The sequence below is a fragment of the Apium graveolens genome, chromosome 4 (assembly GCF_009905375.1).
Source record: "Apium graveolens cultivar Ventura chromosome 4, ASM990537v1, whole genome shotgun sequence".
NCBI classification, from domain to species: domain Eukaryota; kingdom Viridiplantae; phylum Streptophyta; class Magnoliopsida; order Apiales; family Apiaceae; genus Apium; species Apium graveolens.
In genome coordinates, this window is record NC_133650.1 from 307,177,109 (window position 1) to 307,318,904 (window position 141,796).

At 35.6% G+C, this 141,796-nt stretch overlaps 16 protein-coding genes and 1 pseudogene across 27 annotated transcripts; 8 read left to right on the forward strand and 9 right to left on the reverse strand.

The window, feature by feature from the left end:
- The first annotated feature begins 3,957 nt into the window (after positions 1-3,957).
- LOC141717303 (germin-like protein 8-2) lies at positions 3,958-5,240 on the forward strand. The gene is made up of 2 exons (XM_074519387.1): positions 3,958-4,159; positions 4,400-5,240. Exons 1-2 carry the CDS (start codon positions 4,033-4,035, stop codon positions 4,933-4,935), a joined length of 663 nt encoding a protein of 220 aa, XP_074375488.1. The 5' UTR covers positions 3,958-4,032; the 3' UTR covers positions 4,936-5,240.
- Positions 5,241-7,539: 2,299 nt separating this feature from the next.
- Positions 7,540-8,640, forward strand: LOC141717304 (putative germin-like protein 2-1). The gene is made up of 2 exons (XM_074519388.1): positions 7,540-7,816; positions 8,071-8,640. The coding sequence occupies exons 1-2, from the start codon at positions 7,690-7,692 to the stop codon at positions 8,604-8,606; spliced, it is 663 nt and encodes a 220-aa protein (XP_074375489.1). The 5' UTR covers positions 7,540-7,689; the 3' UTR covers positions 8,607-8,640.
- Positions 8,641-9,260: 620 nt separating this feature from the next.
- Positions 9,261-21,337, reverse strand: LOC141720052 (uncharacterized). The gene is made up of 6 exons (XM_074522406.1): positions 21,013-21,337; positions 12,379-12,825; positions 11,748-12,172; positions 10,613-11,354; positions 10,262-10,361; positions 9,261-9,774 (listed from the first exon to the last, which is right to left on the reverse strand). The coding sequence occupies exons 1-6, from the start codon at positions 21,335-21,337 to the stop codon at positions 9,261-9,263; spliced, it is 2,553 nt and encodes an 850-aa protein (XP_074378507.1).
- Positions 21,338-22,852: 1,515 nt separating this feature from the next.
- On the forward strand, positions 22,853-26,278 carry LOC141721577 (E3 ubiquitin-protein ligase SINAT5-like). Its single transcript, XM_074524545.1, has 3 exons — positions 22,853-23,174; positions 25,040-25,426; positions 25,662-26,278. Exons 1-3 carry the CDS (start codon positions 22,950-22,952, stop codon positions 26,022-26,024), a joined length of 975 nt encoding a protein of 324 aa, XP_074380646.1. The 5' UTR covers positions 22,853-22,949; the 3' UTR covers positions 26,025-26,278.
- A 1,142-nt stretch (positions 26,279-27,420) lies between these two features.
- On the forward strand, positions 27,421-29,484 carry LOC141721576 (E3 ubiquitin-protein ligase SINAT5-like). Its single transcript, XM_074524544.1, has 4 exons — positions 27,421-27,839; positions 27,943-28,286; positions 28,472-28,816; positions 28,915-29,484. Exons 2-4 carry the CDS (start codon positions 28,008-28,010, stop codon positions 29,275-29,277), a joined length of 987 nt encoding a protein of 328 aa, XP_074380645.1. The 5' UTR covers positions 27,421-27,839; positions 27,943-28,007; the 3' UTR covers positions 29,278-29,484.
- Positions 29,485-29,504: 20 nt separating this feature from the next.
- Positions 29,505-36,074, reverse strand: LOC141721574 (uncharacterized). 2 transcript variants are annotated; one of them, XM_074524542.1, is made up of 2 exons: positions 33,718-36,074; positions 29,505-29,880 (listed from the first exon to the last, which is right to left on the reverse strand). In XM_074524542.1, exons 1-2 carry the CDS (start codon positions 34,922-34,924, stop codon positions 29,831-29,833), a joined length of 1,257 nt encoding a protein of 418 aa, XP_074380643.1. In that variant the 5' UTR covers positions 34,925-36,074; the 3' UTR covers positions 29,505-29,830. The 2 variants fall into 2 exon arrangements, with proteins under 2 accessions (XP_074380643.1, XP_074380644.1); XM_074524543.1 differs by lacking the exon at positions 29,505-29,880 and adding an exon at positions 33,250-33,379.
- A 2,509-nt stretch (positions 36,075-38,583) lies between these two features.
- LOC141721578 (disease resistance protein At4g27190-like) lies at positions 38,584-43,895 on the reverse strand. Its single transcript, XM_074524547.1, has 3 exons — positions 41,125-43,895; positions 40,313-40,753; positions 38,584-40,012 (listed from the first exon to the last, which is right to left on the reverse strand). The coding sequence occupies exons 1-3, from the start codon at positions 43,855-43,857 to the stop codon at positions 39,008-39,010; spliced, it is 4,179 nt and encodes a 1,392-aa protein (XP_074380648.1). The 5' UTR covers positions 43,858-43,895; the 3' UTR covers positions 38,584-39,007.
- A 2,719-nt stretch (positions 43,896-46,614) lies between these two features.
- Positions 46,615-48,891, reverse strand: LOC141720055 (pentatricopeptide repeat-containing protein At3g49240, mitochondrial-like; annotated as a pseudogene).
- On the reverse strand, positions 48,194-50,708 carry LOC141721579 (uncharacterized). 2 transcript variants are annotated; one of them, XR_012574786.1, is made up of 3 exons: positions 50,536-50,708; positions 48,860-49,766; positions 48,194-48,319 (listed from the first exon to the last, which is right to left on the reverse strand). XR_012574786.1 is itself a non-coding variant. In XM_074524548.1 (2 exons), exons 1-2 carry the CDS (start codon positions 50,690-50,692, stop codon positions 48,976-48,978), a joined length of 948 nt encoding a protein of 315 aa, XP_074380649.1. In that variant the 5' UTR covers positions 50,693-50,708; the 3' UTR covers positions 48,423-48,975. The 2 variants fall into 2 exon arrangements, 1 of the variants encoding a protein (XP_074380649.1); XM_074524548.1 differs by lacking the exon at positions 48,194-48,319 and having other exon boundaries at positions 48,423-49,766.
- Positions 50,709-55,471: 4,763 nt separating this feature from the next.
- LOC141720056 (uncharacterized) lies at positions 55,472-59,151 on the forward strand. The gene is made up of 3 exons (XM_074522410.1): positions 55,472-56,656; positions 57,574-58,783; positions 58,977-59,151. The coding sequence occupies exons 1-2, from the start codon at positions 55,472-55,474 to the stop codon at positions 58,768-58,770; spliced, it is 2,382 nt and encodes a 793-aa protein (XP_074378511.1). The 3' UTR covers positions 58,771-58,783; positions 58,977-59,151.
- A 582-nt stretch (positions 59,152-59,733) lies between these two features.
- Positions 59,734-64,455, reverse strand: LOC141721580 (serine/threonine-protein phosphatase 7 long form homolog). 2 transcript variants are annotated; one of them, XM_074524549.1, is made up of 6 exons: positions 64,270-64,455; positions 62,366-63,264; positions 61,791-62,271; positions 60,695-61,710; positions 60,538-60,592; positions 59,734-59,929 (listed from the first exon to the last, which is right to left on the reverse strand). In XM_074524549.1, exons 2-5 carry the CDS (start codon positions 63,259-63,261, stop codon positions 60,580-60,582), a joined length of 2,406 nt encoding a protein of 801 aa, XP_074380650.1. In that variant the 5' UTR covers positions 63,262-63,264; positions 64,270-64,455; the 3' UTR covers positions 59,734-59,929; positions 60,538-60,579. The 2 variants fall into 2 exon arrangements, with proteins under 2 accessions (XP_074380650.1, XP_074380651.1); XM_074524550.1 differs by lacking the exon at positions 59,734-59,929 and having other exon boundaries at positions 60,537-60,592.
- A 1,015-nt stretch (positions 64,456-65,470) lies between these two features.
- On the reverse strand, positions 65,471-76,904 carry LOC141717305 (ABC transporter G family member 31-like). Its single transcript, XM_074519389.1, has 24 exons — positions 76,532-76,904; positions 75,599-75,719; positions 75,415-75,503; positions 75,022-75,106; positions 74,242-74,404; positions 73,775-73,851; positions 73,526-73,670; positions 72,550-72,851; positions 72,201-72,482; positions 71,745-72,061; positions 71,503-71,663; positions 71,330-71,433; positions 71,032-71,188; positions 70,884-70,943; positions 70,635-70,765; positions 69,968-70,300; positions 69,583-69,873; positions 69,057-69,140; positions 68,212-68,345; positions 67,878-68,105; positions 67,140-67,311; positions 66,896-66,983; positions 66,317-66,483; positions 65,471-66,078 (listed from the first exon to the last, which is right to left on the reverse strand). Exons 1-24 carry the CDS (start codon positions 76,798-76,800, stop codon positions 65,812-65,814), a joined length of 4,227 nt encoding a protein of 1,408 aa, XP_074375490.1. The 5' UTR covers positions 76,801-76,904; the 3' UTR covers positions 65,471-65,811.
- A 19,477-nt stretch (positions 76,905-96,381) lies between these two features.
- Positions 96,382-100,615, forward strand: LOC141721581 (calcineurin B-like protein 4). 6 transcript variants are annotated; one of them, XM_074524552.1, is made up of 9 exons: positions 96,388-96,454; positions 98,073-98,223; positions 98,765-98,847; positions 99,022-99,081; positions 99,201-99,309; positions 99,418-99,470; positions 99,750-99,830; positions 99,911-100,023; positions 100,105-100,615. In XM_074524552.1, exons 2-9 carry the CDS (start codon positions 98,145-98,147, stop codon positions 100,166-100,168), a joined length of 642 nt encoding a protein of 213 aa, XP_074380653.1. In that variant the 5' UTR covers positions 96,388-96,454; positions 98,073-98,144; the 3' UTR covers positions 100,169-100,615. The 6 variants fall into 6 exon arrangements, with proteins under 6 accessions (XP_074380656.1, XP_074380653.1, XP_074380655.1 ...); XM_074524551.1 differs by lacking the exon at positions 96,388-96,454 and adding an exon at positions 97,336-97,460; XM_074524553.1 differs by lacking the exon at positions 96,388-96,454 and adding an exon at positions 97,488-97,686.
- A 1,343-nt stretch (positions 100,616-101,958) lies between these two features.
- LOC141721584 (calcineurin B-like protein 4) lies at positions 101,959-105,250 on the forward strand. Of its 3 annotated transcripts, none has more exons than XM_074524560.1 (9): positions 101,959-102,037; positions 102,906-103,048; positions 103,363-103,445; positions 103,645-103,704; positions 103,814-103,922; positions 104,039-104,091; positions 104,351-104,431; positions 104,512-104,624; positions 104,707-105,250. In XM_074524560.1, exons 2-9 carry the CDS (start codon positions 102,970-102,972, stop codon positions 104,768-104,770), a joined length of 642 nt encoding a protein of 213 aa, XP_074380661.1. In that variant the 5' UTR covers positions 101,959-102,037; positions 102,906-102,969; the 3' UTR covers positions 104,771-105,250. The 3 variants fall into 3 exon arrangements, with proteins under 3 accessions (XP_074380661.1, XP_074380660.1, XP_074380662.1); XM_074524559.1 differs by lacking the exon at positions 101,959-102,037 and adding an exon at positions 102,194-102,819; XM_074524561.1 differs by lacking the exon at positions 101,959-102,037 and adding an exon at positions 102,194-102,819 and having other exon boundaries at positions 104,731-105,250.
- Positions 105,251-105,496: 246 nt separating this feature from the next.
- Positions 105,497-108,061, reverse strand: LOC141721583 (putative ALA-interacting subunit 4). Of its 2 annotated transcripts, XM_074524557.1 has the most exons (8): positions 107,923-108,061; positions 107,338-107,396; positions 107,170-107,244; positions 106,964-107,080; positions 106,813-106,883; positions 106,289-106,589; positions 105,872-106,161; positions 105,497-105,629 (listed from the first exon to the last, which is right to left on the reverse strand). In XM_074524557.1, the coding sequence occupies exons 1-8, from the start codon at positions 107,981-107,983 to the stop codon at positions 105,572-105,574; spliced, it is 1,032 nt and encodes a 343-aa protein (XP_074380658.1). In that variant the 5' UTR covers positions 107,984-108,061; the 3' UTR covers positions 105,497-105,571. The 2 variants fall into 2 exon arrangements, with proteins under 2 accessions (XP_074380658.1, XP_074380659.1); XM_074524558.1 differs by lacking the exon at positions 107,923-108,061 and having other exon boundaries at positions 106,964-107,096; positions 107,338-107,377.
- A 14,122-nt stretch (positions 108,062-122,183) lies between these two features.
- Positions 122,184-127,039, forward strand: LOC141721585 (uncharacterized). The gene is made up of 6 exons (XM_074524562.1): positions 122,184-122,337; positions 122,837-123,329; positions 124,078-124,269; positions 124,414-124,443; positions 124,586-125,695; positions 126,231-127,039. Exons 2-6 carry the CDS (start codon positions 122,880-122,882, stop codon positions 126,780-126,782), a joined length of 2,334 nt encoding a protein of 777 aa, XP_074380663.1. The 5' UTR covers positions 122,184-122,337; positions 122,837-122,879; the 3' UTR covers positions 126,783-127,039.
- A 332-nt stretch (positions 127,040-127,371) lies between these two features.
- Positions 127,372-130,560, reverse strand: LOC141721588 (GDSL esterase/lipase At4g10955-like). The gene is made up of 3 exons (XM_074524563.1): positions 130,422-130,560; positions 128,862-128,970; positions 127,372-128,562 (listed from the first exon to the last, which is right to left on the reverse strand). Exons 2-3 carry the CDS (start codon positions 128,921-128,923, stop codon positions 127,593-127,595), a joined length of 1,032 nt encoding a protein of 343 aa, XP_074380664.1. The 5' UTR covers positions 128,924-128,970; positions 130,422-130,560; the 3' UTR covers positions 127,372-127,592.
- Between the last annotated feature and the right edge of the window lie 11,236 nt (positions 130,561-141,796).

A 141,796-nucleotide genomic window follows, 5' to 3' on the forward strand; every position in this document is an offset into this window, starting at 1 on the left:
ATAAACTTGCACTTCAGTCATTAAACAAAAGTAAACTTGCACTGCCGTTACTTCCTTTGACTTTTAACATAGGGACATAGTTTTTACATATAGACTGTCAGATAGGTCTTTAACCCAAAAATCCAATCAATATAGACCCGTTCGGCCAACCCAACAAATAACTTTAACCCGGGTTCAAACCAAACATACTATATATCCTAATTGATAAACAATTTATAAACATATAAAAGGAGATGAAGTATCAAAGGACAACCGAAGAACAATAATTATTCCAAGCGTTTACAGACATCTCCTTTTTATTCATCGCTTTTTTGTTAACCCATTGTCCCGTCCCCAATCATTCTCCGAAAGATCAACTTTTCTTTTTTCCATCGACAAATATTTAATTGATGAAGCCTATAGAAACAATTTGAGAGAATTATTTTATTAGTAATTTAAGTTTGGGAAGGTAAGTTTTCGTGTGTGGTAGAGATTTTTATTGGAATTAATATGTTAATAGAGATGTAAAAGTTCGCAGAGGTGTGAAAGCCATGGTAGCAGCGAGTTACATATTTATATATAGAGAGAAATCATCATTTGTGTCTGTAAGTATGTATGTGTATCCGCATGTGTTAATATATGTGCGTGTACATGTAAAGATGTGAAAGGGAGAGAGGAGATAAACTTGATGAAGATTTGTGCATTGGAAAAATGGGCTTTTATTAATTAATTAATATGTTTATTGATTTTTAAGAGCATTTTTTAAAGGAGATTTTTCATATAATATATTACTCAAGTGTAACTATTGGGTCAATAAAGGATGGATAATCAAATTCAACTGGGTATGATAAATTAGCACGTCAACTTAAACAATTTATAACACATCATCTTGCCACATCACAATTCTGTTAATCACACTTAAAAAATTAACGGTGATCATGTAAATGCAAGTTTAAACTAGTTTAGTTAGTTGACTACAAACGTTTTGAGTTCAGCTATCCAACTGCAAATTGAGGGTAAGTTCGATAATAATTTAGCCTATTATAATATTACACTTGCTAAGGAATAGAAGGATATGGATTCAAAATCCAATTGAACTAATAAGAGTATATTAACAAATCAAATTTCAAATTTTAAAACAATCATTAATATGCATGCATTTAGAAGAATATGGATCCAGAACATCATATATTAAATGCCAAAAGTATCAATGATATGAGAAAGAAATGAGGTAGTATTGTGTTCCTGATGAAATAATAAAATTGTACTATTAAAAGAAATAAAGAAAGCAAGAATGAGGAAGAGGTGGAGTTGCAGCATATAATATAAACTAGTTGTATATGCAGCGGTCAAATAAGATTTGATGAGTCCACAAATGATTCAAATAATTATTCCACCAAGGACTAAATAAATTTAATTCCCCAACACTTTCATGAACTATTAATTTCATCAGTACAGAATTAAGTCACACGAAATTTACTTTCATCACCAGAAAGTTGCTTATGTTTAAGCAAATCAAATTCTTTCCCAAGACTTCATAAAAATGAGTATAGTCAAACCAGGGTAACACTTTCGATTCCGGGCACAACAAAGTTGCTTTATAAAACAAATTATCGCATTTCCCGTATAAAAGAAAAAAATTTACTTAAAAGTATGACCGACATTAAAGAAAGAAAAGGTAGAAACTTGCCTGTTTTCTGAATTAGCATGAATGAATAGATGTTCCGATAGGCTTTAATGTTACATTCTCCTAGAGCTGATAAATTTTGATTTTAACCACCGTATATGGGGGGCTTCCTTATTCACCTTAAGCAGTCAACCCAGAGCATGAAGCCTGCGTACATGGCTCGCCACACAATCAAAAAAGTATGATCACCTCACACTGTCTGATCAAATCACATTCTTAATTTACAGAAACTGTGGACCAGAACTCATATATACATGGATTCTGACCCATTTACAAGAATTATCACTCCCATCGATGCCACATCGTCTTCTTGGTTGCAAGTCCTCCACTCCAACGCTAAAGATGCCATCAAATAGTAGAATATTTTTTCTAGAAATTCATTTAAATCTGTACAAATTAACTTATAAATATAGTATATAAAATAAATTGAAAACAAGAACAAATTCATTTTGAGGCTAAAACTATCCAAAATATCGTTTCTCAACCAGTACAATCCAAAATACTCGCTGAATACATGCGTGAGTTTAAAGAAAATGTTAAAATTTTCATTCCTTCTTTCATTCCATTCTAAACTATTTGAACTCGAATTTTAACCCACTTATTTTTGAAGGAATTCTCATTTCATTTCTGCATCAATTTTTCTACAATGCTCATCATAGAAAATTTAGACTATCTTATATTCATTCATAATTTCACTCATATACACTTCTTTCTTCATAAAATTTGTATATAATTTTTCATTCTATTCCTTTCTTGTTTCATTTCCACCCAGTAAACACAAACTAGTGCCAGATTTCCTGTCAATGTTCTTATGAAAATGTGTAATAGATTAGATCTGAAATAGGAGAAAATTTGTAAAATAATGTATTAAATAAGATTGTGTCCTTTATTATCTTTTAATCTATTAAAAAATCCAAACACGCATGTATTCAGCGAGTATTTTGGATTGTACTGGTTGAGAAACGATATTTTGGATAGTTTTAGCCTCAAAATGAATTTGTTCTTGTTTTCAATTTATTTTATATACTATATTTATAAGTTAATTTGTACAGATTTAAATGAATTTCTAGAAAAAATATTCAGTAATGTCTGATTTCATGCATGATTTAGCATAATCTCGAAAGATCTAGATTCAAATACTATAGTGTTGTTTTAGACGCATGTAGATCCCTTGATTTCAACTCGAATTATGATTTATAGTTAATGTTTTTGGTACAGAAATGATGAACACACGGCTATAATTAATTCTAAGTTGGTTTCATGCAATGAATTACCGACTAAATACTCTACATCAAGAAATAGTAAGTTTAAATGTAGGAACAGGTTTTCTACGATAAAAAAAATCTAAAAATAATATTAATGACAAGTAAATATTTAAATATTTAGCTAAAGTAAAAAAAGTTATCAAGTCTAAGTAATTTATTTCAACAAAGTACTCTAAAAAAATGCTTAATCGTTTATACTAGAATTCTTAGCTTAGATAATAAACTTTTTTCTATATAAAGCAAACTCTTTTTAAACACATTTTAAACATAGTTTCATTTTTCATTTTTTAAAAATACTTTTTCCGAGTCTAAACTTTTATTCAGATTTTTTTAAAAAAAATAAAAAATAAAATTATATTTAATATGTGCATAAAAATTCGGAAGAAAAATATAGTGGATAAGAAAATCGGGACGAATGAAATACCTAATACAAACGTGGGACATAATTTTTATGAAAATTAAATTGATGAATAGTTAGTGTCTAGATTTATCAAACTCTAATCAAAGTAATCAAGTTCGAATTCAAATCCTCGTCGAGTTCCACCTAACTCGAGCTTATAGCATTTTAACTAGTCAAAATTTATATAATCAAATTTCTGATTATCGAGTCCCTTTATATAACATTTACTCAAATTGTGAGTCATATAAATTTAATTATTAAAAAAAAATCTAATTGTCGGATTCCAAATTCGACTGTCGAATTTGAGTATGGGAATCCTATACAAAGCTGCATGTTATTCTTGTTTAAAGATTAAAGTCTGGTAATGTTAATGTCTACGTCAGCCGAGGAAGGATCTAGTAAGGTATACGGCGGGACATGTATTTCTTTTAAAATAAAATTTAACATTTTTTTATTATTAAATTTTTATAAAAAATTTAAAAGTGTCCCCAAAAGTGAAAAATATAAATGTATTTTCGCAGAATATTGTCGGAGACCTGACATCAGAACAATAGTTTTGTGTCTGTTTTTATCCAATTTGTCATGCATCCCCTCCTAAAAAATTCCTATATAAACCCGAAAAAGATGCATATTTTCATCACTCAGCTCTCTGGGATCATCATCTGTCCTCTTATCCTTTCTTCATAACCAAAAGTTCGAAAATGGCTTCGTCATTGACCTTTAAAATTCTTCTCGTAGGATTACTTTGTACTATGACTTGCTTTGTTGCTCTGGCTATCGATGTTAATCCTCTTCAGGATTTCTGTGTTGCTGATCTGAATAGCCCAGGTATTAAGAGTACCTCTATTTGCATGCTTAACTTGTACTCCCTCCGTCCCCCTCAATTCTTTACCTCGGGGACGGGGGCTCGACAAGCAGAAAATTTTAAAAATAAATTACGGAAATATACTTTATAGTTACCTTAAAATGCGGGTCAATTATGTAAAAAAAACTGTAAAGAAATGAGGCGAACGGAGGTAGTACTATTTTAGTAAACTAACTATTTGCCGGAATTTGTTCTTCTTTCAGTGCTGGTTAATGGAAATGTTTGCAAGGACCCGAACAACGTGACTGAAGAAGACTTCATTTTAAGGGGATTATTGACAACAGCAGCAGACACGTCGAATCAAGTTGGATCAAATGTTACTGTAGTAAATGTTACTCTGATTCCCGGACTCAACACTCTTAGCAATTCTCTTGCTCGTATCGACTATGCACCCACGGGAATTAACCCCCCGCACACGCATCCTCGTGCCACTGAAATCTTGACAGTCATTCAGGGTCAACTGCGGGTGGGATTTGTTACCTCGAATCCGAATCGTCTGATCACCTCAGTACTTAACCAAGGTGATGTGGTTGTGTTCCCCCAAGGTCTTATCCACTTCCAACAAAATATTGGAGAAGGCAATGCAGTAGCACTTTCCGCTCTGAATAGTCAAAACCCCGGGGTTATCACCATTGCGAATGCTGTATTTGGACCTGATCCTGATATCGATGCTGATATTCTTGCCAGGGCTTTCCAGCTGAACCGAAGGACTGTCTTGCAGTTACAGCAACGATTTTAAGCAGATGAAAGCATCGGATCGATCAACTTATCTATGTGTATAATAAATTGCCATGGCTTTTTAGCCTTTGTTACATTAGTACCTATTTGTATCACATCTGCATGCTTGTTGACATGAAGCTTGAATAAAAATCTTAGCGGTGACTACGATTGTTCTTACGAGAAGTATTGTTTCAGCCAAATCTCGAATCTGTGATGAAATATAAAGTTGTTCTAGCACATGTATGACAATGAAAATGTCGTAGTCACTGCAGATTCTGTAATAAGACTCTAAATCAAGAATCAAGGAAGCAAATACTTGTTCTCCCTCGGTAAGAGCTAAGAAATGACCCTATCTAAATAAAGTAGCCTAACTCAATCTACTCTATACCCTCACTGATGCAAAGTCACATTGCGGTAATATTGATCACCACAAATCACCGAGATTAGGATGTCTTAGAAGTGATAAATTCCCATTTTCGACACAACTGTTGGCCTAAGGGTCAATTATTGGATGTTTTTACGATAAACTCCTCCCATGCTACCAAGTTGTTCGTGCTTGATCATCATTTATACACCACCCTGTCAAGACACAAACTGCAGGCTTGTTCTTTTGCAAGGCTATCATATGCTCTTCCTTTGTAAGGCCTGGTAATTTTCTTGTGAAGCAGTTTGTAAGACTCTTAGAGCATCCACAGTGGTGATGGTCACTTTTTTATTTTTTTTAAGTCTACCCACGTTCCACGTAAGAAAAAATAGGGCCGGAGAAAAACTGGCGGAGTAACTCCAACCATGCAGCCCATTTCACAATTTTCAATGCAATCACTTCAAATTTTACAGGTACTATTATATTCATTATCATTAAATCTGACAGAAAAAATTATCCATCTTTATCATGTATTCACATTTAAACAATTAAAATAGTGAAGTGGGATGGAGACCAGCAAATTGGGACTACCCACTTTGTATAAGTTTGTTTCGGGGGTAGTGGCTCTCTTTTTTTCATTTCAAAACCATTTCACGCGACCCAATGTATGAATTGGGTCCGCACCGGGATTTCTCTTACAGGCCACAGTTCCATGGATCCCAGTAGATTTTCCGAGAACTTTCCAGAAATATAGGATGTCGCATCTTTATTGGTTGTTTTCTCATTAATGTGTAGGATCCCATATATGTTAAAATGAATCCCGCTATTGGGAGTTATTTTGGTACTTGTAGTACTACACTTAAAATTTTATTCAAGTGAAATTATGTTCCTTAATCATCCTGATATTCTTGTTGACATGAAGCTTAAATAAAAAATTTAGCGGTGACTTAGATTTTGTTATGAGTTGGATACATGGACTAATTCATAAGACCCTATGCAATACTTGAATGCTATCATGTTGTTATATCTGGGACAGATTTAAAACATTTTATCAATCAAGTAAACGGAGACATATTTTATCAACTGTGGGAACTATTTAACCACTCATTGTAGCGACTGTCTTGCAATTGTGTAACCAAATGACAATGATGAACTGTGGTTTGAAACATTAAGGACATCTCTGAAAGGCTAGTCAAATTTGGGCATGAAAGAGTTATAAAGGCAATCTTTCGACATTTTGTGTTGATTTTGCTTGTTTTGTTCAATGCAGCCAAGTTTGGCATTGCAATATTGGATTTGCTCTTAGCAGGCAAATCATATTGAAGGGTACCTTACGGGAGAAGTAGTATGATTTTTATGGAATCTAATCTTGCACTTGTTCTTTTGGTACACTCAACTCAAAGACATTCCCAGGATTTGCAAGGCTGACATTAATTTGTTTTTGAAAATGTTGTTGAATGATTGATGATGTATTATTTATTGTTTATAGATTTGTAATGAACTATTGTAATGATAGTTATGTGTTTTAATTAAAATAACGATTTTTTTAATATGTGCGTATGTAAATGTGATAAATTCGGAAATTTATAAGTTTAGCGTTTTTTGATTTGTTCTTTTTTATAAGGGTGGTGGACTCCTGCATTTACACAAACTAACCAATCAAATTAATCTAAAATTATAAATTTTCGCGCTAATCATGCACTGCAGACACGCAATAAAAAAATAGTTAAAACTATAGGCATAAGATGCATATATCATATAATGATGAAGGTGAATGAGTGTCTCCGGGTAATGGATAATATGTAAAAGGAAAAAATATCATGATCACTCATTTCGTCCAAATATGTTATTATTTTTTATTTTGACTCAATTTAATCATTAATTTAAAATTTTGTATCAAATAAATTATCTACCAATAATTAAATTAATACAAGATTTTAACTTTGTAATAACAAAGATTATACAAATTTTAAATTCGTAACCAAATTGAGTTAAACCGTAAAGTAATGACCTATATGATATATTTAGATTAAATGGGTGTTCAATTTAATATTTTCCTATATACAAAACGAGTTGAGATCGAGTATCGATTATAATTTATTGAAATTCATGAAAACCTAATAAGGAAATATAAAATATGCGGTCCTCCTACTTTCGTATCTAGTTTGCGCATAACAATATAGTTAGACTCTTGCTAACGTTTTTCTAATTGTTGATGTTCAAAGACGTTTTCTAACATCAAGGACTACTTGAGCAAGGCATTTGTGTCTCTTTTACCTACTTTCTCATGAATTCTCTCCTATATAAACACTAAAGATGATCCATTTTCCATAACTCAACTCTCAGAGATCATCATTTGTTTCCTTATCCTCTTTATTCATCTCTTTTAAACGTAACCAGAAGTTCAAAATGGCTTCTTCATTGGACTTTAAAATTCTTTTGATAGGTTCATTTAGTATCATGACTTGCTTTGTTGCTTTGGCTCTTGATGTTAATCCCCTTCAGGATTTCTGCGTTGCGGATACAAGTAGCCCAGGTATATTGCACCTTGTATATACTAGCTAACTGTGTATATACTTGAAGGACGTGATTCTGGTGAGAACACTGAGAATAACTGTTATGCACTCTTGAGAAACCCGAGAACAATTGTTACTGCACGTTTATTTATTTTCAATGTTGAATTGTTCTGGCGCTGAACAATATTGTTCTCATGCTAAAATGTGTTGTTCTGCATAGAGAGGAACCATATACCTAGAATTAACTACTTGGTATTATTTATTCTTTTGACAGTGCTTGTTAATGGACTTGTTTGCAAGGACCCGAATAACGTGACTGAAGCCGACTTCTTCTTCAGTGGATTGAACGTAGCAGGGAACACGTCGAATCTAGTTGGTTCAGTTGCAACTCCAGTAACTGTTGCTCTGGTTCCTGGACTGAACACTTTAAGCATTTCTCTTGTTCGTACCGACTTTGCACCAAGGGGAATCAATCCCCCTCACACAAATCCCCGCGCCTCTGAAATAATGACAGTCATTCAGGGTCGATTGAGGGTGGGATTTGTCACGTCGAATCCTGATTATCGTCATATCACAACAGTCCTCAACGAGGGTGATGTGTTTGTGTTCCCGCAAGGTCTTACACACTACCAACAAAATATTGGAAAAGGTAAGGCCGTAACACTTGCTGCATTTAACAGCCAAAATCCCGGGATTATTACCATTGCAGATGCTGTATTCGGAGCCAATCCTAATATATCTGCTAATGTTCTTGCCAAGGCTTTCCAGCTAAACCGAAACACAGTCTTAGAGTTGCAGGGACGATTTTAAGCAGATGAAAGCATTGAATCTCGACCAAGTTGCCTTTATAATGTATTATTAATAAGTTGCTGTGTTCTTGCCTAATGTTTATATCCTCTGTAAATTAATTTATTTTCTTGTATAATTATTTATTAAGTGCTTGACAATGCTTAATAATCTGTTGTCTTTACCTCTGTTATCGATCCTTAAAGATTAAGCCTGGGAGTACTGGTTTCAATTTTCATTTATCACTGATTCACTGGAGGCTAGTTAATACTGCAAAGACCTTGTTGAGCATGAGCAACTAAACTATTCTTGTTTAATAGGATCCTAGGTTTTTCTGAATACACAATTTTAAAGCTGAAGTTTATTGCAAGGTTTAGTTTAACAGCAGCAGAATCTTGATTCTGCAATTATCTGTTGATACTGCACCAGTGTTCTTTCACAATTGCTTCCTTTATTACCCTCTTATAGGTTAATGTTATCAGATGTAATTAAGCATAAGATTATGCAGATTTGGTATGAACACCATAGCTAATTATTTATGAGTGAAAAGATATTTACGGTATTTTGATCTCAATTCAAGAAAGAGAGAATGATATGTTGTAACTAACTAACTGAATCTCCTATGAGGACTACATATATAAATACTAACTAGTGTATTTACAACTATATCCAGAGGTGTTATTTTATTGTTGTTGTTGTCTGTATCTCAGCAGCCCCCCTCAAGTGAGGGATGGGAAGACTCAAACCAAGCTTGGATTTTAACAAATTAAAATGAGGAGATGGAAGAATCTTGGTGAACATATCAGCAAGCTGATCAGTAGTAGGCAAGTAAGACAATTGAAGAAAACCCTCAAGCACCTTATCACGAGTGAAATGACAATCGATATCAATGTGTTTCGTTCTCTCGTGAAAAACTGGGTTTTTTGCAATATGCATTGCAGATTGGTTGTCGCAGAAAAGGGTAATTGGTTGGAGGTCAGTAATGCCAATATCGGCAAGTAATCGGACTAGCCAAGCAACTTCGGATGCAGCAGCCGCCATAGCACGATATTCTGCTTCGGAAGAAGATTTTGAGATTGTTGTCTGCTTCTTAGATTTCCAGCTGATTGGAGAGGAACCAAGTAGATATAAGTAACCTGAGATTGATCTCCGTGTATTGGGACAAGCTGCCCAATCGGAATCAGAATAAGCCCTGAATGCATGAATTGGCTAAGAGTTTGAACAGAATATGACAAATCAGGTCTTGTGTTTGTCAAGAAATTGAGTTTACCAACAAGAGTTCTATAAAACTCTGGATCTGCATAAAAATCTCCCGAATATGCTGAAAGTTTTAAGTTCAAGGGTAAGGGTGTGGCTACTGTCTTGAAACTAGATAGCCCAGTATCAGCCAAGAGTTCCCTGGTAAACATAGCCGGTGTGAGAGTGATTCCAGACTCTGTATAGCCGACCTCAAAGCCCAAAAAAAATGCAAATATCCAAGGTCTTTGATACCAAAACATTTATGAAGATGCTCTTTGAACGCAGTAATGACATCCAGATTGGTCCCTGTAATGATTATATCATCAACATAAACTGCTGGAATGGTAATGTCAGTACCAGATCATTTAGTAAACCAAGAATAATCGTTCTTGGATTTTACATAGCCTTGGCATTTCAATTCATGCAGAAGTTTGGCAAACCACTTACGACTAGCCTGTTTTAACCCATAAATCGATTTCTTCAAACGACAGACCTTATTCTCAGGGTTTGGCATCCCCTCTGGTACAAGCATGTACACCTCTTCATGGAGTTCACCATGAAAAAAGGCGTTATTAACATCAAGTTAAAATATTTTCCACCCTCTACTAGCAGCTAAGGATAAAATACTCCGTACTGTTGCCATTTTCACAACGGGTGAAAACGTTTCTTGGTAATCAATCCCATATTTTTTATTGAAATCCTTTGCAATAAGATGGGCTTTAAATCGTTCAATCGAGCCGTCTGCTTTAAGCTTTGTTTTAAAACCCATTTGGAGCCTATTGGTTTCTTGCCTGGAGGCAAGGTAACTAGATCCCGCGTGTTGTTATTAGCCAAGGCTGTAAGTTCTAACTGCATAGCACGTACCCAATTTGGATCAAGGGAAGCTTGGGCATAAGAAGATGGTTCCTTTATCGAAGATGTATGCAATAACAATGCTCTATAATCCTTTGGAAGAGCCTCAAAAGTAACTAGATTACAAACATAATCTTGTAAATGTGATGGTTTATAAATCTGTCGAGATGATCGTCGAATGACCGGTTCAATAACAGGTGGAATATTAGATGCATGAATGGTAGAGTCTGTACTAGGAGAAGGATTGTGTTGAAAAAATACATCAGGCAAGTCAATATAGCTATTAGTATCAAGAGGAGTGTGAGTTGGTAAAAATAATTTAGTAACAGGTACAGAAGGCAGCTTAGACATGTGGAATGAAATTTTTTTTTCATGAAATTTGATGTCTCGAGAAACAAGAATCCTATTAGTGACCAAATCTAACACTTTGTATCCTTTTGTTGCAGCTGGATAGCCAAGGAAAACACAAGGGTGAGCCCGAGGTTCTAGCTTGGTTCGAGATTGTTTAGAAGTAGAAACGAAACAGAGACACCCAAAACATCGCAAAAGAGAATAATCTGGTGCACTATCAAACAGAAGTTCATAAGGAGTAACGTTATTTAATTTCCGTACAGGCATTCTGTTGATAAAAAATGCAACACACTGCACACAATCTCCCCAATATCGCGAGGGCAAATTAGACTGAAAGAAAAGTGCACGAGCTGTTTCCATTAAATGCTTATGTTTTCGTTCAACCGCCCCATTCTATTGGGGTGTGTCAGGACAACTTGTTTGATGTAGTATGCCATAAGACTGATAAATCTCTATAATTCTGCCTTGACAAAGCTCTAACACATTATCTGTTCGAATGATCTTAACACGAGTATTGAACTGAGTAAAAACATGCTTAAGAAAGATATCTAAAATGGAGACATAATCAAGTTTGGATTTCATAAGATATACCCAAGTGGCACGGCTATAATCATCAACGATTGTTAGAAAATATCTACAACCATTATGAGTGACAGTATGATAAGGGCCCCAGACGTCAATGTGAAGAAGTTCAAAAAAATTTGTTATTTTTATTTCACTTACAGTAAAAGACAAACGATGTTGTCTTGTAGAAGGACAAATTGCACAAATGCAATCAGACAAAACACTTGTATCAAAATGTTTTACAATTGTACTGATTTTCGAATAAGGCATATGGCCAAGTCTAAGATGAAGCAACTTGGCTTCATCTAGTTTAGAAGTAACAACAATATTAGCTATAGAATTATGACTAATGTATGGCAAAGCTTTATTAGCTGTGATGAGAGAATGATCAGCAGCATGAGAAAAGAGGCCCTTATCAACAAAGTATAGTCCATGGAAGAATTTACCAAGAAGTTTGGGTTGACTCATTGAATGCTTTTGAAGCATACAAGAATCAGAAGTGAAAGAAATGATGTAAGTAGTATTCCGAACAAGCTTAGACACATAAATTAAGTTGAATTTGAAAGAAGGAGCATATAGAACATCTGTAAGTTCTATGAGATTATTAAGTTTTATGTTGCCCACTTGAGTGACTTGTATCTTAGTGCCATCAGGGATAGAAAAAAACTATTCCCATCAATTTGTTTGACAGTGTGAAAGAGATTCATAGAAGAACAGATATGATCAGACGCACCGCTATCAATTATCCAGCTATTGGTATGAGTTGAGGATAATAAATAAAGAGAAGTACCTGCCAAAAGTGCATTTCCAGAGTAAGAGTTGTTGTCATGTTCAGAAATATTATTTTGAGACAAAAGCTGCATCAACTGATTGTACTGCTCCACAGAGATATTATTGGAAGAAGACTGTGATCCAATTCCACTATCAGAAGAATCCTTGATAGACTGAATTTCATCAGTTGCATCAACTGTGGCACAACCTGCAAATTTCCTCTGCTGATTAGGTTTAAAACCAGGTGGATAACCATTCAATTTGAAGAACTTTTCTTTGCTATGGCCTGGAATTTTGCAATGGTCACAAAAGTAGTAGTTCTTTCTCTGTTGGAAACTTGGTGAACCAGTTCCGAGAGTAAATTTTCCAGTCGAATAGACTCTGTTAAATTTCTGTGAACCTTGATAACTAGAATTGGGAAACTGCCTAAAATTGTTCTGACTAGCAAATGCCACAGGCTCCTGACCTGACAGTTTAGAAATCTTCTTATGCCTCTATTCCTGAATCAACATTCTGTAAACCTGTGGTAGAGTAGGAAGTGTTTCCATCATCAGAAAATGTGATCTCACATTTGCAAATTCATTAGACATTTTCATGAGAAAGATCATTAGCCTCTGATCCTGCTGCAATTTAAGAACCTTCTGAGTGATGTTATAATTGCTGTTGGATTTTAAACGCAGCGGGGGCATGGCAAAACACTTTTACATACATAAAATTCAAATAAAAGCATATAAATCGTGGTAAAAACGTAGGGATCGAATCTAACATTTAAAATAATTCGGAGACAACGATCAGAGATCCTTAGCAGTTGCTCCTCAAGTGTGAAGCACTCCACCGGTATCCACCAGGAAAACGATGTTAAGGAGGAGGAAGAAGGTGGAGAGAATTGGGTTTTCCAAACTTTTTGGGTTTTTGGGGTTCGAATAAAAATAGGGTCTATAATAGTGTATTTATAGGCAAAATTTTCAGCTGAAATTTTTCCATAAATATTATTATTATTATCCCATTTATTATTCTTATTAATAATTAAAACACCTTTTAATTATTAATCCTTTTTCTAAAAACTTTAGAAATAATTCTCTCTCTTGATTTAATTTCCAAAAATCAAATCCTTAATTAATAATATTAAGAACTTTTCTTAATTAATTTATAATCAATTAAATCTCATTTAATCAATTATTAAATTTTCCAATTAATTATTTATTTCATAAATAAATAATTATTAGCCATTATTAATTAATTCCTCCACCAATAAATCATTCTCTTTTTATGGTGTGACCCTGTAGGTTCAATATTAAGCCGGTAGTAGAAATAAATAATAATAAAACTATTTTATCATTATTTATATAAATTCTCTAATTTATTAAATATGATTAATTAATTAATCACATTTATTCTACATCGTGAGAGATACTTCTCAGCATATCGCGACTATCCGAATAATACGAATTCACTGCTTAGAATACCAAGAACCTATTCAGTGAATAGTTACCGTACAATAAACTCCTTCTACCCTACAATGTCCCGATTAAATACAAGGCATGGATCTCGTGTCAAGCCTATCTAATTCAATCACTTGTTTACCATTTACTATGCGTAGTTCTATGCAAATTAGAAACTCCTTTCTAATTTCATTTACTCTGGCCAGAGATTGCTGAACTAGCATAAGTGGATCAGCCTTGAACATTCGCTTCCTTCACTGGAAGGGGTAGATCCTTTATTGATCATACACTATCTTCGTGTACAAATTCCTATACCCAGTAGAGCCCTAATAATTGTCCCCGGAGACTAAGAACTAAACCAAAGCATAGTTCAGTGTACACAAGATGACTATGATGACCTCAAGTCAAAGGATACTTGTACAACTATCACTAAGTGAACAACTGCTGACACGTGAGTGAACTCCATCAGTTGTTTAGCTGTGCGAGTCATGTTCAGTGAACTTATTCTATAATAAACACCTACATACTAGCTATAGTGTCACCACACAAATGTCTATGAGAACAGACATCCTTCATAATGAAGCAAGCATAGTATGTACCGATCTTTGCGGATTATTAATTACCAGTTAGTAATCCTACGACCAGGAACTATTTAAGTTTAGAGTTATCTTCTTTTAGGTCTCACTATTATGATCTTATCATAATCCATAAAAAGCTTTACTCTAAACTATGGTATATCTTATTTAAACACTTAAATAGATAGAGCCCGTAATAAAAACAAAACAAGTCTTTTATTAATATCAATGAAATCAAAACAGATTACATAAAGAGTTATTCCTAAATCCTAATACATGATTGAACTTAGGACATATTCCTTTCAATCTCCCACTTGTACTAAAGCCAATCACTCTGGTATCTAATACCCATCTTGTCTTTACGACGATCAAAGTGACTTTCATTAGCTTTGTGAGTGGGTCTGCTATGTTGTTATGTGTGTCAACTCTAATTTAATACAACACAAGAAATGTTATCGAGCTCCCACTAACCCTTTTGTAGACGCATGATTCATCTACGTTTTTGATAAAATCAAACTCTTTGATTGTCTCATCAAAACGAATGTTCCATCTACGAGAAGCTTGCTTTAAACCACATATGGTTCGCAGTAGCTTACACACTAGGTTTTCATTTCCCTTGGAAAGAAAACCATCTGGCTAATTGTCAGATCACATAGTCGTAGTAAGCAGCAATCGCAAGCAAAATCCGAACTGATTTTAACAGGGCTACAGGTAAAAGGCTTCATCAAAGTCAATCCATTGCCTTTGTTTGAATCCTTTTGCCAAAAGTCTGGCCTTAAAGGTCTCCACCTGGCCATCTGCTCTAATCATTCTTACGTATACCGTATACATAGATTCCATTCTGGATTTCATGGCACTATGTCATTTCTCTGAGTCAACACTACTCATAGCCTCATTACAAGTCACAGGGTCGTCATCATCAATGATCGACAACTCATTGTCATTCTCAATGACAAGGCCATATTACCTCTCAGGTTGGCGAGACACTCTCCCTGATCTATGAATGGGCTGATCCACAAAAGGTTGTTCAGTCAGAACAGGTGTTTCCACTTGATCCGTAGTAGTTTGTGCTTCTTGAACTTCATCAAGTTCAATTTTGCTCCCACTGTTTCCTTCAAGGATAAACTCCTTTTCCAAGAAGGTAGCATGTCTGGAGACAAACACCCGATGATCGGTGTAAAAGTAATACCCTAAAGTCTCTTTAGGATATCCCACAAAACTATATTTTACGGATCGATATTCCAGCTTATCTGGGTCAACTTACTTGACATAAGCTGGACATCCCCAAATCTTAACGTGTTTAAGACTCGGTTTCCTTTCTTTCCATATCTCATACGGAATTTGAGGAACAGATTTGGAAGGCACCTTATTCAGTAAATATGCTGAGGTTTCCAATACATAACCCCATAGGAATACTGGAAGATTTGTATAGCTCATCATGGACCAAACTATGTCTAACAAAGTTCGATTTCTCCTTTCAGATACCAATCTGGAGGAGTCCACTGGGAGACTATACCATTTACTATGAGATAATCTAGAAACACTCCATTAAAGTATTCACCACCTCGATCTAATCGAAGAATTATAATACTATGTTTGGTTTGTTTCTCCACTTCATACTTATATTCTTTGAACTTTTCAAAGGCCTCAGACTTGTGTTTCATCAAACACATATCCGAATCTAGATCTATCATCTATGAAAGTAATGAAGTATAAAAATACACCGATGGCTTGCTTAGACATTGGTCCACATACATCTGTGTGTACCATTCCTAGCAAATTTGCAGTCCTCTCTCCATGTCTACTAAATGGAGACTGCAGTGCCACTATAAAATGAGATTTTCATCATCCCTTTTCTTTTATTAGTTTGTTCAATCTGAAGTAAATTATGTCACACTTATACAGACCATTATTTAAAGTACCACGTCCATAAAGAATATTATCTCTAAGAATAGAACATTCATTATTCTCAATAATAAATGAAAATCCAGCCAAGTCTAACTTGGGAATAATATTCCTCACAATCGAGGGAACAAAATAACAATTATTTAAAACAATAGTCTTGCCCGTAGGCATATGTAAATGAAATGATTCTACATCTTCAGCAGCAACTCTTGCTCCATTTCCCATCAGTAGAATCACCTCCTCTTCCTCAAGAGTCCTACTTCTCCTTGGTCCCTACAACAAATTACAGATATGAGAACCACAGGCGGTATCTAATACCCAAGTAGAAATTTGATTTAATGACATATTTACTTCTATCACGAACATACCTGAATCAAAAGCGGTAGTCTCACTACCCTTCTTCTTCTTCAATTCTGCAAGGTAAACCTTGCAGTTCCTCTTCCAGTGCCCCACCTTGTTACAGTGAAAGCAAACAACTTTGCTCTTGGGGTCTTCAGCTTTTGGTGGAACCGACGTTTTCTCACCTACTTTCTTCTTCTTGGAAGAGTTCCTCTTCCTTTTCTTAGGATTGGAACCTTCACCAATTAGAAGAACAGAACTATTCTTAGGGGGGAAATTCGATTCCGCAGTCTTCAACATGTTGTGGAGTTCAGGCAGGCTGACATCCAACTTATTCATGTGAAAGTTCACAACAAACTGCGAGAACGAACTCGGAAGCGATTGCAAGACCAAGTCTTGGCTCAGCTCCCCATCCATGGCAAAACCAAGTTGTCCAAGACGTTCAATCAAATTGATCATCTTAAGTACATGGTCATTCACAGATGATCCCTCAGACATCCTACAACCGAACAACTCCTTCGATATCTCATATCGAGCTGTCCTCCCCGCCACATCATACAACTCTTGTAGATGCATGAGGATAGTGTGAGCATCCATATGCTCATGTTGCTTTTGTAGCTCAATGTTCATGGAAGCTAGCATGATGCATTGAGTAACATTTGCATCATCTATCCACTTACGATACACAACATGTTCATCATTATGTGCATCACTAGCAGGTTCAGTAGGCTTAGGTGAGTCAATCACGTATTCCAGCTTCTCAATCCTGAGAACAATTCTCAAGTTTCGAAGCCAGTCAGCATAATTAGGACCAGTCAATTTGTGAGCTTCTAGTATGCTCCTGAGTGATAGTGCAGAAGACATAACGTACAAAGTAAATCTGTAAATGATAAACACATAACAATACTTAGCAAATATTCGATTTCATTTCAAAACACTATATGAATCGGGTCTTTATTCATAAGTGGCTCCCACTAGTTTATCTAATTTATTCAACCCCCTACGTGAAAAATTAAGCATTCATAATGCTAGTGGGAATAGGGATCCTACATTCCATTACACAACCCCGGCTGTGGCACGAACCGCCATGTAATGTTCAATAGGCAGACAACTCTTGTCAATTACATCTTATGTTATTCCCTAATCTAACTTTAGCCTCTTGAATAATTGAGTCTCGGCTGTGGCACGACAAACTCAATATTCTAAGTCAAGTCAAACCCAACATTCCGTACAATTGAATCAGTCCCCAAAGGCCCACGGCTGTGGCACGTACCGACCTTTAGATTCTTATTCAATGTACACATCTCTATGTAATAGACAAGTATTTCTTATTTTGAAATCAAAGCCCTAGGTTGTAGCACGAACCGACAATGATTCAAAAATAAGAACTACTTTTCTATCATGTTGGAAGGCTATGACCGACACAAGCTCGTTGTGTCATTGGCCAATTACTACTTGATATTATTTAATTTTAGAGGGATTATATTACGTTACAATCATAATCATATTATAAAGAAATTCTTCCTTTTAAATTAAATATTTCAAATCAATAATCAATAATCAGATGATTCCCAGATCGGGTGGAGCATTGTCAAGAGGCGTCACTTAATAACCATTTCTTACAGATAGAAATCTGTTGTTGTTAAAATCATCCTTTCTCTCATATCGAAAATTCATATTCAATTACGTGTTTCATAAACACAAGAATCTCATGATTGTATTCATAATATTATTATTAAGGTTATGGAACAATTTCACTATACTAGGTTGTCTAACAAACGCCTTATGTTCATTTAAGTTCACCTAAATCTATCATCGCATGATAAACTAAGCATATATCACATATATCAACATGAATAAACATCAAGGTAGGCATGTTATATCATCTAGCACATTAGTCTAAGCATTATACATCTCTATGTATCACATGAAGCATTTAAAAGCAATTAAAAACAATCAAAAACAGCTTTAAAACGCTTCATAGAAATATAAACAGTTCAAAACTTTTATATAAACTAAAAAAGATCACTTCATTAGATCCGTCTCAGAAAAACGAATCCAACGGTATATTGCACGCCTAAAACGGAGTTACGAAACTCCAAGAAAATCAATTTTAATCTGGACAGTCGGGCTGTAACGCATTACAGGAACGCGTTGCAAGCCCTGTAACGCATTCCGGTGATGCGTTACAACCCTTTTAACCAATTAAAAGGTGTAACGCATTCCGTGAATGCGTCACAGGGTGTAACGCATTCCCGGAATGCGCGACACCCCCCCCCCCTTTTTTTTCTTCTTTTCTTGCAGCAGCCGCCGTCTTCTTCTCGAACAGCGTGCCTGACAGCTTCTGTTCCTCTTTCCGCGCAACACAGCAGACATATGCAGATGTACAGATATATATATACATACTTACAATTAATTTATATATATATATATATATATATACATATTTAATTACGAAATTTAATTGAAACAACTTCAAAAATTCATAATAAAAAATCTATACATCATAAAATTATGAAAAAAATACGACGATCTACAACACTTGTAGAACCCAGATCAACATTCAAAATTATTCTGAGAAACGATTTCTCATCAGACAAAATTAATCCATGATATAACTTGTAAAAATCATAATTAATTCATACAAGCACATAAAATTCTGAAATTTTTACCACAGATCTATATGCATATAACCTAGGCTCTGATACCATTGTTGGATTTTAAACGCAGCGGGGGCATGGCAAAACACTTTTACATACATAAAATCCAAATAAAAGCATATAAATCGTGGTAAAAACGTAGGGATCGAATCTAACCTTTAAAATAATTCAAAGACAACGATCAGAGATCCTTAGCAGTTGCTCCTCAAGTGTGAAGCACTCCACCGGCATCCACCAAGAAAACGATGTTAAGGAGGAGGAAGGAGGTGGAGAGAATTGGGTTTTCCAAACTTTTTGGGTTTTTGGGGTTCGAATAAAAATATGGTCTACAATAGTGTATTTATAGGCAAAATTTTCAGCTAAAATTTTTCCATAAATATTATTATTATTATCCCATTTATTATTCTTATTAATAATTAAAACACCTTTTAATTATTAATCCTTTTTCTAAACACTTTAGAAATAATTCTCTCTCTTGATTTAATTTCCAAAAATTAAATCCTTAATTAATAATATTAAGAACTTTTCTTAATTAATTTATAATCAATTAAATCTCATTTAATCAATTATTAAATTTTCCAATTAATTATTTATTTCACAAATAAATAATTATTAGCCATTATTAATTAATTCCTCCACCAATAAATCATTCTCTTTTTATGGTGTGATCCTGTAGGTTCAATATTAAGCCGGTAGTAGAAATAAATAATAATAAAACTATTTTATCATTATTTATATAAATTCTCTAATTTATTAAATATGATTAATTAATTAATCACATTTATTCTACATCGTTAGGGATACTTCTCAGCATATCGCGACTATCCGGATAATGCGAATTCACTGCTTAGAATACCAAGAACCTATTCAGTGAATAGTTACCGTACAATAAACTCCTTCTACCCTACAATGTCCCGATTAAATACAAGGCATGGATCTCGTGTCAAGCCTATCTAATTCAATCACTTGCTTACCATTTACTATGCGTAGTTCTATGCAAATTAGAAACTCCCTTCTAATTTCATTTACTCTGGCCAGAGATTCCTGAACTAGCATAAGTGGATCAGCCTTGAACATTCGCTTCCTTCACTGGAATGGGTAGATCCTTTATTGATCATACACTATCTTCGTGTACAAATTCCTATACCCAGTAGAGCCCTAATAATTGTCCCCGGAGACTAAGAACTAAATCAAAGCATAGTTCAGTGTACACAAGATGACTATGACGACCTCAAGTATAAGGATACTTGTACAACTATCATTAAGTGAACAACTGCTGACACGTGAGTGAACTCCATCAGTTGTTCAGCTGTGCGAGTCATGTTCAGTGAACTTATTCTATAATAAGCACCTACATACTAGCTATAGTGTCACCACAGAAATGTCTATGAGAACAGACATCCTTCATAATGAAGCAAGCATAGTATGTACCGATCTTTGCGGATTATTAATTACCAGTTAGTAATCCTACGACCAGGAACTATTTAAGTTTAGAGTTATCATCTTTTAGGTCTCACTATTATGATCTCATCATAATCCATAAAAAGCTTTACTCTAAACTATGGTATATCTTATTTAAACACTTAAATAGATAGAGCCCGTAATAAAAACAAAACAAGTGTTTTATTAATATCAATGAAATCAAAACAGATTACATAAAGAGTTATTCCTAAATCCTAATACATGATTGGACTTAGGACATATTCCTTTCAATTGCAATGAGCACATTCACATTTAGGTAATGGTCTGAGATTATAAATCTCATCCCAAATCCTTTTTAATTGAGTATAATATTCAGAAATGGAAAATGTATCATGTGAAATCTGAAAGACTTCCTGCTCTAAAGCATATAATTGTGCTGATGATGCTTGACCAAAACGTTCTTCAAGATCAAGCCAAATAGCTCTCGCAGTATCAACATACAATATACTTGCTGCAATCTGAGGATCCAAAGATGTAATAATCCAACCTGTGATCATGATATTACAGCGAGACCAGAACTTGTAGCTAGTATCAGTAATTGCAGGCTTAGCAAGAGTTCCATCAACAAAACACATCTTATTTTTCGCTGTTAATCCAATAACCATCAAACACTTTCAATTTTCATAAGAAGTTCCATTAAAAGGTGTAGTGACCAGTTTCATACCAGTATTATCCGAAGGAAGCAAGAAATACACACTAGATGGATCTTGTGTTAACTCTATTTGATTTTCGACTTGAGTCGCCATGAACAAGGTTTGTGAAAAAGTAATGAGAACAATTGCTGATTAAAATAAAGTTTAAATCAAGAAATGAATTTCAGAAATGAGATTGGAGAGATAACAATGTTTCGGAGAAATTTTAGATCGAATTGCGAAATTTGAGATCGAATTTTGCTACGAATTTGCAATTCCGTACAGATTTTATACATATTATGCTACGAATCTTCAATGATTACACAACTCGTTATGATTAACAATCTGATTACTGCTATTGTATAGAACGTAAACAAATCATAACATCAATTACGAAGATATGATTACGAATCACGAAGAACAGATTAAAGAACAGTATGTAACGATCTTACTTGATGCGGAAACGAAGAAACGAATGAAATTACTAGAACGTACTGCTCTGATACCATGTTATCAGATGTAATTAATCATAAGATTCTGCAAATTTGGTATGAACACCATAGCTAATCATTTATGACTGAAAAGATATTTACAGTGTTTTGATCTCAATTCAAGAAAGAGAGAATGATATGTTGTAACTAACTAACTGAATCTCCTATCAGGATTACATATAAATACTAACTAGTGTATTTACAAATATATCCAGAGGTGTTATTTTATTGCTGTTGTAATGCTGATGTAGTCTGTATCTCAGCAGTTAATAAGAGAAATAAAAAAAATATAAAATTTTGTTTTCGGGGAACACTTGTCAACATGCCCTTTGATAAAATTCGGTTTCGGTTCAGTTTTAACGGAATGTACACCCTACCCTTTACTGAACTTATTTCACTTCTAACATAGGTGCACACGTGTAATATGAAGGTACCTAAATAAAATTGTTCTCCCCGAAAGAGAAAGGGTCCTTCTATCTATGCAGAAGGGCATTGTCAATAGATTCCAATGTTTACTGTCAAGTCAAGAATATTTACCATCTTATTTTTCAACTATTTTCTTTCACAAAAAAAACCATCACTATTGCATTTTACAATTTACCCTTCAGAACAACATACTCAATTATGTGAAAATAATTAATGTTTTAGCAAAAACAAACAAAAAATTAAAATATTTCTTTCCATAAAAATTTACAGTGGGGAACATGATTATAAAAATCGACCAGTTTTATAAAAATTGCTGAAAATCGCTAAAAATTGCTGAAATCGCTTAAAAATTGTTCAAAAGTATTTGTTTAATTTCATCGATCTACTATAAATAATTCAATTTTTTAAAAATCATCCGATAAATTATAAATCATGTCAACTGCGAATACTAAGATTTTTGAAATATATCATACACACGTCGTTATTTAAAACCTATTAAAATAAATAAATCCCCTCACTATCATTTCTCTCCTCTCTCCTCTTAGAACCCCAATTCTTGAAATTCAAGAAAAATGTTATAAAGCTTCAAAATTTACAACATTTAGGGAGTTGGGTCATCAAGATTTGTGTCTATTCACATGGATATTGATAACATAGAGTGTGTTTCATCTTATGATGGTCTTGAAGATGATGAGATCCCTTCTTCTCATATTAATCATCATCATCATAATTATCGTTTGAAACCTCAAAAAAATAATCATAGTATTGTTGGGTTAGTACAAGGTATTGGTCCTGCCACAAGTGTTCATGAATTGTTAGAATGTCCTGTTTGTACTAATTCTATGTACCCACCTATTCATCAGGTTTGTTTTCTTTTCTGGGTTTTTTTGTTTTTGTGTTTTTCTTGTTTATATGTATGTAATTGTGGTATTGTGTGTTTGTGATTAGAAATGTGTGTTGTATTTTGGATAAAGTTCCGATTTTTCGGGTATGTATTCATCCAAGTTTATTAATGAGATTGTGTATATATATTTGGGAGATTTTTTGTTTTGTTGATTGGAATAGAGATTTGATGTCATGCAATTGGGCTGTATTTTGGATAAAGTTTAGGTTTTTAGGGTATGTGTTCATCCAAGTTTAATGCTTTGGAAATGTTTGTTTTGTTGATTGGAATGAAGGTTTGATGTTATGTAATTGGGCTGTATTTTGGATAAAATTTCGATTTTTATGTTGTATGTGTGTGTTTGTGTGTTGGTGTTGGGGGTTTATGTTGATGATACTTGTTGATATTATCTTTTGAGATATGAATTGTAATATGCTGTGATTGTATTGTGTTGTGTGGTTTTGGTTCTGAAGTGTTATTAGTTGGCTGAAATCTTAATCTTCGGGTTAAAAGCTACTAATGTTAATGATCTTTTCAAAAATTAATAGGAATGTGTTTGGGGTTAGACTAATGTGCAAGAGATTTAAAAGAGATAATTTTAGCTTAGAATACTCAGTATACTCCTCCCTATTGTCTGTTCATCAATCCCCTGACCAAGTAGTGGTTTGCGTGATTTGATGGTTTTGTATGCTGTGTTCGGTTGGTTAAAATGTAATGAATGTAGGGTACAAATAATTTTGGAAAAGATTGAAGTTGGAAAATCGGAAGAGGCAAAAGTGAAAAAATTGGTACAAGCTCTTCGAACGATGAGGAAATGTTTGTCATTTATTTAACAATTGACAAAAATGTAGATTAGAGAAATAAAGAAATGTTTATCATATATATCTATCTACAGAAAGTACAAAACTATTAGTATAAGATTTATTCCATTTTCAAGTTTCACTCTGTTCCTGCCTTTTGACAAAACATGTGTTTTATTAAAGCAAAATTTATTTTGGACATGGAGTCAGATTATTTAGTGAGAAGAAATACATCAATTTTTTATTGTCCTAATATGGGTTTAAAGTTTCAAATTCTTAGTTTGGGTATTGGGACCTGATCTTAATAATTTCTTAAGCAAATAATATAGTTCGGATTAATGCTCCAGACTCTAAAAAAATATAAGTGTTGATCGTATAAATAAGGATTTGTTAGTTTTCTCTTTTCTTAACATGTCTGGTAGTAGTCATAACATTTCTCGTGATAGTTTGTTATGACAACATATATTTATAAGTTGAGGATCTGCCTAATAATGTACAAGGGCTACTAGTTGAGTGACATTACAACCATACTAGTGGTCCATGTCTAGTTTGTAAAATGTTCGCTATGGCATGAGTGCATGACACTGATCCTACTGTCTTCTTTTTTCTTGATACGAGTCATTTTATGATACCTCTGTGCTTTTTTTGGCATCATATCAAAATTACACCTAGACTCTCCGTTTCTGTAATTTAGAGTCCTTGCCTTTTATCTATTATCTGACTGTTTATTGCGGAATGGGACTTATCTAACATTCCCAAAGTTGTAAAATTACTGATGGAACAAACCCTTATTGCTTGCAAATGTATGAAGGCTGGCACTTATTATTTTATCCCATCATCTGTTACAAATATAAAGGAATTCCAAAATGACCGTTATAAGAATATATTTATGTTCTGTTCATTTTTAACATGGTTATCGGTCATAGTGTATTTATTAAATATGAGTACACATGCAAACGTCTGAAAACAAGGCAGTAATGAATATTTCTCTCATCTGTTCATTATACTGATAATTAACTCTTTACTGTGAACTGCATCCTTGCAGTGTCCCAATGGTCACACTTTGTGTTCAACCTGTAAAGTGCAAGTACATAATCGATGTCCTACTTGTAGACAAGAATTGGGTGATATCAGGTGCCTGGCACTGGAGAAGGTAGCAGAATCACTTGAACTTCCATGCAAGTATTACACACTGGGATGTACGGAGATATTTCCATATTACAGCAAACTTAAGCATGAGGAAGTTTGCAATTTTAGACCATACAGTTGCCCATATGCTGGATCAGACTGTGCTGTTAATGGCGATGTTCCTTTTCTGGTTTCCCATCTACGAGATGACCACAAAGTGGACATGCACATTGGATCCACATTTAACCATCGATACGTAAAATCGAATCCCCGTGAAGTATCAAATGCTACCTGGATGCTAACAGTAAGTCAGCTCTTATTTTACTCCCCTTGCTTTTCCAATACCATATTCCTCTATCACAAATGAATTTAATTTGTGCATTGTAATTGCTGTAAGGATGAGTTTAGAAACCAAATTGAGTATGATCTATCTTCTATTGTCATTTGTCACGGCAGAATAGAATGCATATATCTAGTATAAAACATCTTCTATTGTCTTCCTCTGTCACATTCCATACATCTACTGTGTTCTGTGCCAGGTCTTCCATTGTTTTGGTCAGTATTTTTGCCTTCACTTTGAAGCATTTCAACTTGGAGTGGCGCCTGTATACATGGCTTTTCTTCGGTTCATGGGTGACGAGGCTGATGCACGCAATTACAGTTACAGCTTAGAGGTGGGAGGGAATGGTAGAAAACTGATATGGGAGGGTACTCCACGTAGCATTCGTGATAGTCACAGAAAGGTTAGGGACAGCCATGATGGCCTAATTATCCAAAGGAACATGGCACTATTCTTCTCCGGTGGAGAGAGAAAGGAGCTGAAGCTTAGAGTTACAGGAAGAATATGGAAAGAAGAACAGAATTCGGAGGTTGTGGTGTGCATACCAAGTCTTGGTAGCTGAAACTAGTTTTTTATATATATAATTCTTGTTTGTGATGCTGCTTGTCTTGTTCCGACGTGATCTTGTAAAAATTGTTTTTTCTCTTGACTGGAAAGCAAAACAAGAGTCGAAGTACACACCAGAAGCTTAAGCTCCTTTCAGGATATTAATTCTGTTCCTCTCTTCGCTTTGCAATCTGGAAATTTAGAATTAGCAGGAAGGGAACATGTAAATTGGTAATATTTAGCAAATGCTAGCATATTTATTAATTGCAATGCTTGTAGATGATAGCCTTGAAGTTTCAGTTCTTAGGCTAGGCTTGAATACTACTCCCTCCGTCCCGGTGAGTTGTTTACGTACACTGTTTGCACGTATTTTGAGACTTCAATAAAGTATAGTTTCATTATGTTTTTCTAAATAAAAGTTTAAACATGTAACTTTTTTTCAGATTTTTTTTAAAAAAAAAATATTATGGAAGTATACTTTAAATGAGTATTGAAAAGTCTGCTGAAAGGTAACGTAAACAATGAGTGAGACTGAGGGAGTAGCTTATAACTGTTATAACTGGTGCAAGTGATTTTTTTCTTTTTTCTTTTTTTATCAAATGTATGCATTATAGCTACTCACAAGGTTTATAATGTTGATTTGCCTGAGGCTACGGATAGAGTAGTATTAGGAACAAGTACAGGATGGTTGGTAACAGTAGGCAGAGATCTCGAACTCAATCTCTTGCATGCGTTCCTCAGACACCAAATTCCGCTTCCTCCTATGATGATGATGATTCTCCGCCACAAAAATTCTTCGATATGTTTGTCACTAAAGCTGTTATGTCTTCGGAAGTACCAACAACAAGGGGGAGATTTATGAAGACACGCCTACTCCAGGAAAGTTTTGGTACTGTACTCGTGATTTTCGGGTGCTCGGGCTGGAGGTACAGTTTACAAATTCTGATGATATTCCGTCATATACATGGACTACAGATGTAAAAGACTGATGAAACGAGGCATTATTCATCGAAAGAAATTCATCAGTATCTGTACCATCACCCGAATTTGTTAAACCAAATAGCATATACTTTACGGATGACAATGGCGACTTATTTCTCACAGTAGGAGGCGGCTAATATCGATACAGGCGCCGTTGAGTCTCATCATCAAGAAGTATCATCAGTCCATCCAATCTCTCCGGCAGTTCGGTATATCTAGATACTTAAGTGGCATATCTGTTTTTCCTTTACTCTGTTTTCAGAATCTACAGATTTTATTTATGGCATAACAAGTTTGTAAATAGTTTTAACAAATATGGAATAGAATGTTTGTCGCTAGTTCAATAGTGAGAATAACAATTCTGTTAAGAAAATGAAGAAATGTTGATTCGATGATAACGATGATACAGTTTAGATTAGTTAAACACAGTAACATAAGATAGGTATCAGTTTTGTATGTTGTGCTCAGTGATCTCAGCTATTACAATATCTGCATCATCAAGTTGATAGATAGAAGTAATTGGCATGAAAGACGAGAAAACTCAGAGACAAATTTTATACGATGTAATTAGTTGTAACATACATGAAACTTCAGAAGCGCGAAAACCTTCACTCTCCAGCCACTGAATTATTGGACAATCTATTGAAATTATCGACTCAGAATAGCTATCACAACAGACTGCAGAAGCTATTTCTCAATTCTCATACAGAAGGGTATCTTTAACATCTACAGTATGAAAAAGAAAATCTTGCTTACTAGCTAAATCTATGTTCTTACAAAGTTGAATCATGTGATCAGTGCTCTGAACAGTATAAGCTTGTAGCCAATCGTAAGGTCAAGTGGCTTTAATGTGAGTGGTTCTTAGACTTTTTCCTCTGTTCTTCTTGAAGTCAATTCTAAAGTCAACTGTATATTTCCTACTTTGCAATTTCCTATACTTTTCCTTGTTCTAGACTTGGTCACAACTCAAGTACTGGTATCAGAGTAATCCAATCCTAGGCCTATTGAGCTGAAAATCATGGCAGAGGGGACTAGCTTTCGAGGTTTGAATGATCCAAGGATCACTGCGTTACCAGAAGATTTCTGCAGAAGTGGAGAAGGCCTAGCACACCAGGTCCTTGAGGTTGATATAAAGGTGAAGGAGCTGGGAATAAAACTCGACAAGATGGATGTTAAGTTTGAGGAACTGAAACATTTGATAATGGGGTTTCAAGACCAAGAGAGTATAGCTGTTAAATTGGATAGTGATGCAACTACAAAGGCGAAAACTGGATTAAGATCCACATGCATGGAAGAGGTAAGTTACTCTAATTTGTTCTACCACTTTAGCCACTCAATTTACTGCTGTTTCACTTACAAGTGTTTATGATTTATCTTCCTCTCAAATGTTCGCTGTACTAGTGATTTACCTTTCGCCACAGAATGCATCCTTGCAGTGTCACAACGGTCACACTTTGTTTCTGTTCAACCTGTAAAGTGCAGGTTCATAATCGGTGTCCCACTTGTAGACAAGAACTGGGAGATATCAGGTGCCTGGCTCAGGAGAATGTAGCAGAATCGCTTGAACTTCCTTGTAAGTATTACACATTAGGATGTCCGGAGATATTTCCATATGACAGCAAACTTAAACACGAAGAAGGATGCAGTTTTAAACCATACAGTTGCCCGTATGCTGGATCAGAGTGCGCTGTAATTGGCAATATTCCCTTTCTGGTTTCACATCTACGAGATGACCACCAAGTGGACATGCACTCAGGATGTACATTCAACCATCGATACCTGCAATCCAATCCTCGTGAAGTTAAAAACGCCACTTGGATGCTAACAGTAAGCCAGCTTGCTCTATTTTTACCCCTCTTGCCTTAATTTTCTAATACCTATTTTACAGATGACTTTAAATCAGACTATAATATCTTTTGTGCCAGGTCTTCCATTGTTTTGGTCAGTATTTCTGCCTTCACTTTGAAGCCTTCCAACTTGGAAGTTGCCCTGTATACATAGCATTTCTTCGATTCATGGGTGATGAGGCTGATGCTCGCAATTACAGTTACAGCTTAGAGGTAGGAGAGAACGATAGAAAAGTCATATGGGAGGGTACGCCACATACTATCCGTGATAGCCACCAGATAGTCAGAGACAGCCATGATGGCCTAATTATTCAGAGAAACATGGCACTATTCTTCTCTGGTGGAGAGAAGAAGGAGCTGAAGCTTAAAGTTACTGGAAAAATCTGGAAAGAAGAACAGAAGACGAAGGCTGAGGTGTGCACCCCAAATCTTTGCGACTGAAAGTATTTCGTTTTAGTTGATTTATGTTAGTGATGATGTGCTTGCCTGGTTCTGTTGTAATCTTATCAAAATTGTTCCTTTTTCTTTGCTGTAAAAATAAAAGGATGTTGAAGTAAACACCTCAAAATAAAAGTTTTGTCCTTCAAATAAAACACGCCTCAATTATCAATAAATAAGAATTCGACATGAATTGGGAGTTTATTTGTGAAGGATTTCGAGACATAGTTCTGCAGGCATGAATTGATGAAAACAATCCCTGGATTTAACTTGCCACACAGTGTCATCAGTAATGTCTTGTTCAGATGCCCCAGTCACCTCACTAGTCATCTTGCAGCTGACTACACACATTTTCCTAAGCCTGAAGTATATAAGGTATCTGGCAATATAAGGCAGGAACACAATTTCTCGGACTATTGCGTTCCTGTATATTTAGATCTTCAAGATTCAGTAGCCTATGGAGTATGGACCATGGCAAGTTGGATCACAATTTCCAGTGTATTACAGTTGTGCACGAGAAGCTTCTTTAATTTGCAGCAAAATATCTCTTGTTTCATTATGATCCAACCACTGGATACTTAGAGTTTCCAAGGAAGGAAATGTAACCTGCAGAACACACACAGTGAATTGAACTCATCTTGACAGTTAAATACTGCAATGGCATATTTCACATTTATTGAAGCATTGTACAGTGTACACAAAGATATATGTACTCCAATTGAAAATTCGAAAATATAAGTAGTCAGTAGCAATACAAATTTAAGCTATTTAATCAACCATATTTATCATGGAAAATATAACAGTATAACATTAATGGCCTTTAAATAGCCCAAGAAAACATTAATGGCCTTTAAAGGTGAAGTGATTTGCGGTGTATCTAAAGAAAAACATGGAGAGATAAGAGAAAATCTCCATTTTATCATCTGAAGTTTTACAAGAGTATCGTATATACAACTAACCAATCTAACAACCTTTCTCGCCTAGATCTATTTACATTCTAAAGTAAATTACATTTCGGCCCTTTTAGTCAAGTAACATCTTCACATTGATTTGACTCGTGATTATTGACCTTATGCTCAATATCCCCCCTCAAATTGGGAGGCGTGAAAATATTCAAAGCCCCCAATTTGCGAAGTAAGAAAGAAGTCCTCGAGGCTGTTAGTGCTTTGGTGAAGAGGTCAGCTGGTTGAAGAGATGTGGATAAATACATAGGGGAAAGAAAACCATCCTTAACAGTATCACGAACAAAATGAATATCCAGCTCAATGTGCTTTGTTCGTTTATGAAGAACAGGATTTTCAGCAATACTCAAAGCAGAAGTGTTGTCACATAAGAGAGGTATAGGCTTAGGAACAGAAATATGAAGCTCAGACAAAAGATTGTAGACCCACTTTACTTCACAGACAGCATTAGCCATCGATCTATATTCTGCCTCTGCAGAAGAGCGGGCAACTACCTGTTGCTTTTTACATTTCCAGGATAATAGAGACTGACCAAGCATTACACAAAAACCAGAAACAGATCTTTGAGTCATTGGACATGAGGCCCAATCTGCATCACAATATACTTTAAGATCTATAGTACTTTTAGAAGATAAAAGTAAACCTTGACCAGGAGCTTGTTTGATATACTTGATGAGTTTAATAGCTGCATCCCAGTGAGCATTAGTTGGTTTAGCCATAAATTGACTAAGAATATGAACTGGATAAGAAAGCTCCGGCCTAGTAATGGTAAGGTAGATCAACTGTCCTACTAAACGTCTATAAGAAGTACCATCATTGAGAGGTGTTCCTGACAGATTATGAAGATTATGTTGAGTTGGAAGAGTGATTTTGCTAGGTCTGCTTCCCAGTAGCTTAGCGTGCTTCATAAGATTTAATGCATACTTCCTCTGATGAATGTAGATACCTTGTGAAGACCTTGCTATTTCAATACCCAGAAAATAATGAAGATGACCCAAATCTTTGAGTTTAAAGTGAGAATTCAGACAAGCCTTAACTTCAGCAATAGCAGAATGAGAGGAACCAGTCAGGATGATATCATCCACATACACCAACAAAGCAGTAAAAGTGTGAGAGGTATGCAAGACAAACAGAGAATTATCTGCTTTAGATTGAGAGAAGCCATATTGTATTAATACTTGAGAAAATTTGTAGAACCATTCTCGAGGAGCTTGTCTCAAACCATATAAAGATTTTATTAGCTTACAAACTGGTTTGGTACCAACAAAATTATGAGGAATAGGAACTCCAGGAGGAATGTCCATATATATTTCTTCATGCAAGTCCCCATGAAGAAAGGCATTTGTGATGTCCAACTGATACAAAGTCCATTTCTGAATAGCTGCTAAAGACAAAATAATTCTAACTGTAGCCATTTTGGCTACAGGAGCAAAGGTGTGAAAGAAGTCAATACCATGAGTTTGTGTAAACCCTTTTGCCACTAGTCTAGCTTTATATCTGTCTAGTGTTCCATCTGCCCTATACTTGACCTTATAAATCCATTTGCAACCCACAACCCTTTTGTTAGATGGTAGACCAGTGATAATCCAGGTGTTATTTGCCTCTAGTGCATTAAGTTCAGTTTGCATTGCTTGGCACCAAAGAGGATCAAGTACAGCTTGTTTGTAATGAGTAGGTTCAAAAACCTTGACAGAATTTGCTATAAATCTCTGGTAATCAGGAGATAGATGAGTGATGGAATCTACAGCTTGTATGGGATGGACAGAAGAAGAAGAATTTATACTTTTTGTAAGAAAAGTAGGTATACCTGAAAAGTCATTATATTTTTGTGGTAGAGACTTGACTCTTACAGGTCTAGATGATTGAGTGACAATTTGAGATTGAGAAGTTTTTGTAGGAGAATGAAAATCAACTTCATCAGAGGATGAAGATGGTGAATGTCCATTAGAAAATTGAACAGGTGAAGATTGTTGAACAGTTGATTGTTGAACAGGTGAAGACTGATGAATGGGGGAAGATTGAGAATTTGTACTCTGTGAAGGTTGAGGATCCAGGGAAGGTGCAGTTTGATCAATATCATCAATGAATGTAGGATTTTCTGGAAATATATATGATGGAGGCTTGGAAGTCATGGAATACGGAAAAATGTTTTCATAAAATACAACATCTCTGGAATCAAAACACTGATGTGTAGCCAAATCCATCAATCTATACCCCTTTTTATTAGAAGAATATCCCAAGAATACACATTTATAAGCTCTGGGATAGAACTTATCTCTTCTTTTTGATAACGTAGAAGCATAACAAAGACATCCTAGAGTTTTGAGATGACCATATAAAGGAGGTTTTCCAAATAAAATTTCATAAGGAGTGATATTTTTTAACACAGAACTAGGAGTTCTATTTATCAAGTAGGTGGCAGTTAATAGACAATCACCTCATAAGTGTATAGGAAGAGAAGATTTGAATCGAAGAGCTCGAGCTACAGCTAATAAATGTCTATGTTTCCGTTCAACCCTCCCATTTTGTTGAGGGGTTTCAACACAAGAAAATTGTTGAACAATTCCAAGATTATCAAGATAAGTTTTGAGTTCTTTATTAAGAAACTCACTTCCATTATCTGACCTTATAATTTTAACAGATGTTTTAAAATGGTTGCTAACATAAGCAAGAAATTTATGAAAAACTCCAGAAACTTGAGATTTAGATGAAAGCAAGTAAGTCCAGGTGCATCTACTATAGTCATCAACTATAGTCATGAAAGAATTACAAGTAGAATAGGTAGAGCTTTTATAAGGACCCCACAAATCACAGTGAACAATTTCAAAAAGTTTGGAAGCCTTATGCTCATTTACAGAAAAAGGAAGTCTAATCTGTTTAGCAAAGTGACAAATATCACAATGAAAATCTTTATTTACATAAATTTGAGAAGATAGACAATCTATAGACTTGAGGACTTGGACCGGAGAATGTCCAAGTCTGTCATGCCAAAGCTGACTAACATTGTTTGTAGCAGAAGACTGCTGAGCTAGAGAAGCAACAAGAGAAGGAGACTCGTCAATAGTTGATGAAGCGATAGGAAGTATCAGCTTGTACAAATTCCCATGAACTCTACCAATCCCCACTGTTTTCTTCATAGGGGCCTGTATCAAGCAATGATGCGACAGAAATTCCACTTTATAATGTAAAGTGTGTGTAAGTTTGCTCACAGAGATGATATTGAAATGAAATTCTGGAATGAGCAGAACATCATGAAGAAGAATAGCAGGAGTCAATTGTATGGAACCCTTATAATGCACAATAGTACACTGGCCATTTGGTAAGCAAATGTTTATATTGCGGGAAGTTATATTTTCAAGATATTTAGCACTACAGGTAATGTGATCTGTAGCTCCAGAGTCTAAAATCCAATCAAAAGATTTATGACCACTAACTAGACTTATATATGATGTTAATGAACAGGTAAAAGAGGTAAAAATACCTGACTGAGGTGGTTCAATTGTGTTGAAAGAAGTCTGAGATTGATTTAGTAGAGTCAACAGCTGCTGATATTGTTCAGCTGTCAGAGTATTGGACAGATTTTCATCTTTCTCAGTTGAAGAATTATCACCATTAGAAGGTGCATTTGCTCCACTCTGTATCTGTGCAACAGCCCTGTTATCTGAAGCACCAGAAAATTTAGAAAAACCAGAATTAGCACTTTGTGCTTTGTTAGACCTTGGAGGAAAGCCAACCAGATGAAAACACCTCTCTTTGGTGTGATTAGTGCCATGACAATAGCTACACTCCAAGTTTCCCTTATTGCCAGAAAACCTAGTGAATTTACTCTCAGCAGTGCCAAACTTCTTATTCTCATTTTTAACAAATCTGTTACCATTACCAAAAACTTGTTTAGCCATAAGCACAGCAGATTCAGGAACAGACGAAGCAGAATAACCTCTTTGACGTTCATCTTGTTGTAACAGGCCCAAAACTTGCACTAGTTTAGGCATATGACTCATCATTAGCAATTGTCCCCGGATATTAGTGAAGTTTTCATTTAATCCCATCAGAAATTGCATGACCTTCAAAACTTCATCATATTGTTCAATTTCTGCTCTAGCTTTGCAGGTGCACACACAAGTACATTTAGGAATATTTGACACGCTCAAAAGATCATCATACAGCTTCTTAAACTTTGTGTAATACGCTGATACAGATAAAGTGTCTTGAGCTAACTCAGACAATTCCTTTTTCAACTCGAACAATTTCGGTCCATTATTTTGTGTAAAACGCACATGAAGATAATTCCACATATCAGATGCTAAAGAAACATACACTAGGCTAGACCGAATTTCAGGAACAATCGCATTTAGAATCCATGTAATTATCATATCATTGCATCGCTGCCAGGAATCGAAATAAGGAGAATTCATACCTGGCGTCTTGAATTTACCGGTGACAAAACCTAATTTGTTCTTTGCAGAGAATGCTAATGACATTGAACGTTTCAATTCATTGAAATTATCACCGTTTAGTGCTGTAGATACCAGGATTTGACCATGATGATCTGAGGGATGGAGGTAGAGTGGATGAGATGATTCGAGTGTAATAGTAGTGAAATCTCCATCGAAATCAATGTTATTAGGATCACAAGTTGTATTTGTTGTGTAATTTTCATTCGTTATGTTGTTTTCAGAAGTTGCCATCAAGGTGTTTGATAAAAGGTTTCACAGAGATTTTTAAGAAATCAAGAAACTCAACCAGAGAACAATTGAAGAAAGATCTTCAGAAAAAAAAACTGAAATGTAATGCACAAAGTTTGTGAAAGATTTACACTTAAAATCGATTGAAATGATCGAAACTGAAGGAAACACGATGAATGAATCAACAATGATCAACAATGGCGGAAATTAAACTGTGATCAGAGTTGCTGAGTGAGATGAAGCTCAGATACCATATAGAAAAATATGGAGAGATAAGAGAAAATCTCCATTTTATCATCTGAAGTTTTACAAGAGTATGAAATGATACATATATACAACTAACCAATCTAACAACCTTTCCCGCCTAGATCTATTTACATTCTAAAGTAAATTACATTTCTGCCCTTTTAGTCAAGTAACATCTTCACATTGATTTGACTCGTGATTGTTGACCTTATGCTCAATAGTATCCTTCTCAAGTTTGATACAGGCAGCTATTTTTGGAGTAGACATTGTTATTAAAGAAGTTAAAGAATAGAAAATGATGAGAATCATACCATTCCATCATATGAAGGTAGACGTTGAACAGAGGAGATGGCAGAGTTGTCAATTATCGAGCTCGAACTGGTATGTTTTTCTCTGTGGAAGCTTGTTAGTCTCCGCAAAGATGTTAGCTCAATGAATTTTAATTTGGGAAAATTTATGATATCTTCACCACTTGTACCTTCATTCATAACGATGACTTCCATCATAGGACACCAGTAGATGCGGAGAACTTGCAGTTGCACGAGACACTTTGCAACAGATTCACAGAAGAGATATTTTAAGGCAGAGCAACTTGTGATCTTTAAAATGGTTAGTCTAGAAAAAGACGTCCACATTTGACGAGTATGATGGATCTCATCATGCGATATCCATGCTAGACACTCCACGTTGTTACAATCATCAATGTACAAGGTTCTCAAGTCTGCAAATGCTTTTCTCTTGCTGCTGCAAATGACTATCCCTTTGAATTCAACTATCTTCTCCAGTACCACTTCTTCAGCCCTCTCCAACAGAGTTTCCATGCCTGTTAACTGACAGTCGTGCACTTCAATCACTTTGGTTGCTGGAATACACGAAACTGGATGGCTTAAACTGGTATCCGAAAAACCCACACATATCTTATACTCCTCTAAATTATGAAATATTCGTGTGTCTTGAAAATTGTCAAAGTCAATGAAAGAAATCTGTAAACTTGTCAGACAAGTCAATTTACTAATCTCATCAAATATGAGACTCGCCACATATTGATTTTCCATATCACTGCCTGGAATTTCACTCACAAACTTCTTCCAGGCTAGTAATTCATCTCCAAAATTGAAAAATCCAGTTGGTATATGCAATTTTTCCAGTTTGGATAAACTAGATATGACATTTGGCACCATAACCACATCATCTTTTAACTGTCGGATTTCTAATTTTTTAAGATCTTTTAGGTTTAGCAAATCCAGCGGGTTTGGAAGATTACACTTCCAAATGCGTAGAGAATCTAGGCCTTCTAGGAAAAAGCTAACATTTGTATCACCAATGTAACTTATGTCACAACGCTCTACGATAAGTGCCCTCAGGCTACTCAAGTATTGAAGAGAGAACTGCTGCTCCCAAGAAAAATTCACCAGCACCAGAAATCTGAGATTCCCAAACATGCCACCTGAGATTATCTCTCTATAGCTGCTAGAAAAAAAGAGAAACTTAATGGGTAGGCAATGGCAATGGGCATGTTGTAATGCAGTAAGTAAACCAGACACATTTGCGCAGTACAGAATAAATTGACCAAGTCATTTTTTCTTCAATTTGACTCCCCATATGTGAAAACAATGCTTATGGTCGACGCATTATTGATAATATTGTAACATTCACAAGACAGCCAGGCAAGCTTAGCTGTAGAAAGACCATTAGGGGTCCTCCCGGCCCTATTTCTTCATGGAATAGAAACTTAAATTCAGAACCTGCTGGCTACCTAGCAATGTCACTTTCTGGGATTCAATTTTTTTCAAACTAAACCGGCCAAATCAATCCACCAAACGAATTGATTTGGTTCAAACCATCTCAAGGACTTAATGCTCCCAAGTACATGTTCACCTAACTTAGGTGAGCATAAAATAATTTTCTTCTGAATGCACAACTTCCTAATTCTTACCATCACATGTCTACCTCTACTTAAAGATGTACAAAAAATTTGGGCCCGAAAATCTGGTTCGGCCCGATCCGGTCAAAGCCCGCTCAAACTCGGCCCGGTCCGGTCCTGGTACGGGTTTAGGGTCTCGACAGACCCTATATTTGTAGACAAGGCCCGGCCCAAACCGGCCCGGTTAAAAGCCCGGGCTTCGACCCGGCCCAATCTTTGGCCCGTCCCGATTAGAAGCCCGAAAACCCCCGGTTAAAATCTGATTATTCTAATATATTTTCTTATATATTTATGAATTTTCATTTACTATAAATATAAATAATACTTTAAACACATATATATTTACATATTTGTGATTAATAATATTATTTATATAATTTATTGTAGGATTAATGAAAGAAGATATAGTATGTACACTATATATATTTGGATAATATTGATAAAACATATTATTCTATAAACATGTTAATTTTTTGCCAAACTTAAATGTTTTCAACGAAATAAAATTCACATAAAATATTTCATACAAACTAATACATTTTTATAGTCTTCAGGATCTCTAAAAAAAACTCGATATGATTTAAATTAGAAAAAACCAGGCCCGATCCGATCCGGCCCGAAAATAACCCGGTAAGACCCGCCTCGAGGGTCCAAACGAGCTCTGATATTTTCGGAAAGCCCGGCCCGGTTAAAGTAAAATTCCGAAAAGCAATACAAGAAAATGCAGCTACAAGTAACAGAAGAAAACATAGTACAAAGAAGCCTGGATAATGCTCTGCTGGCCAGACTGTTAATATAATCCACTATTCCATCACTTTCTGTGATGTATACATGATAGGAAACTATACTTGTAATGGCTCACTAGACACCATACATTCGGCTTCCTAGACAGTATGCTATGGAATCTCTGAACTATATCATATTGGAAAATGTTACGAGTATGTGAGTTTAGGAGTGAGTGTGCACGACCCACAAATATTGACGAATGAAAATCAAATTTCATCAATGGGGGACAAAGATTCTCCCACACAGCTAAACATTTCATGCCATTATCCTTATCCTTACAAAACGGAGCAGGAGTCGCTACCAAAATATATCTGGCTCGGAACATTTTCTCCAGCTTCTACTTCTTGAAATTCAAAAATGCTGTAAGCACCCTATCCTCAAAACATTGCAATTACATGCCTGCATCTGGCCTTAACTTGAACCTTAGCAAAAACATATATTGATCCAGGCCACCAATTAATGGAAGTGCACAGCAAGGTGCTACGACTAAGTGTTTTAAGGGGGTGCGTCCGCACAGCAACCAACAACAGCTGCTACAAATGATAGAACTGATCAACAAGGAACAAAAGGCAGCATGAAGAACATGAAACAAATAAACCTACATTTTTGTGTCTTCTTCGCATCTTTCAATGACCCATTATTACATGTAGAAGCTAAGTGTTTTATTTTAGGAGCTTGATTTTATTTAGAATTTAGGATTTCACAATTTAAATTGGGAGACATCATCAGACTATTGCAGCAAATCAGCAACAATGATAAAAGTGGATATTTTGTGAGAACAGAATTTTGCTTGAAAACAGATGAAACATAATATTATGCAATAACCTGTCGAACCTCAAATGACCAACAGATGAGGAGGGCTAAAGTTAAATGAGGTCAGATACTAATAATATTTTAATAAATTAGTTTAATATGGAGGTTATGGTATGCATACCAAGTCTTTGTAGCTGAAACTAGTTTTTTTTTTTTGATTCATGTTTGTGATGCTGATTGTCTTGTTCCATCGTGATCTTGTAAAAATTGGTTTTTCTGTTGACTGGAAAGCAAAACAAGAGTCGAAGTACACACCAGAAGCTTAAGCAAAACAAGAAGGTACCAGTGAATGTAGGGAAAATGTACAAGTTGAGTCTTCAGTCTGAGACTTTGAGTGATCCTGGTGGACTATACTGCTCCTCCTCAACTCTCTCTGATTCTGTTTCCACTTCCTGATAAATTTTTACCAGTCTAGATTCTTCATTTATGTTACTTCCTTGTTGGCGATTTTGTCTGATGAAGTCATTCAGATCTTGAAATTCTTCTAGGTGTAGCGACTCAGTAAAAACAGTTACAAGTCCTGTGCTTGCTTTTAAAAACGTGAAAAATTCCATCTGGGGACACCCAAGCAGAGTAAAACCTTTCAGTTTAGGCATATTGAAAGCATACCTTGAAGTGCTACTGAAACTTTTAAGGTTTGGCAAATCCCTAAGAGTAAGTGTGCCGAGTTCATAGAGTGTGACAATCTCTTCATTTTTGAAAGAAGTCTCGTCACCCCTTACATCCTCAACAATGCCCTCCAACAATCTGCAGTTTTTTACTTCTAAAAATTGGAGTTGTTGGAGTGTCCTGAATGCAGAGAGCGTGAAAAGAGTAGAGACTCCACAGATGTTGCTCATATCAGACTCGTGATTTGCACTCCGCATAAAACTTTTGAGACTTGGTAAATGTTCTAGAATAACTGATCTCAGTTGGAAGTGTGTAATAGTCTCCTTATCCATGCCAGAGTTTTCATCACCCCTTGCATACTCCACAATTTCTTCCAACAAAGCACAGTCTGATATACGTAATTCTTGGAGTTGTTGTAGACTTTTAAAGGCTGAGAATGAGAACATAGTAGAGCAGCTACACCCGTAAACTTTAAGCACCTTCAATTGTTGGAAGCAAAGAGAATTCAGCTCATGAGGCCAGCAGCGAACCACTTCCAACTTTTCTAGATTACGTAATTGAGGTCTCCATGTACATGGAAGTTGTCTCTCGTGATCACAACTTATACTTAGGCTTTTTAGTTGACAAGTAGAATCATCTTTTCCCCACTCTAAGGGTTCCAGGTTAATTTTCACACCATCGAATAGAAATTTCACCAACTCTGGGAATTTAACCTACAAAAGCCAATGTCGTTGGTTACTTCAACTTCCCTCTGAGAAATGTTTCTGTTTTTTAAAGTCTTTGCAAAGAAATGTGGCAGCTAGCACAAAGGTAACTCTAATATTTATTTTTAATATACTTGTAATTGTATTAGATTTAGGCCCAAGTTACCAACATTCAGTAGATCACCGGAGATCATAATTTTTTTGTGCTCGAGTAAGAATATTTAGCATAAATTAACCGAAGATCCATATTGATACATGATATAAGTATGAAAATAAATGCTCAATTGTATCATTTAGCACTAAATATACCTTGCAGTTATCAGCTTTCCCACACTGGTTACCCCAAAAGCTGGCCAAATTTGGCAAAGCAACTAGCTCTAGGGTAGTCAACTCAGGGAACTCAATGCCATCAGTCATTTTTTCTTGTTGACCTGTCCCAATTATCTCCCTCATCATCTCACAGTTCCATACTTTCATTTTCTTAAGGCGGATAAGATCTCTGGCGACAGAAGATTGTAGAAAAACGTTTCTCAAACCATTGCATTCCCTTGTCTCTAGAATTTCCAGATTCCGTAGCCTTTGCAACATGGAATGAGGGATCAGAGTTTCAAGTTTATTGCAGGAGTCTACCTTGAGGCTCCTTAATTTGCAAAAGTTGGATACACTGTCATCACAGATGTACTTCTTCCAAATATCACTCGTATTCTCTAAATGACAGATGTCCAATAATTCCAAGGAAGGGAAAGCTACCTGCAGCATATACCCAATGAATTATAAACCAGTTCTGGTTTGTGTTCTTATACATTTACGTGCACAAGTACTAGGAATCTGTAAGGCTTAGGCCTAAATGACATCCAATCTATATTATGGGGAACTTAGGAAACCAATATGCTTGTGTCAGAATCTTCTTCTGTATATAAATAGAAGTGTATAGAAGTGCACAAATCGGACCACGATGAACAAATCCATTACTTAAAGTCCCAATTTAATAATTTAATCTTTATACTTAAAACCCTTCAATGATTACAATATCACAAAATGCTTTCAGATTTGAAATGCACAATTTAAATATGTATGTTGTCAGTTGCAATTGGCATAATTTAAAAAGTAGTATAACATACCATTCCATCAAACAGAGGTTGAGACTGAACCGAATGGAAGGCAGATTTGTCCGGTATTGATGTTGAACTGGAACACGTATCTTTATTTTCCCTGTAGAAGCCTTTGAGTCTAGGCAGACGTTCTAGCTTTAATGATTTTAAATTGGAGAAGCTTATGATATCTCCATCACCTGTGCCTTCATGCATTATGATTGCTTCCATGAGAACACAGTTCTCTATGTTGAGTTCTTGCAGTTGCACTAGACAATTTGCAGCAGAACTGTTGAAGAGGTATTTTGTTGCGGAGCATCCCCTAATACTTAATCTAACTAGTTTAGAGAACGATGTCCGTGGTTGAAGACTGTAATGACTCTCATCTTGTGATTTTCTCGCTAGATGCCCCATTGTGTTACAATTTTCAATGCACAGAACACTCAAATCTGCGAAAGCTTCTCTGTTACTATTGTAAATGGTACTCATGTTAACATCTGTGCAATTCAATACCACAACTTCAGCCGTCTCTATCAGACCCTCCAAGACTTTAAACTGATTTCCATGCAACACGATCACTCTCTTAAAAGAAACACTTGAATGTAGATGATAAAGAATTTTCCAGCCTGGCTTACCAACATATATATTAAATTCAAGTAAATTCCCAAATATATTTCCATCTTGAAAAGGCTCAAGATATTTCAAGAATATGTTCATACTTTTGAGTTTGGTCAATTTACTTATCTCGAGCAATATGGGCAGTGGAGCAGCCTCCTGACTTGTTTCAGATCCATCACCTTTAATATGCAATCCACTGGGTAGATGCAACTCTTCTAGACTGGACAGATTCGATATGGTATTCGCCACCATTTGCACAAAATTACAGTTATCAGACTCGATTTCTAGCTTTCTAAGATATTTCTGGTTTGGTAAGTTCAGCTGCAAAAGATTACATTCCCAAAAGCACAGAGTTTCTAGGTTTACGGGAAAAAAGCTATCATTAGTCTCAAGAACTTGAGTCATTTCACAATGATCTAAAATAAGTGTCCTGAGTTTACCCAGTGGTTGAAGAGAGTGCAGCTCCGAAGAACAAACCATACCTTCGATCAATAAAAATCTGAGATTTGCGAACATACTAAAGAAGCCGCTTGAGAATTGTTGTATATGTTTGTTGCACTGCAGCCACAAGCAATGTAGGTCTGGGCACACCAGTTCACCAGGGAATTGGAAATCATTCGTCTCCATATGTAAATGTAATAATTTACGAGTATGAAAATCAACATTATCAGGCAACCGCGTGCGACCTCTAGCAACCGAAAATGCATATTTTGGGTCTCTGGCAGCTATGGATCTAGCTACATCTCTAATGAGGTCATGCAGTTTAATCTCGTGATCTTTTTCAGAGTCGAGCAATAAAGATGATGATCTAAGAACATCAACCATAGCACATACTCTAGATTCCCCATCAGGTACAAGCGTGCCTGTTGCTAACTTGATCAGCATCCTGATGTATATAACAGCATCTTCAGGATACAAGGAACAGAGAAAAAGACATGACTTGGCATCGTCTAGTAATCTATCGATACTCAATTTAACACAAGCATATACTTGTGGATCTATTCCAGCAATGTTTTCAAATTTTCCCCTCTCAAGTTGACTGAGTGCATCCTTCCATGAACTGCGAGATGAGAATTGCAATGCTTTACCAATCGCACGAATGAGAAGCGGTAAACCTGCACATTTGTCACATACTTTGCGCGCCAAGGATTCATCCTGCAGAGAGTCAATTTGAGAAGCACCAACAGTGTTCCTGAACAAACCCCATGCTTCATTCACTGTGAGGGTTGTAATCTTGATAGGATGCTTGCAATTGTTACGCAAGCATACATGTTCCTCTCGAGATGTTAAGAGGATCTTAAAACCCTTAGAACTACTACCATCAACCAATGGAATTCCAATTATATCTAATGGAATATCCCTCCATACATCGTCCAATATGACGAGGATCTTACCCCCATTCAGTAAACAATTTTTCAGCTGAGAAGCTCTATGGTCCACATTATCTTGTGATTCAAAATGGCAATCAAGATGGCCTGCAATCTGGTTTTGTAATTTAATCACGTCTAACTCATCATTGCCCACATCCGCTCGTGCTACCTTGTCGAAGATCTTCTTCTCCTTGACTTCTTTCCATATTTGTTCCACCATCCGAGTTTTACCAACTCCTGGCATTCCATAGATGCCAATAATCAGAGAACTACTGTCAACTACTAGCGCTTCCCAGAGCATCCCATAAGCAACCTGTCTGGATTCAAAATTCTGAAATGCACTATCAGTTGTTGGTAAACCTTCAAATGCAGGGAGATACGCAATTTCATGATCCAGGAGATCCTTCCCTGAACCATAAAGCTCGATTACCCTCTTGGTCTTCTGTGTTGCCTCCCTTCCCAGTTTAAAACGGGTGACAGGTTTAGGAATAGGCAAACACTGAATGCACCTCCATGAAGATCTGCTTTTGTATCTTTTTGAAAAATCTTTAACACTCTCCTGGATTTCTTCCACCTCCTTCTGCCACTTCAATACATGGTCCTCGATTGTTTTGCCATTAGCTTTTTCTGAAACCACTTTTCTGGAAACCCTGTCATCCTCAATGTCAAGTTTCCCGATTTCAGAATCGAGAACGTTAGCAAGATCCTTGTAACAAAACATGTAACGGAATCCTCGAAACAATACATCAACTGTAGCATCAGATATTCTGTCCATAAATTTTCCAACACAAGGAATGTCAGATAGACCAACCATGACTATTTCCTGCTTTACAACTTTTTAGTGAGTTGTAAAAAGAAAACAAAGAAGCAGTTTCTAATAGCGAAAACAGTGATGTTTAAGAGAGTAAGACAGCAACAATGAAAGAGTGAAGGAAGTCGGAATGTGGTAGCTGAATAAAACCAGTGAAATAGTAAGAACTAAGAAATAAGATTAAGGCTTAATTACCTTTAAAACTCAAAGTTTGTACCAATATACCCATCTGTAGTTCATTACCGTACGTACCTTTTTGCCCCTCAGATACTGAAAACGTAACCTTTTATCCTTCGACCGGCCGGTTTCACCCGGGTTTTTTCCCGGTCTAAAGGTAAAAAGCACATTTTGGATACCCGAGTGCTGAAAAGGTACGCTCTTAAACTTCAGGATTTTATGAGTACACTGATGCAAATTTTGAGGCCGAAAAGGTCATTAAGCCTAAGATTAAAGAATAAGTTGCAGGTAGGTATAACATGGAGTAACATATACTCCCTCCGTCCCTCCCAATTGTTATCGTTTCTGGGAGAGTGTCCGTCATGCATTTTAAGATGAAGAGAAAGTATAGTTCTTTAACTTTTAAAAAAAAATTATTTTTCTGAATAAAAATTTAAACATTCTATTTTTATTCAGAAAAAGAAAATTTTAAAAAAAAGTTATAGAACTATAATTTCTATTCATCTTAAAATGTGTGCCGGACACTCTTTCAGAAACGATAACAATTGGGAGGGATAGAGGGAGTACTAAACTTTTGCTGTTAATAAATTCAAACTTGTATAATCTAGTAAAGAAGTTTAGGTCACAAGCCTGAAGAAATCTAACTAGTCATTGGATGCTGAAGTTGGACTAGTAACATACCTAAAGCAGCACATAATTCAAAAAGGAATCTGGCACATGACTGTCATCGTATCTCTCAGTGATCACTTAGTTCAAGTAACTTGGACACTATTTAGCTCTTAATCCTGCTTTTAATACTTATTTGCATTGGACAGGATCCGTCATCAGTGCTGCCACTAGTCCTGGTCGGACCGGAAAAAGAGAAATGCTAGAGTTTCAAAACGGTTTTTAAAACCGTTCCCAAATGCTGATTTGTAAGAGAAATACTTTGTAACTTTTCGGATAATGAGATGGTACTCAGCTTGCAATCATATGCGCCCACAAATTAAAATGTGACAAATGTCATGTTACGTTAAAATGTGATAAATTAAAATGAGATGGGACTCCGCAAAAAGAATGTTTTTCTTTAACTTGGGGAGTGATGCAACTATGAAGGCAGACACTGGATTAAGATCCACATTCATGGAAGAGGTAAATTACTTTAATTTGTTCTAACACTCTAGCCACTCAATTCACCACTGTTTCACTTACAAATGGTTATGACTTACAAATGATACTAAGTCTCCTCTTGGAAAATCTTAAAATAAGTAACTTATAACTTAAATCAAATAAGTTACGGATAAGTGATAAGTTAATAAATGCTTATAAGTTATATAAGTGTTTGGATAATTTAACTTATAAGTCAGAATTTTTTTATTTAAATGAACTAAAATAAATAATTTTTAAATATAATTATCTTAATTTATATAAATTAAAGTTTGATTAACATTTTAAAAATATATTTTTAAACTAAAATTGATAAAAAATTGAAAAATAAAAAATAAGTTGAGAAAAAGTACGTCGTTACTAACATTCAACTTATCAGCTTATAAGTTGTAAATTCAGCTTATAAGTTGGGTCGACAAACACTCGTTAATAAGCTATTACGGGTTTATAAGCCAATAAGTTGGCTTATCGGAATTGCCAAACAGACCCTAATTCTATGTGCCCACTTATTCATCAAGGCTTCAGGGTTTGTTATTTTCTGGGTCTTTTTTCTTTTGAAATGTTTCTTCTCTGTATTTCTATATGAGATTAATCATTGCATGAATGCAGTTTCAGAATGTTCGTTATGTTGATTTGATAGATATATTGTGTGGTTTGTGTGAAGAAACTGTACTTTCTTTTTACCAAAATGTTAGCAAGGGTGCAGCTACTCCTATACTCTTCTTTTGCATTAACAATGACCTTCAAGGTGTCTGTATGCTTTTCCTGCCATGATATCAAGATTGCACCGCCCTGCACTCTTTATCTGTGTAATCTAAATTCCTTGCCTTCTATTGAATGTCTGGATGTACATTTTCGGTTTTACGGATGAGACTACTACAACCTTCACCAAGTTGTGGTGAGGCTTCCCCTGCTGCAAAGATAAAGGAATGCTGCAGTAACTTTTCATTGGCAAACTGGTCATATTGTATATATCAGATTTAGCCATACATGTAAATGGTTAAGCAAGCCACTGATTTACCATACTCGATTAAGTTGTTACTACAGACTGCATTCTAGCAATCGGTCACACTTTCTGTTCAACCTGATACATGCAGGTCGATGTCCCAATTGTAGCCGAGACAGGGAGATATCAGGTGCCTGGCTCAGGAGAAATTAGCAGAATCACCTGAACTTCCATGCAAGTACTATACACTGGGATGTCAAGAGATATCTTTGTATTACAGAAAACTTAAAAACAAAGTAATATGCAGTTCTAGACCATACAGTTGCCCATATCATGTTTAGACCTCATTTTCTAGCATAATTAGTCGGTTTCTCGGAGTAAACTTTCAAGTATAACAGGGTCCAAACTGATCAGTAAAAGACTAACAAAAGATTGCTTTAAGTGGGAACACGAAACCACAAAATTATTAGAAATTTCTTAATTACAAAAAGGTCAACTTGCAGAGGTTGAAATACATGAATATCATAGAAAAGAAGACACCTTAAATCATTTTCAGTGTTTCACAAAATTGCATTGAACAAGAGAAATAAGTGATAGCTAGGTAGATACCTTATAACTAGTTCGCCAATGTTACTTAGAATTGTTCCGACTAGATGGAACCAACACGATTGCTAATTACTTCTGCCTCAATAACATCACTAGCTTTCAATTCCTCGGTTGAGTCAGCATTACCAGAACCAGTATCTCCAACTTGTTCAAGAACATTTTCTTCTTTCTCCGCTGGCACCTCTACATTCTCTGCTGTGGTCTCAGCATTTTCAGTATTTGCTGATGATTCCTCATCCAATCCTTTATTCCCAAACAACTTCGAAGGTATCAAAGAAGAAACAGCAGCCCTTGCTCTAGCCTTGGCTGTTTCCGCAGCTTCAGCAGCGGAAGCTATTGCTTCAGCCTTCTCTCTTTCTACGTCCTCCATAAGCTTCACCACTTCTTCCTCCCTCCCTAACTTACCCAATTCTTCCTTGGCAAACTCCTGCAATTCTGTCGTGAAGTCACTAGGATCATCCCTCAGCATACTGCCCACAATTGCAAGCACCTCATCAGGCTTCCCAATATCAAACAATGACTTCATAATAAACTTATAGCTAGCATCGTCCATCCTAAACTTCCTCACCATCATTTCAAAAAATGATTTAGCCACGTCCACCTTCCCAACCTTAACCAACCCCTCAACACACCTACTATAAACTCTTAAATTAGGCCTCAACTTCGCCTCAACCATGGTCTTAAAGTAACCAGCAGCATCATCTGGACGATCCTCATCAAAGCAAGTATCCATCAGCAAAACAAAAGTGAACTCATCCGGATTAACCCCCTTCTCAGCCATCCCTCTATAAAGCTCCTCCCCCTCAGCCAACATATTATTCTTACACAACTGCTCAATCAGATTATTATACGACAAAGTATCCAGAGCACACCTCTTCTCCCCCATACTCTTAAACACCTCAATCGCCTCACTAAACTTCCCTTCCGCACAATACCCATCAACAATCACATCTATCAAACAGCTTCAACGCCTCATCAAACTTCCCATTCTTACTCAAAGCATCCAACACATAATTATAAGCAACCGCATCCATCTTAACTTTCGACCCCTCACCAGCACACTCCTTATAACACTCCATCGCCTCACTCTCCATCCCCTTCAAAAAATACCCAGTCATCAAACTCCCATAAACCCCTCCACCAACAAAATCATCCCCAACCTTATTTCTCAACTCCTCGTAAAGCTCCAAAACCCCCTCAGCATTTCCCTTCTTCGCAAACCCCCACATCAAACTCGAATAAACCACCTTATCCGCCTCAAACCCCTTCTCCAACATCTTGTTCTTCAACTCAACCCCCTTCTCAATTTTATCATTCTCAACCAACCCCCTCATCAAAATCCTATACGTAGTACTCGTAGGATTAAACGGGGCCTCATTAATCAAAAGCCTATAATTCTCCAACGCAGTATCCGTCTTCCTACAATCCAAATACGCATTAATCAAAAGATTATGCGTAACCATATTTCCCGCAACCCCAGCCTGCGTTATAAACCGATGCAACGACAACAAATCCGAGTACTTACTCTGCCTTAGCTGAGCAGCCATAACACTATTACAAGTAAAAATGCTCGGCTTACAATTCGAATAAATAGAATGCCTAGTTAACAATGCAGCTTCTTCGAGATCATTTACGCGAATAAGTTTCAAAATATTGTTATGCAATTCGAGACGCTTACCAGTTAAGACCGAGGCGTGTTCGGGTAATTTCGGGGCATTGGGGTTGTACTGTTCAAGGAACTCTCTAAACAGATATGGATACCTCGACAGATATTAAAACTACTCTTAGGATGTTTAGCATATGCCTTTTTTCATATTTAAAACATTTGTAAATGTTTTTAAGACAAATTGCCCCTGTACATCAATTACCCCTGTTTCAGAACAACTGAACAAGTAACTGAGTGTTGACTATACAGTAATCAAACAGTGGCAATAGAACAGATCATCCTACAAGTAGCATTGAGCCGTGGATCTTATGTTTGAATTGTTTATAACTTTGCACCTTTAAGAAATGCATGTACTGGTGAACGGTGACAAAAGAGAAGACAAGCAAAAAGCAGATTTATGCATTTCACAGAGATCGCAAACATACCGAGGTACATTCAAGAAAAGAAGTCGAACCATCCACTACTTGTATATATAACAACTCCAGGATGTAAAAGTTGAACAGAAAACTAGTTTTAATCTTCGCAAACTAGAAATCCAGATTTAACGTTTCTGAGCTTTCCTGCGCCTGGACTGTGCCTTTTGCCATTTCTTTCGGCGGACTAGCTTACTCTTTGGTTTTAACTTCAACTCAGGGGAGAACTTATAATTTGGATCTCTCATGCGGGCTTGTATATCCTTAAAAAACTGCATATTCAACCTCTTTGGACCTCCCTTTCTTAGCTCTTCATATTCAGGCCCCGAGACAATATTTTCAAATGCTCCTACAAGAATATCCAAATCACTCATAACTTCCCACACATTGGTGTATCTCCCGTCTGGACCCTTTTTAAGTTTCTTCAAGGCATTTTCAACCGCAATTTTTCTAGCTTGCTTTCCAGGAGACAATTCTTCTGGCTCTTCTTCCTCTTTTAACAATTCAGAAATTGTTCGGTATTTTGGTTTTTCATCGAACTCAAATAGTTTATCCAAATAAGCATCACTTTTCTCATTTGGGTGAGCTTCCGTGGGGATATCATCGTCATCATCCCCTTCATCACCCGTCCATAGTGTCTTCTCCTCATCATCCCCTGACCAGACACTCCATAATTCATCACTATCGTCACCATCAATAAGATCAGCGTTCTCCTTTGCTTGCTGTTTCATTTTCCTAATCTCCTTTTGAAGACGATTTTGACCTTTCTCATTATCACTTTCATCCTCACTTCCGGTCCAAAGAGTTCTATCGTCCTCCATCTCCTTCTCCAATGCTTTCCTAAAGTCCCCATCTCCCAGCCTCCCCTTTCCAAATAAATCATAATCCGTGCGTCGTTCACGTGCATATGATCGTGATCCTACATTAAAAAAGAGAACATTCCACAACCTTTCAGCCGAAAAAACTACAAACTTCTAGCTCATAACAACTAGTTACTAGATTAATAATGTACCATATGATTACACCAGTAATGACCATTTAAAGCCAGTCTCTCGTGTTCAACTTTTAAACCCGTAAAAAATTTAATGATACTTAATCCAAAACCGAAAAGGGATGCCACAATCAGAGGGTGCAATGCAAGTAAATAATTGTTTTTAACCTCGATAAATAAATATCCTCGTCACCAGAACATTATAGTTCATCATCGAGATTATTCATATATCAGAAAACTATAAATGCCACTAACATTCGCAATAAGGTGTATGTCTTCATTCAGGACTTTTAACAAACACTAGTTGAGCATCCGCGCAATAGAAGTATAATATGTGTAAAAAACGGACAAGAAATGAAAATAAAGCATAGAAATAGAAACAAAGTAAAAAAATATTTATATACTTCTTCCGTTCTTTCAATTGTTTACATTTTTTAGAGAGTCTCCTACACGTATTTTAAGGGTGCAAATAAAGTATAGTTATGTAATTTTTTTACAATTTTTTTTTTAAATAAAAACTAAAACATTCAACTTGTATTCAGGAAAAGAAAATTGTAAAAAAAAGTTACGGAACTATATTTTACATGCACTTTAAAATGCGTGTCGGACACTTTCTCAAAAATGTAAACAATGGAAAGGGACAGAGGAAGTATATGACAGTGAAAATTAAAGAAGGGAGATTGTGAAATGTTTTTACCTTGTAAAAATGGGGAAGAAAAGAGAGCAGCTGGTATATATATTGGATTTGTTGTTGTTAAAGAAGTGGTAGTTATCGAGATTTGATTTGTTTTTGTGAGTCTGCAAATGCAAATACTACGAATTAGAATGGAATTAAGGAGCTGCTTTTGCGACATTTTGCTTGTACCAGTGTGTCTTCCTGGGAGAAATTTCAGTTCTTGAAGCTGCTGATGTTATGTTTTTAAAGTTTTTTATTTTTATTTTTTAAGAAGAAAAAAAAAAGAGAAAATTTGCTGAGGTCTGTGGACTTGGGGTCGAAATTTGAATTTGAATCTTTCAATTTTTTTTAAAAGAAACATATATAATTATACTTCTAGTATCAAAATTACGGTGTGGCAGGAAGAAAAAATGTATATAATAATCGTTGAATGGTTGATTCAACAAATCTGAAATGTTATAGAGTATGTTATTAAGTGCCGTTTGGAAAATTTTAAAATAAGTAACTTATGACTTAAAATGATTAAGTGCGAAATAAGTGATAAGTTGATAAATATTTATAAGTTCTATGAGTGTTTGCATAAATTTACTTATAAGTCATAAGTTTTTTTACTTAAATAAATTAAAATAAATAATTATTAAATACAATTATCTTAGTTCATGAATCTTAAATTAGAAAATATTTAAAAATTTATATTTTAAAATCAAAACTTTAGAAAAAAGTGAAAAAATGAAAATAAGTTGGAAAAAAGTACGTTACTGTTATATAAAGTTTTGGGATAAATTTATAATATTAAAAAGTCTCATTGAAATGACTAATTTACCCCTGTATTATAAATTTATATAAAAGCAATTGTTGGGAGGAATTAAACCTGGGTTTTCAGGTTCACGAGAACATCATCTTACCAATACGCCACACTGTTACTTAAATTTTTTATCATGCACATAATATGTGAGTATCTTAAATAACAACAATTTATTTAACTGTAAACAAGATTACTAATATATTTGTAGAGTTAGTTTTGAACTATTAAATTTGAGATATAAAATTAAGTACAGTATATAAACGGATCATTATCTTATTTATTAAATAGTTTAGTTTGAAAAGTATGTCTCATATATTTTTAATATATATTTTTAATAAAAAAATAAATTATACATATAATTAATTCTTTATATGTTAAAAAAAGATACACTTATATAAATAATATATATATGTACTACATATTTAGATAAGTTATAATTAGCGTATTTCGATTTATATCGAATTAAAAATTAGAATTTGTCCCATTTTTCAAAAAATACTCGAAATCTGACTAAATGGTTTGCCCGTAAATATCATGTCACTATATAGATTTAATTTAAATTACGAGTTAGTTTGACGAGAAAATCTTACCAACAAAATTAATATCTTTGTGATCTTTATAGAATCAAGTCAATTGATTTATGTATCTAAATTACTAGTTTCAAAATCCGAAGTTTACCCGTATTGAAAAATACTCACAATTTGAATACATTACCCGGCCGAAAATACATCATCACTATCTAGATTTAATAAATTTAAATTACCAGAGCTAGACGAGAATATCTTACCAATAAAGATAAATTTTATAATATCTTATATTAATAAAAATTAATTTTTTTGAGCTCTTTATACGGTCAAGTCAATTGATATTATGTATCAAAATTACTATTTTTATACTATTTTACTTGCAGAACATATATGGACTCCCGTACTGAAATAAAAATAAGGACTCTCATATATATATCTATATATATATACGTATATATTTATATATATATATACATATATATATATAGGCAAGTGCTCAAATACAAACCAATATTAGAATACAAACTGCAAACCAATAAGAGTCACATGTTTAATCAATTTCCCTCTCTTCCATGGGCACTATGTATTATTTTGCCCTTCGTTTTTAATTTGACTTTTTCCGTTAATCGATTAACTTTTTAAAATAATAATTTTACCATATTTTTCTTCATCTCCCACTCATCAATTTGCATAGCATATTTGCTATAGTTTGACGAGAAATCAGTATTTAAACTTAACCGAATAACTAAATTGAAATCAGTACTATTTCAGAATCAGTAGATTTTAGTGATTCTCGTAGGCGTAATTACTGATTTATCATTGAAATATATCAAACATGATATTCATACCGATTGTCGGAGGATGTAGAAAAATACAGTGAAGTTAGATTTTAAAAAGAATTCACCAATTAACGGGAAAAATTCAATTAAAAACAGAGGGTATAAAGTGGAGTTGTGTGTGGGATGGTATAGTTTTAGTTTGTATTTTAATTTAATTTGTATCGGAGTAAGACTCTCTATGTATATATATATATAAGAAACTTCTAAAATTATATAATTGAATATTTTGAAAAATAAAATTTAAATTAACAATAATAAATTTACAAAACAAATATTTAGTGTTGAAAAATATTGTACAACTATTTTAAATTATTTGAAAAAAAGGTTTTAAAACTATAATGTATTGTACTGTTTGATTTAATCCATGTAATACTATTTAAATAAAATAATAAATATTAGTCGATATTTTGAAAGGATTAACAAGTTCAACTAATAGTTAAAAAAATCATCAAATTGAAAATATTTAATTTTAGAAAAATAGTATACAATATTATAAAGCTACTATAAAAAGAAATAGTAGTATCATAAATGAAAGAAATTTTAAAATGATTTGAATGGTGATATTAGTACAAATTTATCTTCACATTCTTGAAAAAAAAAATTCTGAATATCAGGAGTTAGTCTTGAAGATATATGAATTATTTTTATGCCAGATCCATGACTCATGCTTTGTTGAGTAAAAATAGATATTGTTTGATTTTCAGTGCTATCACGACTACGATATATAAATAATTGTAATTTATTTATTATATAATTATAATTTTTGAATAATCATAAATACATGTTATTTGAGCAATTTACTGAATAACAATTAGATATATACATGACCAAGATATCTAGAATATAAATAAACGAGACCAACATAATTTACTCAAAAATATAATAAATAATAATTTACATACATAAACACACATGTGACTTTATCTTAACCAATATTAAAAAATTTAATTTTAATGTAGTATTTCAGAGTTATTGATATATATACTATAAGAAAATAACAAAAGTCTTTTATGTTCTGAAAATAAGAATGATCAATTTAATTTAAGTTTTGTTTCAATGTGTTAAAAACTAAATAGATTATATCAATTTTAATTTATGAATTGACAATAATCCGACATCTTATAAAATTAACTTTGTATAATGGATAATGGAGATGATTAAAAGCTTAATACATGGTTGAGATCAACTTTAGTTAATGAATTAAGATATTAGCAATTAGCAATGATATTAAATTAACATAAATGTTGAATGAAAGAAATAATATTTAAAAAAAAATAAACTTTTATTAATTGAACTGTAAATTCTACTTTGTTGAATATTACGATTGCAGCTCTTGACCACTTTAATTATGCATTGTTGATCCTTTTAAATTAAGCAAGATAATTGTAAATTAGTAATGACTTTAATAATAAAATACCTTTTACTTCGGGTTTATTTGACCAAAACTCAAAAAAATTAGGGTAAAAGACAAAAATAACCACATCTGAACAATCATCGGCCGAAATACCCACGGGCGGGATGGGGCTCCCTAAATGCCCACGGGATGCGCCTATGCGTAAAACGCATCTACTGGATACGCCAGAGAACTGATGAAATACAGACATATTGGGCTTTTGAAGGAACACGAAGAAAACAATTAGGGCTTACACTATATACGCCTTCACTATCTCCGTATGAGATTTACACGCCTTGGGCAGTTAGGAAGAATTAACCGCATACGCCTTCCGCCACTCCGTGTAAGTGTCATACGCCTGCGCAAGAGTCAAAACGAAGAGATACGCCAGCTCCTTGTCATATTCCAAGAAAGTGTTCAGAATGGTTTCGTTAAGCCTACAAGACAGTGTATCCCCTTGACACGCCTGTCCGTAACTAGCATCTAGTAGATACGCCTTCCTTTTCCTTAGAGATTAAAAAAGTTTAAAATCGTTACACTGATGTTTATTCTGTATGTAGTGTTCGGTGGATACGCCTCCTGGATCGTGAATTTCTCCTGGATACACTGCAGTGCTAGAAGTATCGAGTGATGCGCCTCCAAAATTGAGAAAATGGAGCTGATAAGCAAACTGATGTAACGCCTATAGGTAATACGTATTACTTTGATACGCCAAAGGTCATGTTGGTTTCACTGGATACGCAGATTTTTCTGTACAACGTAGTATAGATTCGCCTAGATACGCTTCAGTGCTTAGATACGCCGCAATCCATACGCCTTTGGCCACTCCGTATAAGTGTCATACGCCTGTGCAAGAGTGAAAACAAAGAGATACGCCCGCTCCTTGTAATACGTCTGGCCGTAAGTCGCATCTACTAGATACGCCTTCCTTTTACTTACAGATTAAAAGAGTTTTAAATCGTTACACTGATGTTTATTCTGTATGTAGTATCCGGTGGATACGCCTCCTGGACCGTGAGATTCTCCTGGATACGCCGCTGCGCTAGAAGTATCGAGTGATGTAACGCCTATAGGTAATACGTATTATATTGATACGCCAAAGATCATTTTGGATTCTATGGATATGCAGGTTTTTTTGTTAATTATTGACCAGATACGCCTGTTGTCTTCGAAAAATACACGATGATACGCATTGATGTAAGCCCTACCTTTACGAATAAAACACAACAACTTACTTCTCTATCTAATGAGGACTCTTCTGTCTCATGAGGCGCCCCTCATTTAACAAAATAATCCTAATGCTTACTCCCTTTCTTCATATCAGGTACTCAAAATTCCAGATTTTTTGTTTCAATTGCATCAGTTTGTAAGAAATTTTTGTCTATTTACATATATGGATGCAAATTCTAAATTTGTTTGGGGATGGTTATATTGTGATGGAGATATAACTAATGATAGCAATGTTGGTATTGGATATGATAAAGATGTAATTGGCTTTGTGAAATTGCAATACAATCTAAAATATGAAGAATTTCTTACAATTTTGCATAGGAAGCTATCGACAAATCCGAAGTTAATTAGGTTGATTGTATTACGTAGATTTCTGAATCCTACAAGTAGAAAGTATGGTGTTGTCTTAATTGTTGATGATGATGATTTGGAGTTCATGTTTGAGTCGTTGGAAGATGCAGTGAGTAAAGTTAGGGTGGAGCTTTACATCAAAAAAGTTCCAACAGATGTAGGCCAATATGCTGTGGAATTGGTTAGTTGCTCAAATATTGGTATAAGTTCTGAAAAAACTACAAGCACCCACAGTTCAGAGAGTGTGCGAGGGAGTACGGGATATGTTTCTAGTGGGAGTTCTAGTAGGACGTTGTTAACGAGCAGTGCTGATAGTGAAGGGTACTCAAGAGCAAGCAGCGATTATACAGATAATGAGATACCTTATTATAAATCTTTCGATGGCTCAGCAATGATTGTCTTAGATGATGAGGATTGTTTGAAAAAAGCAAGTGAACTTCATAATCCGTCGGAACTAGCAAAAGGGGGAACGTTTGAATCGAAAGAAAATTTAATGAATGTGGTCAAAAAGGTTCACATTGCAAACCATCAGGAGATTAAGGTGCTAAAATCTGATTCCATGACTTGGGAAGTTGTATGTAAACAGAATAACGAGGGTTGTCGGTGGAGATTAAGAGCCCGGAAGAGGAAAATTCATGATTCCTTTGAGATTATGAAGATTGAGGGTCCACATACATGTTTAAATCAATCCATTACACAAGATCATTGCAATTTGAGTTCTTCACACATTGCTGAAATCATCATTAACCTACTTGCCGTGGATCCAAATATCTCAGAGAAGGTGTTAACGGCTGCAGTCGTGAAGGAAGTTGGCTATACACCCTCAGAAAAAAAAGTTAGAGATGGTAAAAAAATTGCGACTATGAAGTTGTATGGATCGTGGGAGCAATCATACAGCCAGCTACCTATTTTTCTGAATGCGTTACAAGTATTAAATCCTGGCACGCGGGTGGATTGGTACTTCAAAGAGCAAGATCTTAAAATGCCTATACTTGAGGTATCATTTTACCATATACAATCCTTATAAAGTCTTATAGGCATCAACCTATTGTGATAAACCTTGTTTAAATTACGGTCTAAGTGTAAATTAGAGTTTGGTTCCTAGGGTTTAGGCCCTAAACCCTAAACCGTTTACAATATATTATAGTCTTGTAGAAGTTTCTAAAACCCAATTTTGTAATTAGTGAACCCTAAATTATTAAAAACTATTAAATTAGGGTTGAAGTTTAAATTATAGTTTGGTTCCTAGGGTTTAGGGCCTTTAGGCCCTAAACCCTAGATTTAATTAGGGTTTAGGCTCTAGGGTTTAGGGCCTAAAGGCCCTAAACCCTAAATCCTAAACCCTAAACCGTTTACAATATATTATAGTCTTGTAGAAGTTTCTAAAACCCAATTTTGGAATTAGTGAACCCTAAATTATTAAAAACTATTAAATTAGGGTTGAAGTTTAAATTATAGTTTGGTTCCTAGGGTTTAGGGCCTAAAGGCCCTAAACCCTAGATTAAATTAGGGTTTAGGCTCTAGGGTTTAGGGCCTAAAGGCCCTAAACCCTAAATCCTAAACCCTAAACCGTTTACAATATATTATAGTCTTGTAGAAGTTTCTAAAACCCAATTTTGGAATTAGTGAACCCTAAATTATTAAAAACTATTAAATTAGGGTTGAAGTTTAAATTAGAGTTTGGTTCCTAAGGTTTTGGGTTGCTATACCTTTTATTTCTCTTTCTGAATATTTCTAATACCCAAATGGGAATTGTTGAACCATAAACATTAACTGTTAGATGACGAAGTAAAATTGTGCTCTGTGAGGCCTTTTATTTGATAATTTGTGGTCTCTATAAGGAACGTATCATAGATTGTTTGATATTTTGATAGATTTAACTTATCTAATTTTATTTTGTCTAAATTTTGCTAGGTGGCAACATTCAAGCGAGTGTTTTGGACATTTAAGCCTTGTATAGATGCATTTGTTAATTGCATCCCAGTGTTGCAGATAGATGGTACACATCTGTATAGTAAATATGGTGGAGTCTTGCTTACTGCTACCGCGGTTGATGGCTTTCATCACATTCTTCCAGTGGCATTTGCTATTGTTGAGAGTGAAAATATTGCAAGTTGGAGTTGGTTTATGGATAGAGTGAAGAAGTTGGTTGTCTGCCAACGAACAGGTATTTGTGTGATTTCTGACAGGCACTCAGGAATCATGTCTGCTATGAATAATCCTAATTTAGGGTGGTGTGAACCAAATGGATACCATCGATATTGTGTCAGACACTTGGCTGCTAATTTTGGAAAGGCATTTAAGCAGAATGGCTTGAAGGAAAGGGTGGTTGCAATGTGTAGCCAATTGACAGAGGCCAAGTTCAATTTACATTGGAAATCATTATTGGCATTTGAGCCAAGAGCAGACGAGTGGTTTAGTGAGATACACCCTAAACACTCGGCTTTATCTTGTGATGGAGGAAAAAGATTTGGGATCATGACAACAAATATAGCTGAGAGCTGGAATAATGCCATCAAAAAGGCAAGAAAGCTCCCAATAACTGCATTAGTTAAAGCCTTATATTATAAGGTGGTTAGTTATTTTGATCAACGTCGCGTGGAGATCGAGAAACAAGGTGTTGATGGTAACGAGTTCACTAAGTATGCGAATAAAATTATGAACAAGTGGAAGGAACGTGCAAGTGGGCACCACGTGACAAAAATTGATCGGATCATTTTGGTCTTTGAGGTAGTGACAATGAAGCGTGGTTTGAAGGGAGGGAAAAAACAGATTGTTCGACTACGGGATGGCACTTGTACATGTAATAAGTGGCAAACATATCAGATCCCTTGTTCTCATGTTTTTGCTGTTTGTGCTAATGTTGGATTACAACACACAAGATTTGTAAGTGATTGGTATAAGCTAGAAAAAGCAAAACTGGTTTATGGGGGTCAGTTTGAGGCAATACCGGATAGAAAGGCATGGCCTTTATTGAGAGATTTTCCTACACTAACGCCCGATGATGATATTCCAAAGAAACCGGGGCGACGGAAGTCAACAAGGTATAAGAACGAGATGGATTTTTGTTCACTAGGAAAAGGAAATGGAGCTTCATCTAGTATTTTATAGTTTACTTTGATTGGTATGTTTTACTTCTATCGAGTTTCCTTTTATTCTGGATAATGCTGTCTTTAATTTTTATAGATGCCTCTAATTTTATAGTTTACTTTGATGTGTAGTTCTGCTTGTCAAGCTGGTGAATATCTATGTTGCAAGGATTTCTATTTAAGACAAAACAACTTCCTTTTTAATTTTTTAATTTCTTTTCTTGACAGATTGACGGTGTCCATGGATTTGCAAAGAAAGCTAAGTTCAAGCAATGGAAGAAGACAATTTACATTTATCAATTAAGTCTTATTTTCTATAAATGCAAGAGTTACTTGGCTTCTTTTGATGATTTTTAAATGCAAATGTTGAACCTTATTTTCAAGTATTATTGTTGGAGTTTATTGTAGCTATGATTAAAATTTGTGATATTTGGATTTTATGTGATTGGAATTTATGGAGTTTATGAAAAATGCAAGGGCAGTAACACTAAATTTATAAAATTCTGGGTACTATTTTGACTATTTACATAGAAAATTCAGGGGACTATTTTCTGGCTTTGGGGATGTATATAGAGCTCAGTTGAAGGATGGAAGTGTTGTTGCCATCAAGAAACTCATTCATGTCGGTGGACAAGGGGATCAAAAATTTTAAAAAAGATTTTATCTTTATTGCTCTCCCACCTTAAATTTTCTTGATTTTTTGTTCATAGTTGTATTGATTTTTTTGGGATTTAAAAAAGATAGGAAATTGTTGTGCAATTTCACCTGTTCCTTCTGTGAAGAAGAAGGGAAAAAATAAGCCAAACCCTTTCTCAGAAAAGCAGGTTGGCAGTGTAATATTAGTAAGTTGTATATATTATTAGTCATAATTTGCAAAAATCTTATTTTTTATCCACGCACCCTAATTTGATAATTTAAATGTTGTTCAATCAGATGGTGCAAAATGGAGTCTAAACGCATTACAAATTCAACTTAATATATCTCTTACAGATTGGGAAAAAAAACCACAAACACCCAAAACATAGAAGCTATTCGATAAAAGTACCCTGCTATCAATTTAGAATCCAAATCATATTGTTATATTGTTTCTGACATTACATCTGCAAAGTGGGGTCAAAATGAATTCATTTTCTCTTCAATACTTCATCATCTTCTGCAACATGTTAAGCCTATAATTTTTCCTGGAAAAATAAAAAGAGGAAACAAAATATTTAGAAACTAAATGTCATAAAACAACAACATAACTAATCACTAATATGCTTATATCAGATAAATCAGCAACAAAACTAATCACTAATATGCTTATAGAATGGTACTGTTACAATTGGGGATTGACACCTTTGCTTGCACAACTTATAGCTTTGGTTTGCTTTTTACGGATGAAGATATTAGACTTATATTGCGCGAATCAGAGTCTGAGGATATTTTGAATCCTATATCTAGAACAAGGACTATGCAGGTAGGCTTCTCTAAATTGTAATTAAATGTCTTTTTGTTTGTAGGTCTCATACATATTTATGTTATACTAATATGCTTCCCCTACTAAATTAGTATTAACTTGCCACTTTCATATTTTCTCAATTTTTTTGAAGAGAATAAATCATTAGGAATGAAGGTTATTTATTTTCCCACATACCATTCTACTAAATTTGTTAGGGTTTATTTTTAGAAGCATAAAATATATCTATTAGTAAAATACGGCTTACAAAACATATATCTAGAGGTGCATCTCTACAATTGTAAAAATATACTTAATTTTATAAAGCCATGCAATGCATAAAGAACTCACCTATCCAACTTTCCAATGTCAAGTGCCAAAAACCAAGAGTTGTTAATCCTTGTTCCTATAAAAATAAGACAAAAACAACATAACTAAAAAAGTTGAAATTCATATACAAATGAATACACATATAAGTAGTATAAGTATGACAACCAAAAGGACTTACCGTCGTTTGTAAGTATCTAACTCTTTTTTACCAGCGGTCCCACATCCTGGAGGTGCATGCTTGCGAGCTCGCAACTTCATATGCAGCTGCTCACGAGGTGCTTCCTGCGGTGTTTGCAACTCTTGTGCTGGTTGTTGCTGCACTTGCACATGTTCTGGTGGTTGCTGATATGTTGCCAGCTGCTTTGCTTGTTGTTTCTGAGGTGGAACCTTTTGTGCTGGAAGTTTTGGCAGTCGCAACTTTTGCATGGGCAGTTTTAGTGCTGGTTGTTGCAACACCGACTGTTGTGTTGGCTGCTGATGGGCTGGTTGTTGTAGCTCTAACTGTTGTTGCACCTCCTGCTGCTGAACTGGTGTCTGTACTGGTAGTTGATGCTGGTGCTCAGATGTCTGCATAGGTTGTTGTTGATCTTGCAATGAAGCTTGATGTGTTGAGGCCTGTAGTTGATTCACTCCCAAATGAGACTGTGTTGCTAATGGATCTTGGGACTGCGTGAATAAAAAGAATGTAGGATGTGACAATGGAGGACTTTGGTTGCCACCAGCTTGTTCAGTCTGCTCACATGGAGGTGACATATATATGGAGTCATTTGATGGCAACAAATTCCATCTAGGACAGTAAGATAGATCCCTGGCCTCTCTTGCCGCTGCCTCTGCCGCTCTTGTTGCTTTCTCTGCCGCTGCTTCATCCATAACTTCAGCCTCATTATCATCATCCAAATGCACACCGCCTTCATGATCCCCTATATCTTCCTCTATATGAATATCTCTATGAACATTAGGCAGCACTCCTCGCATCCGCGGAGGATTGACCCTTGCACGGTTTCCTTTTGGAATTCGTTTAGGCTTCCCTTTTAGCTCAACTTCCTTAGCACGTCTGTCTTCAATTGGAAAATCTTGATAGTATCCTGAATAGAATGTATCCGATAGAATCTGTTTAGCATTATCAATTATAGTTGGTATATCTCCGACTATATCACCCTTGTACACAGACTCGATGTGATCCAATAAATCCATCTGTGCAAAGAAGCATAAAAAAGTCACTGATCGGTAAAACAAAGCACCAGGTAGCATGAAAAATATTGAATTATAAATACCGTATAACAATGACCACCACCAATACGGGTGATATATCGTAGAGTGATGGATGAATACCAATGGTAATAATCATGCGACACACCATCACCTACATCTGCTACAAATACATGTTGAACTCTACTATCCCAATGTCCTAAATGAACATGATGTATCGTAGCCCAATCAATGTCTATCTTCCCCTTCAAATCAATTTTGTGAAGATCATTTGAGTAAGTACAAGGAGATGGTATAGCCTGAATCATGCCAAACTGACGTAGACATCTCTCAGGAAGATGTGGCTCCACAATATAGAAACAGATCAAAGGACCCTGGTAATGCCATATGGAACTACCTTCTCTACAAGAATCAGGTAGTGCCGCAAGAATCTCATCAGAATACGGCTTCCATGTAAAATGAGAATCTACAAGAACATCCAACGACAAACGGAAATGTGCTAATGCATGTGAACCACTATCAATGAACGATAGACTAGCACACCACCTACGTAACACATGAAAATGTATAAAGCACATTAAAATGATTCTATGAAATTACTAGAAGTGCTCTAATTTAAGCATTAAAAGTACAAAATTACCTTAAACCATATGGTCCAGGAAGATCACCCCAAATTTCAGGATTGCTTAAATTTGGGGCACGAGGAACAGGAGACAAGGTGTGCAATCTACTCCATGCCCACAACTGCAATAATATAAGACATCCAGCATTCTCATCTTTCTCTTTCCTACACGACTTGCATAAATCTCTATACAAGAAAGCAAGAACAGCAGAGCCCCAAGATAATTTTGCACATGAATCAAGATCCGCAATCAGTGGAATGTACATGCAATGCACCTGTCCACCAGAATGATCAGTAAACAGGACACCACCAATCAGCTGTAATATATAGGACTGTGTGTAACGCCTAAGCTGTAAATCGGAAGCATCATCTGGAAGAGAAGGAAATATCAAATTCAACCAACTAAACTTCAACCTACCACCGACAAGAGGTCCACCTGATTTCCCTACTCCCTGTCCCCCTAATTCATCTTCTTTGAAAGGAAATACTCCAAAAACATGTTCAACAAATTTCCCCCATCCACCTTCAACTGCAGTAAAACTTGTAACAGCTGCACCATCAATCCTTAAGCCGAGAAGACAACTAACATCCTGTAATGATATCATACACTCTCCGATAGGAAAATGAAAAGTATGTGTCTCTGGTCGCCATCTCTCTATCAAAGCAGTAATCAAACTCCAATCAATTTGGATGCCCGTCAACCTAGAAACACCATCAAAACTTAAATCACGTAGAATCGGTACCATTCTTTTATGTAAAGGAGGGAACTTGACATTATTAGGATTGCGATGTCGTGACCGCTGACTATCACCACCTCCAACCTCCCTCACAATGGATGACCTATGATCCTTTTGTAAATGCAAGACAGAATTATCTCTAGGCTCGGGATGCATAAAAGGCTTGGTAGGTTCCATAATCTGTTAATTACACAACATATCATAAGAAAAATATGTAACAAAAATCTACAAGCAACATAATAAGTAAAAATTATATATGAAGAAATGTAGTTGTCTTAGCGTATACGTGTGAATTTTCTGCCCATCAACGTTAATTAAAAAAAAGGATAAACAATGATGCTATTTCTTTGGAGATGCATAAAATATTTGCCTAGTAGAACAAATGCAGTTCTAACTTCGAAAGTATTATCTCTCTGGCTAGAAATATATTGAGAGCCCAGGAACATAAATTAGCTGATTTCTTTGAAGGTATGCAAATTTGGATACTGAAGAGAATGAGGCAATCAGTGGAACACATACTCATGTTGGTCCAGGGGGTTATTTGCAATATGCTGTTTACATATTAACTTCTCTTGGCTTTGTGCCACAATCATTTGAAGCTATTGTAACAGCAACTGAGTTAAGTATTGTTCAAGCACATGAAAACCTTAAGCCTGGTTCCATTTTCATCAACCAAGGTAACAACTATACATTACCTTATGTTCCTTGAGTAAGCTCAATAGATAAATTTTCAAGCACTTTTCTTTAAAAATCTCGATGGTTCTTAAATTGGAACCATGAATTGAGCAGGAGAATTGGATAATGGAGGAGTAAATAGGAGCCCCAGTGCATATTTATTCAACCCGCCAGAGGAGAGAGCAAGGTATACGCATAATTTAGATACACAAATGACGCTTATTCAAGTACTGTATTACATAGAATAATAAAACTTATTCTCTTACGGTCATATCATCAAACACTTGTTGGTCACAATATATGCCCAACTGAAAGAACACTTAATTTATTAATACAAATAACCACTACTTATCTATAACATTAACAATAAATCGGCATCCAATTTTCGAATAAACATTCAACTTAACAAATGACTATACTCTAAACTAGATAGAGATAAGCAAACAAAACCCTAATTTATAAATTTATCAAAGAATAAGGATAAACAAGGATCAAAATTCATCAACTTACATCGAAGAATTAGACAAAGTATGGCAGAATGAACGCTAATGACAGCAGTAATCGCACTAAACAAATTGCAGCTTGAAGAGGATACTTCTGTACTTGGTCGTTATATTTGTAATCCTATATTTTCAAGTAAGAAAGGAGATACGCCGCTGAATGAAGCGTCTGTAGTGGGTATTTAAGTCGGTACTTTTGAGAATGGTTAAATTGGGCAGCTCACCCCTTAAAAATGGGTATTTTAGGCAATTTTTCAAAAAATTACTCACTCTGTAATATACATATAAGTTTATTTTTAGTTTCTTTTTATAAATATATAGACAATATTTGATGGATTAACTACATTTTTTTTCTTTTACACGTACAGTAAAGTGACTACCCTGCTTGTATTTATTTAATAAATACAAATTACACGATACAAATAAGAAAATATGTATCATAGTTAATGAGATATATTTAATAATATTATGAACGTTATTAATGTTTTACATGAAATCATACATATTGATAGATACTCAACTTGTATTTGATATGTTTTAGACGTTATACAATATTTATCAATAAGAAAAAGATTAAAAATTTTACTATTATAATTATATGATGTATAAAAAAATCTAGAAAATGACCTGTTATTATATGCTAGTTTTTTATTATGTTTTAAATGATGTTTTATGTTCAAGTTATCTTATTTTCGTTTTTGACTGGTTACAATTACCGAATAGATGTAACTCAGTTATGTTTAAGACATTTGATAAACAACTTCATTAGCAGATTGTTTGCAGAAAAACACCAACAAAAATACATTAAACTTCATTTGCATTTTTGTCCCCAACAAGTTTCTAAGAGTACATTACAATTTAAGACGGCATGTTCAATTCTTTCTCCAACATCTATGTACCACAGGCATGCCAATTACCGGAAAATGGATCTCACTGGAAGGCACTCTGAATATTAGAAACAATTATGTTAACTTTTGGCAAGAACTTATCAAACTCTAGTTTGATTAGTACTTGTCCATCTTTTATCCGTTGTTGTGTATGTCAGCTGCAAAATGACGATCCAAACATGGACTAATCGTGTAGAAATCATAGCATTGGAAGATCCGGTATTCATGAAACATAGAGAACATAAAAAACAAGCAATACCTAAAGAATTCCCAGATGAGGCAGAGTGAAGCTACAAAAAAGTAAATAGAGACGCATAAGCAAAATCAGAGAAGTTCTCAGTAATAATATTATGGTATGAGTACCTTCACTTAGAGTTCTGCATCCATCGAGTACACATACAGTAATCAATACGATAGGGTACGTGTAAAGTTTTGTTGTAAATTGTATACCAACTTTACAAGACTTCCTACTCAATAATATTTCAAACCTACAAAATTGTGATGCACCAGAGATCGATGTCCTTATCCTCTCTTCGATGATTTATCAGGTTCTTGATAGAAACAGTACTTCAACGGTTAATCATTTGATGATAAAAACATTGCTATTGTCCATATGATGCAATGTTGCTGAATGTGGTGTTTGGATATCTCAGATAATCGTCTTTTCATCTTTTCTGGAAGTTAAGGACTTTAACAGAGATGGCAAAAACCGCAAAGAAAAATAAGCAGAATGCTACAAGTATCGCAGCTGAAGCACCAACCATCCCTGGACCATAGCCAAGGCTAACTTCCAAGTATTTTTTCACAGTTCCATGAAAGCCAGGTCCTTCAATCATTGTTTCAACGTCTCCAAGTTGGGAGGTAATGATACCCCGCAGTGTCCATGAAATTGGACATATGTAGTAGAACCATATCCACCACCCAGGAATTTTCTTCATAAAACCAAGTACAACAAAGGAATCCAATAAGTAATAATAATTGATGAAATGTTATCAGTTATTTGTCAAAAATTATACGTTGGTTATGAGATCAACTTCATTTTCAAGTATAATGTACCAAATTTATGCAGATGGTTTGATTTCAAAAATGGAGTTGAATAGTCGAAACACATGCTACTTGGCTTCAGTATTAACTTTAACATGAATGAAAAAAAGGAGAATGGGTACTTACGGGTTTAGGAACAAGAAAACCAGCAAGTAGGTTCCATAGTGAGTAAAATGCAGAAGATATGACGGATGCCAGATGTTGAGTAGGGGTAAGACCAATTGCCATCATCCCATAGAATGTGAAGTAGGTGAACGTGAGAAACATGAATACAAGGTATAGGAAAAATTTTGCTGCATCACAAGAAAGAAATTAATTTAGTATCCATTCAATATTTTTACATATTTGTTGTGATTAAGAATCGTATTTACTTCTTTTCTTTTTGCCTTCCATTATTTCCATTGTTTTACCAGATGGGGTGGAAAGGCTTAATATATACCGTCACAACATCTTAATAATTTACTTTGTCAGAAACACGTAACATTATCTGAGAATAAGGAGTCCTCTATACAGATACAAAATTAGAATCTCAGTTAGGAAATCTTTCATCCTCTTGAGAAAGAGATAATTTCCAAAAGTAGATAAAATATGATCTCCCACCAACCTACAGAACCTCAAATAACCAACAGAAGAGGACGTCTCATTCATACAGGCATGTACATGAGGTTAGACACTACTAACATATTACATATTAATGAATAATACCTGTTGTTCGCTCAAAGTTAATCATAAAATAAGTGATGACTCCATAAATCAATGTCTGCATAAGAATGTATGGGATCTCAACCAGGCCCTGTTACAGGAAAAAGTCATCTAACTTCGTTAGCCAATCATATTTAACTTTAACAAGAAACCCATATATATTCTCTCTTAGACGCCCTAATATATGCTTAACATCTATCAAAAATCTGATGGTAAGAAACACCCTACTTTCGAGTGGGTCACATACCTGAGCTGCCGCATATGGGAAGGGAGAGTACATTCCAGCTGCCTTCTCTCTGTAGAAAACTGTTCTCTCTATTGAAACTACTGGTTGCACTGAAGCAGCATTATTCACTCCAAGAAACATAACAGCTGAGAAGAGAGCTCCCATTACAACTTGTAAATCTTGAGTACTTCCTCTAAAAATTATATAGAACACCCATAAGATCTCCATACTAGGATTGTTTTATAATTATCACAAGGGCTTTATGAATCGAAAAGAAAGATAAAAAATTGATAATTGATATTAAACATACATAAGAGTAAATAAAGGTACTTGTATAATTATCTGTAACAGAAATTAGAAAGGTGATCTCCTTAACATGTAATTTGATAGTGATAGCGCTAGTAAACAAAGAAATATTATATTCAAGAGCAGTTTGTAACTTCATTAGTTGTTAACAAAGACCACGTTGATTTAAAAAGAAATCTTACACATCCGGTTAATGTTCCAGTCTTCAGATATGTGCAGCTTTCATTTCTCACTAACAACATTTCCAAATAGCCATGGTACATTGACTAGATATCTATAGTAGTTATCTGGCATACTATCAATTAATAAGGAAAGTCTTACACTCCTAAGATACATACTTTCAGATTGCTATTAGTGCTTATCACAATATGTAGCAGGATTCTGCTTAAAGTATATATAAATCTCAAATGATCAGAAAGATATTCATTACAATCTCCAGAAAGGATAACTTGCCTTTTTGAACCAATGTCCCAAAATATGGTTCCAAGTACAAGCGCGCTGACTGTAGTAAAGAATAGTCTGACGGAGTTGTAGGCTGGACTCCTGAAATATACAAGATTTTGCTTCCACATGCAAATTTTAAATTGTGCGATCATATTTCTAGAATAAGTGGAGGGGAATCTCAACGGCTTCGAGCCTTCTGCTGGAACACTGTGTTGCTGAATGGATGCTTCAACCTCCCTATGAATTGAAAAAGATCAAATATAATTATATTGGACATTACAAAATGACTTGATAACTTCAGTATAAAGTATTCTCCAACAAAATTAATAGCTACAAAATTCACCTAAACTGATCGCTATGTCTGTAGATATCTGCAAAGTCTCTACCGATTCTTTCTTCTGCGGCAGGTGTACTAATTTCAAGCATCCAAGTGGCTGGATTATATCCATCAGGAAATGAAGAGATCCCAGGAATTCCCTACATAACATGAATATTAGTACTGTACCACAAGAAGTGCTATACGTGATGTAGGCCTTATCCTTTCATAAATTCAACCTGGGCATATTTAACAAGCACTTTTAGTAAAGCTTCAACAATTTAAAGTATCAGCCAAACCAGTTGACAAAAATACATACTCGAATAGAAATGTCCAAGATTAGCTCACTCTTTAAGTGACATATTCCCGACAGACATATATTTCTTCCTAGAACCGGATTAATACTTACCCAAACTGAAAACTAGAAAAAGCATGTCTATATTTTTAAGTATACTGGCTGTCACCAAGCCTGACTATCATTGCCAGAAGAAGTAATAAATCATTTGCACGTAGGAAATGCCACTATTTAATGCAAGGCTCCTCCATAAATAGTCTGATCCCAGTAATGAAATTCAGTTCATTAAGTGTTTTATCAGATGCTATACTGCAACAGTGAGTATATTCTTTCAGATGATTTATTCCTTGAAGTGATTAAATTCTCTGATATGTTTCAGCTACAAGCCCTCTTGGCCGAGGCATCATGTTTGTGACTAGGATGATGAATAATGATGTTATGAATAATCTTGATGCCATATTACAGGAGCTGAGGAGCAATCTAAAAAAAAGTGATTGACATAGATTCCTTTACTTCTACAAGAAAAAAAGTAAAATAAAAGGCAAGTTGTGCTAATAATAAAATACACAACTTTTACCTGAAAATAATTTATCATCGTCTGCGATTTCTCACCCAGCTTACCTCCATAGATTACTTGTCCCCCTCGTTTCATAAGAAGTAACTGAGTTTTGAATAGACGATCAGTAAACGATGTTATAGAACAGATACCTGAAGAAACATACTAGCCTAAAATCACAGTGCAAAACACGCTAACATTTTGAGAATATCATTTAGACATTTATACACTCTATATTTTAAAAACCAGTGTGGGTTAACACATTGCAAAAACAGTATAAATTTTAAAAAAAACAGTTATTATAGAAATTTAGTAGCATGTTGAGGATAATTTATTATCAGTATTTTATCTCCTAAATTTACAGAATATAGCACTTGAATGGTTCACTGCAGTAAAAAACTACACTGATGTCAGTCATCAGATGTCAGAGTCTAATTGTAATTCCAAAGACTTGACGGAAAAAATTAAATAAAAGTTTAATAAAATTATGGAATTATCTAGTGTACGAACAAAATCCAATAAGAATTTCACTGTATTAGTAACTAACCTCATCAAATGCTTCAAATATTTCGATACTAGGTTGATGTATCGTGCATACCACTGTTCTTTGTGTGTCAACAGTATTACGGACTGTTCGCATTACAATAGCTGCAGCTCGCGCATCAAGTCCAGATGTAGGTTCATCCATAAAAATTATGGAAGGATTTGCAACAAGCTCCACTGCAATTGTTAAACGTTTTCTCTGCTCAGTAGACAGGCCAGTACTGCCTGGTAGTCCGACCAAAGCATTCCTTAATGAATCGAGTTCAACTAATTGCATGACTTGTTCAACAAACTCCTACAATAAAATGCAATCAAGTTATTGAATAATGAATTGAATGCTATATAGTCGGTGATAAAATTGTTTAAGATGGTCAGCAGAAATTACTGACATGTTGTTTCTCTTTGTTCACTTCTGTTGGAAGGCGGAGACCAGAAGAAAACAAAATTGACTCGTATACTGTGACTTGAGGAGAATGTATATCATTTTGCTCAACATATCCTGAAATTCGAGCAAATGTTTGTTGGTCTTTAGGATGACCTGAAATTCTTATATCTCCTTCTATATATCCTCCAGTCTTCCTACCAGCAAGAACGTCCATCAAAGTAGTTTTCCCCGCACCACTTGCCCCAACTAATGCAGTAAGAACGCCAGGTGAAAATACTCCATTAATTTTTGACAGAAGTTGCAACTTCGTTTCTCTTATTCCTTGTGTTCTCATTTCCTAAAAAGGTCAGTGTGCTTCTGTTAATCAGGTATTATACATTTTATTGAAAGCAATCATAATCTGTGGTGATTTTTACTTGTTTTAGAACTTGCGAAGTACAAAAAAATTAGGCATTGTTCTTTTTCTTCAAAATCAGTAAATTAAAACTTTATAGTTCCTGCCAAAAATTTTAGTTTAAATTTTAGTGAAATAAGAAAGCTAGCACAGTTTTAATCTCTTGATATGCTTCTATAGATGCTGACCTTTAAATTGAAGAAAATCCGCCGACCAAAAAATAGTTTTGGTAAATAATTTTGGAAATATTAAAATATACAATAGAAGAAACAATCACCTTAGGCATATCGACAAAGTAATCAACATTACGGAAAGTCATTGTCAATTGTTGAAATGGGAGGATCATTCCCTTCCTCTTGGGCCCAGACTCAATAAGGACCGGATCTGTTGCCAATTCCGTTCCGTTTCCTGCAAAATCAGTCACTAAGAATCTAAAATTGGTTTGTAGGAATAATCTTCATTTATGGAAGATTTTATATTTAAATATAAATACAAAAGAACTACATTTAAGAAATTTCTACAGTACCATTAGTTGAATTGTAATCTCCAGCATTTACAGGGATTATTGTCTGTGATTTCTTGATAGCTGCAGCAATCATTGGTAATATTATTGGAGTCTGATCAATGTTACTAAGATTATATGTCTGGAAAACCACAAGTGTCTTAATACTTACGATTAAGGTAGCTCAAAGCCAGAGTCACTACAAGATTGAAAAAAACAGTGTAAAGTAGCAAAACACCAACTCCAAGCCAATACCAATTGTCATCAGCAGGTAAACTGTGTAAATGAAGAACACTTAATCCGATTGTTGTGTTTCCTGCTACAGGTTTCTACAGAGTTGCAAGTTTAGTTAGGTAGTTATCGAAGTTAGGGTAGTTCAAGTTAGGGTAGTTCAGATATAGATACATAACCTTCATTTTAATATTAAAGGATGTAATATAAGAACTAAGAAACATTAAGTAAAGGCGTACCTCCATCCACCTCGTGGCAGTAAACTCATTAACAGATATAGCACGTTGACCATAGGATAAAGGGGAGATCCAAAATGCCCAAATCCACCATGGCTTGATAATATCTGTAAGAATATACCGAGTCATTATAGGTAATTATGTGTTAAAAAGTTGCAGGCGAAGTGACATGGTACCTTTAGGAATGATAAATCCACCCAGCAAGAAAATAACTAGCAGTCCAGCAGAGGCAAATGTATTTGCAATGATTATATCACGAGCAATAGAAGCAATTGATCTGAAGAGGCCTAGTGCCATTTGGTGAATGGTGAACAGTAAAAACATGTACCGGAAAAACCTGAGACATTTACAAGAAGCAAATGAGTATCGTAAACAAGTAAAAATGATTTGAAAGGCAACAACAGGAAAGTGGAGGCACCTCCCAGCCCCAGGAGCAAATCCAACAGTGTAGTATACAACGCAAGCCCAGACAATAGCTTCAACTAGCGAGTAGGGTATGCGTAAAATCCAACTGGAGATGGACCATGCCCATGCAGGATAAAAGCCATTATCTCTTTGTTTGTAAAATACAGGAAGTCGAAAAATCATCAGTGGTAGCTCTGTAAATCCATTAAACAGTAAGTGGACCAGCCCAAAAAACAAGCAAGAAAGATATAATTCTCCATCAATCACGTCCGTGGGATGTACTCTTGTTCGTAAAAACATTGTGCATGTGACGAATCCAACAAACCCAACCTTTTAAGATGCAACGGAATTATAAGATACATGCCACACAAGAAAGATAAATTATAACTCTTCTGCATGCTGTATAACTAAATTGTTGATTCTATGTATAGAAATTAAAATATTCAAAGGAAAAGATAATAAAAACTACCTGGCATGTTCTAAATATATATAGAAAACTATGCCTTTTGATAAGAAGGCATTCTCTGACAAAGCATGTCTTAAAGAGCTCGAATTTTGATACACCAAACCTTGTTCTAGCCAGAGCAGAAGGATTACTCTTGGATTTATCATAGGGAACAGATAGAGAGGTTTTCAAAGAACTTCCATATCTAGAATTTAGAAATTCTTCAGCAATTCTTGAAACAGGCAGGAAGACATATGGTTTTGTGGGGTCTGCCCAGTATTGTGCTTGATCCTTCCGCGAGGTAACCTAAATAAAAGGTAAGTCGGATAATTGACACAAAGATTACTAAATAAAATGTCATATAATGCAATACCTCTTGAAGAAAATCTGCAACTCCTTTCCTAGGTGGCAAACGAAAACCTATTGACTCGAAAAAATTAACTACTTCTGCTCGAGGGCCTTGATACACCATGTACCCTTCCGATAATAGGATCAGGTCATCAAACAACTCGAATGTTTCAGGTGCAGGCTGGAGTAGAGCCATCAAAACTGTGCCTTCCATTAGATGTACAAAGTTCCTTAAGCATTTTACAATTTGATATGTTGTGGAGCTATCAAGTCCCGTTGAGATTTCATCCATAAATAGGGTTTTCCTGGGCCCAACAACCATTTCTCCTGCAAAAGTATAGCAAATTGAAAATCTGATGAATGTGTTGAAGAGATGCTCGAGTCTGCAACATATAATCTTAAGTAATTTAACTTTTTCTTTTATTTTGAATTTTTCTTAACACAAAAATGAAAAAAATGATGTACCAGATGATAGCATCACAAACAGAGCTGTGCAAAAATATTTGATTGATATCGTAGGGATATCAATTTTTGATCTCGTTTTTTTAGGAGGTTTTGAGATGTAAGTAGTTACATGGTTTCTTAGTAAGGTTCTGCAAGAGAGCTAAATATACCAATTTGCCTCCAAAGTAAATTCAACAGTGTTTTGAAAATTCTCTACTAACTTTAATTTCCCATTATTTCTCTAGCACCACAGATATACTACTAGTCTGCTATTTGCTGCGAGTGCAAATGGTTAGTCATGGAAAATCCACATAACATTTGATGAGGTGGGTTGATCATATGTTATCACTGTAGAAGATGGTGATAGATAAGCGATACATTAGAAAAATATAAAATAGAAATCTAGCAGCATAGAATATGGTGATAGACAAAACGAAAAACATGCCAATACCAGGGTACAATAAAGCAAATGATTCTTGAGGATTCCGATAGTGCCAATGCATAAAAAGTAGAACTCAGAAGATGTAAAACACATATCAAACATGAGCAAGAGATACCTGTAGTAACTCTTTTTCTTTGTCCACCTGAGACACCCCTGTTCATGTCACTGCCAACAACCGTCTCTGCGCATATATCAAGGCCAAGAACTTTTAGAATGTAATCCGTAGAAATACTGTGCCTTCTCCCACCGACAGATGATGCCTGAACAATGAAATTTATTTACAACATTTATCAGGATAAATGCTTTCAGTGAGAAATGAATTCCCACAATATTAAGTAGCAGGATAGAAAAGCTCCGGTTGAACCTTCATAAAAGCATCAATTTCAGGACTGGGCCGAATATTCCTTTCTTTTTCTAATCGAGTAAGATCCTTCAAAAATCCTGAAAGAAGTGATCATGTGAAATTACTGCATAAGTAAGAGTATATAGATACTGTCTTCTGCATGTACAGAAGACTTCTCTGTTGTCAGTTCAAAATACTAGCAAGTTTCAAAAACTAACAGATACATATGTTTTTAGAAAAGCAACATAAATTTGTTCTGCTTATACCAAAACAACATATACTGTAGAATGCGGAAGTCTAAAATCTAAAATAAAAAAGATCAAATAGAGCACTGAATGCACATTTATTTTCTTCAGCGACTGTCAACTGAGGCATGACTAGCCAACTGTAGTTTTTAGAGAATGTAGCTACAAAAAACAATGTACTGGTGAATAGAGATAAAAATGAAAATAAAAAAATAAAAGGGTTTTAAAATCATAAAAACAAACCTGCAAAACCTTCACTTGCACCCTCACATCTTGCAGCAAAATCTAACGTTTCTCGCACAGTCAGTTCTGCGATGTGATTATCTGTTTGACTTATATAAGCTGAAGTCCTTTGAATGCAAAAATCATCAAGCATATGACCATTGTATGTAATATTTCCACTTTTCTGAAACCCCATCAATTAAGTACAAATTGATAAGATGGACAAGTTCTCACTTAATTTCAATTTTTATGAGACTCAATTCCTCTATATGCCTTCTACTGCATCAGACTATTTTGTACTTCCTCCGTCCCTTAATACGTTTCCCATTTTGACTTTTTACACTGTTCACGGTAAGCGATTAACTATTAATTTACATCTAATCTATAAAAGCAAATATAGTCACAAGTTATCTTGATGGATTCGTATCTATGAATACTTTAATACAGTAAAAATTTTATATTTAATACTACTACGAAATTAAAGATATTAACAGTCAAAAGTGTGCATTGGCAAACGTGTCCAACACAAATGAGAAACGTTTTTAGGGACAGAGGGAGTATCTTACAAAGTTTAAATCTAGGTAGCGACCAGAGAGTAGACATCTAATCACCAGTTAGGGTTAAAAGAAAGAATCTGTTTTGAGCTTTAAGTTAATGACATATTATGTGACAATCAAGGGTAAAGGCCAGAAAATCAAGAGAGTAAACCTAAACACCCCTAAAAATATCTCCCTTCACCTAGTCCTAAAAATTTATGCTAGATCAAAAGTTACAGTCAACAACATTATTCAAGTGTCTTACCTTTAACCCACTGTCAAGTTTCCCAGCTAGAGCTAGAAGCAAAGTGGATTTACCAGAACCTGGAGGTCCCAGAAGCAATGTCATCCTACCATGATCAAAGAAATACATTAAAATAGCTACGACAAAATTTAAAACTAAACAAAGTAAGATATCATTAATAACAAGTTGGTCTTCTAGAATAGGATTCAGGACTCATTTGGTGAGTAAACTGATAGTAACAGTGGACTTATATGCAACAGGCAAATCATGAATGGAACCTTGGCACCTTCAGGAAAATTAAATCTTAAAATTCTTTTAAGTGTCATTACATTAGTCATCTTAAACTTATTTAATTTTCGCCTTCATGAAAATGAAGAAAAGGATCACTTCTAGAAGAATTTAACACATGCATACCTTCCTGGCTTCACTACACCGCTAATGTTATTCAGGATCGTGAGCTTATGCCTCCGGGGCTTATAGATTCTCAACGCAGTTAACAGTCTCTGCATCAAGTTACAAGAAAGAATTATACTAAAAAATAGAGCACATTACAAATACTACCTTACAGCATTGAGATAAGAAGAATAAAATTACAGACCTCTACTAAATCACGAGTATAATTTATTAATGTAGGTAAAGCTCTGCTGCCAACTTGTACTTTTGCCGAGATTGTCAAGTCCTGAAAGCATACATCTACTTTTGGAACCTCTATTCCAACTCTTTTACATGATAAATTGAAGAATAAATTACATCAGCTTCGAATTATTAACATCTAGTTTTGAAAATAAACACTAGCTAGGTCCGAGTAGGTTCATTTACAAAAATCATAGTCCCGAAAAACCAAAAATTTCCATCCCCAAGTATCATAACAAAAGCAATACAGAGATTAGGTACACGTAAATCAATCTTATGCATTACTTTCGCTCAAAAAAGAGTCCACAACGAGAGTGTCACACATTTAATCATAAAAAAACTGACACAAAATAAATCATAAGTCACTTAAATTTCCATTAAATAGATACACATAACATTAGTGTGCATAACTAGTAAAACCTATATACATAAATATCTTCTCATTAAAATCAAACCGATTGTTTGTATTTTGGAGTATTATTTAACCGAGACTAATACCTAACCAATTCTCGAAACTTTAATTGCATAGCTAATTCATTTTCATAAAATCAGATCATAACATTTCATAACAAAAATGCAAAACGAACTACATGATCAAATAAAATCATCGACTGGATATCGAATAAAAAGCACTAATTATAAACTACATGATCATATACAAATTGTCCACTAAATATCGAATACAAAACACTAACAACAAACTACATGATCAAATACCAATTATCAACTTTATATCAAGTACAAAACACTAATTACAAACTACATGATCAAATACTAATTACAAACTTCATTATCACATACTAATTATCGACTAAATATCGAATACAAAACACGAATCACAAACTACTTGATCACATACTAATAATCGACTAAATATCGAATACAAAACACAAATTACCGGTCTAATCGCTCTTTGATAGCGGAAAGGAGCTTAAAATTATCCTGTTCCGACGTATCCAACGCATTTCTAACAACAATCTCTCGCTTCAATTTATCCAGCTTCGTCACATCAACCGTCTCCGTCTCTTCACCGTCTCGAATCAAAGCATAAGTACTCCGTTTTCGAGACGGCAATCTCTCCAGCGCCGCCCAAACAAGCTCCATCTCGTCTCTCTCCACATCAGCAGCTTCTATGTCGTACAAATCACTCTCATTCGACACCGCCATTAAAAAAATGAAATAATCAATTTTAATTAATTATGAATGTTGAGTTATTGAGTGATCACCAAGCTAGGGTTTTATAATGTGGAGAGATGTGTGTGTTTAAGTGTAACAGAGTTTGTTAGAGAGAATGAGAGTCCGATTGTATCTCGATTCTGTTTGGGCTATCTTATAGAAGAGAATACGTGTTTGTTGATGACTCTTCATTTTCTGTGCCCGCGAGATTTTGAATTTGTGAAAAGACATATTTAGCCCTGGGTTTTTGATCATTTTACGGGTTTTGCCATGTCTTGGTGAGCTGTTCGTGAATCGTGAGATCATCTCACGGAAAAGAGCGAAATCATGTGATAATTAATGTAAATTTAATAAATTTTCACTTTTGTTGGGATGAAATATTTTAAAAAATGATAGTATTTTTACAAAAATATTTTAAAATTGAGTATTTTTCAAAAAAAACCAACTTTTTATTATCGCTACTTCTTAAGTTTGGAATTATTTTTAACTCACAAAGCATCTACTTTGTTTTTAGAACAAATATATTAATTTAATAATAAAAAAGTATCCAATATTTACACCAACAACGGAGTCCAACAAATTGTATTTGGGAAATCCCCTACACTGTGCTCCAGAGTTTGTAAATGTAGAGAAGAAAAGAGAAGAGAAAAGATAATTTTAAAATTTTTTCTTATAGGCGTGCTCCCGAATTATTTAGCAAGAGAAAAGAAGTGATCACGAAGGAAAATTTCCAAAAATTTCCCCCAAAAACTTTATTGACAAAAATGGGAAGATTTGAAAAGATTCTCTCACATTTTTTTTTCATGATCACTTTCTCTCATTTTTAGAAAAACTCCTAACATCTCTTCTCTCCTAAAAAATCTCTAAGGCTGTGTTCTCGAATCTAGGGTAGAAAAGAAAAGAATAGAAAATAACCAATTTTCCTTTCTCTCATAATCTTTCCAAAAGTGGGAAGAAGATTTTGGAAACAAAAATAAAGAAAACTTCTTCCCAAATCTGTAACTTTTTTTTCTTTCTTTAATAAAAGTTGTTCGGAAATAAGCTGAAGAAATATATTTTTTACATTTCTTTTCTTTTCTTTAAAAAAAAGTTTTTGGAACACAACGTAAATCTCTGTAGCACATGCTAGTTCACTGCTCATGTAATGTATCTAACCCCTCCAAATTCCAATGGCCCAATAACTAATAAATGTATTTCGATCTCATGCTTTAATAAAGTTTAAAAAACGATCAATCGATAGATTCGATAGATTGAAAAAGGAAAAGATGATTGTGATTTTGATTCTGAAAGGAATGAACAGATGCAATGATCAAATCAAACAGGAAGTCCAAATTATTATTGTACTACCGACTAGAAGACTGAAAATATGTTTTTGACACGTGTTTTAAATTGCGTTAACTAGGTTAATTCAATGTTATTTTTATTCATGAATACAATTTTGTTCGCAAAGAAAAATTAATATATAAGAATTCTTTAAAATGTGTATTAAATAATCATGCAGTGCAAAAAACTTGTTTAAGAATGTCACAAAATCCTTAAGACAAAAAAAAAGGAATGTCACAAATTCTTGTTTAAATAACGATAAATTAAGCGTACTGCCTCATTTAGGATCGTTGTGATAGTAGGAATCACACAAAGATTTGACATTCAATTATATCAATACGGAGTACACACACGACATATATCATGCGAATAACCCACGTCCGAACTTGTATTATTAATTAAAATAATTATCAATAATGCATCAATATATAACACCTCAATTAATAATTGAGTCCACCAATACTCAAGCATCTCTCGTACGATACCTAAAACAGCTACATCTATTAGGCATACATCAAAATAATAACACGACTATGTTTATGTAGTCATCACAAACTTAGCTAACAATACATAGCTAATATGATTATAATAATAATTGTCTACCGATACAATTATTACCCAATCTCATTATGATTATAATTGTCAACACATACAATTATTACCAATCATATTATGTCTTGTATCACCAGCCCCATACTACATATTGGGTTTAAACCAAACAATCGTTCTCTTCAACCCAATACTCCAGATCAGGTTGAATGGTAATCAACAAAACATCAACGCACGTTCATCAATACCTCCCCTCAAACAGGAATCCATTATATCATTCTTCCGACCTTCGGGAATCACTAAAATCCGTATAGTGACCTCCAATACCTCCAAACTACTGTTATTCATTATAACGACATATTCATCCACAAAATCACGTGCATCAATCACGAGTGTCTCTTTTCACCATTGAGTCACTTGATCCTTACTTTCACAATCATTCGGCCACTTTTGAAGAACATCATGAGCATCATCCAAATTCTTCACCTGGTTGATCACCTATCAAACCATTTAAATTATTATAATGATCTCGTCCATCTTCCATCTTGAGTCCGAACGAATTGATCCACGGTGCAAGTCAACCGTCAAATCGCATGTAACTTTGTCTCTTCCTCTTGCAATCAAATATATTATCATACTCCATCATATCAATTGAAACTCGATCTTTCCTCCAACCTAATTCACCATGAACCTTCAACCTTGGCTCTTGATACCGCTTGTTAGGAGGAAACACACACACATATTCGAGATTCAATTCTACCAATACGGAGTACACACACAACATATATCACACAAAAAACCCACGTCTGAACTTGTATTATTAATCAAAATAATTATCAATAATACATCAATACATAATACTTCAATGGTGTCCCAAAGGGTCAACCAATACTCAAGTATCTCCCGCACTATATCTAAGACGACTACATCTCTTAAGCATATATCAAAATAATAACACGACTATGTATATATAGTCATCACAAACTTAGCCAATAATACATACATAATCTGATAATAATAATTATTTTCTACACATACAATTATTACTCAATCCCATTATGATAATAATTGTCAACACATACAATTATTACCTGTTATACCCAAAATTTGGTATTGGATCAATGCGGGTCAAATGCGGATTAATTGAGGTCAAACTCGGCGCTGTGTTGCAAAAGAGGTTGAAGACGCGCCCAAATCTGTAGGACGCGTCCACTTTGGTGGAAGTGTTTTCATCAAGTGATCCTTTGGCAAAGAAGGTTGAGGACGCGCTCATGTAAGTAGGACGCGCCCACTGTTCGTGGGAATGTTTATTAAGGTTGCTTTTGTGGTATCGAGGTTTGAAAGCACCTGTCTAGTGTAGGACGCGTCCAGGAATAGAAGACGCGTCCACCATGGTGGAAGTATCTAGTAATTGTGGTCCTTTGGTAATGAAGATTGGAGCACGCGCCTAGAGGTTGAGGACGCGTCCCGTCTCTGTGGAATGTTTAGAGAGGTGCTTGCTGGGGAAGGATGAGTCTTCATGAAGGACAGGACGCGCCCATTTATTCTAGGACGTGTCCTATATTTGGTAAACGCATTCTTAAGGGTGAGCTCATGACAAGGCATGCATGTGAAGGAGCAATGGATGATTATTTTTACTAACGTATTTACTGCAGGTACTCTTTGAAGAATTTCCTCCTTGAGACGGTCAAGGAGGGGGATGTCCGTGAAAAGCTTGAAGGCCTCCAGGGGTATGCCTGATGATTGAAGGCCTCCTCCTGTATTCAACGAGTGTCCTCGTTGGGGATGCGGGGTTAATATTGGTGTGTACTCTGTTCTTGTATTTAACGGGTGTCCTCGTTGGAGAACTTTGGAATCATCCTACACTTGGCACTCAAGAGCTTGGGATCACATGTCCTGCTATCTTGTGGGTTATCCTCATTCGGGGGACAGGTACGCGTCCGGCATTTGGGTTGAACCGTGGCTATACCTGCGTCCGTAAATCAAGGGAGATAGATGTAGCGGAGTGTTATCCTTGCGCAGGGAGATGCACTATCCGTGAAGTCCTACGATTACGGACGAGCCTTGGGCCTTTGCGGTTGGGCCTCATAGTTGGACATTCCTAAAGCTAGCGGAAGATGGATTCTAGATGGGCTTCTACCGGGCCTAGGAATAAGAAGTCTAAGCCCATTAGATTTCTTGTTCCCCAAGAACTACGTCAGGCTTGATCCCTAAGGGTACGTAGGCACATTGAGAGGGGTAAGAAGTTGAGAGCTGGTAAGGGAGCCACCACTTACTCTGATCAATCTCAGCCTAAAACAACCATAAACCACCACACACCGCTTGATTTTACGGCAAAGTGAAAGGAATATGTCCTAAGTCCAATCGCGTATTAGGATTTAGGAATAACTTTTATGTAATCTGTTTTGATTTCATTGATATTAATAAAGACTTGTTTTTTTTATTACGGGCTTTATCTATTTAAGTGTTTAAATAAGATATACCATAGTTTAGAGTAAAGCTTTTTATGGATTATGATGAGATCATAATAGTGAGACCTAAAAAGATGATAACTCTAAACTTAAATAGTTCCTGGTCGTAGGATTACTAACTGGTAATTAATAATCCGCAAAGATCGGTACATACTATGCTTGCTTCATTATGAAGGATGTCTGTTCTCATAGACATTTGTGTGGTGACACTATAGCTAGTATGTAGGTGCTTATTATAGAATAAGTTCACTGAACATGACTCGCCCAGCTGAAAAACTGATGGAGTTCACTCACATGTCAGCAGTTGTTCGCTTAGTGATAGTTGTACAAGTATCCTTAGACTTGAGGTCATCATAGTCATCTTGTGTACACTGAACTATGCTTTGGTTTAGTTCTTAGTCTCCAGGGATAATTATTAGGGTTCTTCTGGGTATAGGAATTTGTACACGAAGATAGTATATGATCAATAAAGGATCTACCCCTTCCAGTGAAGGAAGCGAATGTTCAAGGCTGATCTACTTATGCTAGTTCAGGAATCTCTGGCCAGAGTGAATGAAATTAGAAAGGAGTTTCTAATTTGCATAGAACTACGCATAATAAATGGTAAGCAAGTGATTGAATTAGATAGGCTTGACATGAGATCCATGCCTTGTATTTAATCGGGACATTGTAGGGTAGAAGGAGTTTATTGTACGGTAACTATTCACTGACAGGTTCTTGGTATTCTAAGCAGTGAATTCATATTATCCGGATAGTCGCGATATGTTGAGAAGCATCACTCACGATGTAGAATAAATGTGATTAATTAATTAATCATATTTAATAAATTAGAGAATTTATATAAATAATGATAAAATAGTTTTATTATTATTTATTTCTACTACCGGCATAATATTGAACCTACAGGGGTCACACCATAAAAAGAGAATGATTTAATGGTGGAGGAATTAATTAATAATGACTAATAATTATTTATTTGTGAAATAAATAATTAATTGGCAAATTTAATAATTGATTAAATGAGATTTAATTGATTATAAATTAATTAAGAAAAGTTCTTAATATTATTAATTATGGATTTAATTTTTGAAAATTAAATCAAGAGAGCGAATTATTTCTAAAGTGTTTAGAAAAAGGATTAATAATTAAAAAGTATTTTAATTATTAATGAGAATAATAAATGGGATAATAAAAATATTATTTATGGGAAAATTTCAGCTGAAAATTTTGTCTATAAATACACTATTATAGACCCTATTTTATTCCAACCCACATCGAACCCGAAAACCCAAAAAAGTTTGGAAAACCCAATTCTCTCCACCTCCTTCCTCCTCCTTAACATCGTTTTCTTGGTGGATACCGGTGGAGTGCTTCACACTTGAGGAGCAACTGCTAAGGATCTCTGATCGTTGTCTCCAAATTATTTTAAAATGTTAGATTCGATCCCTCGAATTTTTATTCACAATTTATATGCTTTTATTTGGATTTTGTATGTGTAAAAGTGTTTTACCATGCCCCCGCTGCGTTAAAAATCCAACAATGGTATCAAAGCATAGGTTGTATGCATATAGATCTGTGGTAAAAATTTCAGAATTTTATGTGCTTGTATGAATTAATTATGATTTTTACAAGTTATATCATGAATTAATTTTGTCTGATGAGAAATCGTTTCTCAGAATAATTTTGAATGTTGATCTGGGTTCTACAAGTGTTGTAGATTGTTTGGGTATTTTTTTTCATAATTTTAGGATGTATAGATTTTTTATTATGAATTTTTGAAGTTGTTGCAATTAAATTCATAATTAAATTAAGTCATATATATATAAACAAATTGTTAGTATATATATATTATGTATGTAAAGTTGCTGTTTGTCTGCTGTGGTTGTTTTTGCTGCCACAGAAATAAGAGTAGCACAGACAGACATGACAGAGTTGTCAGGCGGCTGGCAGGCGAGGCGAACAAGAATCGGCGCGTGCAGTGCACGCGGGAAGGCTATTGCGCATTCGTGTAATGCGTTACACCCTTTAATGGCTTAAAAGGGGTGTAACGCATCACCAGAATGCGTTACAGGGCTTGTAACGCATTCCTGTAATGCGTTACAACCCGACTGTCCATATTAAAATTGATTTTTTGGGAGTTTCGTAACTCCGTTTTAGGCGTGCAATATACCGTTGGATTCGTTTTTCCGAGACGGATCTAATGGAGTGATTAATTTTAGTTTATATAAAAGTTTTGAACTGTTTATATTTCCATGAAGTGTTTTAAAGCTGTTTTTGACTGTTTTAATTGCTTTTAAATGCTTCATGTGATACATAGAGATGTATAATGCTTAGACTAATGTGCTAGATGATATAACATGCCTACCTTGATGTTTATTCATGTTGATATATGTGATATATGCTTAGTTTATCATGCGATGATAGATTTAGGTGAACTTAAATGAACATAAGGCATTTGTTAGACAACCTAGTATAGTGAAATTGTTTCATAACCTTAAGAACAATATAATGAATACAATCATGAGATTCTTGTGTTTGTGAAACACGTAATTGAATATGAATTTTCGATATGAGAGAAAGGATGATTCTGTCAACAACAGATTTCGATCTGTAAGAAAGGGTTATTAAGTGACGCCTCTTGACAATGCTCCACCCGATCTGGGAATCGTCTGATTATTGATTATTGATTTGAAATATTTAATTTAAAAGGAAGAATCTCTTTATAATATGATTATGATTGTAACGTAATATAATCCCTCTAAAATTAAATAATATCAAGTAGTAATTGGCCAATGATACAACGGGCTTGTATCGGTCATAGCCTTCCAACATGATATAAAGTAGTTCTTATTTTTGAATCATTGTCGTTTCGTGCCACAGCCGAGGGCTTTGATTTCGAAATAAGAAATACTTGTCTATTACATAGAGATGTGTACATTGAATAAGAATCTAAAGGTCGTTACGTGCCACAGCCGTGGGCCTTTGGGGACTGATTCAATTGTACGGAATGTTGGGTTAGACTTGACTTAGAATATTGAGTTTGTCGTGCCACAGTCGTGACTCAATTATTCAAGAGGCTAAAGTTTGATTAGAGAATAATATTAGATGTAATTGACAAGAGTTGTCTGCCTATTGAACATTACATGGCGTTTCGTGCCACGGCCGGGGTTGTGTAATGGAATGTAGGATCCCTATTCCCACTAGCATTATGAATGCTTAATTTTTTCACGTAGGGGGTTGAATAAATTAGATAAACTAGTGGGAGCCACTTATGAATAAAGACCCGATTCATGTAGTGTTTTAAAATGAAATCGAATATTTGCTAAGTGTTGATATGTGTTTATCATTTACAGATTTACAATATACATTATGTCTTCTGCACTATCACTCAGGAGCATACTAGATGCTCATAAATTGACGGGTCCTAATTATACTGACTTGCTTCGAAACTTGAGAATTGTTCTCAGGATTGAGAAGCTGGAATGCGTGATTGACTCACCTAAGCCTACTGAACCTGCTAGTGATGCACATAATGATGAACATGTTGTGTATCGTAAGTGGATAGATGATGCAAATGTTGCTCAATGCATCATGCTAGCTTCCATGAACATTGAGCTACAGAAGCAACATGAGCATATGGATGCTCACACTATCCTCATGAATCTACAAGAGTTTTATGATGTGGCGGGGAGGATAGCTCGATATGAGATATCGAAGGAGCTGTTCGGTTGTAGGATGTCTGAGGGATCATCTGTGAATGACCATGTACTTAAGATGATCAATTTGATTGAACGTCTTGGACAACTTGGTTTTGTCATGGATGGGGAGCTGAGCCAAGACCTGGTCTTGCAATCGCTTCCGAGTTCGTTCTCGCAGTTTGTTGTGAATTTCACATGAATAAGTTGGATGTCAGCCTGCCTGAACTCTACAACATGTTGAAGACTTCGGAATCGAATTTTCCCCCTAAGAAGAGTTCTGTTCTTCTAATTGGTGAAGGTTCCAATCCTAAGAAAAGGAAGAGGAACCCTTCCAAGAAGAAGAAAGTAGGTGAAAAAATGCCGATTCCACCAAAAGTTGAAGACCCCAAGAGCAAAGTTGTTTGCTTTCATTGTAACAAGGTGGGGCACTGGAAGAGGAAATGCAAGGTTTACCTTGCAGAATTGAAGAAGAAGGGTAGTGAGACTACCGCTTCTGATTCAGGTATGTTCATGATAGAAGTGAATATGTCATTTCTACTTGGGTATTAGATACCACATGTGGTTCTCATATCTGTAATTTGTTGCAGGGACCAAGGAGAAGTAGGACTCTTGAGGAAGAGGAGGTGATTCTACTGATGGAAATGGAGCAAGAGTTGATGCTGTAGATGTAGAATCATTTCATTTACATAGGCCTACGGGCAAGACTATTGTTTGAAATAATTGTTATTTTTTTCCCTCGATTGTGAGGAATATTATTCCCATGTTAGACTTGGCTGGATTTTCATTTATTATTGAGAATAATGAATATTTTATTCTTAGAGATAATATTCTTTATGGACGTGGTACTTTAAATAATGGTCTGTATAAATGTGACATAATTTACTTCAGATTGAACAAACTAATAAAAGAAAAGGGATGATGAAAATCTCACTTCATAGTGGCACTGCAGTCTCCATTTAGTGGACATGGAGAGAGGGCTGCAGATTTGCTAGGAATGGTACACACAGTTGTATGTGGACCAATGTCTACGCAAGCCATGGGTGGATTTTCATACTTCATTACTTTCATAGATGATAGATCTGGATTCGGATATGTGTTTGATGAAACACAAGTCTGAGGCTTTTGAAAAGTTCAAAGAATATAAGTATGAAGTGGAGAAACAACCAAACATAGTATTATAACTCTTCAATCAGATCGAGGTGGTGAATACTTTAATGGAGTGTTTCTCGATTATCTCTAAGTAAATGGTATAGTCTCCCACTGGACTCCTCCAGATTGGTATCTGAAAGGAGAAATCGAACTTTGTTAGACATAGTTCGGTCCATGATGAGCTATGCAAATCTTCCAGTATTCCTATGGGGTTATGCATTGGAAACCTCAGCATATTAACTGAATAAGGTGCTTTCCAAAATCTGTTCCTCAAACTTCGTATGAGATATGGAAAGAAAGGAATCCGAGTCTTAAACACGTTAAGATTTGGGGATGTCGAGCTTATGTCAAGAAAGTTGACCCAGATAAGCTGGAATATCGATCCGTAAAATGTAGTTTTGTGGGATATCCTAAAGAGACTTTAGGGTATTACTTTTACACCGATCATCGGGTGTTTGTCTCCAGACATGCTAACTTCTTGGAAAAGGAGTTTATCCTTGAAGGAAACAGTGGGAGCAAAATTGAACTTGATGAAGTTCAAGAAGCACAAACTACTACGGATCAAGTGGAAACGCCTGTTCTGACTGAACAACCTTTTGTGGAACAGCCCATTCATAGATCAGGGAGAGTGTCTCGCCAACCTGAGAGGTATTATGGCCTTGTCATTGAGAATGACAATGAGTTATCGATCATTGATGATGACGACCCTGTAACCTATAATGAGGCTATGAGTAGTGTTGACTCAGAAAAATGGCATAGTGCCATGAAATCCAGAATGGAATCTATGTATACGGTATACAAAAGATAGATTATAGCAGATGGCCAGGTGGAGACCTATAAGGCCATGCTTGTGGCAAAAGGATTCAAACAAAGGCAATGGATTGACTTTGATGAAACCTTTTACCTGTAGCCCTGTTAAAATCAGTTCGGATTTTGCTTGCGATTGCTGCTTACTACGACTATGAGATCTGACATATAGCCAGATGGTTTTCTTTCCAAGGGAAATGAAAACCTAGTGTATAAGCTGCTGCGAACCATGTGTGGTTTAAAGCAAGCTTCTCGAAAGATGGAACATTCGTTTTGATGAGACAATCAAAGAGTTTGATTTTATCAAAAACGCAGATGAACCATGCGTTTATAAAAGGGTTAGTGGGAGCGCGATAACATTTCTTGTATTGTATTGAATTAGAGTTGACACACATAACAACATAGCAGACCCACTCACAAAGCTACTTTATGAAAATCACTTTGATCGTCAAGATGGGTATTAGATACCAGAGTGATTGGCTTTAGTACAAGTGGGAGATTGAAAGGAATATATCCTAAGTCCAATCGTGTATTAGGATTTAGGAATAACTTTTATGTAATCTGTTTTGATTTCATTGATATTAATAAAGACTTGTTTTGTTTTTATTACGGGCTTTATCTATTTAAGTGTTTAAATAAGATATATCATAGTTTAGAGTAAAGCTTTTTATGGATTATGATGAGATCATAATAGTGAGACCTAAAAAGATGATAACTCTAAACTTAAATAGTTCCTGGTCGTAGGATTACTAACTGATAATTAATAATCCGCAAAGATCGGTACATACTATGCTTGCTTCATTATGAAGGATGTCTGTTCTCATAGACATTTGTGTGGTGACATTATAGCTAGTATGTAGTTGCTTATTATAGAATAAGTTCACTGAACATGACTCGCCCAGCTGAAAAACTGATGGAGTTCACTCACATGTCAGCAGTTGTTCGCTTAGTGATAGTTGTACAAGTATCCTTAGACTTGAGGTCATCATAGTCATCTTGTGTACACTGAACTATGCTTTGGTTTAGTTCTTAGTCTCCAGGGACAATTATTAGGGCTCTTCTGGGTATAGGAATTTGTACACGAAGATAGTGTATGATCAATAAAGGATCTACCCCTTCCAGTGAAGGAAGCGAATGTTCAAGGCTGATCCACTTATGCTAGTTCAGGAATCTCTGGTTAGAGTGAATGAAATTAGAAAAGAGTTTCTAATTTGCATAGAACTACGCATAATAAATGGTAAGCAGGTGATTGAATTAGATAGGCTTGACACGAGATCCATGCCTTGTATTTAATCGGGACATTGTAGGGTAGAAGGAGTTTATTGTACGGTAACTATTCACTGACAGGTTCTTGGTATTCTAAGCAGTGAATTCATATTATCCGGATAGTCGCGATATGTTGAGAAGCATCACTCACGATGTAGAATAAATGTGATTAATTAATTAATCATATTTAATAAATTAGAGAATTTATATAAATAATGATAAAATAGTTTTATTATTATTTATTTCTACTACCGGCATAATATTGAACCTACAGGGTCACACCATAAAAAGAGAATGATTTAATGGTGAAGGAATTAATTAATAATGGCTAATAATTATTTATTTGTGAAATAAATAATTAATTGGTAAATTTAATAATTGATTAAATGAGATTTAATTGATTATAAATTAATTAAGAAAAGTTCTTAATATTATTAATTAAGGATTTAATTTTTGGAAATTAAATCAAGAGAGAGAATTATTTCTAAAGTGTTTAGAAAAAGGATTAATAATTAAAAGGTGTTTTAATTATTAATGAGAATAATAAATGGGATAATAATAATATTATTTATGGAAAAATTTCAGCTGAAAATTTTGCCTATAAATACACTATTATAGACCCTATTTTATTCCAACCCACATCGAACCCGAAAACCCAAAAAAATTTGGAAAACCCGATTCTCTCCACCTCCTTCCTCCTCCTTAACATCGTTTTCTTGGTGGATACCGGTGGAGTGCTTCACACTTGAGGAGCAACTGCTAAGGATCTCTTATCGTTGTCTCCGAATTATTTTAAAAGGTTAGATTCGATCCCTCGAATTTTTATTCACGATTTATATGCTTTTATTTGGATTTTGTATGTGTAAAAGTGTTTTACCATGCCCCCGCTGCGTTAAAAATCCAACACAAAGAACCACCGTCATATATCTTAATTCCGGTGAGAAACCTCGACCTTTGTTTTTACCAGATTCCTCCGTCAACAAATTGGCACTAGAAGGAGAGGTGTTGATTAAGATCATAATCTTGGGAGTAAAAGATGTCTTACAATCATGATGAAAGTTCTTATGATGGTAGTGATAGCAGATCTGAAGGAGAAGGCGACGGAGGCTACACTCGCCATGAACCCTACGTGCCCAGAAACATCGCAGATCCTCCGACAGCTCCAGATGTGGGAGGAACGCCTCCGATATTCATCATCAACGCTGATATCTTGGAGCAACTGTATCGCATGGGGGATACTCTGAACAATTTTCACTCAAGGCTGAGTACGGTGGAGCGCCGCATGACGAAGAGGGGTCGTCATTTTCCCCGTCGTGGGGAAGGCACCCGTAGTTGAGGGAGATGCCCAGGCCAGCGGAGAAAACCCGTGAATCACTCCGCGGCGCTTGGAATATTATGATGATGTAGAGCCTATTATAGAGCTTCTCGATGAGGACACTGATGGTAGAGAAAGACCTCGTCTCGGTAATCAGGTTATACCACACCCACATGGGTCTGGGCGTACGATGGACGAGCGTCGTCGTGTGGAAGATATTTAGAACCCAGATGAGGAAAGAAGGGATTTCTCAACCTTAAAGAGAAGGATTGGCATAAGGTTGGGAGACGACGATTTGAGAATGCTGCTGGTAGAATGGCAAAAAGAAGGAAACGCTGGAGAAACGAGGCCTCGTGATACAACGCGTGTGCCCCCTACATACCCAAGGGATGATGGGGTGCGGCACCGCGAGCACGAGCGTGCCCCTCCGCGAGCACGAGCGTGCCCCTCCGCGAGCACGAGTGTGCCCCTCTGCGAGGAAGGTTTGGAAATTATGGCCGAGGCTATCAGAGGAATAGACGAGGAAGGATAGGATACCGGCACAGAAGGGCGCCATAAAATGGAAGCAGGGATGGCGCGCCCTCCAATGAAGAAGCCCCTATCATTGTTCCTGTAGCTTCCCACAGTGCTACGGGCAGTGCATCCAGGACGCGTCCTCATAACCGGGACGTCGTGCGAATTCAAGAAAGGTTGCAAAACAATAATGAGATACCGAGACGTGGTCAGGAGGAATCTTGTGCGCAAGGAAATGTTCAAAATCAAGATGACAACAAACCACAGCCGCAACCTCAGGGCGAGGGGCGGCGGGATCCACCGGTACACCTGGGGGGTAACCCAGGGGAACAACAACAAGTTGTGGAGAAACCCCAACAACTCAACGTTCAAACCATACGTGGAGTAGGGACCTTTAATGTGAACGATCTTAAAAGGTTTCTCAACCATCTTGAAGGAGGTAGGGTAACAGCGACTGCGCAAGCCCCATCCCTTTTGTGGTTGTTGTGAGGGAAGCGCAGCTGCCTGCATGATACAGGAACACAACTAATGTCTTACGTTTTCACGGGAACTCCGACCCCGTGGAATTCCTGGGGCGTTTCAATATTGAAATGGATGTATATCAGGTCCCTGACTTGGCAAGATGTCGTCTCCTGGCGGCCACCTTCAGAGAAGGGGCTCAAAAATGGTTCCAAAAACTTGGTCCGGGAGTGATCACCTCTTGGGAGCAGATGAAAACCTTGTTTCTAACTCAGTTCCAGGCTGCGGTGAAGTATACGCCACCGGTTACCATACTGGCCAATGTGAAACAGAAGGAAGGGGAAAGCTTGACCTCATACTTCAAAAGGTTCAATGCACAGTCTACTCTGGTGAAAATAAAAAATATGACTGAAAATCGGATTCGGATCCGGATTCGGATATTATTCTTTGAATATTTTCGGATTCGGATACGGATACGGATACGAATTTTCGGATTCGGATCCTGATACGGATATTGGCAGATCCGTATCCGAATTATCCGTTTGACAGCCCTAATCACATTCATTGATCTTGAAGCCATTGGTCAGCACGACCTCACCAAATTTTTCATGTCATTTCATAGACGCCTACTTCAAGCCGCACAATGAATTCACTAGTCTACAGACTTTCCTCTCTTGTCCAGGGACAATGAACCCTTCAGGTTGTTCTATATATATTTCCTCATCTATATCTCCATTTAGGAAAGCTGTTTTCACATCCATTTGATGCACTGCTAAATTTCGCATTGCAACGATAGAAAACATCATCCTTATAGATGTATTTTTCGTTACTGGAAAATATGTGTCAAAGTAATCAAGACCTTTATGTTGCTTGTATCCTTTAATTACAAGTCTTTCCTTGTACTTTTTGATAGTACCATCAATTTTCAACTTCTTCTTGAAAACCCACTTGCTGCCTAGCGGTTTACAACCGTTTAGCAAATCAACTAATTCCCAAGTATGATTCTGCAGAATTGAATCAACTTCATTTTTAATGCCTATATCCACATGGGCCCATCAGGTGTGGTAATCGCTTCCTTATAGGTTTTCAGGTCACCTTCCTCGAGCAAATAGGCCATAAAGTCGGACCCATAGGATTTCTCCGCACGTTGTCTTTTGTTCCTTCTCACTACCTCCACATTCTCGTCCTCACTTTCTTCACTCTCGTTATTGTCATCTATAGACTCATGAGCTCGTTTAGACATTGTAGGAGGTTTGTTTCCTGGATTATAAGGAAACGTCGTCTCAAAGAATGAGGCATTCCTAAATTCCATAATCGTATTCTTATGAATGTTAGGAATCTTGGAATCATACACGAGAAACCGATATGCAGTGCTATATGGTGGATATCCGATAAAGATACAATCCACAGTCTTTGGACCAATCTTCACCTTTTTAGGTGTAGGGATCAGTACATTTTCCTGGCACCCCCACATTTCAGGAGTTGGTAACTTGTTTTTTTTCTTCCACATATCATAAGGACTTACATCCTTATTCTTGCGCATAGTAATATTTAAAATATTATTCGCGCTTAAGATGGTTTCCCCTACATCGATTCCGGAAGTCCAGAGCTTAGCAACATGCATTCATCATCTCTTTGAGAGTGCGATTCTTCCTCTCAGCCACTCAATTTGACTGAAGGGGTATGGTATAGTGACCTCATGGATTATACCATGTTGTGAATAGAATTCCCCAAAAGATTCAACATATTCACCTCCACGATCACTTTGTATCATTTTGATTTTCTCAGTTTGTTGTGTCTCAACTTCTTCCGTATAGATTTTAAATTTATCTATAGTTTCGTCTTTACTTTTCAGCAAATATACATAGCATTATTTTGTACAACCATCCATGAATGTAATAAAACACTTATTTTCTCCCCTTGTTGGAGCGAATTTTAAATCACATATATCGCTATGTATTAGGTCTCACACTTTGGTCTTTCTTCCCAAACGTTTAAATGATGATCTTGTTAATTTTGTCTCAACAAAAGTCTGACACTTATGTTTTAAATCAATAGTTAATTTTGGTATGTATTCTTTTACACTTAACCTTCGTAAAGTGTCATAATTAACATGCCCTAATCTAGCATGCCATAAATTAGGAGACTCAAGCAAGTAAGCGGAAGAATTCTTCATATCATTATCGACGTTATTGGACATAAAATTGAGCTTAAAAATCCCATCAATTACATAGCCCTTGCCTACAAACATACCACTCTTAGATAAAATAACTTTATCTGACTCAATTACAATACGAAATCCTTGCTTATTCAACAAAAAACCCGACACAAGGTTCTTGGGAATATCAGGTACATACAGTACATTCTTGAAAATCAGATAATTCCAAAAGGTTATCTTCAGAATCATTGTGCCTTCACCTTCAATGGTAGAAGTCGCTGAATTCCCCATGTAAAACTTTTCACCAACATCGAAAGCTTTTGAGGCTAGAGAAAATCTCATTGTCTGAGCAAACATGCCTACTAGCACCACGCGGATTAGAGCCGACTAGGTTCACTTCAGAGACCGTAGCACATAGGTCTATGTCACTCATCTCCTTAGAGATATGATCGACCATGTTTGCTTTCTTCTTCTTGTTGGCCTTTTTGGGCTCCTTGTAATCAGAAACCCACTTTATCACAGTTGTAGCACTTTCCTTAAAATTTTGACTTCAAAATCCTTCCCTCGGGTGCTAGTTTTGCCCTTTTACCAAAAGTGGCCTTCTTGGGCTTGGAGCTTTCAACATGCTCCACCATGTTTGCCTTCTCAATAGCAACATTCATTTTTTTCGCAGATCCTTTATTGTGTTCTTCAATATGAAGTCTGAGAATCAGATCCTCCATGGTTATCTCCTTTCGCTTGTGCTTAAGGTAGTTCTTGAACATTTTTCATACAGGTGGGAGCTTTTCAATCACAACAGCAACTTGGAAAGATTCACTAATGACCATTCCCTCAGCATGAATTTCATAAATGATCACCTGCAATTCTTGCATCTGACTGACCATAGTCTTAGAATCTGTCATCTTATAGTCAAAAAAACGGCCAACAACTCACTTCTTTGCCCCAACGTCCTCGGTTTTATACTTATAGTCAAGTGACTCCCATAAGGCCTTAGCTGTTGGCTTCGAGCTATACACGTTATACAACGAGTCGGCCAAACAATTCAGCACATAATTTTGACATATGTAGCCGGAGTGCTTCCAAGCATCCACAACATACAAAGTCTGTTGTTGCTCTCACCAGTGAGCAATGGTACCTCTTCCTTCAGGTAGCGATCCAGATGCAACGTGGTCAGATAAAATTACATCTTTTGCTGCAAATGTTTGACGTTCGTTCCATTGAACTTCTCGGGTTTATCAGCGTGTGTCGCATGCACATTTGGCATAATAATTAACAGGTACAACAGGCACCATAGGTGTGACAGTCGGTACGTGTGTCTATACTATAGGTGTATGTACACTAGTAGGCACCGCAGGTACAATCGGAGGAACGGATCCTGCCGACATTTGTTCAAAAGGCACACTAAACTGTCCATTGATAGTGCGTCCCACATGCACATGTCCCGCAGGCACATGTCCAACAGGTGTCTGACACCCATAAGACACTGCGATCTGTCCGTTAGGGTTAGGCGCTTACTGGTGAACCCCATCAGATCCAACAATCTGTGCGTTGGGAACAATCGTCGTGTTCATCTTATTGTTCAGAGTATTATTCTCTATAGATCTGTTACTCAACAAACAGGCAGAGACAGATGTATTAATCACAAATAATAAAGAATAATAGCTTTAACATTGTTATCACAATCTGCGATTAATACATATAATATAAGTGTGTGCGAATAACAAAAACCAACAAAAATGATATAAATGAGAAGTTCTCGAGTCCAGTCGTATAACTGTCTCTTTAAAGCTATTACAGCCCTCATCATATGTGCGAGCCGTTAGCTTCCCACGATAAAATGAGAAGACGACGAACAGCACCTTCGGCGAACTAGAACGGAGCAAGAAACTATCGCCAGAACAAAGAGGGGATTGGGTTTGTGTTTAGGAGGCGGCTGTGTGTTGTATATCGAATGAATAAATAATCCTAAGCCTGATACAATATTATATAGGCTCGAGAAGCGTGCGCGCTACTTCACGCGTAATTAATTAAGACGCGTTTAATTAATCAGTCGGTTAATAAATCAAATCCCTAATTGAATCATATTATTATTACATCAAATCAATTCTAATAATCCGTAGTCAAAACGAATTAAAATTTTGAAAGCCCAAACCCAGTAGAAATTAAATTTAGCAAAACTAGTCCGCGATTATTCAAGCCAATTTTATGCTGCATTCGTGTATGCATGTCGCACACTCGGGCAAGCTTGAAGGATTCACAAGCCGCGAATTTTCCTCGAAAGCCCAAGAGTTGCACCCCTTGCGCGTGCACGTAAGTGTTGGAGTAATACATAAGTAACACATTTGAACACTACATAAGAGTTTTGTTATATAAAGCTATGTATGCTATTTGGAAAATCAATGTGGACTTTCATTTCTTTCACAAATTTCCACTATTATTAACTTTGAATGATCATATCTCATCCATCTCTTAGTCATTTTGAATTATTCAAAGTGGCTTAAAAAACTCTCTCGGAGAAGAACGGATCCCAAGTGTCACTCGTTTCGCGTACGCAACATTCGTCCACTCAAATTATAACTCAAATTGACTTGCCAACGTGAAACTACTACCCACATTTTGCAACATGTTTTCCCTCGCGATATTCCTTTCCGTTTACTTAAAAAAACAATAAAAAGTCCACTTTCAAAAAGATCTCCCTACTGAAAAAATGTCACGCAAATGTAAACCTCAGCTCGAAATAAAAATTAAATAAAATATCAAAATCCTATTGGCCTTGACGCCTTGCAATAAATTTAATAATACTTGACCGTGACCAATATTCGAAAAAGAAAGATAACACCAAAAACCAGATTTGACTTGTCTGGATACGAATAAATTTATTGAAGTAGACGCAACCGTACATTGGGGATTAGTGATTGAAAACTACGGTCTTTGTCATGATTCATGGGAGTTCAATTAATAAAGGATGCTTTATTAAATTTTACCGTCTCTGTCAGTCCAGCTTTCCATCCAACTCCAACCATGTATTTTCTCGGTCACAAATTATTTATTTATTTTAATTTTTAGACGTATTTTAAGATGCATTAATTTTATAATTTAATTTATTTTTTTATTAATTTAGAAATAAGTTCAGTTGAAAAAAAATTAATGCAACAATGGCGTTAATAAATCTTAAATTACATGTAAAAATTAAATTAAACAAGCAAATTGAGACCGACAAAGTATCAACGGAGTAATATAGTTGGAAGTCTCCGCATGGACTTTGGTCCCATGTAATTAAATCAATATATAGGGATTTATAGTGCGTAATGAAATAATTTCAAATTCAACGTTTGATTCACGCTCAGTTACGATAGTTGTTAAGAATAAATACTCATTAATAAGGCATATAAGTCCTTTAATAAAAAAATAGATAGAAATTTATAAGCCGGTCATAAAATTTAAGGATCTTATTATAACATTTTTTATCTTAATGAATAGTAAATTTTGATAAATTTATGTGAATATTTTAAGTGTAAACGATAGTAATTTATAAGCCGATCATAAAATTTAAGGGGCTTATTATAATTTTTTTATCTTAAAGAATAGTAAATTTTGATAAATTCATGTGAATATTTTAAGTGTAAATGATAGTAATCGATTATAAAATTTTAAAATTTTATTATAACATTGTTTACCGTTAAAAAATATTAAATTAATTTAATTTTGTGTTAGAATCGACCCTACCTTTTTGTTTCTGTACATGCAGTTTACTCTGCAATAATCCGATTTTTCAAAAATAACCCAACCGCCCGACAAATCAACAGATTATCAATATCTATTACGATTTTCGAAATTCGTAACCACTGGAAGAATATTACTATTACAAGAAAAGAGAGACGCAAAGGTTTTCACTGCTACACTATCAAAGCTGCCCCAACGTCCCCTGCTGCCTCAGGTTAGCCGTTAGCCCCACTCTTTCTTTTTTCATCCTCTCTGCATGTTGTTTCTTACCATTTTTTTCTCCAAATATGTTTGATATGAGATAGTAATATGATTATGTTCTCCTTTAGTAATAAAAGCTCATTTTTTAATGAAAGAGTGGATCACGTCATATATTTTTGGGCTATAATTTTATTACATGTTCGTAATGAATTACGAGAATGTTGGAATGACATCTGGTCGAATCTGAAACCCTCGCGGAACAAAGCTTTATTATTTTAAGTAATCAAATCATCTAAATCTTAAGGTGTTTTAACTGGATTTTATATTACAATATAATATCTTCAAATTTTCGTTCTTCGTTTAACATTGATAGTTATGATTTATTTGCGGATCCGGGATTTTAACTCAGCACGAGCGAAAATAAAACAATAGCGTTATTGATATGTAAATATGACTTGGGATTTTGACATATTTAATTAAATAATTTCTATATTAGTTGCCTGCACAAATGTTCGAGATTCAGCTAATTTTTGACTAATTGCACAGATTTTTTTGACATTGTGTCTGAGCTTCAATAGAGAATTAGTTTGGCATTGTTGCGGCCAACAAAGATGCTGTGTGAAAAAAATTGTTATTCTTATTTAGAAAGAAATGTAATTGCTGAATAAGTGAATATATTACATGATCCAATCAAGGTCTTCTTCTATTGTCTCGAGGTTTTTGAGCGAATTGGTTACTTAACCGCTAATAAGCTTGGAACAGTTTTTGAAGAAAATAGATTTTTGTTGTGTGAAGAAGCACCAGTCTAAGTCTAACTAGTGCCCCTGCTTTTAGCTCGAAAAACTGTTCTTGATGTCTGATAAAGCAATGCCATATCGATATCATTACGAAAATATCTTCACTTTTGTCATAAAAAAACAGTCATTTAACTGTATAACACAACACAAGTTCCTCCCTTAAGTAGTAGTTACAAGTATAAGATTCGAGGAGCATCCCAGAGAGATGTTAGGCTTGCTGAGGTAGTATGATGTGCCCATTTTTAGTAATTTAGTGGTAGTAACTAGTTCTGTATGTTTGATAATAAGTTAATAACAATGTGTGGTTGTAGTATACCTTTATATCATTTTAGTATCTTTCTTTTATTCCGTAGAGATGAAATTTCTCCATCCTCTTTCTTATTTTATGATTCTGATTTTTATATGCTTGTGTTGTTAACCCTGTGGCTATAAAAATCTATTTTTCGAGGTCTGATAGCTATATTTTTTGTCTTTTTTGGCTACTAGTTGAATATGGTTGTCAAGCTGGGGTTACTGATGTATTGTTTAGACAATTTGTATTTTGTTTTTATGCATACTTTTATTTTTTTAATTTCTTCAATTGATATCAGTATAAAAGATACTGATGTAGAGTCCTAGCAATTAATTACTTTGTCTTTACACTAATTATTAAAGTAATTTGAATGTCGCCATTGGTAGAATATTTTTGCCAGTTAGCTATGTAATTGTTTTATGCGGATGGCTTCTTTCAACGGGAAGAACTTCATCTGATTGTTTATATTTACTGCGAATTGCACACCCTTCTCGGTTATCTATCAAGTAGTTTAATTGTAGTGATTTGAATTCCGGTGACAGGGTGGTTGAGAAAGTTCTTATACTTGTTAATTTTCAATCGGGGTCTCCTGCGTTCTGAATGTGGTCAGCTTAATGGGCTGTTTCTCCTCAAAAACAAGGAAATGTACACCTGGTTATGAGAATCCAACCGTCCTTGCCTCTGAAACATCTTGTGAGTATTTGCTTTCTTTAACTACTTGTTCCAGTTTATGTCTAGACTCCGGTGTGCTTGTTGCATATGCTCTCTTAAACTTTCAGCAACCCTTTCCAAATTAAAGTACTCAATGCAACCATATTAAATATATATACAAGATGTATAGATTGATGATTCTCATTTCCACCTAGTGGAATTCAAGTTCTATTCAAAGAGTATTAGCAAAGCTCATTGCAGAGAATCAAGTTTGTTTAATCGATGTGGTGCTAATGTGGTGCTAATGTCTCAGTTGTGCGGGGAAACACAAGTGTTTCCCCGCGAATCATTGGCAACTTTTTTGGCCAACGAGTTCAAATCAAATCACAAAGCTCAGGATCACACCTACATAACTAAAGCACATTCAACTGTGTGTGCAGTTGATAAGTTTAATATGCTAACTTTCCCATGTTCTCCTTTAGTCAAGGAGCTTTAAAATATGCAGTTAGGTCCCTCCACATAAATTTTGCAGATCTTGCTTCAAAAAATAAAATTGATTATGTAAAGTATTCTGTGCATGCAGTTACAATTAGTGAAGTAGAGGCTCTGTACGAGCTATTCAAAAAACTGAGCAGTTCCATTATTGATGATGGGCTTATTCACAAGGTATGTTCATCTGATTGCCAATGAAGCTGCCAGTCGTATCTTAGACATATATAAAAAGATCATCAAAACTTGCAAGTCTTGTTTCTAGTTAAATAAAGTTGATGTGTTTATGATTGAATTTTATGTAACTACTTAGTAGAAAAAAATAAAACAGGATTTTCATCTTGTCTGTAGGAAGAGCTACAGTTTGCATTATTCAGGAACAGAAACAAGAAGAATCTCTTCGCCGACAGGGTATGTTACTAAAATGAATCTTTATTCCTTTTTAAGCTATGATAGTGATCTGTTTGTCTGGCATGAATAAGAATACAGAAAACTTCAATGTGATACTAAGACAGATATATGTTATGCAGATATTTGACTTGTTTGATGTAAAACGCAATGGAGTTATAGAATTTGGAGAGTTCGTCCGGTCACTGAGCATCTTTCATCCTGATACCCCAGTCTCTGAAAAAATTAATTGTAAGATTGACTTTCCCGGGGAATAAAATTTCTGTTTTAATGATCTCCCCTATGAAGTACTGTGTTTTGCTAGTTTTAACTTACTGATTTGTGGAAATTGTTCTGCAGTTGCATTTAGATTATATGATCTGAGGCAGACGGGTTATATTGAGAGAGATGAGGCAAGTATTACAAGCAATTCGGGTTTGTTTCTTTGTGCCCTCATTTTGGTAGGAGACCTGATGTAATGTAGTTGACAAAACTTCGAAAATTACAAATCATGAAAGGATAATTGGTGTGCCTTATTGTTTTTAAGATAATGATCATATGGTTTTAAAATTTATAGTGCATTCTGTAATTTTGTGGATTTTGCTCATTTTTACTGTTTTCTGCAAAGATATTTTTTCTTCCGGTAACCTTTAATCTCTTCCTGATGCATTTAAGTTCTTGTTCTGTAATAGTTAAAGGAGATGGTAGTGGCGATCTTGCATGAATCAAATCTGATACTTTCAGAGGATTATATAGAGATTATCGTGAATAAGGTGCAGTTTATTCTACTATTCTACCTGCAACTTTACGCTCCCTTGATCTAATTATTAATAACTTAATGGCCCTCGAACAGACGTATACTGATGCAGATACAAAAGGCGACGGAAGAATTGATCAAGAAGAATGGAAGGATTTTGTATTAAAAAATCCTTCTTTGATAAAGAACATGACTTTACCATATTTGAAGTGAGTAAAAAAAATTCTATCGCGAGCATGAACTAAAATGTCAGGGTTTTGTTTGTAACGTTACCTTGTTATCATTTTCAGGGATATAACTCTGGCCTTTCCAAGTTTTGTCCTAAAGTCAGCAGTTCAGGATTCTGAAATGTAGACTAGTGGTCACCTTGATCCTTTACAGAAAGCATTAACCATGAATCAGGTTTCCGCAGTTTTAGTTGTTATAAGCCATAAGGTGACTATTTTTGGGACTACATACGATCTTTGTTCTGAAGGTAGACGGCAGATGGCAGTTCGGTTCTGGTGTGTCATAACCAATGTTGCTGTATTTTTGTTTCAGTTACTGGTTTCTAGAAGTGCAGGTGTTTAGTAGACAGAAGGTTCATTAGTATAAGTTATGGTTTTGGTAAATTTCCCCAGTGAAACCACAGCAAGAGCCTAAGAGGGCTTTTGATTCAAATATAGTTGACAACCGTTAGATGAATGATTGTAATTATAAGCCAGTAATAATAGCAGGGTCTCTCGATAATTAGGCATGTAACACGAATACGATATGAAATTTTAGTATGTGAATTTGATTTTTGGTACACGTGGATCCGCTACATTTAGTTACTTATAATCGATCAGCATATATCCAATTTTGTACCTCTAGCGTTTTTCTGAAAAAAGCATACAGGGAAACCAGTTTTTCTCATATTTTTCATACAGTCAGTAGAAGTGTTAAACATTGGCTCAACAGCCTCAACTCATGGCCTCTCAGGAAACCCATGAGTTGATACTCCAATCTGACCCCTGTGCAGAGATTGTTAGTGGATAGCTTGTGGCTAAGCAATGCTTGTTTAGTGCTTTTTCAACAGTATTATTAAGGAATCAACAAAAATAACAAGGTTTCAAAATACAAAAAGAACCAAAACAACAAAAAGAGTTGTTCCGAGAAAGCGGAAAAAGCTACTTTATTTTAGTCAAGAACAACAACTATATGCACTCAAATACCAAACCAGACTTTTATTAAACTTTTTCTTTTCCTCCCCAGAATGGCCCAGAGGAATAATGACAGGTTTGGTTACAGATTTTGCGTATGTAAGCTCCATATCATCAAGTTTATCACGCATACCCACCGCGGGTGTCCTAGTTGGTTTAGAGTGTGATTTTAGGAGTTTACCACCCCCAGGTCACAAATTCGAACCCTGCGGGAGATACGGAAATAAGGATTGTCATGCTCGGTATACGAGTGTGCTAGCAGTTCTCCGAATTAGTTGAGGTGCGCTGACCCGGACACCGGATTAACAAAAAAAAAGTTTATGTGGCATTGTATCATGTTTATTCACTTGATTAATTGTGTGATACGCAAGTAAGTGGATTGTCATGCTCGATGGGTACGAGTGTGCTACTAGTCCCCGGATTAGTTGAGGTATGCGAAATCTGACCCGGACACCAGATTAACAAAAAAAAAAGTTTATCCGGCATTGTATCATATTTATTCACTCAATTAATTGTATATCATGTTTATTCACTTAATTATTTGGGATTTTCGGACAAAAGACTCGGAATTGAATCCTAGGTGTGGCATGGTGCTAGAGGTGAGGACACCAATGCTAGCGGTCCAATCCTGTAATGAGACAAAAGTCGGAAGGTGGGGACACGAATATAACCGGTATTATTCTTGTGGCCTTACTGGATAGTTTAAGTAGGGGATTTGTAACAGTTTATGGTAAAAAAAAACTACCCTAAGTGAACAATTTGATATTTTCGGAGTCTGTTGGCCAGTATACTTTGATTTATTTCAGAATCGGAACTTCTTACTTAATAAAAAGACTCGAGATTTGACTGGACTGATTGGATAGGATAGTGGTAAAAAACCAGTACCCGGATGTCGACCATGTTCCGGCTAATATTAACACGTCATTCATACATGCATTTTGTAGTCAATTTAAGTACGTAGCACTACTTTTTAGTAGTGAACTGTGAAGCATCTTTTTGCATCAAAGCCATCGCTACTCCCAACGTCCCCCATACTTCTCAGGTTATCCTCCCCTGTCTCTTTCTCATCATTGTAATGGCTTCCATTCCATTCCCAGTTAGTACTTTCCATGCATGCAGTTCCATTATTTATTCTCACCAATATTTATGTTTAGAATATTAATATAAGATACTGAAAATGGTCTTCCGAGACTTTAGAGCGAATGGTTCCTTGACATTATATCATAATTCTGGCCGGCAGAAGACTCAAGTTTGATCTCTGCCACCCACACCATGATCGAATGTGCGTGTAACTGAGGATATACACCTGACCTGTTTTTTTAGATATTATAGTGTAGTAGCAACCTCATTTGTTTTGTGTTTGTTAACATGGGCCTTAGAAAGGTTTCACACTTTTAGTTACCGAACAATCTTACACACCTTGCATTTATGTAGTTTGTTTATGGTTATCAACTTGTGGTTAATGGGCTAATGATGTATTGATTAGGCCATTGTCATCAACCTGTGGTAATGGACTAATGATGTGTTAATTAGGCCATGTTTATTTTATTTTTACGCATAGTTTTAAGTCGAAAGTTCTTCACATGAAATCATTATAAATAGTACCAGGAACTCGACTCCTAAGTCCTACCATTAGCTTTGTCGTTCCGCTTTTAGTTGCCAAGTTCTGTTGATGAAAAGAAGTTCTTTGATGATTATAGCAAAGAGTTTCTTACAAATAGATTACAATTTGGATTTTGCAGTTGGTAGAAATTTTGTTGTCAATGTGTTAAGAAATTGTTTGATGTACAAGGCATCTGGCAACACGAATAACTTCATCTATTTGTATGTTATTGTGACTTCCGCTCTATTCTTTCTTATCTACAATGCCAAGTTATTATTTTGAAGAAATTTCTCTGTTTTTGTATCAGGAAAGTTTAACAGTTGTTATTTTTCGATTAGCCCTTGATTTTTCTGAATGCTGTTGCCGGCTTGATGGGTTGCTTTTCCTCAAAGACAACGAAATATGCACCTGGTTACGAGGATCCAGTTGTTCTCGCATCTGAAACATCTTGTGAGTATATGCTTTTTTTTTATTTAGAGCTCTATTGCAGGAGCATAGCCTCGTTGCATTTCACAGGATCAAGTTCTGTTTAATGGAGTGGTGTTAATGTCTCGGTTACAACCAAATAGCTCAGGCTCACACATACAATTATTGAATGCACATTTCAATACGTATAAGTAGACTTAAGTATGCTAAAATTTCCTTTGTTCTCCTGTAGCCGAGGAAATCTGAGACATGACAAAAGGTCCATTTAGTTTTACATTCTGTAGAGCATGCTTCTACATGAGTTTATTGTTACTGAGTAACATATTGTATCTATGCAGTTTCAGTAAGTGAAGTAGAGGCTCTACTCGAGCTATTCAAGAAACTAAGCAGCTCCATTATTGACGACGGGCTCATCCACAAGGTATGATTGCCTGGGTTTCAGAAGAAGCAGCAAGTCACATCTCCGGCATTATTAAATTGATTATTAACCTTGCAACTTTCTATGTATCTAAAATTTGATATTTCATTTAACAAAAGTGAAATAAAATTAGATATGTTCATTCTATTAGTTTGTGATATCTTTTGTCTGTGAACCTCAAAGTTTTTTCATCTGGCATTAGGAAGAGTTTCAGTTTGCGCTATTCAGGAACAGAAATAGGAAGAATCTCTTTGCCGACAGGGTATGCTATTTTAAACAAGAAAAAATTGCTCATTTAGAAATTACCCCTTTCTCTTGGTTAGTAGTAAAAACTGCTATAGATAGTGACAGCATTTTTTGTATTAATGCAGATATTTGACTTGTTCGATGCAAAACAAAATGGAGTTATAGAATTTGGGGAGTTTGTTCGGTCATTGAGCATCTTTCATCCAGTTGCCCCAGTATCTGAAAAAATTGATTGTAAGATTGACACTCTCAGGGCATATAAAAATTGTTTAAACGATGAATTTTCCCTATCAAGAACTTTGCTGTGCTAGCTTTATTTTAACTTCTGATTTGGAGAACTTGTTCTGCAGTTGCATTTAGATTATACGATCTAAGGCAGACGGGCTATATTGAGAAAGAAGAGGCAAGCATATTACTAGCTCTTCGACTCTGATTCTTTTTAGTTTTTACCTTCTTTGAAGTAGAAAATTTATTGTGATGTGGTCGACAAAAGTTCAAAATTTTGGAGATTATTTATTTCATGCGCTTTAGATAATCGACCATTTGGTTTTAGTGCATTTTGTAATTTTGTTGATCGGGCCCTGTTTTCTGCAAAGATTTGTTTGCTTCTGGTGTCCTTTATTCTCTGACTGATGCATTTACGCTTTTTTTTTCTGTAATAGTTAAAGGAGATGGTAGTGGCACTCTTGCATGAGTCAGATCTGATACTTTCAGAGGATTATATAGAAATTATTGTGAATAAGGTGCAGTTTATTCTCCTATTCTACCTGCAACTTTATGCTCCCGTGTTCTAATTATTGACAACTTAGTGGCCCTCGAACAGACGTATACTGATGCAGATACAAAAGGGGATGGAAGAATTGATAAAGAAGAATGGAAGGAATTTGTAATTAAAAATCCTTCGTTGATAAAGAACATGACTCTACCATATTTGAAGTGAGTATAAATTTTTCTATCGCGAGTCATGAACTAAAATATCACGATCTTGTGCATTATATTACCTTGTTATCATTTTCAGGGATATAACTCTAGCTTTTCCCAGTTTTGTCCTAAAGTCAGAAGTTCAGGATTCTGAAATGTAAAATGGTGGCCACGTTGATTCTTTATCTCGCCTACTGTCACACCGTAGAAGGCTGAACTTTTACTGAAACCATTATTTCAGGTTTCAACAGTTTTAGTTGTTCAGGACTTCAGGTGACTATTTTTGGGACTACACATATCATCTTTGTTCCGGAGGTCATAATCATTTTTGCACGATCTTCGTTCTCGTGTCTGGTTTCCTGATGTGCAATAGTTTAGTCGACAGAAGGTTCATTAGTACAAGTTAAGCTTACGGTTTTGGTACATTTTCCCCGTGGAATCACAGCAGGAGCCTAAGAGGGGTTCTGATTCCTATTGTAATAGTAGTTGACAGTAGGATTTAGTTGTCTGAATAATTTTCGGGGAAGAAAAAAAACTGCTTGATTTGTTTTGTTTACAAAATAATTACTGATGTATTTAAATCTCTCTGTTACTTTTACACAGAACAATTTGATTGTTAAAAATTCTTATGCATGTAGATATAGGGATTTCAGAGTCTCTTAGTTTGTAGGATAACAAGTTCTCCTAAATTGCAGTGCATAATTGCTCTACTTATATACCAACTACACAGGATCAGTCACAGTTATGTACTACATGATACATATTAGCACACAAAATGAACAGGAATCGAACCATATTTCTTAGCATCTGCAATTTCCTGTAGGGTCGATTCCTTATGCAGCCCATATGTAATCTGCAGTACATAATAAACAGGATACGAACCATTTTTCTTAATCTTCAGTGTTCTTGTTCCATTCTCCACCATCATATGAGATGGAACATCGACTTTCAATCTCGTGCATTTACATTCCTCCACCGGGATATCTATTCCATGACAAGTAAGCTGGATCTCCAATAGGCCTGCACAAGGAACAATTTTTGCTTTAACTTCTACATACATGGCAACAAATCTCTTTCACTGAAATACGCAGATGATGCATATTGTATTGCGTTACACACTTAAACCTAAAAATCACAGAGTCCTAACTGTGCAACATGCTTTTTCTTGGACTTTTGATTCAGATATCCAAGTTTCTCAGTGTAAGCAGAAAAAATAGGAATTTGCACGTTAAAATTCGGTTGAAAAGGTGTCATTTACTTACCTTGGCTTCATAAGATACAAAAAAGTAAAGCATGCTGCAACAAACAAGCTGATTCCTCCAAGAGCAACATATGCTCTGCCAAGGAAGTGGTTTTTCCCACCCAGCCATGTAGTAGTTGAAAGAACAAGCACCTTTTCACCGCCATATTTGTAGGTGTTGTAGTTGTTTTCTATTGAGACTGTGACAACGTCATTCGCTTCAAGATCAACCGTGATCTTACCATAAAGCTTTCTGAAGGTAGGAAGCGCTGCAGTTCTCATCCAAACGATAAGATCATCTTGTTCACTCAACTGTTCCATTTGAGCACAGATAGTTTTTATGATCCAAACAAAAGTTAAGCTTGTAAACAAGCTACAACTAATGGAGTAAACACAAGTTCATCATTTTTAATGGGAAAACAAAGACTAGTGTACTTACAGGTACATTCTCTTTCAGTTTTCCTCCACCAATGCCTAAACTTCCTCCACTCTGAAAATTTTTAGGATAAACTTGAGACCCGAACTTATTTTCTTTATCGCTTTTCCAAGCTATGTCTTTTTTGTCTATTTCTAGAGCTTTGTCTTTCAAAGAAAATTTGTATGTGTCATTGAACAAGCTCCAAGCAATGAGGCCACAAGGAACAATTGGATTTGATGAATTAATTATGGGCTCGCAACCTTTTTGTTCATTTGCTTTTGAAGTCTCGCTTAACTGTAGATCATTCCTGCTTTTAACATAACTGAAGAGAAAATAAACAGGAGTGAGATATTGTCTACTAAGTCTAGTTACATTTTGGAAATACAAGTCTATAAATATGAGCAAACATTGTACTACTAGGTAGCTAAAGTCTGAAAATAACAGCAGGTGTTGCCTCATTGCGAATATCATTCTTAATACCAAACTACGAAAAAGGACCAGATTCAGACATTCAGTCATCTGATTAGCAGCATAACAAGACATACCGACGATGATTTTGATAGTACTTGTCCAACTGATAATAGACATAGATGGGATTTTTCATTTTCTTCTTTACCTGAAAAGCATAAATCAGGAATTTCAGATGGGGTGGGGATAAATTAGTGAAACAAATTAGCATGAGGGAACTAAACTTACTGTCAAAGTCCTGACACATGTTTTGTTAGTTTTGTCACTTTGAATAAATTCAAGAGCCTTTTCTGTATCTGATGAAGGACCGCATTTATCATCATACCGTTCTGAAATTTCCTCCACCTATCCAATACCAAGCCTTTCTCAATACCATTAGTTGTCTGTAACTGTAATCAGCGTCTACGAGCTAACTAAAAAAATCGATATAATACCTGATTTGCTGCAGATATGGAGACAAGGCCAACAGGGATGAAGATGATGCCGATAATAACAAAAACTGCAATAATCTGAAGTCACGAGAGAAATTTGTATGTGTTAAAGGTAGTCAGCTAGCAGCATAAAATGTAATAGTCTGACAGACGATTAGTGCAAAAACATACCCATCCTGGGGTTAGAATTGGTTTAAAAGCAGGAAGCTCTTGTTGTGAAAACCTAGAATCTGTCATATGTATCAGATTGTTAGTAATAGCCCTTTAACATCACAAAACGAGAACTTAGAATGTTTCACTAAATATACAAATGAATCCAATTCTGTAAAAAGTAAAACTACATTGATAAATTTACTATGCTACATGCATGTTCTTGAAAATCACAAGAGTATATACGTTTAAAAAGCCCTTATAAAGATAGGAGCTAAGTCTCTGGGGGAGACATTAAAGGTAAAGCGGGAAACTTGTGCACAGGGCGCGACGTTTATTTATTTGGTACTGAAGCTATGAAAACACTGAACTACTGAAGTTGCTCTCTTTATGCTTCTAGATGTAACATTCATGCATATTATTAAACTTTCAACAATGATTTTCATATATTGTGGTACATGGTTTTCAACCAGGTATATCTTTTAAAGATAAAAAAGGATCAAGAAACATCAAAAATCCGAGCAAAACAAAAATTTCGTATGAAAATTACATAAACAAATGGGAGAGAAATCAAGAAACTACAGATGGAGCAGAAGTGAACATTACATTTGGGTTTCTTGGAGCTCGACCTGGAAGAAGAATCAGCAGAGGCTTCGGAAGCTGGCATGTTTTGTTCATATATATGAATATGGGAACCTGTGGAAACAAAATTATAATGTTGATATAGATCAAGAATTCATATGTGATTAGGAAAATCAAATAGAGATGCATGCATACATTTAATCTTGATGTTTTATTAGCAAATTTGTAAATACCCAGAAAATTTTGATTAGTTTTGAAAAATGAGTTTAACGAAATGAATGGTTTGACAATCACAAATCCACTAATCAAGCGTCTTTGTCAAAGTGGCTTACAAAAAACTTGGCATCTCTATTTTTATCTTTTTGCTAAAGGACTTGTTTGACATTTACATTAAATTAAAAAAACATTTAAAAATTATTGTATACTACGTCAAATATGTTAAGTAATCGGTCGCACTGAAACCTTAAAATAAGTAGAGAAAGACCCGAATAATGATCTTATACTCTTTAAGAGTCCCCCTCAATTCTACTATACTTTTCGCTACAATTGAGAATAACAAATACCACTACCAATACCAATACCAATACCAATAACAAACATTTAATTTAAATAAAGGGGCTGGGAGGACTCAAACCCGAGTCTCCTCCTGAGTCAAACTCTGATACCATGTTAAATAATCAATCGCATTAAAAACCTTAAGATGGTACTGTAAGGTTCGAACAAAATCGTATACTCTTTAAGAAAATAGTTGTTTCTATATCAACATTATTGCAATATCATGTTGGGTATAATTAACACTACGCGCAACAATGACGCAGTTATATATATCACAAATTAACAAGAACGGACAATTAAACCAAATAATAAAACAAAATACGAAGGCAAAACAACAAGATAAATCAGTAACTGAATTGACAAAGATCGAATAGGACATTTAACTCTAACAGAAGTTTTAACAAATCTGAAAGAACTATGAACAACTGAGGCGCCTAACCTTCGAGAAGTCTAAACTGTTCTTGAAGAGATTATTTCCCCACTTACGCTATGTTGGGTTGCAGCAATATCACTTCCAGGACACAACAGCACAGAGCAATTCGTCCATAGTTATGTAAAGCTCAACAGCGACCTGACCTCAGTTCACCCAGAAAACCTATGCTATGATCTGTATGTTATGGAGGAGAGAGAGAAATAACAGCTAGGGTTTCAGAAGTATATGATTGCAGTATATATTTTTCAAACGTTTAGTTCTGTATATAATACAAAAACAAAACGTAACTGAAGATATTACATTAATTAAAATAAATCATCTGACTTAGTATGCATTTAATAGAATATCCCTCAGGATCAGAAACGTAATAATCAGTATTTACCACAGCAAATCCTGATCCAGCCCAGGCCATCAGTATTTACTAGCCACAGCCGTTAGGATTTGTCAGTCTCAGCAAATCCTGACCAGCGTCAGGATTTGTCAAACCAGTAAATCCTGATCAGTATTTACATCAAATCAGATTTTATAATTCTAATAAGCAATTACCGATATTACCTGTTAACACAAATTCAATATTCATATTAAAATAATATAATAAGTCAATAAATATTTTAATTAAACAAGCAGTAAAATTTCCCGCCCAGGTCGCCTCGCGTACGCGAGACGCCGAGACATTCGCCAAAATCGCACTTCGACCCGACCCGAGCCGTGGCGAGGCGGCGCGTTTGTGTGTGTGCGCGCGCGAGGCACATAATAACACCATGCACACCCACATTTCTTAAGAGTTGGTATACTACTCTTACACATGGTACTATATAAAGCACTACACCCCTCTTTCTTAATCAATGTGGGACAAAACCCACAAACTCATTTCAATCTACTAACTTTACCTCAATTTCTATATGGATTACACTAAAAAAATCACTTAAATCCAAACATGAAAGTTTAAGTCCACATTACAAGGAATAACCTCCAACAATTAGTTTTAGGAAATTACATCAAGAACAATTCTTAAATATGTCTCAAACTTTCCATTTTCTAACATATTCCAGGATTGGTGAGACATTTGATTGATTTTGGGATTGGTGAGGTTGATGATTATTGGAATATCCCAATGGAAAAGGGGTTCCATCATGAAATAATTACCACTGATATAACTTGTAAAGAATGTGTTTACAATGCTTTGCCCTCTGCTCCATAAACGATCACAATATATACTTGCCTTAAGACTTGGAGGCTACCTAATTATCATATATGTCTGACTTTAAACTCGACAACATCTAATTAGCACATACTATATTAGGAAACAATAAAGGTATGTATAATATTCGTGAAGATCTCGAACGTCCAACTTGAACAGTAAGAATGAAAAAGCTGGAGCACCAAGGGCCTTTGTGAACAGGTCTGCCAACTGAAATTTGGTCCCAATGTGCGCCAATGTAATAACATGATGTAGTGGTAACTCTCGTCCAAAATGACAATCAAGGTCAATATTTTTTTAGCGCTCGTGAAAAACTGAATCAGTAGCTACGTGAATAGCTCCCTGACTATCAAAAAATAACTGAACAGGTCGGTGATGACGAACGCCAAGAGAAGCCAGAAATACCTTTAACCACTTAATCTATGCACACGCATAAGCCATAACGCAATATTCAGCCTCAGCTGATGACCGAGACACCGTTGATTGCTTCTTAGTTTTCCAGGAAATAGGTGAATTTCCTATTAAAATATAATAGCCACTTATTGAACGCCGAGAAATTGAATAGGTAGACATTCAGAATCACAATATGCATATAATCGCATATCACTATTAGCTCGTAAAAACAGATCTTGGCCTAGATGTCCCTTAATATATCTCAAAACCCGAATAGCGGCATCAAAATGATCTTGTCTCGGGGGCTGCATGAACTGAGACAATATATAAGAAAGATCATGTCGAGTTATAGTAAGATAAATTAATCGACCAACCAATTGTCTATACTTTACTTAAATCTCAATACTATAGTCATAACGACCAATTGTACCATTTTAAAAGACCCAATCCTTCTTTTTAATTCACATAATTCGAACCAAAATCAAACAAATAATCCCTAGTAACTCAACATGCATTCACTTCACTATACCCTAGAATCAAATCAACCAAGTATCTTGAATCAATCCCTTTCAAAACAATGAATCATTCGGCTTTTTCAACAAAACACAATCGAAGAATTTATGCAAGTACAAGAATCACTTTTAAACTTTAGTTCAAGCCAAAACTCATCCCTTTAAATCATTTTTCAAAGAAAACCAAAATAAAATTAAGTCCTCAAGCCAAAATCCTTTGTAAACTTAAATCAAAATTAAAACATTACAAATTATCAGAATTATAACATGCTTGCACCAATTTGAGTCTATAAACCACTAATCAATCTAACTATCCAATAATGTCTAAAAACAACCACCTACAAATCATTTTCATCAATAAAATCAACTTAATTCTTTAAAAAAAATCAAGAACCCATTCGGGTCTTAAAGAAAATACCACATACAAACACCAAAAATCAAGTTTAAGGATTATAGAGCTCGGTTTCAACATCATCACTCACCACTGATTCACCGGAGTTCATCACCGGTGGCGGTGGCTTCATGGTGGTGCCCCCCCATTCGGGGGTTTCCAACCCAAAACCACCTATTTGTACATAAAAAACACAGCAACTATCACATGCAAGCAATCGATCGGTTAGTTTCTGTAAAAGATTAAGAGAACACCTCAAATTAAACAAAACCCGAAAGGGTTTATCTCTTTCGAACCCTCACACAACCAAACCCTTACATGCAAACACAAACACACACATATATCACTAGAGGAGGATGAATATGAGTTTAAAATCGAATTTCGGCTATGGGATAATCAAGAACCGAGAGGGAAGAGAGGTTTACCGAAGAGAGAGAAAAGAGAAGGGTGGGGAGTATATATATTGGAGTGGCGGGGGTATTTGTTAGAAAATTAGGATTTTAGAGCTTAATTTAATTATGTTCTTGATGTTAATCCTAAAATCTAATGATTGGAAATTGTTCAATGATATTTGAACTTAAATTTTTCATGTATGGTTTTAAGAATTTTCTTAATGAAATCCATATGAAATGAGAGATGAAAGTAGCTTGGAAAAGCTTGGAAAATTTGAGAATGTTTGTCCCACATTGAAATAAATAAAGGGGGTTGTGTGCTTTATATGGTATTACCCACATGAGTAGTATACAACTACTAAAGTGTGTGATGGTCCATTGTGTTGTTGTGTGCTTCACGCGCGCGCACACACACGCGCGCCCCGCCCCGCCACGCACCGGGTCGAAGGGCGATTTGGGCGAATGTCTCGGCGTCTCGCGTACGCGAGGCGACCTGGGCGAGGATTTTATTTATTTGAGAATTATTTTAATTCGAATTTATTTATCGGTGATTGGATTATTGGGCTGGGTTCTGAAATAGGCTAAGTAGTCTAAATATATTGAACCTGCAAATAATCTGATCTGTAACAAGTTCTGATATAAGAATCATAACTTAAGAACTGATGAATAAAATCAGAACTTAACAAGTTCTGATATCAGAATCAGAACTTAAGTACTGATGAGTCGAATCAGAACTTAACTTAAGTTCTGATAATAATGTGGGTGTTAATGTGAAAAGCTGTTACAAATAATTTAAATTCAAAAGCTGTTCAGTTTTGATTTTTTCATTTATGAATTCAAAATCTGATCAGTTTTGATTTTTTCATTAATGGAGCAGTTTAATTCAGACATTAAGTGTGTGGACAGTTTCATTTTTCCTCTCCTATAAATAGAGGCTAAACTGAATGAATACAACACACTACATTCTCATCTCTTCTCTTCAACCTCTCTGCATTTCTCTCCCACAAGAACTGAAGTGCTGATATTTTCCGGCGACTGAGGTGCTGGTCGAAGTGGAGGTTTTGTTGCTGCTGTTAACATAAACTCCGAGCTGTTTTATCCTGGTGGAGATATTGCGCACATCCCAAACGCAGCAGGTAGGGGGCAATAATCTCTTCAAGAGCAGCCAGGACTTCGAGCAAGGCCTGGTGACTCAGCTGTGATTATTTTCTTGGCATTTTGTATCTGTAAACCTTTATTTCAGTCACTGTTGAAAGCTATGGTTTCGGGTACATCTTTCTTTCTCTCTTCGTTATTTCAGTTACTGATTTTGTTTACCTGCATGTTTTGTTTGTTAACTGTGGTCTTGGCCTAAACTTGTTAAATTCTTTATACACTTGCCTCTATGTTGCTATACTTGTTAGTGAGTTTCTCAACATTCTTGAAGAGATTATTAGTTATTTAGAATTTAGCATAATGGTTAACGAAAGTGAGGTTATCGTTGGTGGTGGTAGCAGTTCGGGTGTAACTGCTGGGGCCATTGATTGGACCACCTATAGTTTCCCACAGGCTGTTGAACTAACCGGTTTACCGGAGAAATTCAACGGTGGCATTGGCTTTTCTCGCTGGCAGAAAAGGATGAAGCTGTGGTTGACTATAAAGGGTCTGTGGCCGGTTGTGGAATATGAGAAACCAGTAGTGGATCAAGAGAAGGCTGACACAGTTAAGGCTTTTGCGAAGTGGGCTGAGAAGGATGGAGTGGCTAGAGCGGCCATTCTGGCGGCACTAACAAACACTTTGTTTGATGTCTATTCTTCTGATGCCTACTCTGCAAAACTCTTATGGGAGAAGCTGGACCAGACACATAATACTGACTCACAAGGTCTTGAAAAGTATTCTGTGGCAAGGTTCCTCGAGTTCAAGCTGGTGGACAATAAGTCCATGACTGAGCAGGTGCATGAGTTCGAGATGATAGTGCATGCTTTGAAGGAGTCTGGAATGAATCTCCCGGAGAAGTTCAAGGTGATGAGTGTGATTGAAAAACTCCCGAAGTCTTGGGAAGAGTTCTCTCTCTCCCTGAAAAGACAGAAAGGAGAGATCACCTGGACCAACCTTATGCTGGACATCTCGGTGCAAGAACAACATAAGTCCAAACAGGGACATGTGATGCCAACTGAACACGGTACCTCGAAGGTAAACATAGCAACTGTAGGACAAAAGAGGAAAGCTTTTGCTAAGAAAGCTAATAGTAATAAACCTAAGAGTGACAAGGACAAGGCCAAGAAACCCAAGGCAAACAAACCATGCTGGTCTTGTGGGCAGGTTGGGCACTTGAGTAAGGACTGCCCTACGAAGAAAGCGAAGAAAACCGAGGTAGCACAAGCAAATGTTGTGCTTGGAACCGCAAGTGGGCCTGTAGTGAACATGGTTGTTGGTGAGGCTATGGCTTCTGAAACCAACGTTGACCGGTATGTATCCTACAACCCTGTGATATTTTCTACCTATCTGTCAAATGAATGGTTGATAGATACTGGAGCTAATGTACATATTTGTGCTGATATTAGTTTATTTGTATCTTATCAACAGAGTCATAGCCTGACTGTGAAGATGGGGAATGCTAGTGTTGCTCAAGTACATGGAGTTGGAAACGTGGATCTGAAGTTCCCTTCAGGACGTATTCTATCTCTGACGAGAGTGCATCATGTTCCCAACATGCGTAGAAATATAATAAGTGGAAGCTATTTAGTTTCTAGTGGTTTTGAAATTTCGTTTAAGTGTAATAAAGTAGTTCTTATTCACACTGGTACATTCTTTGGCAAGGGTTACTTGTCAAATGGTTTATTTGTTATTAATGCGGATCCCGTTTTGGGAAATTTGATTAATAATGTTATTTCTACTGTTAATTGTATTGAATCCTCAAATATATGGCATGCTAGACTAGGTCATTTAAACTTTGGTGCTCTTAAGAACATGATGAACTTAGAGTTGATTCCAAAATATACCATAGAAAAGAATTCTAAATGTCAAGTATGTGTGTCTGCTAAACAGATAAGGAAACCTTTTCATAACGTTGTTAGGGATTCAGACTTGTTAGATTTAGTACACACTGATATTTGTGAATTTGGTGGTGTGTTGACCAAGGACCAGTTTAGATACTTCATTACTTTTATAGATGATAGTAGTAGATATTGTTATGTTTATTTACTTAGACATAAGGATGAAGCACTTAGTAAATTCATTATATATAAAACTGAAGTAGAAAAACAAACTAGTAAGTTACTTAAAAGATTGAGATCTGATAGAGGTGGTGAGTATACGAGTAATGCTTTTAATGAATTTTGTGCAAACAATGGTATAGTTCATGAAGTTACTCCACCATACACACCTGAGTCTAATGGGGTTGCTGAGCGAAAGAACAGAACATTTAAAGATATGATTAATAGTATGCTTATTAACTCTGGGTTGCCTAAATACATGTGGGGAGAGGCTCTAAATACGGCTTGCCATATTTTGAATAGAGTCCCTCTGAAACACATGGATAAAACACCCTTGGAGTTATGGAAAGGCAGGATGACTAGTCTTAAGTATCTTCGTGTGTGGGGGTGCCTTGCTAAGGTGCTTGTTCCTGAACACAAGAGAAAGAAACTAGGTCCAAAGACTGTTGACTGTATCTTTCTGGGCTATCTTGAAACCACTACAGCTATGAGATTTTTAGTGTTAAAATCTGACATAGATGGTATAGTGGCAAACACGATAGTTGAATTTCGAGATGCGACATTCTTTGAGGATGTCTACCCTATGAAGACTGGAATACCTGAAACGACTTCTGAGGAAGATCCTACTCACACATCAAGTTCTATTCCTGATCATGTGGAAAAGATGACAAATGTGGGGGCGGAACCTAGTAGTAGCTCTATTCCTAAGGAATTAGAGGAACCAAGGAGAAGTAAGCGTGCAAAAATAGTCAAGGATTTTGGAGGTGATTTCATCACTTACAATATCGAGGACGAACCTTTAACTTTCCGGCAAGCTATGGATTCTTCTGAGTCAAGGCACTGGAAGGGCGCTGTCAAGAGTGAAATTGACTCTATTGTTTCCAATGGAACATGGGAGTTGGTTGATCTCCCTCCTGGGTGTTCTACTATTGGGTGCAAATGGGTCTTTAAAAGGAAGTTGAACCCTGACGGCTCAATAGATAAGTACAAAGCTAGACTGGTAGCTAAGGGTTTTAAGCAAAAGGAAGGAATTGATTATTTTGATACATACTCTCCGGTTGCAAGAATGGTAACAATCTGAATGCTTATAGCATTGGCTTCAGTCCATGGTCTTATCATTCATCAGATGGATGTAAAGACGGCTTTTCTTCATGGTGAACTTGAGGAAGAGATTTATATGGATCAGCCTGATGGATTTGTTGCATCAGGCAATGAAAGCAAAGTATGTAAGTTGATCAAGTCCATCTATGGCTTGAAACAAGCTCCCAGAGATTGGCATAAAAAGTTTGATGAAACTATATTGCCTTTCAGTTATAAGATTAATGAAAGTGATAAGTGTGTCTACACTAAAGTTAAAGGTAATGAGTGTGTTATCTTGTGCCTATATGTGGATGATATTTTATTGTTTGGAACCAATATTGAGATTATTAACGAGACTAAAGAATTCTTGAAAAGGCATTTTGAAATGAAGGATATGGGTGAGGCAAGTGTGATTCTTGGAATCAAATTGATTCAGTCCACTGAAGGAATAACCTTGACTCAATCTCATTATATAGAGAAATCTATACTTGAGAAATATGGTTATTCACAGTGTAGAATCGCTAGTACACCTTATGATTCGAAAGTTGCCCTTGTCAAGAATACTTCAGGAGTGCCTGTGTCTCAGTTAAGGTATTCTCAGATTATTGGGAGCTTGCAGTATCTTGCTAACTGTACTAGACCAGATATTTCATATTCTGTGTCTAAATTGGCGAGATATACAAGCTTTCCAAACAGAACTCATTGGGATGCTCTTGATAGAGTACTTAGATATCTAAAAGGCACAATGTACCTTAGTTTACACTACAGGAGATTTCCTGGTGTGCTTGAAGGGTACAGTGATGCAAGTTGGATAGCTAAGAAGTCTGGTTCCAATGGAGTGACTGGATACGTGTTCACCTTGGCTGGTGGAGCAATATCCTGGAAGTCAAGCAAACAGACTATTGTTACTCGGTCTACTTTTGAGGCTGAGTTGTGTGCACTTGATGCCACAGGGACGGAGGCTGAATGGTTACACGGACTTATGTCTGCAATACCTGTAGTAAGCAGACCGCTTCCTGCTATTGCTATTCACTGTGATAGTCGAACAACTATCGACAAGATTAGCAGTAAAAAGCATAATGCTAAAACTAAGAGACACATCCAAGTTAGACTCAAGTCTATAAGGGGTTTAGTGACTGATAGGATCATAGCTATAGAGTTCATAGGAACTCAGAATAATATAGCTGATCCTCTTACTAAAGGACTGGAACCTGCAGTGGTCCTTAAGTCAAGGTTGGGGATGGGATTGTCAACCCATCATAATTCATCAACAGTGGGAACCCAATACACATGAGAGGAGATCCCTTGAAGTGTATTCAATGGGTAATAACAAGCTGTAAGGATGAGTTGGTAGTACCTTTGCTACATAGATGATACTATAGTATCTGAGTCTATCCCCTGTAAACCTAGAAGGTACTGACACTGCCAGAAAAGCAAGAGTGTTAAAACTCTGAATGGGATCAAGTCATTTGACGAGATAGAGGCAGTATATCTCTGGAGATGCCCAGCTAAGCGAATGTAATTGTGTGGTCACAATTAGAGGATAGGGTTAATCCTTGAAGCATTCGACGAACAGGATCGAGACATGACCATTAATGTCTCAAAGCCGTAGATTGGCACCATAACCTTTGACTTGTCGTCGTCTATGGAATATGGTTATACTAAACGGATTAAGATTCAAGGTGAAACATTCCATCTGAGTCCGATAGCCATTGAAGTAGAGGAATTAGGAGGGTTCAAACCCGGAAGGGTACCGACTCTGAAAAACAAGTCATGATGGGAAATTGATCACATTTCTGTATGGATTTGTGGGGGATTGTTAGAAAATTAGGATTTTAGAGCTTAATTTAATTATGTTCTTGATGTTAATCCTAAAATATAATGATTGGAAATTGTTCAATGATATTTGAACTTAAATTTTTCATGTATGGTTTTAAGAATTTTCTTAATGAAATCCATATGAAATGAGAGATGAAAGTAGCTTGGAAAAGCTTGGAAAATTTGAGAATGTTTATCCCGCATTGAAATAAATAAAGGGGGTTGTGTGCTTTATATGGTATTACCCACATGAGTAGTATACAACTACTAAGGTGTGTGATGGTCCATTGTGTTGTTGTGTGCTTCACGCGCGCACACACACACACGCGCGCCCCGCCCCGCACCGCACCGCACCGGGTCGGGTCGAAGGGCGATTTGGGCGAATGTCTCGGCGTCTCGCGTACGCGAGGCGACCTGGGCGAGGATTTTATTTATTTGAGAATTATTTTAATTCGAATTTATTTATCGGTGATTGGATTATTGGGCTGGGTTCTGAAATAGGCTAAGTAGTCTAAATATATTGAACCTGCAAATAATCTGATCTGTAACAAGTTCTGATATAAGAATCAGAACTTAAGAACTGATGAATAAAATCAGAACTTAACAAGTTCTGATATCAGAATCAGAACTTAAGTACTGATGAGTCGAATCAGAACTTAACTTAAGTTCTGATAATAATGTGGGTGTTAATGTGAAAAGCTGTTACAAATAATTTAAATTCAAAAGCTGTTCAGTTTTGATTTTTTCATTTATGAATTCAAAATCTGATCAGTTTTGATTTTTTCATTAATGGAGCAGTTTAATTCAGACATTAAGTGTGTGGACAGTTTCATTTTTCCTCTCCTATAAATAGAGGCTAAACTGAATGAATACAACACACTACATTCTCATCTCTTCTCTTCAACCTCTCTGCATTTCTCTCCCACAAGAACTGAAGTGCTGATATTTTCCGGCGACTGAGGTGCTGGTCGAAGTGGAGGTTTTGTTGCTGCTGTTAACATAAACTCCGAGCTGTTTTATCCTGGTGGAGATATTGCGCACATCCCAAACGCAGCAGGTAGGGGGCAATAATCTCTTCAAGAGCAGCCAGGACTTCGAGCAAGGCCTGGTGACTCAGCTGTGATTATTTTCTTGGCATTTTGTATCTGTAAACCTTTATTTCAGTCACTGTTGAAAGCTATGGTTTCGGGTACATCTTTCTTTCTCTCTTCGTTATTTCAGTTACTGATTTTGTTTACCTGCATGTTTTGTTTTGTTAACTGTGGTCTTGGCCTAAACTTGTTAAATTCTTTATACACTTGCCTCTATGTTGCTATACTTGTTAGTGAGTTTCTCAACAGTATTTTAGTAATTTAGCAAAAATCCGCTCCTTTTATTCTCTCTTCTTTTTTTATTTTCTTAATTCAAAACGAATTTGAATAATATATACTCTCTCAGAAAAGATGATAATGAAATTAATAACAATTTTAGAACATAGAACTCGAAATTAGCTTTCCAACCATATTTTTAAAATAATTTTTGAGCGTACGGTTTATTTTCTAGGGTTTTTACAAGATCATGCTCAAAATAGAAATATAACTTGTTAAAATCATTTTAAAATACATCGATCACCAAATAATTTCATCTACTATTTTTAGAAAGTCCCTAGGACTATTTTGAAGATAACAAAACAGATTTCAAGCCTTGACCATACTTCGATAATTTTATAAGAATATACAAAGGCTCAATAAATCTTATTTAAATCAAATAATTCCTTTTAAAATTATTTAAAAATACTCGGGGAACATAATCAAGCAATAACACGTATTCATATATTACGACTCATCTTACATCATAATCAGTCTTAAGAAATTCCCTTTTTTCATATTAACTATTCGCGTAACGGGTCGCGTCCTGGTCTGACGATCCGACGCTGAGCGTTTTCGAACACGCTTCATAATCAAACTTTTTATACCAACTTACACCACAACTGGACTATAACATTTACTTAAACATTTCTATTTCACACAAAAATACATAGTTCACATTTAAATACCTTAATCTCTTTTTAAGACGGGTTCCGTTCAACCTGACAGCCGACAACACAGCTTATCCCCTAAGCTGATTCATTAAACTGGAACGGGTTACTTTACGTTCCCAATTGCCATTTATACAATAAACACAAATAACCAACAAACTCATTTAACCCTTTTACTTATTCACATAATTTATAATAACAACACAAAATTATACTTTATTCACTTAATCACGTCGCGAAATTCCCAGTCGCTACACTTACTATATTGTATTTTCTTAAAAATTCTTTTAATTTTTAGATAATGAAATATTACAAAAATAAGTATCTATAAATATTTATTATTATTCATAATATTATCCTACGGTGTGCATCTTTTAAAATAAATTTACTATCATAATATTCTCCTAAAATTTCTCCTTTCGTTTTAAATCAAATTACCATCTTGATATTCTCCTAAATTTCTTTTTTAACACAATTTCTCTTTTTACTAAAATCAATTTACTATATTATATTTTCCTATATTTTTTTTATATTTAGCTTATGAAATATTACAAAGACCACTATATATATATATATATATAGGGTCTTACTCCATTGAGATTTTTTTTTGGTGAGATATGAGATCTAATCTCAACCATAAAAATTTAAATCTATTTTTAATCTACACCATTCATTTTAAATCTCATCATCTTCTTCAACCATCATCTCTTCCATCTTCTTCTTTCTACTTACCACCCACCACCACCTCCAACAACCAGCAACCACCATTTCTAGCCACCTCCGGCGACCACCAGAAAATCACCACCGGCAAATATAAAATCACCACCATCAAATCAAAAATCACCACCGGAAAATTAGAAATCACCATCGAAAAATAAAAAATCACCGCAACTGACAACCGATAAACAAAAAATCACCTCCGGAATAAACAAATCACCACAACAGGCCACTGCCTATACCAACCAGATCCACTACCAACTCAATTCATCAACTTCGATCCCCACCATTATAACAAAAATCACCATATTTAACTATAAACACCACAATCAAATCCACCATGTCATTATCACCACCACAAACCATAAATCACCACCAGAAAATCATAAATCACCATATCAATCCACTATTTATATCCACCAGATCGGGCCACTAGCTCTGTTTATCAACTCTGAGCGATGTCATCATATCAAAATTCACTATATTTAAGTATGAATTACCAAATTAAAAACATAACCACCACAATAAAATCAACACAACTACATTCAATTATCAATTCCGATAATAATATATTTTTGGTTACCAAGTCCTGCCCATTACAAATCACCGTCGTCTTAAGAAAATCACCGGATCTAAATAAAAAAAAATAACTACTATATAATGAAAATCACCTCCGGTCACCATTTCCAGCAATATACAAACACCATCATTACACACAATCGTCACAACTTGGATAATAATGTTACTCTATTGATTGATTATGCGACGAAGGTTGAAACCATGACAAAAACGATCAGTCGGAATGACGTTGAAAATTTGAACAAATAGCGAGCAAATCTGAGGCCATGTTTCCGTTGTCGATGAGATGGAGGTTGAAAGAGAAGAGGACATAGAGAGAAATAAAAGCAGAGAGGTGATCAAAACGGAGAGAGAGAGTGGTTGTTGATGGCAGGGCTGAGCAGAGCTTAGCAGCACATCGGCGACGGGTGGGTGGTGAAGGGACGTCGGGAGAGTGCAGGGACGGTGGGTTAAAAATTGTGTGGCTGAGATTAAATCTCATATCTCATTTTAATTGGGGTTCTCATTTGAGCAACTCCCTATATATATATATATATTCTCAATATTTTTTAAAACCAATATATCATTATATTATACTTATGTAGAGAAAAAGTCGAGAACGGTAAGGTGGCGCCTCTAATATATATTTTTGTAATTTTTAAAAAAAATTACATTATTAAATAAAAAAATATTAGATTGATTATTGACTAATAAATAATATATTTTATTATATTAGATTTGTGAAAGATGAGAGAACAACTCATTAAAATAAATATGTTTAATAAGAGAACGGCCTTTTAAATTTATTGATTTATTTATATTTATATTTATTATTTTACTTGTAATTTCAGAATGATTAAGATCGATTAAAAAAATGAAACATTATTTTAGAAGACCGTTGCTTTAGAAGACCGTTGCGAAACACGACTTAATAAACTAATTATAAATAATATATTAACCCAAAAGTATTCGGGAACGATTTTGGAAAAGAAGTTTAGCATTTGTCGGGATAAAAATAATATTTTGGTAGTGTCGTTATCATATCACAATTCACAGAGAGTCAGATACATTTGGGGTTATTTTATTTTTTGGATTTGGTCAATACAGTAATACCAGTCCACAAATCCCAAACCAGAACCCATCTTTTTCCATTCAACAGATCATCCTCAAATTTCCAGGTTTCATTTCATACACACTTCCATTCTTTTGATTTAGAGATTTAATCTTTTTTTATTATTTTAATGTTTGTGTTTAGTTTCTTATTGTGGGTTATTATGAATTTGTATTTCTTGAATTTTCTGCTTAGCTTTCTTGATTCAAAATGATTACACACACTCTTTCATTCTTTTGAGTTAAAGATTTAATCTTTCTCCTAAAGCTTGCAACTTTATTGTTAATATGAATTTCAAGATGATTAATTTCACTTAAAGTTTGGAACTTTAGTGTCAAGTGAATTTCAAGATGATTAATTTCACTTAAAGATTGTAACTTGTTGTCAATATGAAGTTCAAGATGATTAATTTCACTTAAAGATTGTAACTTTATTGTCAATATGAGTTGCCCTTTTGATGATATGCCAATTTAATGTAGAATAATGGTATTTTAGGTTTTAGGTAATTGTGCATTTTTCATTTTAGGTATATTTTTGTTGATTTTGTGTTATATACCTCTTTTCAGTTAGTATGTATAAAGGGGTTTGTCTTGGTTGACCTTTTCTGTGATGCGATCCGGGGAAAAAGGTGAGAAGAAGACTTTGAAACGTTCGAGATCATCGTTGTTAAATAGTAGCAAGATGACTGTGGCTGATGAAATTGTTACAGACACGCTTGATGGTTCAAATTGTTTTCCGATTGAGGCGATTGTGCATTACCCGTTACCGGGATATGGAGCTCCAACTTCAGTTGCTTTTAGTCCGGATGACAGTCTGATAACTTATTTGTATAGCTCCAATAATACTTTGACAAGGAATCTGTACTCTTTTGATCCTACTACTGGTAAGCAAGAGCTATTTTTCCATCCTCCTGATGGTGGCCTCGATGAGGATAATCTATCTGCAGAAGAGAAGTTGAGACGAGAGAGATTGAGGGAGCGTGGGTTAGGAGTTACACGATACGAATGGGTGAAGACAGGCTTTCATGAGAACGCGGTAATGGTGCCTCTGCCTGCCGGAGTTAGTACTATTATCTCATCCTATAGCATTAACTGAACTTTTAGGTCGATAATCTCATTCATTATGTATATCTATGTATCATCTACTCAAGTGTGATATCACAATTTTGTCTGTCCAAATTTTAATATAATGAATCGATTAAAAATATGGTCATATAAATGTTTTGCTGCAGCGTATGTGCTTGTAATTTGCAAAGTTCCACGTCGTATTTTAGAATTATTCCTTGAAAATAGACCTCTATTTCATAGCTGATATTTCTGCAATCGTTAAAAACTTAAAAGTTAGTTGTATCTTGCAAGATATCGTGATCGGCGCACTTTTATGCTTAAAAATTTTGGTAGTATAATTTGGGTACTCAAACTGAGCAGAGTAGATAAGGTTTTTTTATAGATTTAGTTATATTTGTGGTGTGTGAAATTGATTTGTGTTCTATTGCAAAATCAGCATCAAAATCTATGAAAATTTAACTTCTACAAGTATTCGAAACTCAAAATTGCTAAAACTGAACTAAGATATTGTCAATTGATTATAATTGCTGCAGAAAATCTGTATAATCTAAACTTCACTACTAATTACAAGATTTTTATCTAGAAAAGCGCCATTTGAAAAGGTTGAGAAGAAAATAACTATAACTAAATTAATTTTAGGTTGAGAGAGAAGAGTTTCGATGAAGAATAGACTGGGATTGTCACTTGTGTTGTGCATAAAGTGTATAGTTCTAAATTTATCCTTTTCTGTATATGGACAGATATATTTCCAGGATATTTCATCGCAACCCAAACTTAAGCTTCCAAGTGCACCTGCTTCTCCAATTATCGATCCACATCTTTCACCAGATGGCTCCATGCTTGCGTATGTCAGAGATAACGAACTTCATGTCCTGGATCTTCTGCAAAATAAGTCAAAACAGATAACTTTTGGAGCAGACGGGAAAGCCTTGGTGAGAACTATATTATAATATCCTTGCAACTTGATCTTTTTCTCTAGTATAAAACAATCAATATAAGACTTTCGAGTGACAACTGTTATGCAATCTGAGTATGTATAATCTTGAACTTGACATAAATTTACTTGTTTGTTACAGACAAATGGTGTGGCTGAGTACATAGCACAGGTGAGATAGAAAAATTCCACTTCTTCCATAGATTTACAGAGTTCTGTTCAATTTGATTTATAAAAAAATACAAAATGCATATAAGGGCGGCCCGATACTTCTGTCAAAATGATGCTTAGGTTTTTGTGTTTACTATATGTAGGAAGAAATGGACAGGAGATATGGTTACTGGTGGTCCTTGGACAGCAAATTCATAGCTTTTACACAAGTTGATTCATCAAATATACCTCATTTTACAATTGTCCATCAAGGTCAAAGCACTACTGGTCCAGATGCACAAGAAGATCATGCTTATCCTTTTGTTGGAGGGCCAAATGCCAATGTTCGTCTTGGGGTGATATCTGCTATTGGAGGCGAAGTGACCTGGATGGATGTCTTCTGTGGTGGAAAGGACCAAGCAAACCATGACGAGGAGTATTTAGCTAGAGTCAACTGGATGAACGGAAATATTCTTACTGCTCAGGTTTTGAACAGGTCACATTCGAAACTAAAGATCCTGAAGTTTGATATCCAAACAGGCGAAAGAGAAGTTCTCTTGGTTGAAGAACACGATACATGGGTCACTTTGCATGACTGCTTTACACCTCTGGACAAAGGTCCTGGTAAATTCTCTGGAGGATTTATTTGGGCTAGCGAAAAAACAGGGTTTAAACATCTCTATCTGCACGATGCAAGTGGAAAATGCGTGGAAGCAATAACTCAAGGTGATTGGATGGTGGAGCAAATTGCAGGTGTAAATGAGGCTGCGGGCCTTATTTATTTTACTGGAACCTTAGATAGCCCTCTAGAGTGTCATCTATATTGTGCCAAGTTATTCCCCGATGATAACTGTCCACTGCAAGCTCCAGTGAAATTGACCAAGGGCAAGGGAAAACATGTTATTGTGATTGATCACCAAATGAAGAGGTATATCGATATTCATGATTCTTTGGACTCTCCCCCTAAAATTTCACTTTGCTCCTTGCATGATGGTGGCTTAATAATGCCGCTGTATGAGCAGCCATTAATTGTTACAACAAATAAAAAGCTTCAACTTCAGCCTCCAGAGATAATTGAAGTACAGGCAAAGGATGGAACTAGTTTATATGGTGTTATATACAAACCTGATGCAACAAAATTTGGACCTCCACCTTACAAAACCATGCTCAGTGTTTACGGTGGTCCAAGTGTGCAGCTTGCCTGTGATTCATGGGTGAACACAGTGGACATGAGAGCTCAGCATCTAAGAAGTAAAGGCATTTTAGTGTGGAAGGTTAGTTTTTAGTATACACTTTATTAGTAGTTTTAAAATTATCAGACTAATTAGTATTGTAAAACACTTTCTCTTCGTATAGTCTTCATTTTCCCTGCAATTAGCAAGTCAAGGCCTGCAAAATTGTCCTGCAGTGCTTTACTGTAGCATTTACGCCATCTCTTCCAAATTTTGAGATCCATTTAAACCCCAATATACATTCAAAAATGAGATTTATTAATCATACTTTTAGAATAGATTTTGCGGTAAATTAAAATGCAATAATGGTGCAGATATAATAGTCAATCTACAATTATATTTCTAATAGCTAACAAAATGTTAGGATCTTGAGTTACTACGAAGTCTATTTAAAAATGTAGCAGTAATTTTTGGCCAAACGATAAAGAAAAATATGCAAGTAGTTTTCGATCAGCGGGAGTACTTGTGCTTTAATAATTTTCTCGTGGTTGATAGGTTGGCCATGTTCAATGCGTTCTACTATAACTGTACTGAAAAGAGGAAAGATCTTGTTTTGCTGACAATTTACTTCCTACAGATGGACAATAGAGGATCTTCCCGTCGTGGGCTCAAGTTTGAAGGTGCCATCAAGAACAACTTTGGTCGCTTCGACGCCGAAGATCAGGTGAGTGGAGCCGAGTGGCTTATTAAACAAGGACTAACGGAAGCTGGCCACATTGGAATTTATGGTTGGAGCTATGGTGGGTACCTCTCAGCTATATCTTTGTGTAGGTTTCCTAATATTTTTAGATGTGCAATATCTGGCGCTCCTGTGACATCGTGGGATGGGTATGACACCTTTTACACTGAAAAGTATATGGGTCTGCCATCTGAAAACCAACATGGATATGAATTTGGTGCAGTGCTGCACCACGTGCCAGATCTGAGTGGGAAATTGTTACTGGTGCACGGGTTAATTGATGAAAATGTTCATTTTAGGCACACTGCTAGGCTTGTCAATGCGTTAGTGGCAGCTCGAAAGCCTTATGAATTGTTGATTTTTCCTGATGCTCGACACATGCCACGTCCTGTGAAGGATCGCCTTTATATGGAAGAGAGGATATGGGATTTCATTGAGAGGAATTTATAATTAGTTTTATAGCCTTTTCTCCTCTTTATTTCATATATTGTTATTTATAGATAACGGAGACGATACTAAGCTTTTAAACACAAATTGAGACATCAATGTCGGTTTCTTATGAGGTAAATTTCATCCGTTATATTCAAGTTTTCTGGAGTCAGGAGTTACATTCCTCAATGTGATCTCCTCTGATTGCATGTACCATCATTTGTAGATGACTCATAAATCGTCATAATATTTTTGTTAGTTATCTTTTTCAATGCTGACGAATGTTCATCGTTCATGTTACAGTTTCCACCAGAATAATAAGAGATCTCAATACGAGAATCTTAACACGTTTCATTATGCTTGATGTACTATTGTTTCTAAATATTGGAAATTCTGTGATCTTTTCTATTGCTTTCCTGTTAAATGACTAGTTATGATTTTGAGTGATAGTGGATCAGCCTTATATGCAATGTGATCCATTGTATGAAATTATGAAAACCTTTTTGTGCACACATGGTTCTTTACATCCAGTAGAAATCAACTATTTACATGAATGATCAAGAAACTATAACTGCAGACTTAACCAAGTGTATACGGTATATATATTGAATGAGTACTTGAATTTTTGTGATTAATGACATCCAGAAAAAGGACTACAGTTGAATGTCAATGAAGTAATAATCAATAAAGGAATAACCTCGCCAAAATAATATTTTTCTCCGATCCCAACAATAATGGACATAATGTATATTTACTCCCGATAAAGTAATAAACTCGCTGAAGTAATATTTTTTCTTGGTACCAACCATATCACGAGGTTTAACTGTACTGTCAACTGAACTGATGTAGCTTAGACTGCCACTGAAAGTCTTGTGTCCACCACTGATGAATTCCATGGCACTCCTTGAAATCCTGACCACAATTCATGTTCATAGTCAAAAATGCTGAAGGAAGTAGATGAGTTGGTTCTATATCTTTCCCCAATGCAGTTGAGAATAGACTTCCTATTGAATGTTGTGTTGCAACTCTACCAATTTCTCCAACACCAAGCTCAGCCATCTTCTCTCTGTGTTCAAAATACCCTAAATACTCCGAACAAATATGATCCAGTGGATTCAGAAATAGGTATGGAATCCATGTGGAAAGTACTTGAAACGAATATTCTCGTTGCTGCTTTTGATCATTACTACTTACTGCAGCTGTGATCCCAGCTGTAATGAGACTGCTTGCAATCCGCAAGCCATGCTTTACTTTTTCGTTCTTGATTTTATCTACTGGTGCTGATATGAATGGTGGATTGAAAAGATAAGTCTCGATAGGGCACCCCACCTTCGCCATGTTTTTTCCTGCCAGTAATGCTATGGCTGCACCTAAAGAGTGTCCAGCCAACCAAATATTAGCAGCTCCAGAAAGTGATATTACCTCCTGAATAGCTTGCATTGCTATTTGAAAACGAGGACTTTTGTGGAGTATGTTTCCAGTGAACTGGAGGTTTGACTTCAGATCACTTGACAGGCTGCTTTCCTTGAGAATTGTGCCTCGGAATGCAATGACATATCGTGGGGGTTTCAGTTCGAGATAACTACTACTGTAAGAAGGATATTTGAACTCATAGATGGCGCCAGTGATTGAACTATCAGTGTCATCTACTAATACACGGTATAACTGAAAATGAAAAAATTCCCACCAGCCAGGAGCAAGAGCTTGAGGGCCTTGGCGTTGCTCTTGGCGATCACGTTCTAGAATGTATGTCGCCTGTACCAAACTAGCAGCTACAGATGTTCGGTGATAAGAATTTTTCCTGCAATGATGTCACATCAATGGTAAAAAGGGTTTAGGTCTAGAGCATAAGAGCACCGGAGACTTGGCTCTATCAATCTACTGGAAAATTTGAAGTTTCCAGAAGCTGCCTAGGGCCTGGTAATGGTTGTAACTTTTAGTGTTAAAAACATTAGGACTCCCTGCAGATTATTCCAAACAAAATGCATCCAAAAAGTACACTTATCCAACTTAGGCTGTAAGGGCTTCTATCAGCAGGCATCGGACCTGTTTATTAAAGAATGTCTCGATAAAATGAATAAAATGAAAACAAAAGCATACCAGTCGATGGCAGTTAAGTGGAGTGCTCCCGAAAGTCTGAAGATTTGCTTGTCTGAGGCCATAAAACCCCTGTATGCTTCTTTCTATCCGCCTGACCTTCGTGGAAAGTCTGGAACAAGAAGGAAGGGGAAGTCAATAGTAAACACATTAGCAGGTTCTATTGTTAAAAGGAAAAGCAGATAGTAACCACATTACAACAAATGACAGATTATGTTAAGTTACTGGATCTTCTAAATTTAAGATGTTCGGAGGACTTGATAGGATCTTATATTATCTTTAACAGATTAGCCAAGAAAAATGCTTGGCACACTCAAACAGAGAAAGAATCATGGTCTTTCAGCAAAACTTGTTAACCAGGTCTCGCAGTCCTTTTATAAATTAAATCAATAGAAAGCGTAATTGTTCCATGATTTCAAATCGTGTCAATGTACAATAAGATTGCAAGAGACGATTGCTATGTGCACAGGGACTTTGTTGAAGGTTTGTATGGTGGCACATCTCAATGTTGTTGAACAAAATATCAATAAAATTGCGGACTAGGAATAAATGATCTTATCATACTGATAGCTGTAATTATAGTTTTTGTCTAGATCCGTAAGGGTTGTGTTTATTTTGGTGGGATTAATCTCTCTCTCTCTCTCTACAATTATTCCCGGTTAAGCTCAGCTGGCTGCTGAATCGTGAATTCCAGAAGTGGTATGTCTCTCCCCCCCCCCTATTAGTAGCCAGTGTCCTTTAGGCAAGTAGCTAGGTGACTGTTAAAGGCTAGTCGGACACGTGGAAGACCGGGAAGGATGATAACGGGACACGTGGAAGATAGGGAAAGGAAGAAGAATGACCGGATGCCTAGGTGAGTGACAGCGACACATGTAAAAGGAAGGGTCAGAGGACAAGATCACGAGGAGGCCAATGGCTTCCGAAGGCTAGGCCTACAAAGACTGGGCCTACATCCACCGAGGGCATGGATATGCCCTCAAGGGGACGTAGACCCTTCGGTTTTTCACGTGTTTGTCTGAATGCAATATCATTGTGACTGGAAGAGAATATTTCGCAGGCATACACGATTACAATGTCATCACATACTATTTCCAGTACAGTTTCTGAAGGATAAGAACCTCAAGATCAAAGATACTCAAAGAGAATGCGGCCTGCATTCTTTTACACAGTGGAACCTTGAAATAATGTAAAGAGTAATTAACCTATTCATGAATGAGATATGAGACCAATATACATTGTTTAATTCTTTTCAAAACATTAGCCAAAGAACACAAAGGCAAAGTTAATCATTTGACCTTACCCCTGTCCGGCCGAGAGTCTTGAGCACGTGGTACGTCACATATGTGTTTGAATGACTTACCATATACTATCAACTTATAAGTAAAAGTTCATCATTAACACATCACGTAAACCGTAAACCGTAAAGCCTAGTACTAAAACAAAATTAAGATACAAAATTGCGGGATAGAGACAGCATTTTTGACAATTAGTGTGTAGATTATGTAAACTTTATTGTAAGTTGTAACACTTGGCATCAATTATTAGAAAGTAAAATTTTAGTACCTGATCAGGATTGTTGCAACTGGAGCTCTTGGCAGTTTAATGTACAAGATTCAGGGAGACTTGCAGAGGTTGAATGGAGAAGTAAAGATAAATTTGTGGATGAGCAAACTGTAAAGCAGCAAACTAGAGGACCTGGGGAGATAAGTCAACTAGTTGACTTATCATGAATATTGAATTTTCAAATTTTCTGAAGGCAAAATTTAAATTCTTACCGACATGTACGCGAGTGAATGCTAAACCCTCCTTTTTAAAATAAAATAAAAATGCTAGTTAAGTAGAGTGGTGCGAGATAGTTCAAATAGTTAAATACTTAATTATTATTATATTTCAATACAATTACAATTTAAAGGTTCTTTCAAGAATACTCCTATATTTATTATTTGGGTTTTTTTCTAATATACCCCATCTCAAAACGTAATTTACAAATATGTCCTATTTTTAAATGGAATTACATATATATCCTAAATTCAATATTATTTCTAATTTAAAGTTAATCATAGTTAATTTTAAATACTATACAATTTTAAAGTACATATTTGCCCCTAACCTTATAACCATTTTACTTCAATATCATTGTAGCCTTGGTAATTTTATGGCTTTCATATTTATATTCTCAACTTTCACGGTTACTAGTATATACAAATTATTTTATTAGCTCCTAATATTTTTTTTCGCAGCCTAAAACAAAACTATTTGGTAGTTCATATCTGTCGGATTTAATGGGACTGACTATTTGGGTGATTAAGTATTTGGGATGCTTTTTTATTTCATTAAGGTCTGAAATATGTACAGTAGTTATGTAATGAAGAGTGCTTGCCTATTGTGTCCCTCCTCGGGTGCTTGAAATCCTATATGCACTTATAACTTAGAGTATACTCGAGATTCGAGCAGAGCTACAAACAAACAAATAGAGTCGGATCGAGTTTTGTTCGATCTGAGTCGAGCTTAATTTATTTTTAAAATGAGTTGAGCCGAGCCGAGCCGAGTTTAATAACCGAGCGGAAAGTGATGTTCAAGCTCGGCTCGTTTATAAATGAATCGTGTCTGGGTCGGACACGAGTTTGATCACGAACAACCGAACTCGAGCCGAGTCGAGTTGTCCACTTATATTTTGAATATATTTTTCAATTGAATAACCTTAAATTATAATTTATAATTTTACAAGTTGTATCGAGACCAACTACTAGTTTTACCTTAAAATTATATATACACACTCACACTTTACACTTATTTTTTAATCTAACTATATCATTTTATTTTTCAAGATGATTTTTAAAGATATATCCAACTTTATTTAAAATTATTGAGACATTCATAACTTTATAAATCGTATATTACTTTTTAAAATGACGATGTCAAATTTTATTTTATTTTATTGTTTTACTTAATTTGGTTTATGTAAATTACAAGTTATTTAATGATGTTTATGAAATATGAATAATTGAACATAAATGTACCATGATAACAATTTGATAGTTTACTTACGAAAAAAATAAGTGTTAAAATTAGAAAAATAAACAAAATCTCTAAAATAATTAAATTATTAATAAATGCTGAAAAAATGTACCAGTAAAAATATTTAGGTGATTAGTAATAATTTATTATTTATAATATATATAAACTTTATCTCAGCCGAGTCGAGTTACCGAGTTTAAGCCGAGTCCGAGTCGAGCCCGAACTAAACGAGTCAAGTCCGAGTCGAACAAGCAAAAAGTTCGGCTCGGCTCGTTTATTTATCCGAGTTCATTTTCATGTTCAAAACCGGCTCGTTTAAAAAAACAAACCGAACCGAGTTCACTTAAACGAGCCGATCCCGAGTTTTGTTCACGAACAACTCTGTTTATTTGCAGCCCTACTCAAGACCAAACAGGTTCCCGAGACATTTTAGAGTAACTCCAACAACTTAGTTATTTGGAGTTCTAAAGTCAAATATAAGGAATGTTGAGAGAAAAACTACTCCAACAGTATCTTAGTGATTCCTTAAACCACTAATATCCATTAAGATCTTCTTCTCATTCCTTATCTTTAGCTAACATCTCTTCTCTTCTAACTTTTATTTTATAATATATATTTGAAACAAACACTTTCTCTTTCTTCATTTTTGCAATAATGTTACTTTTTAATGATTAAATATTGTATAAGGAATGAATATAAAGAATGTTGTTGGAGTTGAGAATATGTATTGATGTCCTAAATTAATAGGATCCAATATTTATATTAAATTTAAGGAATGAACTAAGAAATTGTTGGAGATGCTATTATGATATATTAAAGAGCTACTAGCTTACTAGTGTAACACTGGGCATGTAAATTTCAGAATGTAACTATTTTCACTTTGTTAGTAAAAATTATATATTGTAATCTAATATTTATGTATGATGGGCATTTTAGTAATACTCAATTGACAACTATTATTGTTATAACTTGAATATATGAATATAATGACCATACATAAGTTAAAACTTAACAATAAGACATTTTAATAAATTTTAAATAAAGTGGGACATAATTATAAAGTTGGACATATTACACAAATTCCTTTATTATTTTTATACACAGCCTAGAATTCAAATCAGATTCATAGTTTCATGATTAATCGAATAAATGCGCAACTTCTTGCCTATTCATTTTTTATTTTCTGTTACTTCAATACCCGCAAAAGTCGAAAGTCGTCTATGAAGTCACGCCTTGCTCCCGAATTTTAAAAAGAAAGGAAAGTAAGTGTAGGGTAAGTAAAGTTGTTTCACTTCCCTCCGTAAGCGTGTTCCCGAGTTTTTAAAAGGAGCGAAAACTGAAATTCGTAGGCTCAACAGAATTAGTTAAAGTGCAACTGTTCACAAATGAGACAGTCTCTTTTGTCTTAGCAAATGAGACAGGCTGTATTTAAATGAGACAGATATTATATATTCAGCAGAATGTAAATTGCAGAAATATAAACATGCAATGCTGGAAATATGTTAATGCAAGAACACCAAATCTTTTCACTTGGTTCGGCCCCTATACCTAGTCTATGACCTACATCCAAGTCCCCATGCCAACTAGCATAGAGAATGTATTATATCCACTTAAATAAAGTACTTACAAACTTTCCTTGATTACAATCTTGGCCCTGAATGAAAGAACCCTTTCCCTAGCACACAGCTACCTAGCACACAGCTACTTGGCCTTGATCTTGTAATCAATATTCCCACAATCCGGGACAAGTGATACAATACACCTTTCTTTCAAATACAAAGATAATAATGTGAAAGATTACAACTCGACTATAAACTCTTAATTAACTGGATAATCAATGAATGTAATTAAGAGGATGTTTTTCTCAGAAAGATATAAGATGGAAAGTGCAGAGAGTTGTCTACTTATGAAAATCATCAAGTCGGTTTATATAGAAAAACATGTAACGGATATAATGTATTTCAAACTCTTTTAAAGATAATAAAAGATAAGATTAGGTTTGAAATATTTGAATGTATAAAACAAGTAATCCGTTAGTATTGTTTCTTGAAAGAGATAAACCTGAGAGAGATAAGGAATTTGAAATATGTTAGGTTTATCTAAGATAGAGTTTGTTTTGAAAAGATAAGTCAAAGGTTATCCAGTTAACTAAGTTAACATTAAACAAAACTCTAATACTTATCTAACTAACTAACAATCTGATTTGCTGTAGACTTCTTCAATGCATCATCAGAAATCACGGATTAACATTCTCCCCCTTTTATGATGATGCCAAGGGTAAAGAAGTGTTATGCTCCCCTTATCAAAAACACTTTAATCTCCTGTTGCAATATGTTAGATAAAAATAGTGTATTTATGCAACAATCAGTTGATAATCATGAGAATATGCAAATGAAACATATGACTAATCAAATGAGACTGGTAAACAAATGGGACAACAAATAAGATTAAAAACCAAGATTAAAAACCAAGCACTCAACAGTACTTAAAGTTATAAAACCTTAAATATTTAATCCAGCACATAAACCAGTGCTATCCAACCAAAATCATCCAATCATCCAGATAAATAAACCAAGAAGCAATCGTCTTAAACAAACAAACACATTAAAAATTCTCCCCCTCAACATCATAAAAGGCGGGTAAAGAAACTAGTCAGAATCATCAACATCGACAGGAGCAGAATCTCGAGTCTTTCGCTTTCCCTTGTTGTGGTAAACTGGAGAAGCACCATACTCGGAGAACAGCTTGTCTAACTTGCCTTCATCTGGAGCTTTCCCATCCCTCTTGCGAAGCCATTCCAAAATATACGAACGATATTCAGCACGAGTCATCCCAAAAGCTTCGGGTGGAGGAACTGCAGGCAAGGGCAAAGGGGAAGTAATCTCGGCCAGAGTCATATCACCAAGCCAGTCCTTTTTCTGGTGCCATGGCATACTACGGGTAGAGACCTGCTGAGATATGTACTTGGTTTCTGTACGAAGTTTATAGAAGAGCTTGACAAATTCTTCCTCCCACGCCTTGGCAGTGGTAACCATCCCCTCATGAAGCACACCAAACTCAAAATCTATAGCCCTACTCACCTTCTTATCATGGACATGTAAAATCTCCAACTTAGCATTTATTGATTCAAGAGAAGCAGTAACAGATTTATTAAACATCTCATAGGAGGCACGCATCATACTGACTTGTGAAGTCAGGGATGTCAAGGACTCGATAGAAGCAAACTGAGTTTTAAGAGACTCCAAGAGATGGTTGTTTTCAGAAACTTTTGACAACAACGATTTCAATAAAACAGAGTCCTCTTGATCAGGATCAGACATATAGTGAGGAGACTCAGGAAACGAACCAAACGACTTATGACCCTCACCAAAAATAAGAACACCAGACTCAATAATCTCAATATTATTAGCAGACAGGATAGACAGATCAAACATAGTAGACACTGGCTCAGTACTATCATCATCAGAAATAATAGAAAAATGTCTAAAGATCTTTGTCAACAAAGCAGGAAAGGACAAGTTCATAGACTCATGAGACGCGCAATGACTCATGTATTTGATAATCAACGAAGCAATATCACAAGGAGTTTTAGTCATGAAAACCGAAATTAAAACAACATCTTGATAAGTTACACGGTCACGACCGCTCTTTCGAGGCAAAAGATTTGTATGAAACAATTTAAAAAGCAATAAAGCAAGTGGAGTAAGATCATGTACCATGGGCTTAAGAGAGGTACCGATAAAGTTCTCACCAAGAATCACTTTCAGTTGTTCTTCATACTGTAATCCTGGAAACTCCATGAATGCTGCATGCGTGGTATACAGACAGACACCGGAGCACGAGATACCACAAACTCGAGACAACAGATTAGCATTGAACACAATCGGAACACCTTAAACCTCAGAATAAACCATATCCTCCTTCATCATTGAGAAATTAGAGTAAAATTCCCGAACCAAAGAAGGGTAAATAACATCTGGTGGGGATAAAAGAGGTTCACAACCGAGAGCGGAGAATAAATCAACAACACCCACTCGCTGAAGCAGAGCGAGATCACAAATTCGTTCTTTAAGAATGGTTTTGACACGATTTTAGGTTGAGAAGATTTTTCGGGTGACATTGGAGTAGAGGTATCAGGATTAGTTCTTTGGCGTTTAAGAGAAGAAGATGATGGGTTAGGGGTTTTAGCGGGTTTAGATTTGGATCGAGTATGAGGGGTCGGCATTGTTGAAGAAGAAGAGAAACGTTTGGAAAGAGGAAAAGAAAAAAAAGTTTAGATTATATAGGACAAGAAAAGAATATGAAGAGTTAGAAGTGAGATAGAAGTAGAAAGGTGGAGTGTATCTCAAAAAACGAGGAGACACACAAAGATTGAGAAGAAACAGATGGAGTAGTCAAATCAAAGTTAAAGACTTGAAGGAAAAATGCATGCAACTCGGTTTAGTTCCAAAGTTCAAGAGTCCCATCAAATAATTACATATAAAATATATAATTAAGACTGAAACACGCAAACTAATTAAACCAAACACGGCAATTAATTCACAAAAATTCATCAATAAATTCCATAGATAAATCAGCATTAAATTAATCAATTAATTAAACACTCGATTATACAATTTCAGTCATAAAGATGAATTATGCAAATAATTGACACAAATAAGCTAAATAGAATGCATGCAGGGATGTAAAAATGAATTAATGAGAAATAGTGCACATACCAAGTTCACGTCTCATAAGACAAAAACGGTCTTCACCTAAAGGTTTGGTGAAAATATCTGCTCTTTGCTTATCAGTTGAGATATAAATTAACTCAATATTATCTTTTGAGACATTATCTCGCAGAAAATGGTGACGAACATCAATATGTTTAGTACGAGAATGCATAACAGGATTTTTAGAAATATTAATAGCAGAGGTATTATCACAATAAATTGGAATATTTGTATAAGAAATACCAAAATCCTGCAATGTTTGTTGCATCCACAAAATTTGAGCACAGCAACTACCAGCTGCAATGTATTCTCCTTCAGCAGTAGAAAGAGCTACAGATGTTTGCTTTTTACTGTGCCATGCAACCAAACAATCACCTAAATATTCACACGCACCACTTGTGCTTTTCCTATCAACCTGTGACCCTGCATAGTCAGCATCTGAAAAACCAATTAAGTCAAAGGAAGAGGAGCTTGGATAAAATAATCCCAAGTCACTCGTACATTTCAAATATTTAAAAATACGTTTAACGGCATTCAAATGAGATTCTTTAGGTTGAGATTGAAAACGAGCACACAAGCATACACTATACATAATGTCAGGTCGTGAGGCAGTTAAATATAACAATGAACCAATCATACCTCGAAATTTAGTGACATCTACAGGTGTACCTTGTTCATCCTTTGTAAGTTTAACTGAAGTACTCATCGAAGTTGATTTAGGTGTGACATGATCAAGTGCAAATCTTTTGAGTAGATCCTTTATGTACTTGCCTTGGTGAATAAATATTCCTGCATTAGACTGATTAATTTGCAAACCTAGAAAGTATTGCAATTCACCCATCAAACTCATATCAAATTCCTTATGCATGCAATCAGAAAACCACTTACACAAAGATTCGTTAGAAGATCCAAATACTATATCATCAACATAAACTTGTACTAAAAGAAAGTTATCACGTTTATGAAAAATAAAGAGAGTTGGATCGAGTGTACCACGAATGAAACCATTGTTTAGCAAAAACTGACTGAGACGCTCATACCAACATCGAGGGGACTGTCTCAATCCATAAACAGACTTTTTGAGCTTGTAGACATAGTGTGGATATTTTTCATGAATGAAACCTGGAGGCTGCTTCAAATAAACTTCTTCCTTAAGATGACCATTTAAAAATGCGCTTTTAACATCCATTTGGTAAAGCTTGAATCCTTTGTGAGCTGCAAATGCCATTAGAATCCGAATAGCTTCGAGACGTGCTACAGGGGCATATGTCTCATCGAAATCAATTCCTTCCTGTTGGTTGTATCCCTGAGCCACCAAGCGAGCTTTATTCCGAATAATGTTACCATCTTCATCCTTCTTGTTCTTGAAAACCCAACGAGTACCGATGACTTTTGCATTAGAAGGAGGAGAGACAAGTTCCCAGACTTGACAACGTTCAAACTGGTTCAATTCTTCTTGCATGGCAACCGACCAACATTCATTTACAACAGCTTCTTGAGCATTTTTCGGTTCAAATTCAGCAACAAAAGCACAGAATGCACATAAGTTATGAAGCCTGCTTCGCGTAGAAATCCCTTGATCTAAATCAGTAAGAAGATTATCTGGTGGATGATTCTTCACAGTCCTAGAAGATTTAGGAAGTTGAATATTACTCATCTCTTCCTCATTAGAATTGTCTGCCTGGAAATGAATCGGAGTTGTCTCATTCAAAAGAGACTGCCTCATTTCCGCTTGTGAAGATTTATCCAGAGGAGTAACAGAATTCACATTTGAAACACTATCGGGAGTCTTTGGAGAGCCAGAAGATTCATCTGAAGCTTGAGTAGATCCCAAAGAATTATCAGAAGACTGAGATGGACCTGGAGAGTCTTGACTGCTTGATTTGTCAAAATGAGACTGACTCTTTTCAGAATGAGACTGTCTCATTTGGGAATGAGACGATAGATCCGCAACATCTTCTTCAATTTGAGATATCTTCAAGGTAGATTCATTAAATGTAATGTTGATAGATTCTTCAACTTTGAGCTTGATAGAATTATAAACTCTATAGGCCTTGCTTGTAGTAGAATATCCCAAGAAAATTCCTTCCGTAGACTTAGCATCAAATTTTCCTCTAGTATTCTGTGTATCTAAGATAAAACATTTTGAACCAAATACTCGAAAATAACTGATGTTAGGCATTTTATTCTTAAGCAATTCATAAGGAGTTTTAAGCAAAATAGGACGAATAAGCACTCTATTTAATACATAACAGGAAGTGTTTACCGCTTCTGCCCAGAATTTACGTGGCAGATTACTTTCATGAAGAAGAGTACGAGCAGTTTCCTGTAGAGTTCTGTTCTTGCGTTCAACAACTCCGTTTTGTTGAGGTGTACGTGGGGCAGAAAATTCATGAGTAATGCCTCTAGATTTGCAGAAAGTCACGAAATCTTTCTCGAATTCTCCTCCATGATCACTACGAATAGTCTTAAGCTTTAAGGAATACTTAGTCTCAAGGTTAGTAATAAGATCTTTGAATTCACTAAAAGCTTCATCTTTAGTACGCAAGAATAACACCCAAGTAAAACGAGAGTAATCATCTACTATAACAAAAGCATAATTCTTACCTCCCAAACTTACATATCTTTCTGGACCAAAAAGATCTAGATGTAACAACTGCAGAGGAACAGAAGTTGATACTTTATTCTTCGCAGTAAAGGAAGTTTTCATCTGTTTTCCAAGCTGGCAAGCTGAACATGGTTCTGACTTCTTGTATTTCAGCTTTGGTAAACCTCGAACTAACTCATGTGAAGATATCTTTCGAAGTAGATCCATATGAACATGACCAAGACGCCTATGCCACAGATTATGTTGTTCTTGAACGGTAGCTAGACAGATTTCTTCTTGATGCTCATCAAAATCTAACACAAAGATGTTTCCCTTTCTTTTGGCTACTAAAGCAAACTCGTTAGCTTTATTACCAATATAGCAAACATCTTTATCAAACTTAACACTATGACCAACATCAGTTAACTGACTTACGCTAATAAGATTATATTTAAGACCGTCAACTAAACGAACATTGTTAATAGCAAACTTGTCGTTACCTATGGTACCTTTACCTACAATACGTACGATAGTGGAATCTCCAAGAGTAACTAAGCCTCCCTCTTTAGCGATTAATGAGAGAAACTTTGATTTATCTCCAGTCATGTGACGAGAGCAACCGCTATCAATAATCCACTTGTTTTGAGGAACATGGACTTTAAAACAGACCTGCAAAAGATCCTTTATCTCTTAGGTACCCATGTGACTTTGGGTCCTTGAATGTTAGTATCATAAATCTTATACAAATGTCTGTCAGATTTCTTAATCCACATTTGAACAATATTAACAGATTTATGTACAGATTTAGATCTAGTTGCTGAGTTAGTATCGTGGCCCTTAATACCACATAACCGAGATGCAGAATTGGTGTGACCAGATTTGTCACAGTCTTGACATTTTTCATAAGGCATCTTGTATTTCATAGGAGTTCTTTTGTAGCCACTTTGAAAAACCTTCTTCTTGTTGGCTGATCCATACCCCAAACCTTCTTTGTCAAGAAAAAATTTCTGTTGGGCAAGTAAAGCATTCAAGGTTCCTTCTCCATGAAAACATTTGGCTAGATCAGTTTCCAGCTGGGCAACCTTTTGCTTGAGTTCAGGAACTATAGAATCAGAAGATGCATTTGCTTCAGCAGAAAAAGTTTCCTTCTTTAATGCATCAAGACATGCATCTTTCATCTCGATCTCATTTTTGACGTAGTTGACTTCTTCTTTCAGCTTAGAGACCTTCTCAGATAGTAGCTTATTTTCTTCTACTAAGGATTCATCTTTGATGGAATCATCAACCTCATTGAGAACCTCACTCAATGCTTGTTTAAGATAAGCATTTTTTTCTTTTAACTTTTTATTTTGAGCCTGCAAGGTTAGTACATCCTGAGATATATATGAATTTCTATTAACTTGAACAGTATGTACCTCATCATTGTCACTAGAGTCAGATTCAAGTCCAGCAAAGCATAGTTGAGCTAATTCGTCTGAGTCAATTTCCACTTCAGAATCATCATCACTCCATGTGAGTAAAGCTTTCTTTTTGGCTTTGAGCTTGTAGCAGTCCTTCCTGAAGTGACCTTTCTTTCCACACTCAAAGCATGCATCCTTGTTTTGATTATTTTTGCCTTCCTTGTTTGAACTAGGTCTGAATTCTTTCTTTGGAAATGAAGACTTCATGGGTCGTTTAGATGCATTCTTTTTGGCCAGAAATTTGTGGAACTTCTTAGTGAGAAGTACAATCTCCTCATCAGAATCTTCAGAAGAATCACCTGCATCTGCATTAAGAGCCAGAGTTTTCTTGCGAGGAGCTTCATCTTCTTCATCATATATGCGTAGTTGGTTCTCGAATTCTTCCAATTCACTGAACAGTGTTAGAGTATCCATAGTCGAAAGTAGTGTCGAATCCTGCAGAATTGTAACCTTTGGAGCAAATTTCTTTGGCATTGCTCTGAGGATTTTCCTATTAATCTCAGATTGAGGAATGATCCTTTCCAGAAGTGAGATGGAGTTCATTAATGTCAGAAACCTCCCTTGAGCATCTCGAATGCTTTCATCTCTTTCCAACCTGAAACCTTCATAGTCACTCATTAGCATACTTAATTTTACTTCACGTACCTTAGACGTGCCTTCGTGGCTGACTTTGATCGTATCCCAAATCTGCTTGGCAGTAGTACATGCTGAAACTTTTCTTAATTTTGTAGCTACCATGCCATTGAGAAGTATGTTCATCGCTTTAGCATTGGAGTTCATTGCATTCACTTCTTCAGGAGAAAGATCCTTGAGAGATTTTGGCTTCCCTTCTTTCATGGGAATTGTAAAACCATTTTCTACAGCATCCCATTCGAATGCATCACGCTGGAGAAAGATCTTCATCCGAAACTTCCAATCATTGTAGTTTTCAGCACCATGAAGCAATGGTGGATAATTGTTTGAATACCTATCTGGTTGAGCCATGGATCGCTAGCAAAATAAATACTAAAAAGAGAATTAAATGCACCTGCTCTGATACCAAATGAAATTCGTAGGCTCAACAGAATTAGTTAAAGTGCAACTGTTCACAAATGAGACAGTCTCTTTTGTCTTAGCAAATGAGACAGGCTGTATCTAAATGAGACAGATACTATATATTCA

Coding starts and splice junctions, on each gene's coding strand:
- LOC141717303 (XM_074519387.1), top strand. CDS start 4,033: ATGGCTTCGTCATTGACCTTTAAAATTCTTCTCGTAGGATTACTTTGT. Junction 4,160..4,399: donor TGCTGATCTGAATAGCCCAG/GTATTAAGAGTA, acceptor TTCTTCTTTCAG/TGCTGGTTAATGGAAATGTT.
- LOC141717304 (XM_074519388.1), top strand. CDS start 7,690: ATGGCTTCTTCATTGGACTTTAAAATTCTTTTGATAGGTTCATTTAGT. Junction 7,817..8,070: donor TGCGGATACAAGTAGCCCAG/GTATATTGCACC, acceptor TTCTTTTGACAG/TGCTTGTTAATGGACTTGTT.
- LOC141720052 (XM_074522406.1), bottom strand. CDS start 21,337: ATGTGTTTTGTTGATGGAACTCTTGCTAAGCCTGCAATTACTGATACT. Junction 12,826..21,012: donor TCTCAGACCATTACCTAAAT/GTGAATGTGCTC, acceptor CTAAACTGTCAG/GTCAGGAGCCTGTGGCATTT. Junction 11,355..11,747: donor AACATCGTTTGTCTTTTACT/GTAAGTGAAATA, acceptor CTTTTCTTTCAG/TCTAATTTGCCCTCGCGATA.
- LOC141721577 (XM_074524545.1), top strand. CDS start 22,950: ATGGATATTGATAACATAGAGTGTGTTTCATCTTATGATGGTCTTGAA. Junction 23,175..25,039: donor TGTACCCACCTATTCATCAG/GTTTGTTTTCTT, acceptor GCATCCTTGCAG/TGTCCCAATGGTCACACTTT. Junction 25,427..25,661: donor ATGCTACCTGGATGCTAACA/GTAAGTCAGCTC, acceptor GTTCTGTGCCAG/GTCTTCCATTGTTTTGGTCA.
- LOC141721576 (XM_074524544.1), top strand. CDS start 28,008: ATGGCAGAGGGGACTAGCTTTCGAGGTTTGAATGATCCAAGGATCACT. Junction 28,287..28,471: donor GATCCACATGCATGGAAGAG/GTAAGTTACTCT, acceptor TGTAAAGTGCAG/GTTCATAATCGGTGTCCCAC. Junction 28,817..28,914: donor ACGCCACTTGGATGCTAACA/GTAAGCCAGCTT, acceptor CTTTTGTGCCAG/GTCTTCCATTGTTTTGGTCA.
- LOC141721574 (XM_074524542.1), bottom strand. CDS start 34,924: ATGGCAACTTCTGAAAACAACATAACGAATGAAAATTACACAACAAAT. Junction 29,881..33,717: donor AATTGAACCACCTCAGTCAG/GTATTTTTACCT, acceptor TGTGTTCTGCAG/GTTACATTTCCTTCCTTGGA.
- LOC141721578 (XM_074524547.1), bottom strand. CDS start 43,857: ATGGACAGAATATCTGATGCTACAGTTGATGTATTGTTTCGAGGATTC. Junction 40,754..41,124: donor AACCTCTGTTTGATGGAATG/GTATGTTATACT, acceptor TATATGCTGCAG/GTAGCTTTCCCTTCCTTGGA. Junction 40,013..40,312: donor GGAAAGCTGATAACTGCAAG/GTATATTTAGTG, acceptor TGGCTTTTGTAG/GTTAAATTCCCAGAGTTGGT.
- LOC141721579 (XM_074524548.1), bottom strand. CDS start 50,692: ATGTCGCAAAAGCAGCTCCTTAATTCCATTCTAATTCGTAGTATTTGC. Junction 49,767..50,535: donor TTCTTCCCCATTTTTACAAG/GTAAAAACATTT, acceptor TTTTTAATGTAG/GATCACGATCATATGCACGT.
- LOC141720056 (XM_074522410.1), top strand. CDS start 55,472: ATGGATGCAAATTCTAAATTTGTTTGGGGATGGTTATATTGTGATGGA. Junction 56,657..57,573: donor TTAAAATGCCTATACTTGAG/GTATCATTTTAC, acceptor AAATTTTGCTAG/GTGGCAACATTCAAGCGAGT.
- LOC141721580 (XM_074524549.1), bottom strand. CDS start 63,261: ATGGAACCTACCAAGCCTTTTATGCATCCCGAGCCTAGAGATAATTCT. Junction 62,272..62,365: donor CCTGGACCATATGGTTTAAG/GTAATTTTGTAC, acceptor TGTGTTACGTAG/GTGGTGTGCTAGTCTATCGT. Junction 61,711..61,790: donor GTGGTGGTCATTGTTATACG/GTATTTATAATT, acceptor TTCTTTGCACAG/ATGGATTTATTGGATCACAT.
- LOC141717305 (XM_074519389.1), bottom strand. CDS start 76,800: ATGGCGGTGTCGAATGAGAGTGATTTGTACGACATAGAAGCTGCTGAT. Junction 71,434..71,502: donor TGGATTTATCATTCCTAAAG/GTACCATGTCAC, acceptor ATATTCTTACAG/ATATTATCAAGCCATGGTGG. Junction 68,346..69,056: donor CGATGATAAATTATTTTCAG/GTAAAAGTTGTG, acceptor CATGTTATGTAG/GGAATTCCTGGGATCTCTTC.
- LOC141721581 (XM_074524552.1), top strand. CDS start 98,145: ATGGGCTGTTTCTCCTCAAAAACAAGGAAATGTACACCTGGTTATGAG. Junction 98,224..98,764: donor CCTTGCCTCTGAAACATCTT/GTGAGTATTTGC, acceptor CTGTGCATGCAG/TTACAATTAGTGAAGTAGAG. Junction 98,848..99,021: donor ATGATGGGCTTATTCACAAG/GTATGTTCATCT, acceptor TCTTGTCTGTAG/GAAGAGCTACAGTTTGCATT.
- LOC141721584 (XM_074524560.1), top strand. CDS start 102,970: ATGGGTTGCTTTTCCTCAAAGACAACGAAATATGCACCTGGTTACGAG. Junction 103,049..103,362: donor TCTCGCATCTGAAACATCTT/GTGAGTATATGC, acceptor GTATCTATGCAG/TTTCAGTAAGTGAAGTAGAG. Junction 104,432..104,511: donor TAGAAATTATTGTGAATAAG/GTGCAGTTTATT, acceptor GCCCTCGAACAG/ACGTATACTGATGCAGATAC.
- LOC141721583 (XM_074524557.1), bottom strand. CDS start 107,983: ATGCCAGCTTCCGAAGCCTCTGCTGATTCTTCTTCCAGGTCGAGCTCC. Junction 107,081..107,169: donor CCATATCTGCAGCAAATCAG/GTATTATATCGA, acceptor GGTATTGGATAG/GTGGAGGAAATTTCAGAACG. Junction 106,162..106,288: donor AACTGAAAGAGAATGTACCT/GTAAGTACACTA, acceptor CAAATGGAACAG/TTGAGTGAACAAGATGATCT.
- LOC141721585 (XM_074524562.1), top strand. CDS start 122,880: ATGCGATCCGGGGAAAAAGGTGAGAAGAAGACTTTGAAACGTTCGAGA. Junction 123,330..124,077: donor TGGTGCCTCTGCCTGCCGGA/GTTAGTACTATT, acceptor GTATATGGACAG/ATATATTTCCAGGATATTTC. Junction 125,696..126,230: donor AAGGCATTTTAGTGTGGAAG/GTTAGTTTTTAG, acceptor TACTTCCTACAG/ATGGACAATAGAGGATCTTC.
- LOC141721588 (XM_074524563.1), bottom strand. CDS start 128,923: ATGGCCTCAGACAAGCAAATCTTCAGACTTTCGGGAGCACTCCACTTA. Junction 128,563..128,861: donor CACTTAACTGCCATCGACTG/GTATGCTTTTGT, acceptor ACATCATTGCAG/GAAAAATTCTTATCACCGAA.